This window comes from Perna viridis, chromosome 1 (assembly GCF_037379345.1).
Source record: "Perna viridis isolate PV_CMFRI_1.1 ecotype Kerala chromosome 1, ASM3737934v1, whole genome shotgun sequence".
NCBI lineage: Eukaryota > Metazoa > Mollusca > Bivalvia > Mytilida > Mytilidae > Perna > Perna viridis.
The window spans coordinates 33,720,316-33,864,494 of NC_142445.1; the positions used below are offsets into that span (position 1 = coordinate 33,720,316).

At 33.2% G+C, this 144,179-nt stretch overlaps 4 protein-coding genes, 3 long non-coding RNA genes and 1 pseudogene across 21 annotated transcripts in view; 3 read left to right on the forward strand and 5 right to left on the reverse strand.

Moving 5' to 3' along the window:
• Window positions 1-9,094, reverse strand: part of LOC148628457 (protein irg-1-like) — a 20,634-nt gene extending 11,540 nt beyond the window's left edge. For 2 of the 7 annotated variants that reach the window (XM_088587839.1, XM_088587786.1), the window contains exons 1-2: window positions 7,031-7,093; window positions 3,219-3,888 (exon numbers count right to left, since the gene is read on the reverse strand). In XM_088587839.1, the coding sequence (XP_088443965.1) occupies window positions 3,219-3,558 (340 nt within the window). In that variant the 5' untranslated portion in view covers window positions 3,559-3,888; window positions 7,031-7,093. Of the gene's footprint in view, window positions 1-3,218; window positions 3,889-4,392; window positions 4,859-6,956; window positions 7,094-7,355; window positions 7,424-8,956 lie in introns of those variants that run through there. The other 5 variants (XM_088587829.1, XM_088587820.1, XM_088587807.1 and 2 more) reach the window with 5 other exon arrangements.
• Window positions 9,095-18,568: 9,474 nt separating this feature from the next.
• On the reverse strand, window positions 18,569-19,281 carry LOC148628458 (uncharacterized). The gene is made up of 2 exons (XM_088587852.1): window positions 19,068-19,281; window positions 18,569-18,738 (listed from the first exon to the last, which is right to left on the reverse strand). The coding sequence occupies exons 1-2, from the start codon at window positions 19,279-19,281 to the stop codon at window positions 18,569-18,571; spliced, it is 384 nt and encodes a 127-aa protein (XP_088443978.1).
• On the forward strand, window positions 18,611-29,525 carry LOC148628459 (uncharacterized). 5 transcript variants are annotated; one of them, XR_015923554.1, is made up of 4 exons: window positions 18,611-18,675; window positions 19,044-19,184; window positions 28,763-28,868; window positions 29,384-29,525. It is a non-coding gene; the product is annotated as an uncharacterized LOC148628459 (long non-coding RNA). The 5 variants fall into 5 exon arrangements; XR_015923552.1 differs by lacking the exons at window positions 18,611-18,675; window positions 19,044-19,184 and adding exons at window positions 27,475-27,533; window positions 27,845-27,942; XR_015923553.1 differs by lacking the exons at window positions 18,611-18,675; window positions 19,044-19,184 and adding exons at window positions 27,475-27,533; window positions 27,845-27,924.
• Window positions 29,283-30,569, reverse strand: LOC148628460 (uncharacterized). The gene is made up of 2 exons (XR_015923557.1): window positions 30,434-30,569; window positions 29,283-30,065 (listed from the first exon to the last, which is right to left on the reverse strand). It is a non-coding gene; the product is annotated as an uncharacterized LOC148628460 (long non-coding RNA).
• A 2,042-nt stretch (window positions 30,570-32,611) lies between these two features.
• LOC148628461 (uncharacterized) lies at window positions 32,612-66,625 on the forward strand. Of its 2 annotated transcripts, none has more exons than XM_088587926.1 (4): window positions 32,612-32,750; window positions 45,374-46,057; window positions 49,335-49,486; window positions 66,488-66,625. In XM_088587926.1, exons 1-4 carry the CDS (start codon window positions 32,732-32,734, stop codon window positions 66,494-66,496), a joined length of 864 nt encoding a protein of 287 aa, XP_088444052.1. In that variant the 5' UTR covers window positions 32,612-32,731; the 3' UTR covers window positions 66,497-66,625. The 2 variants fall into 2 exon arrangements, with proteins under 2 accessions (XP_088444052.1, XP_088444044.1); XM_088587918.1 differs by lacking the exon at window positions 66,488-66,625 and adding an exon at window positions 54,584-58,584.
• On the reverse strand, window positions 66,352-102,281 carry LOC148628462 (uncharacterized). Of its 2 annotated transcripts, XM_088587905.1 has the most exons (7): window positions 101,441-102,281; window positions 95,716-95,867; window positions 84,250-84,946; window positions 83,643-83,794; window positions 69,318-82,362; window positions 68,442-68,575; window positions 66,352-67,443 (listed from the first exon to the last, which is right to left on the reverse strand). In XM_088587905.1, exons 1-5 carry the CDS (start codon window positions 102,057-102,059, stop codon window positions 81,493-81,495), a joined length of 2,490 nt encoding a protein of 829 aa, XP_088444031.1. In that variant the 5' UTR covers window positions 102,060-102,281; the 3' UTR covers window positions 66,352-67,443; window positions 68,442-68,575; window positions 69,318-81,492. The 2 variants fall into 2 exon arrangements, with proteins under 2 accessions (XP_088444031.1, XP_088444022.1); XM_088587896.1 differs by lacking the exon at window positions 68,442-68,575.
• A 288-nt stretch (window positions 102,282-102,569) lies between these two features.
• LOC148628463 (uncharacterized) lies at window positions 102,570-110,036 on the forward strand. Of its 2 annotated transcripts, XR_015923573.1 has the most exons (7): window positions 102,570-102,788; window positions 105,680-105,724; window positions 106,131-106,193; window positions 107,080-107,147; window positions 107,501-107,599; window positions 107,908-108,011; window positions 108,694-110,036. It is a non-coding gene; the product is annotated as an uncharacterized LOC148628463 (long non-coding RNA). The 2 variants fall into 2 exon arrangements; XR_015923572.1 differs by lacking the exons at window positions 102,570-102,788; window positions 105,680-105,724; window positions 106,131-106,193; window positions 107,080-107,147 and having other exon boundaries at window positions 107,502-107,599.
• A 2,918-nt stretch (window positions 110,037-112,954) lies between these two features.
• Window positions 112,955-126,712, reverse strand: LOC148628464 (uncharacterized; annotated as a pseudogene). The gene is made up of 11 exons (XR_015919673.1): window positions 126,579-126,712; window positions 122,776-122,946; window positions 122,117-122,255; window positions 119,270-119,384; window positions 118,182-118,471; window positions 117,352-117,487; window positions 116,078-116,374; window positions 115,114-115,776; window positions 114,459-114,542; window positions 113,820-113,942; window positions 112,955-113,346 (listed from the first exon to the last, which is right to left on the reverse strand). The product of XR_015919673.1 is annotated as an uncharacterized LOC148628464 (transcript).
• Window positions 126,713-144,179: the final 17,467 nt, after the last annotated feature.

Sequence of the window (144,179 nt, forward strand, 5' to 3'; positions counted from 1 at the left end):
AATATTACAGATGCATTGGCGAACATAATGTATGATAAACGTTAAGTGTATTTCACTGTTCTGTTTGATGCATAGTACTTTGGGTTTGCTTGGTTGCTTATTTGTTAACAAAACCAATGATTTAACTATAGTTTGACTACATTTACATGATTTAACTGAACAAATGATAAAAATTGTACTTATCTTGAATAACTCTAAATGATTGTCTTGAGTTTGAACTGTTTCCTTCACATTCTGGATCTACTTGAAATGAAATCCTTTAGAATTTTGAAACTTTTAAGTAGATTACAATGTCACAAAGAGTCTGTTTACCCGGATTCTTCACCAAAAAAGTACATGTACCTTCCAGTATGCATAGTGAATAAATTTGTAAAATTTCAGTGAAATACAGTAAGCACTTTTTTAAATATAGGTTTACCAAGCCATACTTCAAGGTATGTATTGTCTTCAAAATGAATACGTGACATTTTTACTAAATTGGATATGTCACCAAGAGCCAGTTGAGCATGAGGTTAGGGGAATTAACTCTGTATGCTTGGCTCGGAATATGTGTGCAGGTTAAGACTCTTTTATTGATATGTGGCAAAGTAACTACAAATAAAGTTTCAACAATTTAATAATAACAATAGCCAAAAGTAACCAAAATATAAAATGCACTAATAAGATTGTCACAGTTTCTTGTTCTGTAATATTAACTTTCAAATTTAAGAATGTCCAAATTAACTAAATCCAAATTTGAAAGAATTTTGATAAAGTCCAGAAGGTTAAGTTCTGATGAGAACTGGAATCTGTTCCTTTACAGTCAGGTGAATCAGAACCATTTGTGGATAGCTGGTTATGGATGATTCGGAGTGACTGCAACTAGACGACTCTGTAGGTTCTACTGTATTCCTTCTCTACTGATGTTAACTTCACTGTTACTGTTTCTAACTCTATTCTATATTTTACCCTATCATTCCATTTGTTTACTTTCTTCAGTCTATTTATGATCCAAAACTGACAATTGCTCAAGACTGGTATATATTTGAGCAATATTAATATTTTTTGAAATATTCAAAAAGCTAATTATGAGATATTAATTAGATGAAAGATGAAAAACATTTGTCACTCTAATTAAGCAATTGAACAATAATAATTAAAAGAGAGTAACTTTAAGCCATCTGTGACATTTGACATATTAATCTCAGGTCTAATTCCTTAATTGCTTACAAAAATAATATAGACAAGAGGAATGAAATCTGATTCATAAAATTTCTATAAAAATGTTAAAAATTTGTGCAATGAGTTTTGCACCTATGACAGGTCGCATTTTTTACTTAATAATAATAGGACATCAAAGCAGCCAAAAAAAAAAATATTTCAGACGTATTTAAAAACTTACAAAAATTTATTCTTCATAAGATTTGTAGTGTATTCCTTTCATAGCATAGTTTGCAAGATCTTGAAGTGGTGTAGAACATTTTCAATAAATTGCTTTGCAACATGCAGCTTGATATGACCACAGCTGTCGAACTCTGAACAGTTTGGGCTAAGTAATGACACAAAATTCAAGCTTAGTTCAGCTTAGATTATGGAGTGTGATTAAAGATTCTGACACAGAATGAAGGTGTTCAGAGAACTCTAAAAGTTTGAAATTATGCATTTCCCTAATTTAACCTAATATCAATATTTTAATACAATTGAAAATTAAACATGTCAAAGAACTCCCAGTTTAAATTTTGTTAGGTCACATGGGACAAACATTGATATCATGAACTAATAAAAAAATACACCTCGAATTATTAATTGTTGTAGTTGTAACTAGCCCTGTCTGTGAGCTAATTGCTTGAAGCATTTAAAACATTTACCTGAGCATTTTTTTCTGTCATTTTACAAAATCATATAGACATATATACATTTTCAATGAACTAATAATGTTTAAAATGGTGTAAAAATATTATGTTTAAATTATTTTTGACTTAAAAAATTGTGTGGTAAAATTACAAACATTACTTGTATAATGCTTCTTTTAAGGGGAGATAATCAGTGGAAAAATGTTCTATAGAAATATAATCAGGCGCGGATCCAAGGACTGGCGTACTGGGCATATGCTCCCCCCTTTAAATCAGTAAGAAAAAAAATCACCCTATAATATGTTTTGCCTTGCTTTGCATGGCATTTAATTCAATTTACACCCCATTAAACTCAAATCCTGGATTCGCCTCTGATAATGGGAATTTTAATTTTTTAATATTACAATAAAATGAGTTCAGTGACCCAAAATTTTCATTTTGAAATATACAAAAATGTCAGTTTAATGTTCTTTATGTAAATTAAGAAGAAATTTTATCTACCACTTATTTGATAGTTAGCAAAATAGTGAAATTCCCAACAGAATCCATATAAAAATTGCTTTATTAATGCTCAATTATCTTGAAATCAAGTTTGGTGACCTATGTTTTTTACATTCAAATCCTAAGTTTACTCATTCAAGGTCATCTTTCAGAAAAACTAGGAAATTTATCTACTAGAAATATTAGGTACGATCTACCTTAAGTAGAATTGTGTTCATTTAAAAACATGCAGCAATAATAATCTTGTTTCATATACATAAATGAAGTACTTAATATTATTAGTACTCCCTTATTAAGAAATAATACTCTTGCTTTTGAACAAATATAACATCATATTATTTGCCACAAAGGAAAAAAATGTGACTATATTGAGTAAGATCTAAAATTAGATTACTGTGGTAATCTCACTGGCCCCTTTTTGGTCCTAATTACTTAACAGTTTGAGTCGCAAACCTGAAAATCAATCTTAGTCTTAATTTGTGGTATGACACCTTCTGGTACAATTTCAAAGAGATCCATTCACATATACTCAAGTTATTGTCCAGATAGGATGAAGATGCCTGTTTCTGTCCCCTAGGTGTTTCAAAGCAAAATCAATCCCAGCCTTCTTTTTTGACATAGCTCCTTGTGGTCAATGGTACAGTTTCATAAATATAAAAGCTATTGTCTGTCAGGAAATGAAGTGTCTATAAACAATGATAACGACAAAGACAGCATGATGCCATTAAATACAATTGCAATTTTTTACAGTTGAAAAACTTTTCATTTTGCCATGGCTTCAATGACAGGCTAGAAACCACTAAATCCACTTCCCATATAGATTTCAATGCTAAATTCACAACTTTCAAGGGGTTCCTTGGGCTAAAACCTTTAAAGTATACTCACGAGCTTTATTATACATCATGTACTGTTCTGCGCAGTTAAATTTTAACCCATCAATTGTGAACTCTGAGGGGTGCCATTGGTTAAATGGAGAGCCCTGTTTCCAGAAATACACATAATCATCAGTTTCTTTATGAACAAAATTGTCTCTGTATTGTCTGTAACCTCCCTTTGTTTCCTTTGAATTTCCAACAGTCTTTTTCTCACCTCCATTGTTGTCAGACAATGGATTGACAACTGCAGTTGGTTTATCTCGACTTTCATTAGCCTTATTATGCCCACCTGGAAATCGTTGTGCATTTTGATACTTGTTGCCAATAGTGCCACTTTGAAGTCGGCTCATTCGCCTTCAATCATTGTTTGACATGTCTTTGTTCTTAGGTGGATCTGTTTCTATATCATCAGTAACTTCAGTATGATTTTGTGTTATTGAATGAGCATTTTGGGTGTCATCTTCCGTCGGAATAGGTGTAGCATCTTTCAAAAAAGCATTTAATTCATATTTATCACCTGAAACACCAGTTGGCATGTCATTAATGTCCACATTAGTAGGTGGACTTGGATAAAGTTGAGATTTTGTACTCAAGTCATCTGAGGTAGTACCTGAACTTGAAGAGTCTAATGTATCCATTTCTGAAGTCAGAAGAACTGTATTTTAAGAACTGTCATTTTGCTGAAAGTTAAAGTTTATACCAATTAAAAAAAAGTAACAACATTCAGTTGGCGGATTGGTTTTTAGAGCATTTTGGTCCATGCTTTATTAATTAAGCGAGGGCACAAGATTGTCATGCCCCAGCTTAATATGAACCTATACGGTCTAACAAAATGTAGCCCATAATCAATTGCTCAGTTTAATATTTGTTATTTGTCTTGACTTTGAATGTACTTTTTTTGCTGGAAAATATGGAAAATTATAAAGTTAAAAAAGCATGTATAATTTTTCTTTCAAATAAATAAAACAACAACTTATTAAATTAAGAGGAATACAAATTTAAGTAAAACATTTGCTATAAAAGAGGATTTTCATAAGAGAGCATATGTTTACAAAATGTGGAAATGGGCATAAATGTCTTGGGCAAATATTGCAGTTGAAATGGAATGAAAAACTTTTATGGGATACATTCGCAACAGAGAATGGAATGACAACACTCAACAACTAGTTCAACAAGATACCCACCTTCCAGTCATGTAAGGGTGCACTATACAGTTACATTAAGGCATGCTGTTTCGCACTCCAAGTTACCCCGGTCAAATTTTGTAACACTTAAAAAAGTTGAAATTTGGTGGATATATTGTTTAAATGTAGTTAAGCATTTATACATAGAGAGATGTAATATATGTAATGGTAAACAGGTGTAATTTAAATGAAGCATGGTATCCGGAAAGCTTCAGTCCCTGCCGTAATAGGTTCTCTCCTCAGCATCAGATGGCTGATTTTCAAAATACCTTATTTTGCACAAACTTTTGGAACTAAAATTGTGAGAGAATGAATAGAAAAGGGTCTTATTATTTTTACCCTTTTTCCATCTACTCCATGCATGCTTTCATCCTGTGGTAGTGTCTAAGTGCCTGATATTTTATAAAACAAAGTAATTGGCTGTTGAAAGGCACCCCTGGATGTACTAAAACAATATAATTTATATAATAGATTTTATAACAATAATCACTAAATCATTTATAAATGACTTGAACCTCCACACACCAAGGATTTGAAAAATATGCACTTTTTATGACAAAACACTAGAAGAAATTTCTGTGCGGACTGCCTCAAAACAGCTTTATTTCAACAAAATGAGGCCAAATTTCCAGAAATGACCTAACTGTATTGTACTACCTAAAGACCAGTTCTACAATCAGCGACACAAGACACTACCCGCACTACCTACTTCACTAGCAGACCTACAACTACAAGGAGAATGGACAGAGACTACTATGGGACAGCAATTTCTACTCGCCGACGACAACACCAACCGACGCATACTACTTTTCAGCACTCAACAAAAATTTAGCCATCTTGCCGCAGCAGACACAGTTTATGGTGATGGTACATTTTATGCTTGCCTTACTCTTTTTTACCTGCTCTACACTTTCCATGCCATGGTTGATTGGTGCAATGTTTCCACTCGTGAAAAATCTACTACCAGGAAAAGATCAACCTGTTTACACAAGACTACTGACCTTACTACTAGACGCTAGCCAGAATTTCAACATCAGACCCGAAACCAGCCACACTCTTTCTTGACTACGAAGCAGCCATCAGAAATGCAGCAACCCAAGTTTTCCCAGGTATGATAATATTTCTTGTTTGTTATATCTTTATAGACTGTTTCAGAATTCATAAAAACTAATGTATCAGAGAGCACTGAAGCATAAACAAATTAATCATTAATATAGATAATTTGAATTTTCCAATATGATTATTAATAAACATGTTTTAATAAATGTAAATTATTATGACTTTAAACTTTAATGTATGTTTTTTTTGTCTACTTAAGGAATCAACATCAAAGGCTGCTTCTTTCACTATACCCAATGCATCTGGAGGAACGCACAGAGACATGGTTTGCAGGTACCCTACAAGGACAACGACGACATCTGTACCATAGTAAGACATGCTGCTGTACTGCCGTTATTGCCACCTGACACAGTTGAAGACATTTGGTTCCATGCACTAGAAGACACCGACATCAACATACCAACACTTCCCTTTACTGACTACGTTACCAGTTACTGGATAGAGGGAAACTGTCACCTGTGGAACCACCATGCAACAGAGGGACCAAGGACTACCAACCAATTTGAGTGCTGGCACGGGAAACTAAAGAAACTGGTGAAAGCTCCACATCCTAACATCTTCAACATGGTGAAACTACTAAAGTACGAAGAAGCTGTCCATGCCTGCACCTTGCTCCAGTACCAAGCCAGAGGTAAACGTGTCCCAAAGAAATGCAAATACCGAGATATCGACACCAGACTGACAACACTAAAGACTTGTTGTACAGAACCAGGAACTCACACCAGTCCAGTTTGCTGACGCTGCTTCTCATCTTTTGCATCTAGAGTATACTTTTGATTAGTGCTTTGAACTGTTGTGCTTTGTATGTTTTATTTATGTATTTATTGTATGATTCTTTTACACAAATCATGAGTACTTTAATTTTATCTACTGCTTTTCCATTTATTTACAATGTTATCAATGCTTGAATATTATGTACTTATGAAGTGTGTATTACAAATTACTTATTGTTATCTTTAAATGACACCTAAACACTTGCAAGTCTAAAATTCATAAGAATTTTCACACCTTTACAGATCCAAAATAAAATTTCATACATACATCAAAAATGGGAAGGTAATTCCAACACATTTAGAATTCCAATTGAAGTTTTGTTTTTACGGTATACACAAACTTAATCTGTTCTGGCTATTCCTACATGGATTTTACAATTTTATCTATAAATTTTAGAATGTTGGAGTAGCCAGAATAAACCACCAATATTAATTAGTTCAAGGCCCAACAGTCAAAATCAATCCAAGCATTCTTTTTTGTGATAGTGATTGTGACCATGTACGTAGTGGTATATTTTAAATAATCTGCTTAATTAATTAAATGTCGGTGAAACAGTTAGTTTCTTTACTTCTTAAATTAAGACTTAATCATATTCAACCATGAAACCGAAAGTACAAAATGTACATGTATTTATATTATCATAAATATATATTTTTTTATATTAAAATTACCAATTAATCGTTTCTATGCATTGGATTGCAAGCTAATTGAATTTGACATTATCGATCAAATGCTTAAGCTTTACCTACGAAAAACGAAACAAGAAATTCTTCTCTTTCGACTACTGATCTCTTGACTGTTTGGGGGCATTATATATAAAGACCAAAGAAGACCAGAACGGTACTGAATGATTAACATAGGTTTTATATGTATCAATTGTGTTAATTGTGGTTTAAAAATATGTTTTTACTTATTTACCACCACATTTACTTCAGATTTAAGGTTGAAGTAACTGGAAGTTCGATTTCATGGTGAAAATGATAATTATGGAAGAAATGAAAATAAATCACAATGTGATATTAGTCATATTCTCTACATCAGAGTTCAAAACTGTTGTATTCAGTGTGTACCTGACATGATAAGCTTTCAGATGATACCAAGTTTGCATATACTGGCTAAATCTTAAAAAATATACAATGCATCTAAAGAACTACTTTGTTATAGTGATCACAGTGGTGTATAAACACCTTATATTTTGATGCACAGTTTCATGTAACATCCAGATTTAAAGTGCCCAATCTCAATATAAACTCTATGGAGAAAAGACAACAAATCAGAATTTCATATTTCTTCTCAAATAAGCTTATAAACCAAGTTTTTATCTACTTATTGGGTCTAAATATGGAAAACCAGTGCAAAATTATCATTTCAGAGCAAAATAATTGAAAAGAGGGTCAAAATACTGACAACGTCCTCCACATTTTCTGAAATTGACAAACCCTCCCCTTTTTTCATAAAAATACAAAAAATCCCTCCCAACACATGTAAGAGGATAAAACTGTTGTTGTTTTGCTTCAAATACATGAAATATGTATAAGAAAAAAGTTGAAATTTGATGACTTAGAGTTGAATTTGGATGGAAATCTGCTTAAAGAAGCAAATTTTTCTGTTTTCACTTAATATGGACTTGTACCGCATTCATGCCTTGGCATTAAATTGCCAAACTTTAAGTAGTTTCTTATTCTAGGGAACCTATTAAGTACAAACTGATAGTAATAATTCTATTTACACAGCATTTAGCAAAAAGAAAACACAAATAAACCCAAATTCATAAGAATAACACCTACCAAAACACATAAAGTAAAAAATTATCAGAAAATATTTCTCTTAAACCTGACAAGAAGTGAAAAATTTTGTCTTTAAGTACAAAAAGATACACCTTAACCCATTTTCCTAGTAACATTCATTTATGGGGAAGGCTAGGAATGCACATTTAGCCAGAATACCAAATTATTACAGAAAAAAAATGGATTTTTATACTACGCTTGATGTAATGGCAAATCGCACAGTTCAGCAGACTGCAAAAATAAGTTTTTCTGCTTATTTAGGTAAACCAAAGTAAAAAATCACACAAACTTTTCAATTTAAATATATATCAGAAGTCCAAAAACTATTCCTGTCACTAAAAATCATATTCAAACCTAAACTGAAGGAAAGACTGGCAAAAAATTGAGATTTCATCAAAAAATTTGAAAATTTGATAAAAATGTACTTTTTAGGGCATCAATCTGCATAAAAAGTAAAATTTTAGAGCAAAATGACATGAAATGTGCTTGTTAGCTGTAAATTAATAAATCTTTGACAAAGAAACTGACTTTTCAGGAGTTTTCACTTTTTTGCACATTTCTTGTAATAGGTGTAAAACCACTATTAAAAGTCCCATTACTTTCTATGTTGAATAAAGCAATTTTCAAGATCCCAATCTTTTTTTAAAGTTTGTTAAAATGAACTTTAACAGGTTTTATCATAGAGGGGACCCTTTCAAGACTCTCTCATAAAATTTGCAGCATACCTTTAATGGCTTCTAAGAAAGAACGGTGAAGTGAAAGTAGACAGGTACTAAAAATACTACTTTCCTTTTGGAAATTTGACAAATCAATGGGCTTAAGATCTAGACTCTGACAAATTATTCTCTACATCAGAGTTCAAAACTGTTGTATTCAGTGCGTACCTGACATGATAAGCTTTCAGATGATACCAAGTTTGCATATACTGGCTAAATCACAAAAAATATACAATGCATCCTAAGAACTACTTTGTTTTTTACGGACTATTTTCTGGTATGTGCAGGCGACTGGTTCCTCTTTATAGTGGTATTATACCTATTACGGAAATAAAATCTTCAGATTTGAGTTTTACTTGTTTTTTCTTACAGAGTATGTTATAGTGATCACAGTGGTGTATAAACACCTTATATTTTGATGCACAGTTTCATGTAACATCCAGATTTAAAGTGCCCAATCTCAATATAAACTCTATGGAGAAAAGACAACAAATCAGAATTTCATATTTCTTCTCAAATAAGCTTATAAACCAAGTTTTTATCTACTTATTGGGTCTAAATATGGAAAACCAGTGCAAAATTATCATTTCAGAGCAAAATAATTGAAAAGAGGGTCAAAATACTGACAACGTCCTCCACATTTCCTGAAATTGACAAACCCTCCCGCTTTTTTCATAAAAATACAAAAAATCCCTCCCAACACATGTAAGAGGATAAAACTGTTGTTGTTTTGCTTCAAATACATGAAATATGTATAAAAAAGGTTAAAATTTGATGACTTAGAGTTTAATTTGGATGGAAATCTGCTTAAAGAAGCAAATTTTTCTGTTTTCACTTAATATGGACTTGTACCGCATTCATGCCTTGGCATTAAATTGCCAAACTTTAGGTAGTTTCTTATTCTAGGGAACCTATTAAGTACAAACTGATAGTAATAATTCTATTTACACAGCATTTAGCAAAAAGAAAACACAAATAAACCCAAATTCATAAGAATAACACCTACCAAAACACATAAAGTAAAAAATTATCAGAAAATATTTCTCTTACACCTCACAAGAAGCGAAAAATTTTGTCTTTAAGTACAAAAAGGTACACCTTAACCCATTTCCTTAGTAACATTCATTTATGGGGAAGGCTAGGAATGCACGTTTAGCCAGAATACCAAATTATTACAGAAAAAATGGATTTTTATACTAGGCTTGATGTAATGGCAAATCGCACAGTTCCGCAGACTGCAAAAATAAGTTTTTCTGCTTATTTAGGTCAACCAAAGTAAGAATCACACTAACTTTTCAATTTAAATATATATCAGAAGTCCAAAAACTATTCCTGTCACTAAAAATCATATTCAAACCTAAACTGAAGGAAAAACTGGCAAAAAATACAAAAAATGTATTCAGTGTGTACCTGACATGATAAGCTTTCAGATGATACCAAGTTTGCATATACTGGCTAAATCACAAAAAAATATACAATGCATCCTAAGAACTACTTTGTTTTTTCCGGATTACTTTCTGGTATGTGCAGGCGACTGGTTCCCCTTAATAGTGGTATTATAGGTAGTAATATCCAACCGAATTTGCTAGCGCCATCTGGTGGATAGAACTACTTTGAGTCGTGTAAGACTACAATTCCGGCATTTTTTTTTCAAGAAGAAATTCTCCTTTTAATCTGGTTCTGGACTTACTACTACGTTATATTACATAGATTCGTAGAATACAAGCGAGAACCAGTCTATTCTCTTTTCTACAACCTAGGTTATTTTATTACAATAAATACGTTACCATCATAAATTCTGAGTAAGTCCATCTGCGCAAGTCAAGCAGGCGGAATCCCCTATCTAAAAATATCATCCAATGGGATGACCTAATAGTAGCCATCTACCCTTTATTCATCCATTTAATTTCCGCCTGCGCAAGAAGACACATGTGGTAAATTATATTGTGAATAATATTGAAATTTTGTAATATTAGAAATCCCTTTTTTTTTAGGAATTTTCTTTCATTTATTTATTATTTTTGTATATTTATACTTTATTATGGAATTTAATGTTAATAGCCCATTTCAAGCCATTACTGGCAATGATGTTTTTTTTTGGATGGGTCGTTACCTTACGATAGTCAGGTGGTTACTCCAAATGTGTCTAGTCAATCAACCGACGCTTTAACTTCGGTGACTAACGCTACTATTCCACAGACCCCGGTTGTAGGTTCTGTGGATAGTAATAGAGTAATCCCTACTATAAGTACGGTAACTCTTACAGTATTTAGGCCAGTAGACACCACGGGTTCAGTTTCCTGTACCCATGGTGTTTCTATGGGTCTAAATTTACCTGGTTCAAGGCCTGCAGTGTCTTACTGTGGTGTTACTCTGGCCTCCTCGGCTAATAACTCCATGTCTTGGTCAAGACATCCCTGGCCTCAGACATACCCTCATCCAGGTTTTCCTGGTCAGGTTTTTCCAAGTTTCTGGCCTTATGGTAACAACTTTGGTCCTATTGGTCCTCAAAGTTTCACACCTAGTTTGTCAACCCCTGCTCCTTCTGTAGCAGTGCTTTCTAGTGATGTTAATATACCTGCAACTGCACTTACCTCTTCTGTTAGGTGTCAGTCTTATCAGGTTACTAACTCCTCCCCCTCATTAGATGGCTTTAAGAGTGTTTTAGATTACTTTCGTCAATCCATATCTTTGGAGTTTGTTGCTTTCTCTAATCGCCTCACAGCTTTGGAGAAAAATACCAACCAACCCACACCCACCTCCACTATGACTCCACTTCCTACAGTTCACAACTCTGAAAGTGAACACGAGGATAGTGATGATGAGGAACGCTTTTCAGTGGCCCCAGGTAGTCAGGAAGGTAATTTTTCATCTGGTGAAGAAGGTGAAATTAGGGATCAGGTTCATCAGAAAGTTTCGGTTTGTAATACTGCTCATTCTATTATTGATTGGTCTCCTACCAATTCCAACAAGGCTGCTGAAAGTGAGGATACTCCTTCTACTTTGAAGGATCTTAGAGATTCAGTTTACTCTATTATGAGAGATGTCAATAAGGTGCCATTTCAGTCACCTCCCAAACCTAAGTGACTCACTTCAACTTTTGAAGTTTCTTGTGGTATGTCTAATGACCTACCTAAGTCTCATACTAGTTCCCCAGAATCCAATCACATGTCCACTTCCCTTCAAATTATTAATGAAGGTATCATAGCCAATGAGTCTCATTTTTCCAAGGTAAGTGGTTTTGGTATAACTTCCTTTAATGATCATTTCCGATCTAGGGATTATGATATTTTCAATTCCACTTTTGTTAAGTTGGTTCCGTCTTGTAATAAAGCTTTTTCTTCTTCAATTTATTCAAAGCCTGTGGATGGACTGCGTCTTTCTCAGTCTGTCTGGTCTAAAACTGAGAATCATCATAGAAATGCTTCTCATGTACTAGGTACTGCAGAACATTATTTGTCTGCTGTAGCCCCCTTACTGAAAGATATTGCTCTTCCTCCTGAAGTAAAACCATTTTAACTTCAGGTTTATAAAGCTCTAGGCTCTTCTCAGCTTTCACTTACGGGAAGTCTGGAAAATTTTACTTTATCCAAAAGATCTGAGATTCTAGATAAAGTTAGAGTTTCAGACAGCCTGAAGGATTCGTTTTTAAAATCTCCATTGGATGACAAACTTTTTGGTCTTCCTCTTGTCGAGATTCAGAAACAGCTTACTCATACTCCAGCACCAGTAAAGGTGAATGTTCTTCTACTGGTGGTTCTTCCTTTTCTTCCACAGAAAAGAGAAGGAAGGTTTTCATTGAGGACGGTATGAAAGGTGGTTCTAAGAAAACGGTTACTAAACGCCTAACAGGTAATTTTAAAGGCGGTAAGAGGTCTGATCCTTCCACCTAGGAAATTGCCCTCCCGTACGTTTCTGACAAAAATCAATCATCCAGAGGTTTTTTACAAAACTCCTCTTTTTCAAGTCCCAATAGGGGGAGGTTAACTCATTATCTGTCAAAATGGAAAGATATTACCTCAGATTGTTGGGTATTGTCAGTAATTCGGGGGGGATTAACTCTAAAATTCAAGGAACTACCACCTCTTTCACCAGTTCCTATTCCAATGTCCAACACGACTCATTTGCAAAAAATATCTCTTCTATCAGCAGAGATATATTGTCTTTTGACAAAGAAAGCAATAGAGGAAGTACCTGTATCATCAATAGATCCAGGTTTCTATTCTCGGATTTTCCTTGTTCCAAAGAAAACAGGAGGAATGAGACCAGTCATCGACCTGTCCATTCTCAACCTTTATCTGGTTGTTCCCCATTTCAAGATGGAGACCAATCGTTCTATCAGAGCTTCAATACTTCCAGGTATGTGGACCACTTCCCTGGATTTGACAGACGCTTATTTCCATATTGCAATATGTCCTTCTTACCGAAAATTTCTTCGTTTTGTCTGGAACAACAAGGTTTACCAATTCAGAGCTTTACCGTTCGCCCTATCTACTGCACCTCTAGTCTTCACTCTCAGGCCATTCAGATTCATTATTATCTAGACGATTCTCTGTTGAAAGACCTTTCCCAGGACAAGCTTCTCGTAAACACAGATCTTATCATCAAACTGTTTCTTTCCCTGGGGTTCATAATTTCTTGGAAATTCTTTCTCAGGACTTTACTTTTCTGGGAGAACATTACCTGACTCGTCTAGGACTAGTTCTAGAACTCTGGCCCCAGTGAATACAGAATGGGAACTTCTCCAGTCAGTATTTCAAGCAATAACTCTTCATTGGGAGTCTCCTCGTGTAGACCTATTTGCAACAAGTCTCAACTTCAAACTTCAGGTGTTCGTGTCTCCTGTCCCGGACCCAGAAGCTTATGCAGTAGACGCCATGAGTTTTCCTTGGGAAGGAATGTTCGGATATGCATTTCCTCCATTCAGATTTATTTCAGCAGTTCTTCGGAAGATTGCTTCGGAGCAATGTCTGATCATTCTTATTGCTCTAGCTTGGCCCAAGCAAGCTTTGTATCCAGATCTTCTTCAACTGTCTTGTGCTCGTCCACTCCTACTACCGGTAAGACACAATCTTCTTCCCAGTTTAAGGGCAAGATTCTTCATCCCAATCCAGAGAATCTACATCTTTTTGCGTGGCTTCTCTCGGGGATAGTACAAGGAGAGAGGCTTTTCTGAACGAGCAGCCAGGCATCTCTCCCGAGCAGTCAGAGACTCTACCAATATCGTATACGATGCTAAGTGGACAATCGTCAGTAGTTGGTGTAGTGAGAAGGAAATTGATCTCTCAAAATTACTGTTCAGCAGTTAGCTGAATTTTTTATCTACCTTTTTGAAGATAAAAAATTGTCTCCCACAATTAAAGGTTATCGTTCTGCTATTTCCAGAACTATCCACTTGTCTGGTGGTCCGGTTTTGGTAGTAATGAGTACATTTCTCTTTTAGTTAAGAATTTTACTCTTGAACGTCCTAGACAGAAGGTCTTAATTCCTTCCTGGAATTTAAGTTCGGTTTTATAATCTTTAAAACCTTTACTTTTGAGCCAGCTGAAGAAGTAGATATCAAATTTTTGTCATATAAATGTTGTTTTCTACTGGCATTAGCTTCAGGTAGGAGAAGAAGTGAAATACATGCTCTGTCTATTTCTGATTCATGTCTACGGTTCAATAGAGATAATCTTCTGTCACTCTTTTAACTGATCCAGCTTTTTTAGCCAAAAATCAGATTCCTAGTAGAGGTTCAGAGCCAATAGTTATACCTTCATTGCCTATTGATACTACTTGTAAACTACTTTGTTCTATCAGAATTTTACTCATTTATTTACAAAGAACCCGTAGTATTAGAGCTAAGACTAATACTAGGCTATTTATTCCTATTAAAAAAATTGTTAAAGATTTATCAGCAAAAACATCTACCTGGATTTGTAAGACCATTCAGTTAGCTTACAATTCTTCTAGTGAAGAATCTCTGTCTAGTCTGAACATTGAAGCCCACGATGTTAGAGTTATTTCTACATCTTGGGCACTGTTTAATAATACTTCTTTAGAGAAAGTTTTATCAGCAGGTTTCTGGAGAACTGAAAATTCATTCATTTCTCATTACCTATGATCATTATCTTCCCAAACCAGGGCTTCTTTTCACTGGGACCTTTGATAACGGCACAACAAGTTGTTTTACCTCCTTTATCTTCTGGTTCAAGGGATTGAGCTTTACGTTAGATTCTGTGTTTTTTATAAATTTTAAAATTTATGATGGTAACGTATTTATTGTAATAAAATTTAACATTTTTAAAGTAAAATGGGATTTTATAAAATAAATACTTACCATCATAAATTATAGGTCCCTCCCAGCCTCCCCTTCATCCCCTTTTATTTTTTGTGTAGCTTCTTGCTTACTTTTGAAAATTAAATGGATGAATAATGGGTAGATGGCTACTATTAGGTCATCCCATTGGATGATATTTTTAGATAGGGGATTCCGCCTGCTTGACTTGCGCAGATGGACTTACTCAGAATTTATGATGGTAAGTATTTATTTTATAAAATCCCATTTTACTTTAAAAATGTTAAATGTTATAGTGTAACGGAAATGACCGAGTAGTTCCGATTGATAAAGCTTCCAAAAGTAGCACTAAGACCCATAAGATAATACCTTTCCGAAGTAAAAGTACTACCATTGGAAAGGTTATATAAAAATGCATCTACTGTACTGAATTTAATAAAATTAAATGCATAGGATCATTCACTATTTCATCTTTTGTGCAATTTCCCCGGCACGTGCCCACAATCACGCGAGTGACAGATCGTGGCAACGGCTCATTAATGTCCATTGGTTGTTAATTATAGGTTACAGACCACCAATTCAACCAATGAGCATTTGGAACGTACGCAAAAATAGTCCTACGCAGAAATTACCCCTGTTCCTCATAGTGCTGTGAAAAAAGTTCTCATCTCATTTAAAAAATTTAAACAGTTTCTGAAATGAAAAACATTTCTGTACATTTTATAGGTGCATTTTGCTTCTTGTGATGTGAAGTCTAATCTCCATGATTTCTAAATATACCCCTATCTTGTGAAAACACTGGGATTTCCCATGCTATTTATAGACACTTCACTTCCGGTGACCAGTACTGCACTGCAAGTCTGCTAACCCCACATGCCATTTTGAGGATTGTGAGCTGACATATGTAGAATCATGCTGATATATAGTCCTCTGCAGGTTAAAGTTAAGGTAAAGTCCAGAGAAGCCATTGAATATTGTGAAATTAGCATAGAAGCCTATGGGAAGTGGAATTAGTGGTTTTTAGTCTTATAGTCAGTGATGCGTACAGTATTGTCCGATCAAGCTTGCGTCTGGTCTGATGATTTTGTTTATTAGTGATAATTTTATATAAAACATTAATGGTGTTTTATGTTTGTACATTGTTTCGTTACTCTTTGAAGTTAAAAAAAATAATGCATGGAAAATGTTTTAAAAACATACGTAAAGCCTTTGAAAATTACTCAGTATGAGCAATGAAAGTAAATGCATACAAAATGCCAAAATTGGAAACGACTAATTTATGTTTTTTACAAAATTTGATATACATCACCATAGTTTTGTTAGTTATACTTTGAAAACTGTGGAGATCTTTGTTTTCGTTTAGTTACGAAAGCTATTGGTCGAGACTAGACTTTTTGTCATTTTCATTTAAGGTTTCACCTCATTTGAAATTAAAAAATAGTATGGAATTTTTTTATTTTCATTTTTACAGTAAGAAATTATTATCAATTTAATTTGATATTGAATATAGTTAAGAATATAATGTAAGATAAGATTATTTAATTTGGTATTTAGCATACTAGAAGAAGAAGAAAACAATCCTTGCCATAAATGGGTGTTTTCCTTTTGTGCCAAAACGGAGGCCTTTTGCGCGAGAAAAAGATAACCTTTTGCGCAAAATACAAATATGGAAATTAAATATCAAAAAGGTCAAAATCTAAAGGAATGCGATCATAAAATAAAGAAAATGAGTTAGAAATGAATAATTTAAAGTTAAAAAACATAACACATACATTTACATATATTCAAAAATGTATCTGGAATAAAAACCAAATATGAATTATTTATTATAATTATTTAGTTTTTTTTAATTTTAATTTTAAGTTAATTATTATTGAATAAAGATCTAAAATTTATTATTCAAACCTGACCAGACAGATCTGGATTAGTCCGGTAAGTATTAGTTCGACTTCATAGCATCGACCAATGTTCATGTATGATTGAAAAGTGTTCATCAAAGGTAAATAAAATAAATTTTAAAAAAATGTAAAAAAAAAATGGATACAATAACCACACCACGCATCTAATGTAACACTAAAACGATATCAATTATACATTTACCTGTATTCTGGTGCAATAGGATCATTAATTTATTGGCGGAATTTAACTACGGAAATCGAAAAGTAAACTGGCGGAAAAGGACTAAACGGTTTTGGTTTTTTTTTTGCGCCTTTAAACTACGATTTTGGTCAAGGAAGTCTATCTATAGACTGAACTTGACTTAGAGATCATCGGCAACCAAATTACGTAACCATGGTAGACATTTCAACATATAACCACCAAAATAACACTCCGCGGGTTATTCTCCTTGCAAAGTTTGCTTTAAGATATCTTTCCGTCGCCGATCATACTCCATGTCAAATAAGTCATGTTTACTTTACGTACGACATGGGCGTATAACGATATTGAGGCTATTTAATATATGTAGAACTGCAAGATTTCAATGAATATATAATATTAACCATTTAAATTTTGACGCAGAGCTGGACTATTGTCAAATTGACCCGAACATTCGCAGGGTGGAAAGCTCAACCGAGAATTGCCAAGTTATTTCTCTCGATCTGACCCTTTTAATGAAGATGTCGGGAGCTTCTAATGACGGATTTTCGGATATGCAATGTACACTTTTTGTGTAGTAAGTACAGTGGCGGATCCTGGGGAGGGTGAATAGGGTCGGCACCCCTCCTTTTTATTGGAAAAGTTCACACAATATACCAATTCATATGCCTATGATGAATGCAAATTTTATGTAAAGAATTGCGTGACAGTTTAGTAAAGAGTCACATTTTTTGTTTTATTTTCTTCCATCTGACACGAGACATTCACTTACAATTTCAAAGTATGTCAGTCTTTGTCATTTTCTATCGGACAAATCGACACTTCAAGATCACTGCAGCCACATATTTTTTTATTTGCTTTTTTTTTTCAGTTGCTATTTTTCTGTCTTTTTTTTATTATTATTATTACAGTTTGTTTATATTTTTGTTTAAGTAATGAGTATAATGTTTTTTTGTGAAGTAAGTTAAGAAATATATCCTGGATTTATCCACCACTTTATATAAATAAGTAAGAAAAACATAAGTTATATCATTATTTATTATTCTATTGTCAACAATAAAAAAAACAACAATCAAATCTATCACAATATGTCATAGCAAGTTTATAATGTTCATATTCATTATAGCACTACATTTCATTGACTTTATTTTCTAATTTCAGCAAGCAAAACTGGTACATTATTCATTAAGTGTAACACAATATAACGATTTATTATCAGTACATAATATAGTCACTGCAATGTCTAACACAATATTAATAACTGTTTATTATCAGTACACAATAGACCGTAATGTTCATGATCACTACATAATTAGTTACTGGTCGTTAAAACCGTACACGTGACTCACAGTCTTCAGGAAGTGTGCTGTTGTCATGTTACGCTGTTCGAACGCCAACCACGCTTATTCCAGACGCTGCTGGAAGCTGATGTACCTGGGGTTGATGTCACGGCCCAGGTCTTCGGATGAAACACTTGTCGCTACTAGTTCGACTTCACGGCGAAGTCCTGGTATTAGCTTGTAAACTCCAACATCAACAGATGTTGATTTCTTGTTGAGTCTGTTATGCCACCCTGCAAATGTAAAAAAAAATAATAATTGCAAACATATCAATTTGTTTATATAAAATCAAGCTCATTTGGATGTAATATCACATAATATATATTTCTATCTTACATACTCAACAGCATTACATGATTTGTTCTAGTGATACTAGTACTTTTTATTTTAATTGATTTTTTCCTTAATATTTTCTCATTGTTGAAGTTCATATGGTTACCTATAATAATTTTTAACAAAACTAATAATTCCAGCTTGTGAATCAATAACATAACTTATTATATACCTAACAGTAATTTATAATATTATTTTTTTTAAGAAAGTAAATTAAATAGAAACATACCTTCAACATCGTTGTTTGTCCGGACTAGATGTTTGTAGACACACCAGGATGGCACTGGATGGAGTGGGTTGGTGATCCACTCTCTGTTGATGTAGTCAACAAGCTGAATTATGGCTGGTGAGTTGGCACGGTTCCTCAGTGTTGTGAATGCGTCGTTGATATGTTGTGCGGGTAGGAAAGGAAGAGCCATTAACTGTCTAATGTACTTGTACATGGTCTGATGTTGGCGACATGTTGTTGTTAACCCATACTATTGCACGTGGCGCCACACTGCTTGTGTCCAGTGAAATACACAGCCTTTAATTGGAAGACCTTGGAACTTTGTCTGATGGACTGCCAGAGACCTGAAGTAGAAAATTCAAAATTTAAACTATATCTAATACCTTTTGAATGTTTGAAAATATAAAATAATACACTGAACATATTGAAAATAATTTTAAGCATCTTTTGTACATTTCTTAGCTTGTCTTATGGTGTGGATTTTCTCATTCTCAGCTTCCAAGCTAAGGACTTGTCTTCAAATGATAGTATATATTTATCATGTCTTAATTACTATAACTGTTGTGATAACAAATTCAATACGACCTTTAATTTAATTACCAATCATTTACACCTTGTAAATAAAACGTTCTAATCAATCACCCATTCAATTAATTAACGACTAATTAAATTATATTTACAATTGTGGCATAAAACCAGTTATATTGTTGTTATAACATGTTGATTGAAGCCAGCTAGTTTATTGTTAAACCACATCCAATTGTTATTTCAAATTGCCAAACCAATTAAAATAATAACAATTTATAATAAAACTAATCAATCAATTTGCTATTACGATGTCAAAATAACAAAAGAAAGTGGATGATAATTAAAAGCATTAAAATTGAAGTATAGATGTGTTTGAGAAATGGAGGCGAAGTGAGTGGACGGACGAGTTAGATCTCCGTCAATATGTTTTATATATCAGACTTTTTTGGTTAGATATCTATTATCTTATAACATCATGTGCTTTTGTTATCAATATGAATATCAAATGAGACATTTTTGTGGATTTATTCTATGGCACGTAAGAGAAAAAGGAAATCAAAAAGTACCCAGACCCCACCCGATAGCAATATGGCGGCGCCCATACCGAATGTAAACATTAGTTCACCCGAGCTATCTCAAGTCATTGCGAATGCAAATGAGTCTATTTACGGTGTTAGAAGTACCAATCCAACCATGTTTCATCCCTCCATTCAACAACAGCAACATAGCACACCTATAAGCAATTTTTCTACTACACCCATGTTCAACATGACTCAACATCTGCCAGGCCCAAGTGTACCAAATTTGCCTATACATAACTGTCTTCAAGTTCCACAACCTACTCATCAGCAACCCATATCTACATGTGATAGTTCCACACTACAAACAATTCTAGAAACCATAAACTTCATGAATACAAGGTTGAATAAACTTGATAAGGTAGATGAACTTATTGCCAGAGTGTCAGCTATGGAATCACATTTTACCAAAATGAACTGTGAAATAAAAGATATAAGGCATGATTTAAAACAGGAATCAGATAGATTAACTAGTGAGGAATTCCATTATAATTTAGTTGAAAACAGGGTGTCTGGCTTAGAAACTGAAAGAGATAAACTTGTGTTTGAAAATGGTATGCTACAGGAAAAACTTCTTGAAATGCAGGCTCACTCAATGAAATATAACCTCATTTTTAATGGCATTGAGGAGTCTCGAGATCCTGAAAATGAAAATGCAGAAGAGGTTGTTAAAAACTTTATACATACTGAACTTGGTATTGACAATGCTCAAAATATTGAATTCTGTAATGTGCATAGGCTTAGACAAAGGGTTGACAGAAAGCCCAGGAACATTATTGCCAAGTTTTCTAAGTATAGTGACCATGAACGGGTAAGGTCAGCTGCCATCGATAAACTCAAAGGGAGAAGGGGCCTTGCAGTTTTCCAACAATACCCCACTGAAATAAGCAACAGGAGAAAAGAACTTATCCCGAAAATGATTGAGCTTAAGCAGCAGGGTAATCGTAATGTACGACTAGTATTGGATAAACTGTACGTTGGGAACCAGTTAGTCAACAACCCCCTTAATGAACAGGCATTTCCTATGGACAATCAACGTCCATCTACTGATAGACAACCTACTATACCTCCTCCAACTCAAGTGTCCAGGGAACCACCTCCGCAATTCTTTGGTCAGCCCGGAAACCAACGTGTTGACTTTTGCATCCCCCCTCCCGCTGGGGGCAGCTAGGAACTCGCTAACAGGAGTCGAACTGTGAACGTTGGTAGTGATGTGTTAAAAAACATACACGTATCGTGTTTAAATGTCTGTGGGCTCAAGTCCAAATTGTTGTGTCCAGAATTTTGTAATTTAATAAAGACAAATGACATTTTAATTTTTGTAGAAACAAAAACTGATAGTTATGATGATATTGAAGGCAATTTGCCAAATGGTTATTTATGTTTTTCAAAATATAGGTCGAAATTTGTAAAGAAATCAGGTGGAATTGTAATTGTTTATCGAGAAGGGCTAAAAGATTTTTTAAAATTTCATATTACAAATTGTGATTTTGTTCAGTGGGTGGAAATCCAATCAGAAATTTTGAGTACTGACAAAAATTTATTATTGGGTGGAATTTATATACCTCCTGAAAATACTAAGTATGCTTCTAATGAAGCATTTACAGATATAGAAAATGAAATGTTGGTGTTAAACAGTAAAACAGATTGTAATGTCTGTCTTGTTGGTGATTTTAATGCTAAAACTAAGCTTCTGAATGATGTGGTTATACCAGAAGACTCTCTCTTTGAAATATTAGATGAAATTGTAGATGATGATGACCAATTGTCTTATGTATATGATTATCAGGTGTTAGTACAAAATAATATTCCTTTACAAAGGTATTCTACAGATCAGTCAGCTCCAAATAATTTTGGGTATAAATTGATTGAGTTTTGTAAAAGAAATAATTTGTATATAGGTAATGGTAGATTACCAGGAAATGACTACCAAGTCGGTATTAAAACTTGTAAAAATGTTTCATTAATTGACTATGTATTATTGTCTTCGCATTGTTTTGAATTGTTTAGTTTTTTTTTAATGTGAATGACTTTGATCCGTTATTTTCTGACGTACATAATTGTATTACGTTTTGTCTCAATGCTTCAGTGAGCACAGTTACTATAAATCCCACGCCTCCACCTTATAACTCACCTACGCATGTCCCTAGATGGGTGAGTTATAAGGAGAACCGGTTTATTGAATCGATTAATAATGACGTCACATGTCTAACTGAGTTACAAACAAAATTGGAAGAAATTCGGTCACAGGGTCAAGGTGAAGTGTCCGTTGATAGTTTAAACGAAGTTGTCCGTCAAATTGCTGCTTTGTTTAAAAAATCGGCATTGTCTTCATTTGGCAAACCAAAGCGCCGTAGTACCGAAAAAGAAAATCATAAAGTTTGGTTCGATAAAAAGTGTGCCGAATCACGTGCAAAATTTCATAAGGCACGGAATCGGTATAGTTTTATTAAGAATAGAGAAAACCGGGAGGCTCTTAAAAATGCGAGTAAACAGTACAAATCGCAAATGAATACGAGTTACAAAAATTATCAGCACAGATTCGAACAAGATTTACGTCTAACCTCCAAGAAAGATTCAAAAAAACTTTGGAAAATTTTGAATCGAGTAAGAAAAGGAGGAACAAATGCTCATAATAAAATCACTATTGAGCAATTGTACGAATACTTTAAATCGTTAAATAAAAATGACGATGATACGGAGTTTGATCCTGATGCTGATAGTTTTAATGTTGATGAAGATGTGATTGCCATTTTGGATTGTCCTATTACTGAAGATGAAATCAAGTTGGCAATTAAATCTTTAAAAAATGGTAAAGCGTCAGGTGACGATGAAATTGTCAATGAATTTATAAAAAGTTCTATTGCCAATATGTTGCCAATATATGTAAAATTGTTCAATATTGTTTTAGATACGGGCTTGATACCTGATACTTGGTTGTCTGGAATTATTAAACCCATATACAAAAACAAAGGTGATCGGGATGATTTAGATAATTATAGAGCAATTTGTCTTACATCCAACTTGGGTAAAGTGTTTACCTCTGTGATAAACACTAGACTCAATAAGATGTCTGATGAATTTCGACTTATATCTGACTCTCAAGGTGGTTTCAGGAAAGGTTATAGTGCACAGGACAATATATTTATTCTTCACTCCCTCATTTCTCTATATCTTTCATCAGGTAAAAAATTGTACTGTGCTTTCATTGATTTCAGGAAAGCTTTTGACACAGTTTGGAGAGTTGGATTATTTCAAAAATTATTAAAAAATAATATTAGTGGGAAAGTGTTTAATGTTATTTTGAACATGTACACTAATATTAAATCATGTGTTAAAATGGGAGAACTTAAAACAGAATATTTCCCATGTGAAATAGGGGTCCGTCAAGGGGAAAAACTCTCTCCTTTTCTGTTTGCCTTGTATCTAAACGATCTGGAAGAGTTTTTTACCGAAAACTCTATTTCAAGTTTACAATATCTAGATACAAAAAGTTTAGAAAATATAGGATTTTATATTAAATTGTTTATACTTCTATATGAAGATGACACTGTAATTTTTGCGGATACACCTGAGGAATTACAAACTGCTTTAGATGTATTTGAACAATATTGTGCAACTTGGAAGCTGACTGTGAACGTTTCAAAAACAAAAATTATAATTTTTTCTAAGCGGAAATCTACTAGAAGGGTACATTTTAATATTTTTGAGCAGAATATAGAACTATGTGATTCGTATACATATCTGGGTCTTATATTCAATTATAATGGTAATTTTTATAAGTCCAGAAACAAACTCGTAGAGCAGGCACAAAAAGCTCTTTATGCTCTTTATTACAAGGTAAATAACATAAGTATTCCCATAGATTTGCAATTGAAATTATTTGACTCATTAGTAGCCCCTATTTTAACCTATTCTTCAGAAATATGGGGCTTTGAAAATAAGTCAAATATAGAAAAAATTCAACTTCAATTTTGCAAGAAAATCCTAAATCTGCGTTCATCTACTCCAAATTTTATGGTGTATGGAGAGTTAGGACGATACCCTATTGAAATCAGCATCAAGCTTAAAATGATATGTTTCTGGTTTAAACTTGTAAATAACACAGATAAATTATCTGGTAAATTGTATAATCTTATGTTCAATATGTATGAAAACGGTGATCGATCTTTCAAATGGATATGTTACATAAAATCAGTTTTTGATGATATTGGATGTAGTGAAATTTGGAATATACAAGGGAATGTTAATATCAATTTTCTTAAACTTCTTGTGAAACAGATCTTACAAGACCAGTTCATACAGAAATGGTATTCTGATATTGATGCTTCGTCCAGAGGAAATTTTTATTCGAAGTTTAAAATTGAGTTTCGTCTCGAGCCATACTTACTGAGACTCAAAAAATATCATAGAACAGTTATATGTAAACTTCGAACATGCAATATAAAATTTCCTATGGAAACAGGAAGATGGTACGGAACACCACATGAACGGGTCTGCACTTTATGTCGAACAGGTCTGGGGGATGAGTTTCATTATGTTGCTTTGTGCAATCATGATCTTGTAACCGAACTTAGAAATAAGTATATTCCAGGTTACTATACAGCCAATCCGAATGTTAATAAATTGTATGGAATGATAATGTATTGTAACACAAATGTATTGACTAACCTTTCTATCTTCATCGCAAAAGTTGCAAAACTTTTGTAGGCACACAGTAATCCCATATATACATATATTTTTTTTAAATTGTATACTAGTACACATATTGTCACATTAATCCGTTAAACCTATATGAGAGTCTGACTTTCTTTTATGAACGTGTTGTAAAATACAAACCACGTGATATAATTTCCGGTGATGATAAGGCTAAATGTACTTTTGAATTTCAATACATTTGTGTGACAATGAATTAGTGTATTTTGTTTTTGTGTATTTAAAAATATTGTCTGTTGTCTACTCATTTCGTTTCCATTGTAAACTGTATATATATATTCGCTCCTGTTCCGTAGCATGAACTACGGCTGAGTGTTTTTCTGAATAAAGTTGTTCAAGATATTTTTAAATGATATGATATTTTATAAATAATTCTATAAATAATGTGATATTTTATTAATGAAAACAGTAAAAATATAATCGGGGCGAACAGGTAAACGAGGCGAAACGACTCGCTGCCAAATTTCATGTGTGATTAATTTGATCCCAGTAATTTAACTTCTGTACATAAAATGCAAGCACTGTGTGCATATATGTTAATTACTACATGTTCATGTACATAAATGAAATGGTAAACACACATGTACATACATGTAGCAAGTAATAACGTGTTTAGAATAATAAATAAACAGAATTGTTGAATTATAACGATTTCAAAGCAGAAACATAAACAATGTGTCCATTTCAACGGTAAGGATGACAGGAGGTCATGTGGCATATTCATCACATTCAGTGAACTATCAAAAAGAGGGGTATCCAGTGAAATACATTTAAAGTAATGCTCTTGGGACGCAAGTGGACACAGGAGCCATGACATTACACATACACTCGTACATGTACATAAAATCCAAATTTCCACACCGACCATAGACCTTTATCCCATACCCTATTATAATTATCATATCCTATATCACACCCCTAGACCTGTATCACATTCCGTATATCACACCCCTAAACATATCTCATACTGTAATGCGGACTACCCCCCCCCTTTTGTGTTGATTTTACATAGTTTGTAGACATATTTGACAGAAAGGTATTTTGTATTTTTTAACATTTAAATGTTGTTTGTTGTTTACAACTACGGCTAACGCTAATCTTTGTTGTTTAAGTTTAGTGACTTGTTACTCGGTAGTTTTAGGTTACAGACCACCAATTCAACCAATGAGCATTTGGAACGTACGCAAAAATAGTCCTACGCAGAAATTACCCCTGTTCCTCATAGTGCGGTGAAAAAAGTTCTCATCTTATTTTAAAAAATTAAACAGTTTCTGAAAGGAAACAAATTTCTGTACATTTCATAGGTGCATTTTGCTTCTTGTGATGTGAAGCCTAATCTCCATAATGATTTCTAAATATACCCCTATCTTGTGAAAACACTGGGATTTCCCATGCTATTTATAGACACTTCACTTCCGGTGACCTGTACTGCACTGCAAGTCTGCTAACCCCACATGCCATTCTGAGGATTGTGAGCTGACATATGTAAAATCATGCTGATATATAGTTCTCTAAAGGTTAAAGTTAAGGTAAAGTCCAGAGAAGCCATTGAATATTGTGAAATTAGCATAGAAGCCTATGGGAAGTGGAATTAGAGGTTTCTAGCCTTGATAATTGTGCCGTGGGCTGGAGGCCTGATTTGTACAATAAACGTATCTTTAGTTTTATCTTTATCAGTCATGGTCTGATACACATATGATTTTAGCACAAAAGACTACAAATCTAACGATTCGATGCCTGTTTTTATACTAAATTTAAAGTATTTTTTGTATATTTAATTAACCATTCCAATGGTAGTACTTTTACTTCAGCAAAATGTCATCTTATGGGTCTTAGTGCTACTTTTATGGTCTTAGTGCACTAAGACCGGTCTCTACGGTGTTTAGACATACCGCCCAGTGAGGGAAGTGTACATGTAAATGCGTACAAAAACACACAACATGGATCGGCAAACTGACTTAAAAATTGATTCAAAAATTATCGGGTCAGTTTGCAATAAGCATGCGCCAATAACCCGCGTAGAGATCCCATTTTTGGGGAGATAGTGACTTCATCATGGTAAATATCTGGGCTCGCCATAGCGGACTCACCTGATATGAACCGTGATAAAGTCACAATAACAAAATGCCATTTATTCCAATATTATAAGCACCAAAACACGAAAGGTCTGGAAATGATCAACAGTTTATCAGACTCTCTTTTGGGCCCCCCCATTGACCTAGTACCTATATATTCTTGCTGATCCTTCTTTCCTCCAGAATTGTTAATATAGGGTTAATGAAAACTTTTATAAGCCAAGCCTGGAACTTATAAAACAACAACTCTGTTTAATCTCAGGCTAAGCACTTCAGTTGTTGGTTGGATACCTTGCCTTTATCACTATTTTGATATCAGGGCTTTTCTAGTCTTCTCTGGTCTTTATTTCCACCCATTGCATGATTATTTACTTCCGCAATCTTCTTCTATCCAGCCCGTGGAAACAGGAGTTTGGAATTCTCGGACGTTTACGTGACTTTTGAACTAAAATCAGACTTCCGAACGGTATTTTGTGGAAACCATGCTGTCACATTGTGGGGGGGGGGGGTGGGGGTCGTCTGAATTTGAGTTTCGTGTACTCACATATGGACATATATTCCACCAAAAAGTAAATGACACATTAAGGTGAATACAAATGAACCTGAAAATCGTAGTTTGAGATAATTCCAAACCTTCTACAAAAAACACAAAACAAATTAAAATTTTCTCCATTGTTTTTTTACCAGCAGCTTGCTTATGAACTTCGGCATATTTGTCGCTAGTAACTTGTTATATTTGATTTTTTTTTCATTTTAAGCGTTACAATATGTTTTTATTACAATTTTTGGCGATAATGTTTTGTTTTTACATTTTTAAAGTCGACATTTGGATTGTCAAAACAAACGAACATTAATGATATGCATTCACTATTGTTTACAGTGCCGCCATGATGAAAATACAAATATTTTATTTAGCTCGAACACAGTTACAATAATGAAGAATTATGATAAATAACTTAAGTGTTTTTCATTTACCATGTATTTGTTAATTATAATTTGTCTAAATCATGTGCTGTAGTCTAAGTAAATGAGTGCAGTTCAAATTACAGGAGATATGGTACACAAAAAACTTTCTTAAGCCTTATACGTGTACTGTATACATGTTCCACAGTCCATACAAACATTTTTATAAAGACATGAAGAGTTGTTGAGTCAATGACTGTTGATTTTCATTTAAATGAATCAGTCTATGATACAAACTTGTTGAACATGATGAGTTATACAGTTACTTGATTATAGGGTAACACAAACAAACCCTTTCAAGAATCTGTTATTTGTGTATACAGTACCCCATATTTCATTTTTGAGAACAAAAATAAATTCATGTACAAGGTCAAGGAAACTCCAGTGAAACAAGTATTGCAGAATAGTTGACCAAGAGCAATCAAAAACGATATTTAATGTTGAATGGTATTGTACATGTAAGTCATATGAGAACATTTTATACATAATTTGGGATAAACTACATGAATTATATGATTTGGAAATTAATCTAAACATTAACATATACATTTGTATGACCTTATATAAGACACAATTTCCAATTTTGTAAGAAGTTATCGTGCTATTTTTTTACTTTTTTAATAGATCCATAAATACAAGCTGTTGACTTGCATTGTATATCTGTAACTAAGGATAAGGAACTAGTTTTATCAGTCATCAGAATTCTTTTGCACAGTATGTTGTCATGAACATGTACAATTATACCATAGTCATGACAGTATGATAAAAGTCTATCCATGTTGATTTTCAGTATCTCTTTCCATATTAAAAGGAAATATGTTTTGATATTTTCCAGAAAATTTTGGATGCAGCCGTCATGTTCACCTACCAATGATACAAGTTACCAAACAAGTCATACATAACAGGAAGCTCTGTTCAAATGAAGTATGATAATAGATTGTGTAGGTATTTGATGTTCTGTATACAATATTTTTATGCCTTGTTTTTTGGAGAAAAAAAAATTAATATTGATTTGGGGTGTTCCAAAGGTAGGAACTACCTCTTTTGTCGGGAAATGTTGGAAGTAATGTGAAAAATTTTTGCAAAAATGAGGAAATTAATAGCTTGGACCCCCACTTTCAAAGTCTTTTGATTATTCACTATAAACTCTCATTAGTCAATTTATTTTAGAAATGTATTTGTATTATTTCTACATGTGTAATGTAGATAGATCCCATATGTGTTTATTGCTTAAAATGTAGCACTACAGTTCCCATGACACTTTAATGAAGGTTGTAACATAGACATAATATTTTAACATAATGGGATGTTTTGTTTGAAGAAAAAAAAACATCCAATGAGCCATATAATGTAGGGTTTACTTAAATAGAGGTCTACTTCAATACAGGAATCATGAATCACAGTAACTTTGAATATGAGTATTATGTATATTTATTACTGATTTTTATACTTCCAGGTCATCCATGGCATATATATGACTGAAAAGAATTCATACATGTAGAATTTAGATGATCTTCAATGCTGTTCAATCTCTGCTTGCACTGTAATGAAAGCTAATATGAAGCTGAAGTTTGAAAATAAAGATTTTCAAAATCATATTTCTTATACAATTGTACAAGGTTTAAATATGTTGTGCTTCAAAAGTAAAAGTCACTTTCATACATGTATACAATAACAGCCATCAACCTAGAATCCCTTGCACTGCAAGCTGTCACTCTATCAACTGACCTAAAACATTACTTCATTGTTTTCTGTACATTAGGTTGATTATGGTCTTTTGTAAATAGTTTTACTTTATTTGTTTTTGGGCCTTTTTATAGATTGCTTAATGGTATGTGGTTTGCCCATTATTGATAACCATGTGGTGATTTCACTTGTAGAAGCTTAATCGTTACTTACTTGTTTTTTTGAATGACTGTCTCATTGGCAAACATAAATGGTACATGTATTTAAGTTTTCTACTTATGACTAGTGAGTGCTAAATCTTTCATTGCTTCTCAAACAAGTAATTTTGTGTAAAAACTATTTGGCTAAGCAACTGTTGATTCTGTGAGGTAGCACTATGAAACCGCCTCAAAATGTCATAATAGTAGAGTAGTATAAAGCAGGATCATTTCATACAGTAAAACATTCTTGTCCTGAAATGCAAGAAATAATTGCAATATGCATTGAAACCACAACCAATCAATGAAAAAAGTTCCATGGGTAAATAGAATAAAATATAAACATTCACTGACATTAAAAATTTTGAAAAAGAAGGATCTATTGTTGAATTTTGAGCTTATCATAATCATGCCATGTACTTGTACCTATAATTTACATTGAATTGATCTGAATTCATGGTTTCCTTGTATAAACTCTACAAGACTGGTAAATTGTGATTTTTTTTGTTCACTAGTTAAGAGAGATGTTGAGGAGAGGATGATCATACCATAAGCTCATGATGCACCTGTTTAATAGGACATCTTATCGAATGATAATTATTAGTCAACTGTGCTGGTAATACCTGTTCATTGATCAGAGGGGGTTGGCACCCCTCCTTTTTACCAGAAAATTAGTCATTTTCATCTGTAAAATTGACAAAACATGGAAAATAATGTCTTAGCATCACCATCACATTGGCTTGCACCCCTCCTTTTCAAAGTCTCAAAGTCTCTGGAGCCGTCCCTGTTCACTAACCTGTAAATAGCTTTCATCATATTTTGCTTTAACCGTTTAGCATGAAACAAGTTGCCTGTTTTGAAACTATTTTAATATTCTCCATAAAAGCAATAAAGAAATATATATAAAAAAAGCAATACAATGCTTATGTAGCAAACCATGTTGTACTCCAGCAATGCTAGAGGTTGTCTGGCCTGGCAAGCTATTTTCTGACTTGATGCCATCCTTGGGTATAGAGAAACGGAATTCCAACCGCTTACGTTGTAGGAGTAACAGAAACGGATCTAGGATTTTAGATAGGGGCGCACAGTAAAAATTTTGCCGAGCCGAGCGAGGTGACTCAAATTTTGAGGTAAAATTTTTTAAATATTATAGAGTGGGTGCAATGTAGATTTCTTGTGGTAAAATTAGTGAGAAATTTAAAGTTTCAACTTGAAACCGCCTAAATCTACCCCTGACAACCCATGCTTTGCAAATTGCCATGCACGCCTGCCACTCCCCACCTGAATACGCCTCCGTAACCATGTTGATTTTTATGAGTGGGGGTCGGGGCTAGGATTATATTTGAAATAGAAAGGCAGGACAATGATATATGATTTTATATAAATACAAAGATGCAATAGGCGAAAAAAAGGTTATGGTTTGAATATTACATAAAAAGATCCAGGACACAAAATTTGACTATAATAGCCCCCTTTTTCCCCTTACGATTCAAATGGATATAGAAATTTATCATTATTTACCTTGGAGGGGGGACTGGTAATTTTGAAATAATATAAAATTTTCTTGACCTTATTTTCTTATCCCCCTTAAAAACATTTTTTTTAAATGTGATACCCCCTCTATTAAACATGCGTATGGAGTTCATATAACAACTCCTACATTATGCCAGAGCTTACCGAAACTACGCAGTTTTTGTATCGCGATAGAATTCTAACAAATAAACTTCTGGAACAGGGTTGTGTTGCTACAAGATTGAAGTCATCCCTATAGAAGTTTATGTTGTGGTCGTCGTCATGAGATCGTGGGTCGCTACGGTGTATCCATCTGCGCCATGAAAACTGATTTGTTCAACGTGTCATGGTTTTCCTTTCCTCTTTTGTCTATCCCGGACTTGACTTTTTATGAGCAACTCGGCGGGTTTCTAGAAAAGCAGAGGACGCTTACCCTACTGGCGCACCTGGTCCATGCTCCAAGTTTTTAGTGGAGTCATAGTTGCTCATTTGCTTTTGTTAATTTGTATATTTGATTTTAACAAAATTTCATGTTCTTTGTACGTCTGTTTTCCATGTCTGGTCTTTGTCCCTGGATAACATTCTTCTTATTACCGTTATAATCGTAGTTCCCTTGATTACTCTTTGAAGCAAAAGCAGTTGAGATGTTAAAGAATTCTTACAACAAAAAATTCAAGTCTTCAATTCCAAAACTTGATACTTTGGAAAAATCTGATCAAAATCAAGCAGAATCAGACACAGCTCTTGAGATTCAAGATATTGGTAAGGAAATTGAATCGTCAGCAAATAAGTCGGACCAATTTGATTTAATAACTGTAAATGTTTTAGGTCCTGATGGTTATGTTGATGTGTGAACTTGATTTTACCAGAAATCATGCATGTGACAATGAAATAAAATGTTTAATGGTGGTAATATATGTTTTAATTTGACTGGTGTAAAGCTCTGCTTAACTAAAAATTTGGATCCCCCTTGAAATCCATGTGCACAAAAATGACCCCCCCCCTCTTTGAAGTTATAAAAACTGAACCCCCCCTTTTTCCACTTACAGAAAAAAATGACCCCCTGGATATATGTACTTGCTTTGTTTAAATTTTCAAATAAATGTCTACGGTTTGAATATTATTTGTAAATTATTATATAAAGGATGCCGAATCTAGAGGTTTAACCTAAAAAAAAAAGCTGTTAAGCACGTGGCTAATTAAAATATTCGTTAAGTTTCGGCTAAGTTTACAGCCAATGAAATGAACATCTCGTTAGCGAGAACACAGCGTTACTTCAAATATTTATCGGGCATTTTTAAAGAACCCAAAGCTTTTCCGAGAGGAAATAATCGCCATTTGCTTTCAGGATATTTCTCTGTTTTCATCCCCTTTCCCTATGATATCCCCTGTTCTATCGCACAGTCATTATGGACAGAGAAACACAAGGTGAGCCAGACTTGATGTTTCAAAGTGATATATTGAAAAAAAAGATTAGGAATTACTAAGTTAAAAAAGTTTTGTGGGTAAAATTTTACTCCAGCAGTGCTAGAGGTTGTCTGGCAAGTTATTTTTTGACTTGGTGCCATCCTAACGTTGGGGTATGGAGGAACGGAATTCCGACCTCTTACGTTGTAGGAGTAGGTAAAATTTGTGAAAAATCAAGATTTTATGCCCAAAAAAATTTTGATTTAATTCTAAGGCCAGTAAGGGTACTCCTACAACGTATACGTAAGAGCTTATACTCGGCGTCACATAAATAACATACTGTTAAAATTTGAATAAAAATATTTTCTACGACTTTATTGAGACCTACCGTCGTTTAAATTGTCTTAAATGACTTGCTCATTCGTTTAGCCAAACGGCTTCTCCCTGAACAAGTCGCTTTTAGCTTAAATCATGCGTAACAAATCCTTACGGGAAAATCCCATACTAATATCCGCCATGTTGGTTTCTACGGGACGATTTGTTTACAAACGAAGTTTGTAAGTTCCCGTCGAACTCCGGTGACAATCGTCTGCTTGATTAACTTCTAGGTATTGTACGTTGTTCGCCTAAAATAAATCTGAGATATCCGAAATGACGCCGAAATGCATTCTGGGTTCTTCGGTTTTTGGACAAACCATTTAAACGTAAACAACATCTCCTAGCAACCCGATCACTGTAAACATGGCCGACTTTTTACAATGTAAATATTGGCACCGAGAATTAAAATCTGACCGGAATTTAACGATTCAATGTTTAGGGAGAAGCTGTTTGGCTAAACAAATGAGCTAGTCATTTAAGACAATTTAAACGACGGTAGGTGTCAATAAAGTCGTAGAAAATATTTTTATTCAAATTTTTTTAACAGTATGTTATTTATGTGACGCCGAGTATAGTAAAGGCCACCCCAAATCAGGGGCCCCGTGCAGGTCTGGGTGTTAAAAGAATAGGCCTGCAGCAGCACTAAGCTTGTCGTAAAAGGCGACTAAATAGTGCTCAGAAATTTAGCCGGGGGCTAGGGCGCTCTGCCCACAGAGCAACTGGGATGTGTGCCCCAGGTGGTGGATTGGGGTACCCCTGGCGTGTTACATGCTGGGGTTGTCAGGCTATAATACGGAAAACCTGACGGCAAACCATAGTGGTGCACCATGTTGGGAAAGATGCTACGTTCCTCGCACGTGAAAGAACCCTACTGTGGTATTCTCCCGGAGTAGGAACCAAAGGGCTCCGCCACAGGAGGCTAAATTGCCCAACCCTACCCACCTCTCCCTATTTCCACTGGCAATCAAAATTTGTCGACCCCATTATCCTTGTGTCCCATCCTTTTTTTCCTTTCATTATCATTTCATGTTCATTTTGCCATCCTATTCATGTTCATCGTCTGAATATAGCTGAAATATTGCTGCTCGGACGTTAAACCCCAACAAACAAACAAACCAAATCAGGGGTTAGATAGAAACATGTAGATTATAGATCGATTTATTTCGATTAAATATCAACATACAATACATGTACATATACAATACAATAAAAAAACAATACATCACTAGTGAATGCATGACACTTAAAAGTACATACAGATTGTGTTAAAAATCAAATTTTGACCCATAGTTGGTATTTAACCAAGGATATCCCTTAGGCTTATTTCCAATGGGGTCCTCAGATGAAAAAAATAACTTACATGTTAAAAAACAATAATGAACAACAACCGGCTCAAGACCTAGGCAGTTCCAATAAATAGGTTTATTTTACAGACTTTTAAAAAACAACACTCCTAGATATATATTTAAAATTTTATTTTCAATGTACTCTTAACACATCATATAAAATAAAATTTGTAAATGGACTCAGCTCAACATTTCCTTCTGAACGCAGTGTTAAACAAGGTGACGTGTTGAGTCCTCTTCTGTTTAATTTCTTTATTGACGACTTAGCAAAACATCTTAACCAACCCAGTTTGGACCCAGTTGTCATTGAAGACTCTTCTATAAATGTACTGTTATATGCTGATGATATTGTATTATTGTCTGAGAGCCAATCAGGGCTACAAAACTGTCTAAACAAATTATATACATATTGTGATTCATGGAATCTTCAAGTTAACGCTGATAAATCTAAAGTTATAGTGTTTAATTCAAATGGGAAAAGTCATAAAAATATATTCCTATATAATAATTTGAATATTGAAACTGTGTCACACTAGAACTACTTGGGCATCACTATGAAACATAACGGTAATTTTAATTTAGCTATAAATTCACCAACTGAAAAAGCAAGAAAAGCATTATTTAAAATTAGAAAAATTGTTGGTATGAATAACCCTTGTAGACTCTTGGAAAAATTATTTGATTCAGTTGTTTCTCCCATTCTATTATATTGTAGTGAAATTTGGATTTTGGTGTATCTTTGAAAGATTCTGACCCATTTGAAAAAATACATATCAAATTTATTAAAGAGATATTAGGGGTTCACTGTAAAGCCCCCAATGATGCTTGTAGAGCTGAATTGGGTAGTATAGACTTCCCCTGAAAAGTAAAATAAACATTGCAGCTATTGGGTATTTGAATCACATTTTATCTGATCAAAACACTCTAATATATGAAATATATAATACAACCAGATTGTCAAATTTATGGACAAAACAAATTGAAGGATTATTAAACTCCCTGGGATATAGTTACTTAATAAATAAACAAAGCTTGCTTAAGCTACACTTGGAGCAAATCAAACAAAGAATTATTGACCAGTGTATCCAAGAACAAAATTCCAGAATATATAGCTCTTCCAAATTGTAATTTTTCCAAAGAGTCTATGAAATGGGTATAAGACCAGCTTACGTAGACAAATTATCTTGTTATCTGATAGATCTAATCTGTGCAAACTTAGAATTAGTGCACATCATTTAATGATTGAAAAAGGAAGACATTTGAACATTCCTAGAAATAATAGATTATATCCAGTTTGTAATAAGTGAAAACATTGAAGATGAAATACACTTTTTATTAAGTTGTATTGCATATAATACACAAAGAAATATATTTCAACCATTTCCCCAACCTGAGATCATGTATCCGCCCCGATGGCTATGGTTGGACCTGGTTAAATATCATATCAATTACAGTGTTCTAGCTAGGATTTGAAAATAGAGGGGCACAGGGACGAGGGCATATGTAGCATGTTTTTTTTTCCAACCAAATAGGGACATTGATCTTAGTTTTTTAAGGTGTATGTTTTACAGTGTTCATACCAGAAAATTACTGTCAAGGGGGCCATTGGCCCCCTTGACAGTAAAACAGGAGGTCATTTTCAGGAAAAAGGGGGCCAATATGACAGTATGGTAGGGGGTCATTTTAAGATAAAAAGGAGAAATTCAACCTACAAATCAGTTAACCTCAGGTCCATATAGTTTCATTTTATTTTAGGTGAGAGGTACACACCTCAAATGAATAACTAAAATATTAGTAGATGTTGTTTATATATTATGGCATTCTGCTGATTCAAGTTGTCATTGATCTTGATGTTGCAGCTCCACTTAGAATTTTCCTGTTATTATCAGGATCATATCCTACCTTGAAGGCCCACACACATTCAGTTTTTCATTTAACTCAGAAATTATCCAGGTTCATCAAGCTGCGTTTGTTTGTTTTCAGTCATTTGGCTCATATGTAATTTATTGGGTGCCGTCAGTAGAGTCGGGGGAAATTATTGTGTCCCAGAAATTCAGAGATCGACTTACGGAATACTGTGTGCCCGCAGGGTCTACATGACACACTTATGGACCACGCTTCATAAATTGGAATTATAACTTTAAAGTTCTTATGGATGCCGTCGAGGACTATGCAAGAAAATGGATATAAAGAGAACAAGAAGACATTGATTCTCTGTCAGAGTTGTTGAAGGCCGTGAGGTCTTTAATTTTGAAACGAATGAAAGTTTTAAGTAGGTCAATGAGTGCCAAGGCTACATCAATTTTCAAAGACCCCAATGTAGCAAAAACATTGTCTACTATACATGACAAATATGTTGTCGTACTAGCAGACAAAGCCCAAAACAACATTGTTTTTGTCTGCAAAACGGACAACTGGCGAGGTATCACCTTATTGTCAAACCCCCCGTAAAGCCTTCTCTAAAATACTACTATCTAGAATAGAACCATACATCGACCAAAAACTCCAGGAAGAACAAGCCAGATTTCGAAGAGGCAGAGGATGTGTAGACCAGATCTTCATTCTAAGAAATATTATTGAACAATGCATTGAGTGGAATAGTCCTCTTTACATCAACTTCATTGACTTCACAATGGCCTTCGATAGTATAAATAGAGATACGCTATGGAAGATATTGCAACATTATGGATTACCACCAAAGATAATTACCATCATCAGAAAGTTCTACAATCACTATGAATGCAGTGTCATCCTAAATAACAGCACATCTGATTGGTTCCAGGTCAAGTCAGGAGTAAGACAGGGTTGCATCATCTCACCTATTCTCTTTCTCTTGACCATTGACTGGGTAATGAGAAAAACAACAGACAGACCAAGAGGGATACAATGAGACCTGATATCACACCTTGAAGACCTTGATTTCACTGATGACCTACAAACTTTAAGAATATGCAAGAAAAATCAGACAACCTAAACAGATTTTCCCGCCATACAGGCCTTAACATCAGTACCACGAAAACAAAAGCAATGAAAATCAATGCTAACTATTCATCAAAGATCAACATAGGAAATATCTCAATAGAGTTTGTAGAAGAATGTACCTGCTTGATCAGCACTGGCAACGCTGCCCAAAAGGATACCAAAGCTAGACTAGAGAAAGCATGGACAGCATTTTCCATCCTGCGTCCTATCTGGAGATCCAACTTATACTCGTTGAAAACTAAGATCAAACTCTTCAACAGTAATGTGAAATCAGTTTTACTATTTAGATCTGAGTGCTGGAGAATCATCCAAAGGGACCTAAAGAAAATTTATGCCTACGGGAGATATGCAAAATCTTTTGGCTGAACAAAATCTCAAATATCAAACTGCTCCAAAAAACAAATTGCAAGAACATCAACATTGAGATCAAAGAAAGGAGGTTGAGATGGCTATGGCATGTTTTTTTGTATGGAACAGCAACAGTTACCTAAAGTTGCATTCAGATGGACACCACCTGGAAGACGGAAGCTTGGTAGGTCAAAAACAACTTGACGAGGAACAGTGGAGGCTGAGCTGAAACAAGGTGGATATATATGGGGAGAAGCCAAGAAGATAGCCAAAGACAGACATAGGTGGCAGTAAACAATTGCAGCCTTATGTCTCACTGGAGACGAAGAGGATTAATACATAAATAATACTAATTGAACCATTTAGGGAATTGGGATTAAGCTAGCATTTTTATGATGTCCAGAGTCACTCCAGACAATAATTTGCATAAAGAGAAATGGATCTCTTTAAAAATTGTAGCATGAGGTTTCATACCACAAAATAAAGACTGGGATTAATTTTAGGGGTTGTGACTTGGACTGATCATGATATAGGGCCAAACAAGGACCAGAAACAAGCATTTTCTTCATTACCAGACAATAACTTGACTACAAGTAAATGAATCACTTTAATTCTATACCATTAAGTGCCATACCAGCAAAGGAAGGCTGGTATTGATTTGGGGGTTTGTGACATAAACTGTTCAAGAAAATGGGGCCAGAAACAATCATTTTCATGATGTATGGACAATAACTATAAGGGAATGAATCTAGTTGAAGTTGTACCACTAGCTACCATAACACCAAATGAGGGCTTTGTTGGATTCTTTTGGTTGTGATTTGAGCCGTTTAAGGATAATGGGCTAGAAAATGAGTCAGAATCAAGCATTTGATGATGTCTGGATAATAGCTTAACTATAAGTATATTGCACCACAAGGTACTATGCCCTCACAGGAAGTTTGACGTTGATTTTTGTTGTTATGACTTGAACCATTTTGGAATTAGGGGCCAAAAAATGACCACTTGGATTCTGGTCATATTCTTATGGTATGTTCATACTTGCCCTTACTGTTCAGGGTATGACCTCTGCAGTAGTATCAAGCAGTGCTCTACAAGCATTTTGTTATAACATGTCACACTGTAACTCAAGAACCCCTTAATCAATTAATTTCTGTCTCGAACAATTGTCTGTATACTATATGGAGAAATTTTAATTTCAGAGTTATGGGACTTTTTATATGTTATTGTATCACACAGTAGGCGGTGGCGTGGTCTGTCCAGGGACATTTAATGTCCGGACGATAGTTTGAGTTTAAGGATATAGATCTTTATGAAATTATGCTGTAAGGTGCCATATCAGAAAAGGGAGCCTGGGATTGATTTTGGAGGTTGTGACTTGAACCTTTAGGAATAAGGGGCAAAAGGGACCAGAAAGAAGCATTTTCATGACATCTGGACAATAATGGATCTCTTAAATATTGAACCAAAACATATCATACTACAAAGGGAAAACTGGGATGGATTTTGGGGGTTGTGACATGAACTGTTTAGGAATTAGGCACCAAAATAGGGACCAGAAACAAGCATTTTCTTGATGTTCTGACAATAGTTTGAGTTTAAGTGAATGAATCTGTTTTAAATTCTGCCACAAGGTGCAAAACCACAAAAGGAAAGCTGGGATGACTTTAAATTAAGTGATGGGATAGAGATGTGGAGAAATTTTCAGGAAGATACGTTGACAGTGTTTGAGGTTCTGATACAGATTTTTCCCTAAATTCCAACCTTGAAAATCTTCTTTTCTGAAACTACTGGATTGATTGAAGCAAATCATAGCATGAATGTTCCATAGAACATCTTTAACAATCTATGCTTGGGGATTTTTGATCATGCAGAAAACTTGGCGACCATTACTAAAAATAGACATTAGAGGTCAAATTACAGAATTTTGAAAATATCACAAAAACAGTTGGGTTTAGCTAACATCTGACAGGAAGTAAAATTGTTCAGCATTATGTGATGGACCTATATCAAATTTTAGTAAGAACCATTGATGGATGTTTGAGTTATGGGTCCAGAAATTGAAAGTCTTCTCTAAAACTACTAGATGAATTGTAACCAAACTTTGCATGAAAGTTCTTTTGGGTATCCTTAAATATCTGTGAGTGATGATTTTTGTTCTGACAAAAAAAACGTGGCCACTCTTACTTAAAATAGACCATAGGGGTCAGATTGCAGAATTTTTTCAAATAACTCAAAAAACGTTGGGTTTAGCTAAAATCTTGTGTGAAATTTTCAGAAAGAGCCATTGAAAGGTGTTTGAGTTATGGGTCCTGAAATTGATTTTTTTTCCAAATTTTACATTTTCAGCTTTGAAAATCTTCTCTGAGACTTAAGGATGGATTGTTAGAAACATGGTATGAATGATATGAATGATTGTTAGGACATCCTTAACAATCTACTTGATGTGATTTTTGTCTCATAAAACATGGCCACCATTACTTAAAATGGAGGAAAAAGGTCAAGAGTCCAGCCTTATTTGTCAGAGCCATGCCTCTAAAAATCAATTTAAAAAAAAATATCTGATTTTTACTACCAGTAGACACCTCATGAAAATCCCTGCCATCGTTTTTTTCCAATAAGATTTCAGATATCTCCCACAGATGAGTCCCTATGCTTAATTGTGCAAAAAAAAACCTATAATATTGTCCACACTTGCACCAAGGTAACTAAGTTCAACCTGTAACAGTCATATCATGCTGCACATGGCTAAGAACTTTATTAAGATATGCTATTGAATTAATTTTTAAATGACCACAAATAATTTGCAGTCTTTTATTGTATGGTGGTGTCAAGAGTTTTAATTATCCCTAGACACCTGTTGTTTGTTTTTTTTTTTTTGCAGTAACTTGGATATTAGATTTGTATTAGTCAATGGATTTTGATAATATTCTACGAAAAGGTTCCACACCATAAAAGATGTTTGGGTATTGATTTTTTGGGTTTTGGACCCAACCAATTAGAAATAAGAGGCTTAAAACAAGCATATTATTGAATTTAAGTTCATGTGTATGGGTCTCTTGTGGATACCACAAAGTTCAGATTGGGATTGATTTTGGGGGTTATGATCTTAACAGTTTAGGAATTAGGTTTGAAAACATCCAATTTAAACTAAAACTTTCTTAGTTTCCAGATGAAAGCTTGAGTGAAAGTGCATGGAATCTTTATTTAATTCATACTACAATAGGAAGGTATAGATTGTTTTTGTGCTATGGCCCTAACTGTGTAGGAATAAGGGGTCAAACTGGGGCCAAAAGCAAGCAATTTTTTAAATTTCAGTTTCTGTAAGAATCAGGCAGTGGGTGAAACGTGGTATGAAAAAAACAATCATTTTGAAAGTTTAATTTGAATATTTGCACCATCAGAATCAAGGGAAAAAGACAAGATTTCCCATATCACTTTGATAAATTGAAGTGTAATTTCATTGAAATGCACTGAAAATGAACATTTCAAGGGCAAGAATCTGAGCAAATCCAGTGATGCAGAGATCAAATAATGGTCTTTTCAAATAGAGAAAGCATCCTTGAATGAAATTATATTGTCAGATTGCTAGGGTTTTGACATGCATGCTTCTAATTTTTCCCATGATACCACTATCATTCTGTTAAGATATTTTTCTGTGACAAATATTTAATTGCAATCCAAATTTAGAGCTTTATCAAGCTAGAAGGTTGTTTTTGAGGTCTCACTAACCACTTCTGGGTCAAATGGCCACCCCCCTATGTAGTACCAAAAACACACTGAACCTAGACATATGCATTGTAAGTGCATTATTTGTGTGTATTATGATTAAAAGTAGTCAAAATAAAGCTGAGAATGTGTACTTTAAAATCATATATGTAATTAACTACAAAAGTGTATGAATATTGTTTACATGTGTGAGTAATTTGCCTCCATGCTGTCAGTTAGCAGAACAGGTAAAAATGTGGATTTTCAGTATTATTTATTCAAGTAAATTTTGTGAAGAATTTCTACTATGATCGTACCATTAGCATAATGATTTTGGAAGCCTTATTTTCCAAGCTTCGCAACGGTATGCAGCTTTAAGATGTCATTTGTCCTGGGAATTCACAGTGAGACTTTGAAAATTACTTTTTTAACATGTAAAGTAATGGAAACGTTAGAAGTGGTTAGTGAGACCATAAATTAAATTATGGCATATTTCAGAGAAATGCATAATTTGAGGAAAATTGCCTTTCCTGGTCATTATTTCCATTTTCCCATAAAATCAGTATAGTGATATTGGTAATCTGGCTATATTTTAAGATGTGCATTGTGCAAGGTAATTTAAAAAACACCATAGCAACAAGATTTTTATCAGTAACAGTGACTCATAACTTGACGTCATCCATGAAATACACAACGTCACTGCTTGGGATATTCAAAGTACTCAAATAGTCACACAGCACAGACTAAGAATCACACAGTTATGAAATAGGTATGATATAAATTGTTGAAATCTGTTCTTTTTTCATAATGATAAATGATATTTACTATTACAACTTCTTGAATTATCATAGGTATCAATTTGGTGTGACAAGTTAGTTAAAATTGTAATTTTTTAGTAATTTAGGGAAAATATCACTGAGGGGCATGATATAAAAATGACAATTTCTTTGTAGTCCTATGTCTGATTTTGATAGTTTTGGTCTTATTAGACTCACAATACCACAAGCTTTCATAAAATGTAAAAACAGAAAAACATAAAAACTCATAAAATGTTTTTAAGGTCTCACTAACCACTTCTGGGTCAAATGGCCACCCCCCTATATAGTACCAAAAACACACTGAACCTAGACATATGCATTGTAAGTGCATTATTTGTGTGTATTATGATTAAAAGTAGTCAAAATAAAGCTGAGAATGTGTACTTTAAAATCATATATGTAATTAACTACAAAAGTGTATGAATATTGTTTACATGTGTGAGTAATTTGCCTCCATGCTGTCAGTTAGCAGAACAGGTAAAAATGCGGATTTTCAGTATTATTTATTCAAGTAAATTTTGTGAAGAATTTCTACTATGATCGTACCATTAGCATAATGATTTTGGAAGCCTTATTTTCCAAGCTTCGCAACGGTATGCAGCTTTAAGATGTCATTTGTCCTGGGAATTCACAGTGAGACTTTGAAAATTACTTTTTTAACATGTAAAGTAATGGAAACGTTAGAAGTGGTTAGTGAGACCTGATATGATTTTAGGCTTGGCCTTTCGAGAGATGGACCTATTTTCAAATAATGACTTTGTTGTTATGTCAGTTCCAATTGGAATATGAAAGACATCTTACAACATCTGGTTTGTGCATTGGTTAGAAATTCTAACAATCACTCCCAAATTACATGTAGCAACAATAAGGCAGTCAATATAGTTGCTGCTGCAAGAAGGATCAAGGGAACCAAGGTTATAGGGGTAAGCAAAAGAATGTAATGCAGGGACAAAAAACCAGACATGGAAGACAGACACACACAACAATGAACATGAAGTAATTAAAATCATACATACAAAGCATACATGTTATGTGTCTCAACTTTCTAATCAAAACTCAATGATTCACTGAACACTTGGTAAACAGGACAAATTTACCAGGGATGCTTGAACCTCCTTTCAATTGTGCTCTCTACAAGCAATATATTTTTGTGTGGCTCAAGTCACATTGGCTTGGATCACTCAGATTTGCCATTGATGACCAATTAAGAAACACATTTTGGTCTGTATCTCTTCTAATGTTAAACCAAGGTTCACCAAAAAGGCATGAATGATGTGTGGAAGAAACTCTTTAGACAACCCACTCTTAGTTCTGCTTGATCTATCAAAATGGCAGTCAGAGACGAAGGTTCTGTGGTCCTTTTCACAAAAAATCGCAAGTGTAAAATTATTCCTAACTTATGACATCATAATAGATAAAAGTAGTTTGATATCATAACTTACAACTAATTTTACTCTTACAATTTTTTTTAAAAAGCTGCTGATCAGTATCTCTGAATGTTTTGAAACTTGATAGAGTTGTTGATCTTAATGCCTTCTGTAAACATTCCACTTTTTATGTTGCTCAGTTGGTGCAATCAACAGATGAATGCAGCTGCTGAAAGTTGCCACTGAAACCTTGGGGAAGAGCACATTTTGTCCTTTATTTCTGTTCTATTCAAGGTTTAGAAATCTTGGCAGGAATAATGTAAGGATGGACCTTTTTAAATCATTTGATTTTGTTTCACTTGATCAAAATTTATGGCCATCAGATTTTGAATTTTCCAAATATGCTTAATAATGAGTAAGGAAATTGTACTTAGGATCCTCAATAACTTTCCAAGTTTTTTTTTAATGTACCTCCTTCAAAAGAAAGAAAACTCTTGAATAACCTAAATTATTTAAAGTGCATAAATGAAATTGGAAAATCCTATGAGCAAATCAATTTTTGTGGTTGTGAATTTTTGCTGATTCTGTCAAGTGAGCATAGTAGTGGGTATGAAATTGCAATTTAAAGAAATATCAGTATTTCAGAGTGTTTAAATCAATTTTGTGGGTATTATTTTTTGCACTCATGGGTCTCAACACCTTGAAAACTACTCTCTAATGGTGTGGGGTTGTCATTGTCTTCTGTAGACATGTAGGTGGTTGGTCTTTATAAAATTGACTTCAATGCTGCAGACCATGAAGGGGAGGTTGGTATTGATTTTGGAGGTAATTGACCCCACTGTTTGGGAATTAAGGGCCAATAACAAGCATTTCATACATAGAACTTCACTATACAAAATCAGTGAAAGCATACAGATGTTAATGATATTGCTCCACAATATCCTATACCACGAAGGACAGATCAGGATTAGTTTTTGGGTTAAAATTTGAAAATAGGAAATAGTAGGTCAAAAAGGCCCTGAAACAAGTCTTTTCCTGGTGTTCAGTTTATAACTTGACTGTGAATAAATATACAGGTATCTTTTAAATTGTACTTTAGGGTGCCAAACCACAAAAGGTTTTGATTTTGGGGCTTGTGACTTGAGCCAATTAGCTTAAGGCTCAAAAACAAGGATTTTCTGATTTCTGGGTGATAACTTGAGTACAAGGGAAATAGCAGCACAAAGTGGCTAACCCCTAAAAGGAAGGTTGGGATTGATTTTAGAGGTTTTTAGTGGAACCATTTAGGAATTAGGGGATGAAAACGGGCCACTTTGATTCTGGTCAAATTCTTATCTTTGTCAATTGTCTAATCCCAATAACAGAATTCACAGCTGTATCAAGTTTGAATGGTGTATCCATACTTGTCCCAACTGTTCAGGGTTCAGTGTCTGCAGTAGTATCAAGCTGCACTCTGGAAGGCATTTTATTCAATTTTATTTTTTATCCTAAATAGATACTGGTTCCATATCCTTTATTGATATGCTGGAGTTTTTTTTTTATTATTTCTCAGGTCGCTCAGCTTTGATTGAGCAACTTTTTTTTTAAGTTCCCGTCTACCACCAGAGACTGACATTCTTTGTTAAGCTGACCGATCAAATTGCAGGATCAGCTATCATATTTCAATACAGTAATATGCATTTTGTATTTTTCTCATTCAGAAAAACAGGAGCAAGATAGTAACAGGAAATGGGATAAGCACAATAAGGATAAATATGACAAGCAGTACAAATCTCGTTCACCTCATGACCAGAGGTATAAATCTAGCAAGCATAGCAACCCTGAACTACATCCAAGCTCTAAGGTGAGAAAGCGCAAACACAAAGAAGCATCTCATTCTGAAAGTTTTTCATCCGAGGACGAACAAGAGCACCACCATAGATCAAAAAAGCAACACAAACCAAATGAGTTAGAAAATGATGAAATTAAAACACGTTCAGTCAGGGAAAGATCTACCAAAGGAGATAAACCTGACCACAAATCGAAACATAATGATTCTGCAGTTAGTGAAAGCACAAAGGATTCTGAGACCTTTGAAGCTTTTGAGCATCAAACTAAAGAACTAAAACTTGATAGAGGAAAGGGAGGACAGGAATTAAAACGTGCTCAAGTACCAATTAAACATTATTTAAATCCAAAGATAGATAATTATATAAGATCTAATCCTCTGGCCGAAAAAGCACTGATGGGTTTTTCTGAAGACAACCTGAATAAGACTACTAAAAATGACTTCGTGTTTTTCTTTGGCAAGGATTCTCCTTTCAGCCAATTCCACCCAGTTTACTTCAGTGTTGATAACAAGCAGTACAATTGTGCAGAACAATTTATGATGCACCAAAAAGCAGGTATATTGTATCTTTCATTCCTTTATTAGCTCACCTGGCCCATGGGGCCATGTGAGCTATTGCAATCAATTTTGCGTCCGTCGTCCGTTGCCAATAACAATTTTTAACAAAACTCTTCTCCCCTGAAACTACAGTACCAATTAGAGGTAAACTTAGTATGAACATTCCTTGGGGTATTCTGCAGAGAATTGATTTGGGGATTTATGATCCATTTAAAAGCGTGGCATTTGTTACTAAAAATATAACTTAAGGAACAGATAGTAGTTTTTGGCATATATCTCCAAAACCGTTAGGTTTAGCCAAATTTTGGCAAAGGTTTAAGTTTTCAGCATGATGAGATCTATCTGTGGTTAAATTTTCTTTTAATCTGTTAAGGTCTCACTAACCACTTCTAACGTTTCCATTACTTTACATGCTAAAAAAGTAATTTTCAAAGTCTCACTGCGAATTCCCAGGACAAATGACATCTTAAAGTTGCATACCATTGCGAAGCTTGGAAAATAAGGCTTCCAAAATCATTATGCTAATGGTACGATGATAGTAGAAATTCTTCACAAAATTTACTTGAATAAATAATACTGAAAATCCGCATTTTTACCTGTTCTGCTAACTGACAGCATGGAGGCAAATTACTCACACATGTAAACAATATTCATACACTTTCGTAGTTAATTACATATATGTTTTAAAGTACACATTCTCAGCTTTATTTTGACTACTTTTAATCATAATACACACAAATAATGTACTTACAATGCATATGTCTAGGTTCAGTGTGTTTTTGGTACTACATAGGGGGGGGGGTGGCCATTTGACCCGGAAGTGGTTAGTGAGACCTTAAAAACATTTTATGACTTTTATGTTTTTCTTTTTTTACATTTTATGAAAGCTTGTGGTATTGTGAGTCTAATAAGACCAAAACTATCAAAATCAGACATAGGACTACAAAGAAATGGTCATTTTTATATCATGCCCCTCAGTGATATTTTCCCTAAATTACTAAAAAATTACAATTTTAGCTAACTTGTCACACCAAATTGATACCTATGATAATTCAAGAAGTTGTAATAGTAAATATCATTTATCATTATGAAAAAAGAACAGATGTCAACAATTTATATCATACCTATTTCATTACTGTGTGATTCTAAGTCTGTGCTGTGTGACTATTCGAGTACTTTGAATATCCCAAGCAGTGACGTTGTATATTTCATGGATGACGTCAAGTTATGAGTCACTGTTACTGATAAAAATCTTGTTGCTATGGTGTTTTTTAAATTACCTTGCACAATGCACATCTTAAAATATAGCCAGATTACCAATATCACTATACTGATTTTATGGGAAAATGGAAATAATGACCAGGAAAGGCAATTTTCCTCAAATTATGCATTTCTCTGAAATATGCCATAATTTAATTTATGGTCTCACTAACCACTTCTAACGTTTCCATTACTTTACATGTTAAAAAAGTAATTTTCAAAGTCTCACTGTGAATTCCCAGGACAAATGACATCTTAAAGCTGACACTACTTGACCAATTGGAATCAAACTTGGAATGAATGTTCCTTAAGGTATTCCGCATAGAACTTGGATGGGGATTTTTGAAATCATGGTTGCTGTTACTAAAAATAGAAAATAGGGGTCAGACAGTAGTTTTTCACATATTATATCTCCAAAACCTTTAGGTTTAGCCAAATTCTTTCAGTTGCTGAAATGATCCTTTACAAGGCCTACAAAAGTCTCCTGGAATAAAGTTGTTAGATGACTCTTTGTAAGAGTTATTGCCCTTGAAAGGTAAAAAATTACCATTATCTTGAAAACTATGATAGGTATAAAGAAATTTTCAATTGCTGAAATGATCGTTATGAAAATTCCTACCAAAGTCTTCTTGACTCAAAATTGTTGAACATTTCTTTGTTAAATTTATTGCCCTTGAAAGTCAAAATTTTTTCGCTATATTTAATGTTGATAATTTCAAAAGTCATCTCTTCTGACACTACTAGTCAAATTAGAACCAAACTTGCTATGAATGTTCCTTAGGGTTTATGCATAGAAATAATGAGGGAATTTTTTATCCTTCGAAAAAACATGGCCGTCGTTACTAAAAATAGAACATTAGAGTCTGTCATAAGTTTTTCGCATATATCTCCAAAATTGTTAGGTTTAGCCAAACTCTGACATGGGGATAAAAGTGTTCAGCATAATGAAATCTATCTTTGGTCAAATTTTTCGTAATAATGTATTAAGCCATGTTGGAGTTAGTGCCCTTTTCGACATTTTTTCACCATTTTTAATGTTATTTCTTTAAGAAATCTTCTCCTCTGACACTATCAGACCAATTAGAAACCAAATTTGCCTTGAATGTTCCTAAGATTACTATGCATAGTACTGATATGGAGATTTTTGTTCTGTCGAAAAATATGGCCGCTTTTGCTAAAAATAGAATCTAGGGGGCAGTCAGAAGTTTTCTACTTATATCTCAAAAACAGTTAGATTAAGAAAAATTCTGGCAGAGTAAAAGTATTTACGAGCATTACGAGATCTATATGTAATGGTCATAATTTTGTGTAAATGTTTAGTCATGTTGGAGTTGTGCCCTTGAAAGGCAAAAATGACATAATTTGTAGTTTTAGCCAATATCTTAAAAACTATAAAAGATAGAAAGAGACTTTCATTTGTTGAAATGATCCCTATGGTAAGGCCTACAAAAGTCTGCATTGGATCAAAGTTGTTGGATGACTTCTTATTTAACTTATTGCCTTTGTAAGGCAAAAAATGATGTTTTTGCAGTTTTCAGCCAGTATAATGCATCTTGAAATCTATAACAGATTGAAATTAAAGAAACATTTTATGGATGACATGTTCCTTATGATAAGTCCTATAAAAGTCTTTCTTGAGTCTCCTTGTTAGAGTCATTGTGCTGAAAAGGCAAACATTGAACTAGGTAAACTATTCAGGCTCCTGGGAGCCTCTTATTTAAATACATGTTCATGATAATTATTATTTTATTGCTTACACAAAATACAAACTCAGGAGTTGCTGTGTAATGAAAATAAAACTATCCTTAAGATGAAATAGTTCTCTTAATCGCTATAGTATATCACTCATAAACTATAAATTTGTACAAATTGACATCAGTTTTATTTCTTAACCATGTGTTTCTAACCATATGTATGAATTTTGACAATTGACAACTTGTAGGACTTAAGTCTTTAAAAAAAATTGAAGTCTTGATCATTATTCTATACTTGTTTTTTTTTCTTTATATCTACAGTCACCTTCAATGATAAGAATCATGCAGAAAGAATAATGGCTGAAACAAAGCCTCTACTAATGAAACGTCTAGGCAGAAAAGTCCATGCCTTTGATCCAAATGTATGGAGTACAAAGTCCATTGAAGTTGTTAAAAGAGGAAACATAGAAAAGGTTTGTTTATTTTTAGTCCATTTTTGATCTCCAAATATTAACATGGAACAATTCACAGAGTTGATGGAAGGAGGCAAATCAAGTTTTAGCTTGGCTGTGAAACATTTGTTTATTTAGGAGATGCAGCCCTTGATCAACTAAAAAGTAAGAAAAGGACCCATTTCTAAGCATTATATTAAGAATCAGTAAAACATTCTCTCCTAACCTTTCACAATAGTTTATGACCATGATATAATTCATATAAACAGTCCATCTTTTTATGAAGGCAGAAGATCTGAACTTGATTTAGAGATTATAGTTTGAGTCAAGGATTTAGAACAAGGTCAAATGAAGATCGATCCTGATGCCCTCAGGTGACTTTTTACAGGATACTACACTACACTTTTAATCTCCCATGTGTAATATAGACTAAGTCACTGATAACCTTTAAACCTCTGGGTTGATTCCATTACTTGTGGACCAAAGGTCCTCTAGGGTGTTAGGAGTTAGAATTGTCTGACTTGAGTAATATATAGATTATATACCAAAATATGTAATATCACAAAATTCAAAACCCTTGAAACAATGAGGCTTCATTCCCTTGTAAGCTCACCTTGCCATAGACCATGTGAGCTATTTCCATCACTAGGCATCCGTTGTCATCATAATTAATTTTTCAAAACGCTTCTCCCCTGACTTCTGTCTGACCTGTATGTTTTATTTTTAGTGGCCATATTTTTTTATGGATCTAAAACCCCTACGTGCAGAATACCCTAAGGAGCATTTCTACCAGTTTTTGCCCAGGTTGGTCTAGATATTTCGGAGAGCAAGAGTTTTGAAAAATTGTTAACAACGGACACTAAGTGATGGCAGTAGCTAAAAATGAATTAGTTTTTAAGTAGGCATGCAATTTGGGATTGAATTTCTCACTAAAGAGACAAGAAAATTCCTATTTTTAGGTGTGCAAGATTTTCTTATCTCACCCACGGGTTGAGACAGAACACATGCATTTTTCTTGTAAAAAAGTTGACACAATTGAATGAAGAATAAATGATCGAAGAAAATTGTTAGAAATAATCAAAATAAGTTTCAAAATACTAATTTTTGGCTGCAAAGGCATTTGATAAGGAGGGTTTGACAAAAATAGGACTTTGCTACTTTTTGGTTTTTAGTTGTTTCATTTTAATCTCTAACTGTGCTTTATAAGAAGAAATATTGTACTACCTTTGTCTGAAACATTTTTTTAAGACATTCAAACATGATATGATGAAAAAATATATAATTCAATACTTTTAGATGCATTTGATGATTAGATAAACTTTCTTTCAGTAACATTTCACTTCAAGTTTGTTTGTTTACATTACGCAATCACTTTTCTCATACAAAAATCCTTCATTTCATGGCCATTTGCATATATTGATGAATGATATGCACCTGATGCTCTGGAAATGATTTCTATGTAAAAATGTGCGCATTATACACACCAAAATACAATTGTGTTCACACTTGCCCCAACTGTTCAGGGTTCAACCACTGTGTATCATGGTGTGCTCCAGGAAGCTCTTAATCATTTCGTGAAAGTACTCTAATTCGTTGATACCCATTTTCGTGGATAGGGGAAAAAACACAAATGTTTGTGGATTATTGAATTTGTGGTTTTTGAGGTTTTTAGTATACAAATCAATGGACATCTCCTTTTCGTTGGGAACCAAATTTCGTGGTTTGGCCTACCCACGAAAACCACAAAAATTGGTGCCCAACAAACAATAGTACTTTCACAGTATGACTGTAAAATATTTGTTGTTGCATAATGGTGTGTTGCATTCATCATCATTGTCATCGGCCATGAACACTTGTTTTTTTTTTAACTAACTTAAAAAATTGCAGTCACATAATACGTAGTATGCTGTCATTGTCATTGTCATCATTTTGGTGTCTGGGCAAGAACTTGAATATAAATGTATGGATCTCTTTGAGGTTGGACCACAGGTACCTAACAACATAGAGAAAACTGGGATTAATTGTTTGGGAGGTGACTTGATAGTTTTAAATTAGGTGCATGATTCTGGTCATTTTTTTTATTCTGTGTCAAACATTCAATAGCAACTCTTTCAGATCTTTATCAAACTTCAATGGTGTGTCAATACTGTTCATATCAGAGATCAACATTTGCATTCATATCAAGCTGTGCATGCGGAGCATTCTATTGTGAATTTCTTGAATTTCAATAATTTTTGTTATAAAAGTTTCCATACCACCCATTTAAGGTTGGATTGTTTTTTGGCATTATAAACCAGCTGAAAAGGAATTGGGACATAAAAGAGACCGAAAAGCAAACACATCATAAATTTATCTACACTCCTGTATACGTGTATGAATCTCTAGAAAATTTACCACAACGTTTCAAGCCACAAAACTCTGCCTGGAATTTTCTTGGATGTGACCATAACCATGAAGGAATAAAAGGCCAAAATGGATATTAAAAAAAAACATGGTTTCCAGGCAATGTGTATGGATGTCTATGAAATTGTACTACAAGATTCTATACCATTTGATTATGAAAGGTTACGGCCATTAGCTTTAGCACTTTTGGACTGAAAAGAGCAAGAATAAACATTTTCTTAAGCTCTATCTATTGCTTTTTTCTTATGTCTAATTGCAATTATTAAAGTTCTTTGACCACTGTAATTCTGGTAAGAATCTTCTGCTGTGTCAAAAAATTAATCTCAATTCATATTCAGAGCAAGTCAAAGTGCTGTGTTAATATTTTTATAAAATATCAACCAACCAATATTCAAGTTATCTCATGAGAACCAAATGTCAACAGACTACGATGACAACCAATAAATGACCACAGATAGTTGGTTGATCTTAAAAAAAAAATTATTTTGAAGTTCCAATGAGGTCAAAATCTCAAAAGGAAGGTTGGTATTTATTTAAAGGGTTTTGGCCCCAACCATTTAAGAATTAGGGGTCAAAAGAGAAAAAAACAAGCATTCCTGAAAACACTTGGTTTTCATGCAATAACTCGAATATTAGTTGGTTGATCTCAATTAAGTATTACAGCAAAAAGAAGGTTATGGTCCAAACTTGTAGAATGATAGGCCAAAATAAGGGTTTCACAGAATTTACTTCCAATAAAAAGATAGGAATGTCTGTGATTCTATTCCACAATCGTCAGACTGGAATTGATTTTGGGGGTTAAAATTTGACCTTTATAGAAATTTTGGCCAAAAAGGGGGCCAGAAACAAGTATTTTCCTGATTTGCCGATAACAACTAAACTATTAGTAAATGGATCTCTTTGAAATCGTATTACAAGGTGCCATACCACCAAAGGAAGAGAGGATATGATTTTTTTGGATTAAGGCATGACCTTTTTTTAGCTCACCTGGCCAAAGGCCGTGTGAGCTATTGCTATCACTTGGTGTTCGTCACCGTCGTTATTAACAATTTTTCAAAACTCTTCTTCTTTCACGCTACTTGACCAATCGGAACCAAGCTTGGTATGAATGTTCCTTTTGGTATCCTGCTTAGAACTGATTTGGGGATTTTTGATCTATCGAAAAACATGGCTGCTGTTACTAAAAATAGAACATAGGGGTCAGACAGTAGTTTTTCACATATATCTCCAAAACCGATAGGTTTAGCCAAATTCTGACAAGGTAAAAGTATCCAGCATAATGAGATCTATCCGTGGTCCAATTTTCGTTTTAATTTGTGTAGCCATGTTTGAGATATTGCCCTTTTTGACCTTTTTGCTACATTTAATATTAATTCTTTTAAAAAGGTTCTCCTCTGACACTACTTGACTAATTAAAACCAAACTTGGTATGAATGTTCCTTTGGTTATCCTGCATAGAACTGATGTAGGGATTTTTGATTTGTTGAAAAACATGGCCGCTGTTACTAAAATTAGAAAATAGGGGTCAGACAGAATTTTTTCGCATATATCTCGAAAATTTTTAGGTTTAGCCAAATTGTATTTATTGCCAAAGTGATCTTCATAATAAGCTTACAAAAATCTGCATTAGGTCAGATGGCTCCTTGTTAGAGTTATTGCCCTTGAAAGGTGAAAACTATTGTTGTTTTTTTTACAGTTTTCAGCCAATATCTTGAAAACTATAATAGATAGAAAGAAACTTTCAATTGTTGAAATGATCATTATGATAAGGCTTACAAAAATGTGTGGAGCTGCAAGTTGTCTAACAGCTCCTTGTTTGAGTAATTGCCCTTGAAAGGCAAAGGATATTTTTAGCAGTTTTCAGACAATATCTTGAAAACTATAATAGATAGAAAGAAACTTTCAATTGATGATATGATCCTTATGATAAGTCCTACCAATGTTTTCTATGAGTCAAAATTGTCAGACAACTCCTTGTTAGAGTTATTGCCCTTGAAAGGCAAAAATTTAACCAGATGAGCAATTCAGGTTCCTAGGAACCTCTTCTTTAAACTTCACACAGATGTTTAGTACTATAATATACAGGTTAATGAGTTCTGTTTTCAGCAAAACCAAAATGTAGTATTTGAGGTTTTTTTTGACATTTTGCTATCTCCTTTTTTTACCGTTATGGTGTGGAGTATCACTTAATGCTCCATTGATGCCCTATTTTTTCCTTTGATCTCATTGAAAGGTATTTCTCTATCCCTCATGCATGACAAGATATTCACAAATATTCGTCAAAACATGGGGAGTGATTGTGACCTATTCCGGTCATCATCTTTTAAAGAGTTTTAAATGAAAATGACATCTCATGCCAACAGTGAGTAGTTGCACTACTTAATTTTTGGCATGACAAAGGTATTCCCAGAAATAGATGTGGATTAAAATATATAAACATGTCAAAATTGATGTACTGATAGACATAGTAATAATTAAAGTTACTCTTGATTTTGATACTGACAATCATGTGGATTATCTCGACTTGTGCCGACTTGATTGTTGAGATTTTTCACATGATATTGTTCGTATCAAGATCAAAAGTAATTATTATTATTTATTAAACATAAATCTAGTTATACAAAATGTAATATTCATGAAGACACTCAAAACTCAGTTATGCATGTTTGTCTTTCTAAATGAAGGGATATTTTCTTTAAGTAGTTTATTTTTTAGTTCAAGCAAAATCCTCATATAGAAAAGCAGCTAATTGACACGCATCCAAAGATTCTGGCTGAGGCAAGTCCTCGTGATTGTCTGTGGGGCATTGGTCGAGGAGCTAGAAGTCCAGAAGCTTTGAGCATTGCTTCATGGAGAGGCAAAAACTTGCTTGGATTTACACTGATGGAAGTTCGACAAATACTTATGAAATCGAAAGGAATGTTGAAAAAATGAACTATTTAATGACTTTATATTTTGACCTGTGAAGGACTGTAGGTAATACTTATCAATTGTTAAGAAAGGGAAGGAAAATAATGGAACTACTGTAATGAGTCTATCAATATTAATGTAAATATTGTTAATATGTTAATAAAAGAACTATGAACAGATGTCATAAATACTGTTTTGGGGACTTAGGTACATTAATTGATTACTATTATTTTATTTTTTAAAGATTTTTATAAAGTATAAATAATTTATTGTATTCTGTTTATTAAGTTTATTTTTGGTCCAATTTTGAGAACATTTTTTATTTAATTACTGTGTGTAGATGATCAGTTAAATAACTTACTCTGTGTAGAGGAAGTGGTTGTTTTGTTTGTTTGTTTGTTTTTTTTGTTTCTATTTTTATTTCAGCAGCCAGTGTTTAATGTATTTAAGAAAAGTTCAATTTTGACCTTTGCATAGGTGTTAACTATTAAGTTTTAAAGTGGGAGTTCTCCATCTCAAAAAAGAGTTTATGTTTCCATGCCATGTTTTGTGGTCAAATTTTCATATTTAATCTGTCAAGCCATGTTGGAGTTGTTGGCCTTTTTCCACATTTTTTTTTGCTATTTTTAATGTTATTTCTTTCAAAAATCTTATCCTCTGACACTACTTGACCAATTGGCACTAAACATGGTATGAATGTTCCTTGGGGTGTCCTACATAGAACTGGTTTGGGGATTTTTGATCCGATGAAAAACATGGCCACCATTACTGAAAATAGAACAAAGGGGTCAGACAGTAGTTTTTCGCATATATCTCCACAACTGTTAGGTTTAGCAAAATTATTTAAATTGTTGAAATTACCCTAATGATAAGGCCGCCAAAAGTCTTCAGGGATCAAAGTTGTCAGGCGACTCCTTGTAAGAGTTGTTGCCCTTGAAAGATGGAAAATGAAAAAGGGACCACACCCCAAAATGTTGACATTTTTAGGTCACCTGGCCCTAGACCATGTAAGCTATTGCCATCACTTGGTGTCCGTCGTTGTTGTCATCGTTAACAATTTCTTCAAACATCTTCTCCTTTGAAACTACTGAATAGACTTGCATGAAACTTATAATGATTGTTCCTTGGAGTCTTCTACACAAAATGGCTGTTTGGATTTTTGATCAGTTAAAAAATATGGCCACCATTACTAAAAATAGAACATAGGTGTTAGACAGCAGATTTTTGCTTATATCTTCAAAACAATTAGGTGTAGCCAAAATTTGACTGGGTAAAAGTATTCAGCATGATGAGATCTATCTGTGGTCAAATTTTGGTGAAAATCTGTTGACCCAATTTGGAGTTATTGCCCTTTTTAGACATTTTTTGCTGTTTTTGATGTTATTTCTTTCAACATCTTCTTCTCAGAAACTGCTATACAGAATTCAATGAAAGTTTGTATTTTTGTTTTTTAGGGTATCCTTAACAATATGCCGGTTTGGATTTTTGATAGGTTAAAAAACATTGCCGCCTTTACTGAAAATAGAACATAGGGGTCGTACAGTAGTTTTTTTGCATATATATCTCCAAAACCGTTACGTTTGGCCAATATCTTCCAATTGCTGATATATCCTTATTATAAGGCCTACAAAAGCCTCCAAGTGATCAAAGTTGTCAGACAACTCCATGTAAGGGTTATTTTGTCTTGAAAGGCAAAAGATGTTTTTTACAGTTTTCAGTCAATATCTTGAAAACTATAATAGATAGAATGAAACTTTCGATTAATGAAATGATCCTGATGATAGGTCCTACCAAAGTCTTCATGGAGTCAAAATTGTCGGACAACTTTTTGTTAGAGTTATTGCCCTTGAAAGGCAAAAATTTAACGTGGGTGATTCAGGCTCCTGGGAGCCTCTTGTTTATTTTTGGTCTGATTTTGGAAATTTTTATTTTATTTTCAAATTCTGTGCATTGCAAGTCTCCAAATCAGTTGTGTCCATAATGAATTGTAAGTCCCTATGCCTAAGTGGGTCAATAACTAATGTTGTGTCCTCACTGCCCCAACTCTTCAGGTTTCGGCCATTGTGGTCGTATCATGCTGCACTCTGCAAAGCTTTTTATTGGCTTTTGATTTTATTTTAAGTTGGTTTTAAGGGTACAAATTTAAACTTCATCATTATATCTTCCACGTATGTAATAGAAGTAAATGAAGGAATATGTTTAATTTTGGATGCTTGTAAATGTAAGTGATCCAACTTTAGTATTTGAATAACTAGTATTGCAAGCAAGAACTATTACTCGGTAAGCTCCCACATAGATTAAATTTTGAAAAAAAATCATTCTGTGGAATGGAGTTCTTGTGAGCTTATGCCATTGTCTGTCGTCCGTAAACTTTTCATCATTTGCTCATTCAAATAAAAGCCCCTTGACCAATTTTAACAAAACTTGTCAGAAATGATGTATGCAAGATGCCTCTACAAAAGATCCACTCTTGGTTGTACTTGATTAAACGGGATGGCCACGAGAGGCCATTTAAGCTTCTGAATGGCCAATTTTCATAGATCAACTTTTCTCTGGAATCATAGGTGCCAATATTTTGAAACTTGATAGGGTTAATGCCCTCAATGCCCTCAAAAAACAATCCACTTTTTGTGTGGCACAGGTGGCTAAGCGGGTTGCTGCAGCCACTCAAAGTTACAATTGAAACCCAATGGGGAAACACATTTTGGTCTATATCTTTGCTTATGATTGATCAAAGATAACTTCTCTAAAATCACAGGTACCAATGTTTTGAAACTTAATAACGTTAATGACCTTAATGCCCTCTACAAACTTTCCACTTTTTGTGTGGCTCAGCTGGTGGCTGCAGCCTTTCAAAGGTGGCCAATATCTTTCCTTTTAATTGATCACTGGCAACAAAACTTGGAAGATTTTAGAAAAGGGACAAATTAATTGTGTGATAAAATTTTGATTTCACATGATTAAACATGATGACCTCAAGAGGCTATATAAGCATCTGTTTGGTCAATTTTCAAAGATCAACTCCCGTGACATCACTGGTGCCAATGTTTTGAAGCTTGATGACCTCAAAATCGTTTACAAACAGTCTACTTTATGTATGGCTCAGGTAATTGATGAACTATCGGTCCGTGCGAGTCTCGTAAGGACGTTAAAAAAAACCCTGATAGTAATTGATGAACTTTTTGTTCCAAATGGAACGACTACTAGTAAATGATTTCGCTAGGTGAAGGATCCAGGCTCTTTAGAGCTTCTAGTTTATTTTTGGTCCAATTTTGAGAACATTTTTTTATTCAATCCCTTATGAAGATCCCTGTCAGTGTTCTTATTAAGATTTCAGATATATTGGAGTTTTGAAGTTGTTAGGGGCTACACCCAAAGAATCAACTTTTTTTTTTATCCAATTTGAATTATTTTTTTAATTCTTCATGAAAATGCATGCCTGTGTTTTTCTATAAGATTTACATTTCTTGTTTGTTTTTATTTATTTGCATGTGTATTGCTGTGGTCGTATCATATTGCGTTCTGTGAAGCCTTTTATTCACTGTATTCTGAATATATCTGGTGTTCAACATTTAACACAATCAAATGTGAGAGATGTTCCTAGGCTTTGATTGTTAAACTCAACTGTTCCAGGTTTGACTTATGTGGCCACACCAAGCTACGCCTTATGAAACATTTTATTTTATACATGCTGTTAAATTTTAAATGTTTACATGTTGATATTGTGTAGATCACTTCACTGTGCATTAACGATGCTATTTTTTTCTCAAGTAGACAATAGATTAAATAAACTATTTGATCTTGTGGTTCTTCAACTTATAAATTGCGCCTACATGTACTATAAAGAAACAAGGCGAAACCAGAACTTAATAGAATAACAACGTTCCAATGTCTCCCGCGTAAAAAGAAACATTTCAACCAACAAATGGCCTCCTTTATCAGTGTCAATGTAATGTAATAATACATACAAAAGATAATTTCAATTGGTAAAAGCATTACCAAAAAAAGTGCGGAAAAGTCCAAGGGCCGTTACTTCTGTAAAAATCATTCAACCATAACCAAAATCGAACTTAATCTGCAATTCTTCATTTAAGAAGAATAATGCTATATACCAAAAAAAACTAATTTGGTAGGAGCATTACAAAAAAAGTGCGGAAAACCCGGACGGACAGATGGACGAATGACATTTCCATGTCCCCTCGTGACGCGTCGCGGGGGACAAAAAGGACCGAGTTTGCATTTAATTTAATGAAATGTGTAAGAACACTTTGTTGACACCTACCTTTTCCAATTAGAAATTATGGGGTTTGTTTGTCTTTTTATTTTATTTTAACATGTCACTACACATAACCACAAGCAAGATTTACATTTAGGGCAAAACTTTTTGGATTGAAATGGAAATTCAAAAAGAGAAAGACATTTTATAGTGTATTATTTATCTCCCACTTACAACGACTATAAGAATATGAGACGTCTTCTTTGACAACATAAATGAAAACATAGGTATACTAGTTCAGTCAATATTTATTATATATTATTAGAAAAATAAAACTTTTTAAGGTTTAGTCATGTTCTCCCACTTTTGATTACCCTAATTATCAAATATGAAATAAAAAAAAGACAATGCATTTACGGGCGATCTCCTTTTGCGCCAGTTTATTTATTTATTTATGTATTTTTCAAATTTTGTAGTTGAATTGCGCCAAACAAAAGAAGAATCCCTTTGTTCCAAAAAACGGGATAAATTTGTATTTATCATAATATTTTCATAATGATAACATATATTGTAAATATCGAAGTTATTAAATAACACTATAACAATAAAACTGAAAATGATAGCACTTTCCGTATATCCGTTACAGCCTTCATTTCGTGCATTATAAAGCTAGAACATCGTTGCTTCTATGAGATAATTCTACTGTCTTTGTGGATATAAACCACTAATATCCCCCGAAAAAATCTTTCGTAACAGTGTTAGCCAATCATTTGCACGATATGAGCGACGCTGACAATCAGCTGACTGTTCATATACTTGATTTAATTTTCGTTTTTTGTGCTAACATATATACTCAATACTGATACTCATATGTGTAATACATGAGGACTTGGGTGTTTCTTAACGTCCTTGACTATCGTTTGGGGTCTCCCATTGACGGTGTAAAGCATCAAAGCGTTTACACAGTCCCCGGGCATAGTTAAACCCGTGAATGTAGTGCTGCGGACAGATAAATCAATGTAGTTTTTTAATATCATTCTTTTCTAACTGAGCCCCGTGCAGGTCCGGGTGTTAAAAGAATAGGCCTGCAGCAGCGCTAAGCTTCTTGTAAAAGGCGACTAAATAGTGCTCAGAACCCTACCCGGGGGCTAGGGCGCTCTGCCTACGGAGCAACTGGGATGTGTGCCCCAGGTGGTGGAATGGGGTACCCCTGGCGTGTTACATGCTGGGGTTGTCAGGCTATAATACGGAAAACCTGACCGCAAACCATAGTGGTGCACCGTGTTGGGAAAGATGCCACGTTCCTCGCATGTTAAAGAACCCTACTGTGGTATTCTCCCGGAGTAGGAACCACAGGGCTCCGCCACAGGAGGCTAAATTGCCCGACCCTACCCATCTCTCCCTATTTCCAGTTGCAATCAAAATTTGTCGACCCCATTGTCCTTGTGTCCCATCCCTTTTTTCATGTCATCATCATTTCATGTTCATTTTATCATCAATTTCATGTTCATCGTCTGAATATAGCTGAAATATTGCTGCTCGGACGTTAACATTAACTTTCATTTCACCGAAATTGAAGAACTCAGGGTTTTTCCCCGTTGTCCTTTAATGATTCTTTGAAAATGCTTCTGTTTCTTTCAAGCATTATACAACATAGAGAACACAAAACAACATATTTACACAATATATGGAAAACATATATACACAATGGTCCATATCAGCATATTGTCCAAAATTAAAGATACTCCGAACATCGCTTTCAAATTCCTTCGGTTTTCACTTCTTTACGCGACACATACAACGTTTCATAGCTGGATCTGCAAAATGTACCACCAAACCTCTTTCAAAACTTTGAACTTCTATACTCACAACTGTCAAAGAGGGTCTACAGTCTTACCATAACACTTGTTACTCCCGTAGTGGTATTAATTCAATGTGGATCCTGAAAAATTCGAAAGATCTTTTGGAGACAATCAGTTCAAGACTATTATCTGAATATAATAGCATTAAAACCTATGATTTTTCAACACTGTATACTTCTATTCCCCATACTCAGTTAAAATCCCGACTTAAAAACATTATACATCGTTGTTTTTCCAAAAAAGATGGTACACCTAGATACAAATATATAGTTCTTGGTAGAGATTCCTCATACTTTGTAAGAAATAATTCCAAATCATCTTCCAAATATACAGAGGAAGATGTTTACAAAATGCTGGAATTTTTAATCGACAACATATTTGTCCAGAGTGGTGGACGTGTTTTTCAACAAACGGTCGGCATTCCAATGGGAACAAATTGTGCTCCTTTACTTGCTGACCTATTCCTTCCCTCTTATGAGGCTGACTTTATAGCTGATCTGATCAGAAAGAAGGAATATCGTTTGGCTAGATCCTTCAACCTCAGTTTCTGCTATATAGATGATGTATTATCTTTAAACAATCATAATTTCGGGGATTTGATACATCGCATCTACCTAAAAGAACTTGAGATAAAGGATACTACAGACACTGTGAAGTCAGCCTCATATCTTGACCTACACTTAGAAATCGATGGTAAAGGAAAACTATTGACCAAACTTTACGACAAACGTGATGACTTTTCATTCAGAATTGTTAACTTTCCTTTCATCTGTGGCAACATCACTTCGGCTCCTGCGTATGGAATGTTCATATCAAAATACATACGTTGTGCCAGAGCTTGCCGAAACTACGCAGACTTTTTGTATCGCACTAGAACTCTAACAAATAGGCTTCTGGAACAGGGTTATGTTGCTACAAGATTGAAGTCATCACACAGAAGTTTTATGGTCGTCATCATGAACGCGTGGATCGTTATGGTGTATCCATCAGCACCATGAAAACTGATGTATTCAACCGGTCATAGTTTTCCTTTCCTCGTTTGTCTACCCCGGACTTGACTTTTTATGAGCAACTCGGCAAATTTTTTGTCCAATTTTGAGAACATTTTTTATTTAATTACTGTGTGTAGATGATCAGTTAAATAACTTACTCCGTGTAGAGGAAGTGGTTGTTTTGTTTGTTTGTTTTTATTTTTATTTCAACAGCTAGTGTTTAATATATTTAAGAAAAGTTCAATTTTGACCTTTGCATAGGTGTTAACTATTAAGTTTTAAAGCGGGAGTTCTCCATCTCAAAATTTTCCCAAAGTCTGAGATTTGCAGAGTCTATGTTTCCATGCCATGTTTTGTGGTCAAATTTTCATATTTAATCTGTCAAGCCATGTTGGAGTTGTTGGCCTTTTTCCACATTTTTTTGGTGCTATTTTTAATGTTATTTCTTTCAAAAATCTTATCCTCTGACACTACTTGACCAATTGGAACTAAACATGGTATGAATGTTCCTTGGGGTGTCCTACATAGAACTGATTTGGGGATTTTTGATCCGATGAAAAACATGGCCACCATTACTAAAAATAGAACAAAGGGGTCAGACAGTAGTTTTTTGCATATATCTCCAAAACTGTTTGGTTTAGCAAAATTATTTAAATTGTTGAAATTACCCTAATGATAAGGCCACCAGAAGTCTTCAGGGATCAAAGTTGTCAGGCGACTCCTTGTAAGAGTTATTGCCCTTGAAAGATGAAAAATGAAAAAGGGACCACACCCCAAAATGTTGACATTTTTAGGTCACCTGGCCTAGACCATGTAAGCTATTGCCATCACTTGGTGTCCGTCGTTGTTGTCATCGTTAACAATTTCTTCAAACATCTTCTCCTTTGAAACTACTGAATAGATTTGTATGAAACTTATAATGATTGTTCCTTGGAGTTTCCTGCCCAAAATGGCCGTTTGGATTTTTGATCAGTTAAAAAATATGGCCACCATTACTAAAAATAGAACATAGGTGTTAGCAGATTTTTGCTTATATCTCCAAAACCATTAGGTGTAGCCAAAATTTGACTGGGTAAAAAGTATTCAGCATGATGAGATCTATCTGTGGTCAAATTTTGGTGAAAATCTGTTGACCCAATTTGGAGTTATTGCCCTTTTTAGACATTTTTTGCTGTTTTTGATGTCGTTTCTTTCAAACATCTTCTCAGAAACTGCTATACAGAATTCAATGAAAGTTTGTATTTTTGTTTTTTAGGGTATCCTTAACAATATGCCGGTTTGGATTTTTGATAGGTTAAAAAACATTGCCGCCTTTACTGAAAATAGAACATATGGGTCGTACAGTAGTTTTTTTGCATATATATCTCCAAAACCGTTACGTTTGGCCAATATCTTCCAATTGCTGATATATCCTTATTATAAGGCCTACAAAAGCCTCCAAGTGATCAAAGTTGTCAGACGACTCCATGTAAGGGTTATTTTGTCTTGAAAGGCAACAGATGTTTTTAGTTTTTTTAGTCAATATCTTGAAAACTATAATAGGTAGAATGAAACTTTCGATTAATGAAATGATCCTGATGATAGGTCCTACCAAAGTCTTCATGGAGTCAAAATTGTCGGACAACTTTTTGTTAGAGTTATTGCCCTTGAAAGGCAAAAATTTAACAAGGTGAGTGATTCAGGCTCCTGGGAGCCTCTTGTTTATTTTTGGTCTGATTTTGGAAATTTTTATTTTATTTTCAAATTCTGTGCATTGCAAGTCTCCAAATCAGTTGTGTCCATAATGAATTGTAAGTCCCTATGCCTAAGTGGGTCAATAACTAATGTTGTGTCCTCACTGCCCCAACTCTTCAGGTTTCGGTCATTGCGGTCGTATCATGCTGCACTCTGCAAAGCTTTTTATTGGCTTTTGATTTTATTTTAAGTTGGTTTTAAGGGTACAAATTTAAACTTCATCATTATATCTTCCACAAAGAAGTTTTTGCTTGGTATGTAATAGATGTAAATGAAGGAATATGTTTAATTTCAGATTCTTGTATATTTAAATGATCCAACTTTAGTATTTGAATAACTAGTCTTGCAAGCAAGAACTATTACTCGGTAAGCTCCCACATAGATTAAATTTTGAAAAAAATCATTCTGTGGAATGGAGTTCTTGTGAGCTTATGCCATTGTCTGTCGTCCGTAAACTTTTCATCATTTGCTCATTCAAATAAAAGCCCCTTGACCAATTTTAACAAAACTTGTCAGAAATGATGTATGCAAGATGCCTCTACAAAAGATCCACTCTTGGTTGTACTTGATTAAACGGGATGGCCACGAGAGACCATTTAAGCTTCTGAATGGCCAATTTTCATAACTCAGCTCTTCTCTGGAATCATAGGTGCCAACATTTTGAAACTTGATAGGGTTAATGCCCTCAATGCCCTCAAAAAACAATCCACTTTTTGTGTGGCACAGGTGGCTAAGCGGGTTGCTGCAGCCACTGAAAAGTTACAATTGAAACACATTTTGGCCTATATCTTTGCTTATGATTGATCAAAGATAACTTCTCTAAAATCACAGGTACCAATGTTTTGAAACTCAATAGCGTCAATGACCTCAATGACCTCAATGCCCTCTACAAACTTTCCACTTTTTGTGTGGCTTATGTGGCTCGGCTGGTGGCTGATTTACAGAAAGAGTAATCAAGGGAACCAAGGTTATAGCGGTAATCAAAAGAATGTAATCCAGGGACAAAGACCAGACATGGAAACAGACATTCACAACAAAGAACATAAAGTAACTAAAATCATACATACAAAGTAACAAAAGTAAATGAGCAACTCGGACTCCACTAAAAACTGGGAGCATGGGCCAGGTGCACCGGTAGGGTAAGCGTCCTCTGCTTTTCTAGAAACACCCGCCGAGTTGCTCATAAAAAGTCAAGTCCGGGGTAGACAAACTTATGGTCGTACTTCGTAAAAACAATCCCGGTGATGCAGTTGTGTCAATTATTATGTTTACTTATTCTTGAAACTTATAGTAACAGGCACATTTTGATATAAAAATTATTTCATTTTGAGTTAGTTAAAGTGGGAAAATCTTGACAGGACGGACTTGTTCTATTGCGTGATTTGTGTCGTTTTTTACGTGGGTACGATAAAAAACATAAAATATCGGAAATTTGTTTAATGTCTGTCGAAAATATTTATCATATTCTTAAAGCGTATACTTTTTGCTACATTGTGATGTATAGATATTTGAAATTAAATTAGAAATAAATTCAAAATCTTGACAGGACGAACTTTTCTTCATTTATCGTCATAAATAAATTTCATATTTATCGTCATAAAGACGTTGATCGTATCATGTATTTCACACGAGCGGTAGAATAAGAATGAATTGCACAAAAACAGTTGGATGTGGAGCGATGTTTCATACATCAAAATAAAGCTTATATATAAGGCTTTAAAATTAATCTGGATTGACTAGTAAAAAAACTACCACGTTTTGTAATATGGTCGATTGATGTCACCAAGTAGAATTTTGTACGGATTTTTCAGAAGAAAAGAGACCAAAAAACAAAGAAAAGGTCAATGATGAATAAAATTAAACGATGCATGACTAAAACAACATAAAATCATCATTCTAACTCAAAACCCAATTCATAACTTTCATATTAAAAGTAAATAATAAAGATACCAACGACAATGCACATGTCACAGGTAAACAAACAATGTTGAACGAATCATGCTGCTGTTGATCGAAATGATACAAAGTGGTTGTACGGTGTGTTAATGTCGTTTCTTTTTCTGTTACGGCTTTCTCAGTCGGAGCGCAGCGTTCGGTGGAGGTAGAAAAGTAGTCATTTTTTTGTCCACTGGAAAGAACAGCCCGTCACCGATTCTTTCGTGGTGGCGCTAGTATCGTCTTGGCAGTTGATCTTTGTTTACATCTTGCGGCTCTGATAATTGTGTTGTTTTGTCATAAATTATGAGAACTTAGATCCAGATAAACCGAATTGTATAAGAAAACATATTGTTCGAGGTGACTGACATACTGTCAACGTTTTTCTATCCCCACTTTCTTTAAAATTTACCTGGATAGTCAGGTACTTCGTGGGTGAGAGTTAAGGAAAAAATATGGCGTGTCAATACCACTGTTCGAAATAACTAACACAATTGCATCCCCGGGATTGTTTTTACAAAGTACGACCATAAGTAGGACGGGAAGATGTGTATGTAGTCTCTCAATTCCAGAAACACCCATCATAATTCTATTTAACTCAAAACATGACTGAAATATAACTAAGATTTTGACGGCCATTTTGACGGCTTGGCACGATGGACGAGCTCATTTTTTTTGTTTGTTTTTCTTTGATGTAAATCGGACAACTGATTGTTGACAGTAGTATTTTTGGTATTTAACTGGTTTCCATCTTTCTTTGTACACAAAAGGTGGATATTTGTGATTCTGTTGGCTGACGGCTTCTTTAATACCATAGAAATCCAGGACAAAACATTCAGCTTGTATTTATTTTATTTTGCTAATATATTTCTGTTTTACTAAAATGTTTTATGAACATGAACATGCATTAGCACACTATTTAAAATAAAATCTGACAGATGGGATTATTGTAATTGCATTTTTTTTTCAGAAAAAATAGCTATGTGTTGGCTGTTTTTACTCAATGGTGAGAACTCAAAATCATTCACTCAAACCAGCGATAGACATACTATAAAAAAAAAGGTCAAGTTACACTGTTCCTGAACTGGCATGAAAAAAAAACCTGGTTATAGAACTGTTCACCCATTAACAATTATATATATCACAATAATAATCAATAGTAGTAATCAAGGGGTAACCAAGGTTACAGCGGTAATAGAAAAGGATAAGGAAATATAAGTATATCTTTACATTTGTATACCATGACAATCTTAATATATTATCAGTTATTTTCATTAAACAACCAGTTTAAATAGAACATAAAATTAACAGAAGTAAGCTATAAGAAAAAAAATACCTGTCAAAAAGTTGTAGATTTTTTTCATTTCAAGATATTTTGGACAACACTTCACCACTTATAAATATGTATGTGTAATCATTTGTTAAAACAATGAAATTACAAATGTATTGAAGTCTCGTGTATAAAAATTCAATACTTGCCATGAAGTATTTCCTCGTTTGTAACATGAATATTTAAGAACAAGATAAAACAAAAGTTAATTTAAGGAAATTATTAGGATCTCCAATTTTAAATTGGAAAGAAGCAGTTGTAGTTCGCTCAGGTTCCACATGCTAAGATTTAATACAGATTCATGGCTGTATTTTCGGCTTTAGAACAGAAATCTGTGTCAGTTTGTTTTTGTTAATCACACAAGTCCATATTTCAAGTTTCTGACATTGAAGCACTTCTTATCATGTATGAATGCTGAATGCTGTTTTTCAAATACAAATGTACATGTATGCACAAGTCAACCTTAATTATTTGTGTTTTTTTTACATCTATGTGGTCTTTGTCAATTTGAGGTTTCTGGTATTGATGCTACATGCCAACAGATCAAAATAATTGTTGAAGAGTAGCTATCCCTCTCACAAAGAGAATTCACTTTCCTGCAAGAATAAACATACTCTGTCTAAATATTTCACCAATTTGACAGTTATACATTACATTTTATATAGAACTAATATATTTTGATATCTTGTATTTATTACAAATATTGACCTACATTGGAAGGAACAAATATCCAAGAAAGTCCTTTACAGAAAATTATTTCCCTTTCTTATGTACTGAAAATTTATGTCTAACTGTGTAATACATGTATCTTTAAATTCCATATATTAGTAGAATTAAATTCCATATATTAGTAGAAAAAGTATCTATTGACTGATAAAAGGTAATTATGCAGTAGTTTTATATGCATAATAACAAAAAATATATAAGAATGACAAATTTCTACAGTACAGTTGGATGTCAACAAGTGCTCATATTCTTTGTGTGTGTGTGTGTGTGTGTGTGTGTGTGTGTGTGTGTGTGTGTTGGTTTTTCGAAAATATTTAGTTCATGTTTTGAAAGTTCTGATTTGGTCATGCAGATGGACAGGAATTAAAAAGCATCATCCATTTAAATTGAGGATGGGCATATTCTGATATCTCAATGTATAATGAAGAAATACAATGAAGGAAGAAAAAAGGTCCTCTTTAATTTTGTAAATCTCTGGATCTACAGCTCCAGTACAACCTACTTCCCACATTTTCTTTTTAAAAGTGCATTTTTTACGATTTTCATATATTACAGGTGTATTTGTAATGCAGACCTAGCTTTCAAAAATATCAGACGGTTGTTTAATAATTTAACTGGACAAAACAACCAGCGTTTTTTAGCGATTCACAGAGATCGCCGCAAAAGACCCCCCCCCCCCACCCCAAATTTATAAAAAGAAATAAATGTTCACGTTCATGTCCTTCAAGATTGAAGAAGAAAAAAATACGATTCAATCGAGAATGAATTACATAAAGGAAGCTGATTATGATAGCGAAAAAAAAAGATCATGAAACATATGATGAGCTATTGGGCTTTGGGCTTGGTATCATTTGTACGTCACACTCACAACATGTATCTTTCTTCATAGCTTCAAATCGTTTGTAACATCGTCTAGGGGACACAAAAATCAGCCTGCTTAATGTTCGTCAATCATATTGAAGGCGTGGAATATACCATTACTTCATCTTTGCTTTGCAATCGCTGCAAAACAGCCGCAAAATGTCGATTTTCCCCCTCAACTTCCATATTTTCAACAACTTTATTTACTACGCTTCACATAGAATAGGGTATGTAAGTTTCGTCACGAGACTCCGTGATTTCATGAGAATGGGTCCTCATCTCCCATTCAAATGCATAGAGATTCGTTATTAACATTGCATTGATTTCAATGTTAAAAGCAAAATATATTTTTGTGAAAAAATACTGATAAAAAATGACAAATATCTAGTTCTACTGAATAAAAATGTTAAGAAAAGCATAGAAATAGAAGATTTTGCATAGTAATACAGCGTTTTCATTTCCCGGAAGTGAACAATAAAATGCAGACTGGCTTTCAATACGTTCTACATCTAATATTCCGGAAGGAAAACTGAAACTAGAACGAGACTTATAAATTCTATGATGGGTAGTATTTGGTATTTTCAGAAAGCTCTGCGTCATTCCTATCATAAAATCACATTTTTGACCAATCAGAAGGCAGGGGATGCCATTGTGTCAGTAAAATATAGCCCAGGGGTATTCCTAACTTGAAAGAAAATAATCACGTCCCCCTTTTTGGAAAGATCGTCCAGACAAATCGTTGCAACTTTAGGTTCAGTTTTTGCTCTAAAACATATCTTAAGTATGAAAAACATTTATTTTTTAAAAGTGTTTATTTTATGCTTTTTTAAGCAAGCATGTTCACTTCCGGTTTCTTTACAACAAAACTCAAAACGAAAATTACCATATTTCCCGTTTCCCGCGTGACCAATAAGTGGAACTCTCCTGTCAGCGTGGCATTCCCACTGTTCTTTTACATTTCAACAATTATTAATTTTTAATATACTTCTTCTAACCCTGAAAGTCGTAGTTTTTCACTATCTTTCTTTGTTGAAAGTTTTAAATCAGTGATTTATATAGGTTATATATAAATGAAAACACGTTTCATTTAAAATCGACACGATCGACACAGTTACAAAGAATGCACTTACATTTGACGAATGAAGAATAAACATGTTACTCATGATTGATTTTTCGCCGGAAGATCGAGGGGTTGGTATAAAAACAGGACGGGCATTTCCGGTACATTTTTGGCTATAACTTTTGTTTTATTTAATGGCATTCAAAAATTTGAAATGATTTCTAAAGAAGAATAAAAGTGCTTTTTGGTATTTAAAATTGATTTAGAATTAAATCCAAGATCTCGACAGGACTAAAACTTCATTTATCGACATAATTAAGCTTAGAACTTTATGAAAATTAATGTAGATAATGTTACAGAGTTGGCTTCAACTCGGGGAACTTATAGAGCGAGTTAGCATTCAACGAAATACTATTTTCAACTTCTCGATTTTATTTTTTATTGCGTCATCTTTTACGCACTCCAATCATCAAGAACATAAATTATGTACAACACGTTCCGACACCATAAAAATACGGATTTACTAAAATGTATTTATCACGGAGCTGGACAATCATATTCTTACTTAAATATTAAATATTATTATTCAAAAGAAAATATAGATGAAAATGGATGAACTTACAAAAAGCATGTGCAAAAATATCATATATTTTACAATAAAATAGAATTTGGAGGTATTTTTTTATATAGAATCTTAATCAGTCTTACAACAGTAGTTTTATGAGCAGATATCTTCTCAGGTCGAACTAATTGTAAATATTCTTTGTAATCTGCCTTAATTGGATTAACTATCTCTAATCACCATTAACTGGCTCCTAAAAATATCACACCTTGTTAATCTAATTCATAATTAATCATGCAGGTAAATGGATTTTGGACCAATTTGATGGACTCTATGATCCATACTATGGTGTAACAAAAAATATCAGAGAGCTATAATGTTGTTTTGAAACAAGAGAATGAATGGCAGGAACTTGTCTGTTAACATGCTTGCTCTCGGTTACCAGTTATTACGAAACTTTGAAAACTATGAGATTCTTAGAGGCTTGTCTAGCACAGGTAACTACATGTATCACCTAAAACGAGTTTTCTAGAGCAGCTATTTCGAGTGACGAATTAGTTGTTCCTAAAGGAATTATTGCACCTTCGACATAATAGAATACATAACAAAGAGCCTCAAATCTATGAATGGTCTTCCTTAAATCAAGCAAAGCATGAGTTGGGGAATGAAAAATGACATGTAAGGCTGAGGAAAATTTATCAGACACATCTCGCGTACAGGAAAAAGTTGTCTCTCCTCCCAGAATCATCAATTCCCTCCTGCATTAAGTAGTCAACATGCACATTGTACCCACTCGGGGTGCCTTTATTGTTCAAGGTAGAAGTGGTAAGTATTGTGTCACAACAATTCACAATGAATCATGTCATCTACAACAACATGCCTCCATATCCTAACAGCAAAACGCCGCAGAGGATATGAACCCGTTGAAAAAATAACCGTTGTCAGTCTTCACTTACTATCAAATACAGTAGAAAGAGAACAAGTAAATCTACTCCGGTATCAAGAAAAAAGTTACAATTTAATTTAGAGACAAACCAGGAAGGTATGGTAAAATCAAAAACTGCAACTGTAAAAATGAATTGTAATTGTGGTAAGGCCCATAGCATTTAGTACATGGTAGGTTGTGACTATAAAAATGGAGTTAAGAGCTGTAGTGTTTGGAGAAACAAATCTTGTGCAGATCTATGCTATGTATATTGTATTACTCAAATACCATAATGCTATGGTACAGAGAACAAATTCAATACAATTTGCATAGATACATAATATGCATAAGAAGTTAGTTAGTATACATGCATTGGAAGAAATAGAATTGAAGAGTAATCAAGGGAACCAAGGTTATAGCGGTAATCAAAAGAATGTAATCCAGGGGACAAAGACCCGACATGGAAAACAGACATACACAACAAAGAACATACAGTAACTAAAATCATACATACAAAGTAACAAAAGCAAATGAGCAACTCGGACTCCACTAAAAACTGGGACCATGGACCAGGTGCACCGGTAGGGTAAGCGTCCTCTGCTTTTCTATAAACACCCGCCGAGTTGCTCATAAAAAGTCAAGTCCGGGGTAGACAAACTTATGGTCGTACTTCGTAAAAACAATCCCGGTGATGCAGTTGTGTCAGTTATTATGTTTACTTATTCTTGAAACTTATAGTAATAGGCACATTTTGATATAAAAATTATTTCATTTTGAGTTAGTTAAAGTGGGAAAATCTTGACAGGACGGACTTGTTCTATTGCGTGATTTGTGTCGTTTTTTACGTGGGTACGATAAAAAACATAAATATCGGAAATTTGTTTAATGTCTGTCGAAAATATTTATCATATTCTTAAAGCGTATACTTTTTGCTACATTTTGATGTATAGATATTTGAAATTAAATTAGAAATAAATTCAAAATCTTGACAGGACGAACTTTTCTTCATTTATCGTCATAAATAAATTTCATATTTATCGTCATAAACGACGAAAGGAAAACTATGACCGGTTGAATAAATCAGTTTTCATGGTGCAGATGGATACACCATAACGATCCACGAGTTCATGATGACGACCACAAAACTTCTGTAGTGATGACTTCAATCTTGTAGCAACATAACCCTGTTCCAGAAGCCTATGTGTTAGAGTTCTAGTGCGATACAAAAAGTCTGCGTAGTTTCGGCAAGCTCTGGCATAACGAATGAGTTGTGATATGAACACTCCATACACAGGTGCTGAAGGGATGTTGCCACAGATGAAAGGAAAGTTGACAATTCTGAATGAAGTCATCACGTTTGTCGTAAAGTTTGATCAATAGTTTTCCTTTACCATCGATTTCTAAGTGTAGGTCAAGATATGAGGCTGACTTCACAGTGTCTGTAGTATCTCAAGTTCTTTTGGGTAGATGCGATGTATCAAATCCCCGAAATTAGGATTGTTTAAAGATAATACATCATCTATATAGCGGAAACTGAGATTGAAGGATCTAGCCAAACGATATTCTTTCTTTCTGATCAGATCAACTATAAAGTCAGCCTCATAAGAGTGAAGGAATAGGTCAGCAAGTAAAGGAGCACAATTTGTTCCCATTGGAATGCCGACCGTTTGTTGAAAAACACGTCCACCACACTGTACAAATATGTTGTCGATTAAAACAGCATTTTGTAAACATCTTCCTCTGTATATTTGGAAGATGATTTTGAATTATTTCTTACAAAGTATGAGGAATCCCTAGCAAGAACTATTTATTTGTATTTCGATGTACCATCTTTTTTGGAAAAACAACGATGTATAATGTTTTTAAGTCGGGATTTTAACTGAGTATGGGGAATAGAAGTATACAGTGTTGAAAAGTCCTAGATTTTAATGCTATTATATTCAGATAATAATCTTGAACTAATAGTTTCCACAAGATCTTTCGAATTTTTCAGAATCCACATTGAATTAATACCATTACGGGAGTAACAAGTGTTGTGGTAGGACTGCAGACCCTCTTTGACAGTTGTGAGTATAGAAGTTAAAAGTTTTTAAAGAGGTTTGATGGTACATTTTTCAGATCCAGCTATGAAACGTTGTTTGTATGGATTCTTATGGAGTTTAGGAATCCAGTACATAGATGGTAAATCACAATCATCGTCCTTGGTAGAGAGACCAAAAGAGGATAGCACAGATTTATGGTTTTCCACAATCTCTTCTTTGGAGAGTGTGGTAGCAGTATAGGTCTTATCACTGCTATTTTTTTTTCTACTTCTACCTCTGATAATAAACATTAGATGTAAAACGTTTGTTGTAAAACAGTGTTGTTTTGGGCGTTGTCTGCTGGTACGACAACATATTTGTCATGTATAGTAGATAATGTTTTTGCTACATCGGGGTCTTTGAAAACTGATGTAGCATTGGCACTCATTGACCTACTTAAAACTTTCATTCGTTTCAAAATTAAAGACCTCACGGCATTTAACCACTCTGACACAGAATCAATGTCTTCTTGTTCTCGTTTTATCCATTTTCTTGCATAGTCCTCCACGGCATCCATAAGGACTTTAGAGTTATAATTCCAATTTATGGAGCGTGGTTCACGGTACTTGGGATCTTTAGAAAGGATATTACGCAGAGATTCGTTTTCGATAATGGTTAAATCTCCCGTAACGACATGACCAGAAGGACCATATTTGAATGGAGAGGTTTTGCAAGAACAGTCAGGTGGTTTAGCCTTGAAGTCCTTAATCTCGAGGTTCTGCAATAGCCTTTTATAATTGAAAATTTTGGATGCGATGGGTGAAGTATAGGAATATGAAATAATTGGTATGGATTTGTCTTTGAAATATGGGGGAATTTTGTTGGTAACATTTTTGTGATGGAGTATGTTAGCCAAATTAATTGCATCTATACCTTTGTTGACAAACGGTAGTGGAAGAAATGATCGTTTTTCTTCATCTTGACTTTTCACACAAACTGGTTTAAAGAGTCTGTGGAAACCAATATCCAAAATGATGGCAACAAGTCTGTATAATGATGAGGTGGGGTCAGAAACAGGAGTGTCAAGACTTGTTTTGTAAAGGGAGTGTAGTAGAGTGAGAGGTATAGAATAAAGTTTGGTTCTAATGTGATGAAGTCCAAGAGGTTTTTGTATGAAAGGAAGGAGACCATCTATGGAGATATCGTGTAACTTAGGTGACGTATAGTGGCGATGGCCATGACTTCTTTTCCGTCTTGGATTTTTGTCAAATAAATTCATCACATTTATTTTATTGTTATATTGGCTTGAAAGGTTTCCTATACTTTTGATATTGTCATTGCATCCGTAAGGTATTGCAGTACCTAGTTTGCGTATCCAGAGAGAGAGAGATTTTTTTTTCCTGTACGTGCGATGTGTCTGATAAATTTTCCTCAGCCTTACATGCCATTTTTCACCCCTAACTCATGCTCCGCTTGATTTAAGGAAGACCATTCATAGATTTGAGGCTCTTTTTTTATGTATTCTATTATGTCAGAAGGTGCATTTTAGCATTTTAGGAATAACTAATTCGTCACTCGAAATAACTGCTCGTTAAAATTCGTTTTTAGGTGATAGTTACCTGTGCCAGACAAGCCTATAAGAATGTATTAGCTTTCATGGTTTTGTAAAATGTGTTTCAATATGACAATAATGATTTTTTTCATCAAAAAGGGAATATTCCGAAATTCATATTTCCTTCCATTTTACCGGTATTTGGCAATTTTTTCAAGTACCCTAGTTCAAACAAGCTTTTGTATATTCAATCACATTTATGTAGCATCTAAGTGATTTAACGTTTTCCAAGCCATTAAGGCAAAGGAATGGTACCCCATACCCACTAAAATTCCCGTGAAAAGCCACGATTCCTACGTGGTAGATTAGCATGTTTTAAATGGTGTTGAACACATGTATGCCAATTATTCATTGTAGATGCTTCTTTGAAACTTATATTTATAATAATATAATGATAACAAACAAAATCAAGTCATGTTAAAACATTGATATTTTAAACAAAAAATATACAATTTACGTGCTAAAATGCGTGATAATATGTTTTATTCAATTTCCCTGTTTAATATTTTGTTGTTTTCGGGACAATTTAAGCATATTTGCTTGACAATATGATTGATACAAGAAGATATCCATAATAAATGCCAGATAGACATTATGTACATTCGTGTATGCTATAAACGGTCATTTTCTTTCACATATAGGCAGATTTAAGTGGGAAGAAATGTTTGATACATTGATAACTGAAACAATAGCACATATATACATTATATGCCAAAAATGAACATTTTAGCTCATTTGGATGGTGAGACACTATGCTAACATAAAGTATCACATAAAAGCTTGTTTAAAGTATGATATTTTGAGAAAAAATGGAAAACACGGGTGATATTCTGAAAATCTGAAAATTCCTCTTTTTACGATTTTACAGTAATTGTAACCCCAAAATGAAAATCTAAGTGCATGAATCAGATATGTTTGGTACTTCATTTTCTTAATTATTAATGCCTTAAATATGAGTTATACAGAGTCGGTATACATGATGTGAAAGAGAATTCTGTTTGATATTGAGTTTTCTAGGGATAGGGGTACTATTTTTAACATTTTTTTAAAGCTATTTTTGAAAATTAGATTTTCGTGGTTTATTTATGTAGAAAATTAAATTATCTATCGAATTATTATATTATTATATACCAAATTAGAGACGTTTCAGTTGAACAAATGAATAGCTTGTAGAGTCGAAAATATGTGACTTTTAACGGAAAAATCGAAAATCCCATTTTCGATTTTTTGGATAAATTCTTACCACCAAAATCGAAAAAATTCATCAAAAGAACCCCAAAAGTGTTAATTGTGATAATACTGAACCGTAAATGCCAAATAAGCCATTTTTTTTACTGCAGCATAAATACTCTAAGGGTTTTGATATGGAAAAATATGTCAATTTCAGCGATGTTTCGGTGGGGTAGGGGTACATTTTGTTTTCATTTTATCCGAAAACCCCAAATGTTTCCGCAACTTTCTCAATATCATTGTCAAGCTGAGACATTGGGCTACATGATATCGCATATATATGTTAGTTTAAATCATTTTGTAGAAAGAAAAAGTTCGAAGAATAAAAAAAAAACAAAAATGAATTTTTGCCTCAACGAGATATACAAAGAAAGCTGAAAAATACAAAATGCTTCAGTTTATTTTTTTGCTACAAAAAGATTCGTAAATTGGAGGTATAAGGGTACCTGAAAATCATATTTTGGTTGATGATTTGGGGGGGGGGTATCTCAGTCCACGTACTATAACAGACACTATTTATATTCAGTTAACCATTTATAACAACATGTAACTTTAATTTATTTAACTGGTAACACAAATTAACTCAATAACAGAAAGGAATACATATGTATAGGTCTAGGTCTAATTACATTGTCGATAAATGAAGATTTTTCACCCCAAAAAAAGTCGTCCTGTCAAGATTTTGGATTTATCTCTAAAATATTTCAAATATCTATATATCAAAATGAAGCACGAATTAAAAACTTAAAAGTCTGTCCGGTCATTATATTACTCCTTTAACTTTCTCAAAATATTTTTTATATCAAAATATACCGTTTAATAAGGCTTCACGAATATGAAAACATTTTGGACATTTATAACTTAGAAAAAAAATAACTTCGTTTGTTACCACATCCGATACCAAATTGATAATTTCCTGTTAGAAAAAGTTTGTTCTGTAAGATTTTTTGAAAAACATATACATAAAAATATAGCAAAAAGTTTAAGCTTTAAGATTATGTTAAAGATTTGTGACCGACATGAATTAAAATCCAGATGTTTGATGTTTTATTATCGTACCCCCGTAAAACGCGACACAAGTCACGTAACAGAACTTGGCCGTCCTGTCAAGATTTTATTAAAAGATTTAAGAATAAGTAAGCACTAAATGACAAACATGACACATTTTATGAATAATGAACTTTTAATCAACATGTCCCCCTTTTCATCGCAATTTCTTCTCAGCAAAAGTATGTCCCGTTAAGATTTTGGCTTTATTATTTGACATTTTCCAAAAAAAAAAACCTTTAAATCAGTTAAAAGCACTTGATTCTTCTTTAGAAATTCTCCTATAATTTTTTTATATACCATTAAATAATGCAAAAGTTATAGCCAAAAATGTATCGGAAAATGCCAACCCCTCGATCTTCCGGTGAAAAATCACTCATGGATAACATGTTTATTCTTAATTTGTCAAATGTTAGTGCGTACTTTGTAACTGTGTCGCTCGTGTCGATTTTAAAAGAAACATGTTTTAATTTATATATAACCTGTATAATTCATTGATTTAAGACTTTAAACGAAGAAAAATGTTGGAAAACTACTACTTTCGGGGTTGGAAGAAGTATTTTACAAATTAATAATTGTAGATATGTACAAGAAAGATGTTACAGAAAAGAAACGAAATTAATCAAAGAAAGATAGGTATAAACTGCAAGTTACAGTGCTAAAAATGTATTTCACCAATAAACATTTAAACAATCTTCGACTAATAAAGAAGGAACACGCATAGAACAAATGAGCAAGTAACAAAATTAGAAGAAGTATTTTACAATTAGAAGTAAGTGGTAAGTATTGTGTCACAACAGATCCCAAAGAATCATGTCAATGTCCAGCTGCAACAACATGTTTCCATATCCTAACAGAAAAAAAAACGCATAGGGCTTGAACCTGTGAAAAAACACCGTTGTCAATCTTCACCTATTAGCAGTAGAAAGAGAACAACAAATCTAATCCAGTAGCAAGAAAAAAGTTACAATTTAATTTACAGACAATCCAGGAAGATTCCACTCTGAATGAAACACGTACATGTATAGATGTCAGTCAAGAATTACCACATGCTTAACTTATACTACATATGAAAAAGAGGAAACTCGATTACAACGGAAACCATATCCAGGCAGACATTTCAACACAAAACATACCTTGGGTAGGAACGTTAAGACATGCATTCAATTTTAACAAAACAGTTTCCCCAGAAATCGGGTTTCTAAGACACATGCCTGGCACTAGTGTTTGACAATGAAAAACAAAAGTGATCATCGCACAGAAACAGAAACAGTTTTAACAGATAAAAAGAAAAACATGTTTATGTTTTAGATAGTTTATTTGATAAATTGACAGTTTTTTTTCAGGAAATCCAGTTATTACAGATTTACTCATACATGTAACAAAATACGAGGTTTGTCAAAATACCAGAAATTCATAAACAATCTAATTTCAGTTGATTGTGGTTTATATGCGAATACAAACACGGTTGAATTCTGTATAAGTGGTTTCACTGGGGTCTTTATATTCAGTACGAAGAAGGATATATGAGAGACCATTTGATTTCATGTTTGGAAAAGGAAGAGTTCAGGATGTTTCCTAAATTACTAATGGGTCAAGTAGGTAAGGTGAAATAAAAAACTGCAACTGTAGAAATGAATTGAGATTGTGGTGAGGCCGATGGTATTGAGAACATGGTAGGTTGTGACTATAAAAATGGGGTTAAAAGCTGTAGTGTTTGCAAACAAAACATCTTGTGTAGATGCTATGTATAGTTTATTACTCAAACACCATAATACTATAGTACAGAGAACAAATTCAATACAATTTACATACATACAAAATATACCTAAGAAGTTGATTAGTGTACATGTATTGGAAGTAATAATATTGAGTCACATTCATAATGAATTCCTATATACATAAATTTAGAGAACTACCTTGGAGACAACATCTTTGTAATTTGTCGCATAAGTTTACATAATTGTTGAGCACAGAAGGTGATGAGCTATTCATCAAAGCTTTAGATTTAATAATATTTGGTCTTTAACTAATTTTTTCTACGAGAAGGATCGTTTCGGTCACTATCAAACGATGTGCACTTAAACAAATAATGGAACTCATCCCCAATATCTCCCGAATTATATAAAAGACATTTTCTATTTTCTCTACTTATATTTTGCCAACGCCCATTTTCAATGGGAAAGTTATAATTCAAGGTTCTAAATTTACAAAGAGTAATATATTTTTTGTCATCTCAAATTCTGAAATAATTTTCAATTCCAAAACCTTCATTGTACAATCTATAAATCAGAGATTCAGGTGAGTTTTTCACTTTTGAGTTCCACGACTGTTGAAACTGGTCTAAAAGGCTTTGCTTAATTGTCAAAAATATTCAAGATTCATTAGGTTCGTGTTGTTCGTTCCAAACAAAGAGCAAACCACACTCATCCAGTATTGATTTAACCTTTTTTTTTACCCAGAATATTCTATCGCCCTATTTTAAAGAGCAAAGTTACACAAAATTTCAGGTAGCTTTTCAGATTTTCCAGTAACTAATTTAAGCCAAAAGATAATGACCCTCAGTGTAATTTATATTTCCAGTGGATATCTGCCTAGTTCACCGTAAACCATAAAATCTGGAATTGACTTTGGACATCGTACGTGGCTCGATTTGCCTTTTCTACGCTTGCCTTCTTCGCTTTTGAAAAGCTACCTGTTCTTGACAACAATGTTCCTAAATAATTTAAACTATCAACTGTATCAAGAGATGCATCATTGAACATTGTACTTAAAGTTTAGTTTTTTTAGACATCTTGCCTTTTGAAAAAAAACAATTCTACTTTTGCTAACATTAATTTTAAGTTTCCACAATGTGCAATAATCATTAAGTGCATAAAGTTGTTTTTGTAGATCGGATCCTGATTCTGATGGTAATACCGTGTCGTCAGCATATAATATAGTGAAAAGATTTTAAAAATGAAAGAGTTCAGTTTCAATTTCTTCTGTTAAAAAATTCAGTCCATGAATGTTTCGATTCCTGAAAAAGTCTTCTAAATCATTGACATGTATTGAAAAGACTATAGGTGACAAGTTTTCTCCTTGTCTGACACCTATGTTACAAGGAAAGAAATCGAAATATTCTTTCCCATAAATTAAATACTCTAGGCTTTATATAATTGATGATGCCGAACCTGACAAAAACACGGTATAGCACCGAAGACAGTCCTACTTAAATATACATCAAACAATTACACCAGACACAATTAACTGACACAGTTAATATTCAGTTAATCTTTTAAAACATGATATCACTTGGTAACACAAATTAACCCAATAACAGGAAGGAATGCATATATGTATATTAATGTTATAGGTCGTTATAGGTTATATGTCAAAACGAAGTACAAATTAACAGCTTCAAGAATCCGATAAATATTTTTGACTGACTTAAGTAAATTTCATATATTTTATGTTTTGTTACCATACCCCCGTAAAAAACTGCACAAATCACGTAAGAGAAAGAGTCCATCCTGTCAAGATATTTCCCCTTTAACTTTCTAAAATTTAATATTTTTTTTTATAAAAAATGTAAAACTTTTTTGACAGACATTTATCACTTAGAGAAAAAATAACATTGTTTGTTCCCACATCCGATACCAATTTGAAAATCCAGATATTTGATGTTTTCTTACCGTACCCCCGTAAAAAACGACACAAATCACGTATCACAGAACAAGTCCGTCCTGTCAAGATTTTTCTACTTTAACTGACTCAAAATGAAATAATTTTAATATCGAAATGTACTTATTAGTATAAGCTTTAAGAATAAGTAAACATTATTTGTCAAACATGACACATTTTATGAATAATGAATTTTATTCATCTACATGTCCCCCTTTTCATCGCAATTTTCTTGTCAGCAAAAGTTCGTCCTGTCATGATTTTCGCTTTATTATATGACATTTTCCAAAAAAAAACCTTCTTTAAAAATCCTCTTATTTTTTGAATGCCATTAAGTGAAACAAAAGTTGTAGCCAAAAATGTACCGGAAAATGACTGTCCTGTTTCTAGACCAACCCTTCGATCTTCCGGTGAAAAATCGCTCATGAGTAACATGTTTATTCTTCATTTGTCAAATGTTAGTGCGTTCTTTGTAACCGTGTTGATTTTTAAAGAAACGTGTTTTAATTAATATATAACCTGTATAAATCACTGATTTAAGACTTTCAACAAAGAAAGATATTGGAAAACTAGAAAACTTAGAAGAAGTATTTTACAAATTAATAATTGTAGAAACGTAAAAGAAAGATGCTACATGAAAAGAAACGACATTAAGCAAACTTTAAGAAAGATACGTACAAACTGCAAGTTACAGTGCTAAAAATGCATTACACGAATTAACATTTAAACAATCTTCGATTAACAAAGAAAGAAAATACAGAGAACAAATGAGAAAGTGACAAAGTTCAAAGAAACGCGTGAACATATTCATGGCGGATATCCCCTTCCATAAGTAACAGGGGTGGAGGGAGTTTCCTCATTTATAGTTCACCGATGTTTATAATAGTAAAGGAATTATTTAAACAAAACAATACATTTTGTGCTACCATAAGATTTTGCTAAACAAATATCTCTTGATTTTCTTTACTTTTTTTCTTATTATTATTTTCAACATTTTCATTTCCTTCCCTTTCCTCCAACTCCGTTTTATTTTCATTTTCGTTGACCGGACCAGTTTCGTACTTTGCAGTGCCAGAGCGAGCGATGTTTATTTTCATTTCATTTGTATCTATCTCCTTTTTTTCATTGGCCTTTGTATTTCCGTACAAGTTTTCTTTACCCATAATTTCTTTATTTTCGTCGGTCCTGCATGATGATGCACTATGACTTCTCATTTCTGTATGATCGCTTGCAACATTATCGATTTTTGTTATAATTTTTGATGTTATATTGTTCGCATTCTCAGTGTTAGTCCCTTTAAGTGCACCTGCATAACTGATATTTTCAATGGCACTTGCTTGCTTTGGGTTGGCTTCGAAATATCTTGCTCCATTCTCATAATTTTTTGTTGTACTGTTTTCATGGCTACTTTCAGACAGAGTATCTTTCATCGTTTCCTTCGCATCCGCATGTTCTGAATTAGGTGGTTGTTCTTGAGTAGCATCGATTGATTTTTCTTCAGTACCGCAAACTTTGTTCGTAATAGATTTTGCATAGGTAGAACAGTTTTCGTTCTTCTCTTTTTGTTTGAATTCAACGTTTTCATCTGATTTACCACCATCTAATTTCTCTATTTTCCTTATATCATCACGTACTTCCGTTAAAGCAAAACCTAAAAGATTATCTCCTTCCCACGTTTCTTTACTCCATGCTCGTTCATCCTCGGCTGTCAAGCCGATACCCCATATCTTATCGTAAGGATTGGCTTCGACTAATATTTTCTTTCCAGTACTCAGAATTTCCATTTTTAATTCTTCGTTTTGGGTGAACTAAAATTGATGATATGCAGATGTTATTTTTTGAGAAAGATGTAAATTAAAAAATACATTACTTTAACTTCAAGATTTCAATTAGCAATTATAATTTAAGACTTAACTGAAACTACTCATTGTCCCCAAACATGACTAATACTCTTCGCAGCCAGTTGAACCCTGTACATTTGGAGACCGATGTGTCGATTCATATTTGGCATAATTTAATGGTGGATAGACTGTGCACTTTTGACACACAATTTGCTACCATGATTTCTAAAACACCAACTCCAAACAGAAATCAGTACTATTGTTTGTTGACAACACAATAACAGAGTATGACTAATTCTTGATAATATGCACATCTCCATATGATAGTGTGAAATGTCCATTGAGTTTTATTTCAATCCTGTAAGTTGTCAAGGAGAAGTAGTGAACAACGCATCGGACAAAGTTTTGCTGAAAAATGCGTTAGTTCGAAAAACCCTCATTTCTACAATTTTTGTCCAAACATAAATTCCTGAAAATATGCACATCTCCATATGATAATCTACAACCCCATTAAGTTTCATAACAATCATGCCAGTCGTTGAGGGGGACTTGTCGACAACACATGAGACCATATTCTGTTAAAAACAGGCTTCATTTTTGCAATTTTTGTTCGAGGTATAATTCCTGGCAGTACGCACATCTCCGTTTGGTTATATTACACCCAAAAAGTTGTTTCATAACAATGCTACAATCTGTTAAGAAAATAGTTTTGACAAACGGACGGACGGACAAACAGGGTGTAACCTATATATCCCAAAGTTCGTTTACAGGGGGTATAATTAAAGTATTAGTATACATTCATAATGTTTCGGTATGATACGTTCTCTCTATCTAGATGAGAACATAGAAATCTAAAAGATATCACTACAGCATGCACTTTTTAAGACGATCTTCTTAAATATTAATGTATTCATATTTGATGAACAATAATGAGTGGGTGTTATTTCGTTTGATGTACAATATACGGCTAAGGATGTGAAACTATCAATGGGTCGAACTCAAACAATGGCGGATCCAGGAGGCGGTGCCCCGCCCTTCTCCCCCCTTAGAAAAAAAATGTTGACAAATTGTGTGTGTTAAATCATGAACAACACTAACTTCGTGAACCTCACCGGTGATCCTGTCAAGAAATCTTTTTTGGGTCCCCTTACCTTAAACTCAGGATCCGTCAATGTCAATTTGTTTCGATTGAATATATTATAACAAATTAAACAAAATAAGCTACAAGTAAATAAAAAGATATTTACTTTTTCGAAGTTTCCTCTTTTTACTATGTCAAAACAACTTTCATTCCAGCGTTTCTTATTGAAATTCTTTACTTGACGTCCAAGTTTCTTCTGCTCTCGGGGGTCACTCGTCCCCATCACTTTTTTGGCCACTTCTTCATCATTAAACATGACTGTTTCAAAATATCAAGTCACTGGGTTTACTAACCGAATATCTTACTTTTTCTCGTACATTCATTAATAACTATCTATGAATCGGTACCAGCTGCCGCGGTGGTGTTTATTTTATTTTAATTTTATTATATATTTATATATTATTTTAATTGTCAGATTTATTTGGACTTGACTTGATTATGGATCGGATTTTTGTTCGGTAATTTTGTTGTTACCATTATCATGTTGAAATTCTGCACGGAAGTGTGTAATCGATAAGTATATTATGGTAAATGTGTAATACAAAGTTTTATGACGTAAATATGAACTTTGTCTTCAGAGAGAGTGCAATAAATAGGTTAAAGTTATGTGCATGCATAACACAAACGAAAGTTTATATTTTAAAAGCATTTCGGTAAATAAAGTCTATCAGTAGACTATCGTGAGACTTGGTACTATAATTAAGTAAACTTACTAGCTTTTTGATACATCATAAACTGTTCTGTACAAGTGAATGTCTTTCCGTCAGCCACGAACTCTGATTTGTGCCATTGACTGTAGACATATTCTTTTCCCCAAAAGAAAACAAATTCTGGATGTTCCCTACTTATTTTGAGCCTTTTGTTTGCCCTGTTGATTCTCCCTTCCTTGTTTCCATTTTTATTTCTGTTAAACTCAATGTTTTTTTCTGTTCTTTCTTCAGAAGAATTGCATGCCTCTCGTTTTCCGTCTACTTTTCTCTCTTCACTACATCTCTCCATCTGACGTTGGGTTGTGTCCAACTCTTTCATCTTTTTCTGATTTCGTTTGTAACCCCAGCGATCCTGCTTTTTATCAGAAGTTTTGCCTTGTTTATTGGGATTCAAATCTTTCTTTGATATCTTTTTCATGGATGTATTATCCGGCTTTACTGAAATAGGTTGTTCACCAGTTCCTAATTGACCAACATATGTGTCGAAATATTTGGATTCCTCGCATTGCCTTATTTCATCCCGTACTCTGGTCAGTGCATATCCTAAGAGGTTTTTCCCTCGCCATGTCCGTTTGCTCCATGCTCTTTCGTCATGTGCTTCTAATCCTATGCCCCATATTCTGTCCAGGGGGCTGGCCTCTACGAGAGTCTTCTTTCCGGTGTTTAAAATTTCATTTTTTAATCTTTCGTTTTGGGTGAACTAAAAATAATGGCAAATGATTATTTTGGGATTACTGACTTTCCATAGGATTTTGAAATATATACTCCGGCTCTGAAAAAACTAAAATTTCAATAGATCCAAAACTAGAATAGATATCTCAAATATGTATAATAATCTACAGAACATATGCAATATAATTACAAAACAATATGGGCAATTGCAGAGCTCATTTTGAGCACACTGATTAATAAAATATGATGCAATAACAAACTCCAGAACCAGAAACATGAAACTACCACCATACATCTTAGGATTACTTGACCTTTAAAAAAAGGTCAAGGTCATAAATTTATGTCAATGTCACAAACTGGATTCTGTAAAACATTTAAATTGTCATAACTTTTGAACAGACGGTCTGATAGATGTAAATTTTGTCTCAAAATGTAGGGCTTTTCAAGAGGGTCATTTCATACCTGTATGTGAGCACTTATCTCTTATCGTTTTCTTAATATCAAGGCATGTAGTTTGCAGTGAGAAAGCTTTCTAGCACTCTATGACCTTTGACCTTGGATGCAAATGAAAGGTCACATGGACCAAAGATCATTATTGAAGGTCCCATGTTTCTACAACTTCGGTTCTCGAAATATTAATTTTAAAAAATTAAGTATGATATTTCACGGGAAATAACTCCTATATGGTTTGACAATGAAATACATGTTTATATTTATTCCTTAAAGTCTTCTTGTTGTGTACATGAAACAGTTTTTGATTGATGCTATCTATTATGGTTTTCAAGATATGAGCAATTAAAAGAAATTGTTCTAAGAGGACATAACTCTTAAAGATGATAATAATATCCTTAGCAGGGTCATTTTCTGATAGAACACGATGACATCTACATGTTCACCAAGTATGATAATGATATCCTGAAAAATGAGTTCAGGAGACCATGTTGACAAGACCCTAATAAGCGGGAGATAACTTCTACAATGGATGATGAAATTCTTCATGGGGTTATCCTGTGAAAGTCCTATATGAGATCTATCGATGGTCCAAATTTTGTATCTTAAAAGATGACGAAACAAAGCCGTGTCAAAGTAACTGTTGGAAGGGAAAAAAACTAGCACTCTGTGACCTTTGACCTTGGATGCAAATGAAAGGTCACATGGATTTAAAGATCATTGATGAAGGTCCCATGTCTCTACAACTTGCGGTTCTCGAAATATAAATTTTTAAACTTTATTATAATAAATTTAAGGGATATAACTCCCGTATGGTTTGATAACAAAATACAAAATCATCTTTATTAATTTGGTCGTCTGCTTATGTTCATGAAACCGTTTCCAAATTTATTCTATCTATTATGGTCTTCAAGATATTAGGGATTGAAAGAAATTGTTTTAAAGGGACATAACTTTTAAAGATGATAATGAAATCCTTAGCAAAATCATTTCCTAATTGAACATGATGACATCTACATGTTCACCAAATATGGTTATGATATCCTGAAAAATGAGTTCGGGGGACCATGTTGAAAAAACGCCGACAAAAGGGCGACAACTTCTACAATGGATAATGGAATTATGTCAAAGAAAATTTTGCAAATGACGAAAGAATGAAAAAAAAACATTAGAAAAACAATAAGGTCTTTTCCATGTAGGGCCTCAATTAGAAATGAATTTGTAATATTAGAAAATAAATTTGTAATATTAAAAAAAGAAAACACTTATTTTGTAATATTAGAAAACATACATTTTTGATATTAGAAAATCAGTTTCTTATATTAAAAAATCATTTTTCTAATATTAGAAATTCATTTAGTAATATTAAAAATTAATTTTCTAGTATTACAAGAGTAATCAAGGGAACGAAGGTTATAGCGGTAATCAAAAGAATGCAATCCAGGGACAAAGACCAGACATGGAAAACAGTCATTCACAACAAAGAACATAAAGTAACTAAAATCATACATACAAAGTAACGAAAGTAAATGAGCAACTCGGACTCCACTAAAAACTGGGAGCATGGACCAGGTGCACCGGTAGGGTAAGCGTCCTCTGCTTTTCTAGAAACACCCGCCGAGTTGCTCATAAAAAGTCAAGTCCGGGGTAGACAAACGAGGAAAGGAAAACTATGACCCGTTGAATACATCAGTTTTCATGGTGCTGATGAATACACCATAACGATCCACGAGTTCATGAAGACGGCCATAAAACCATAAAATTACTAAATTTGTATTATTAGAAAATGAATTTGTAATACATTTGTATTAAAAATCGCTTTGCAATATTGCAAAATCAGTCACATTTTTAATATTACAATATGATTTTCTAATATTAAAAAAATCGTAATTGAATACAACGAATACATCTCAAATATCAATTTTTTTATACAGAAAAAGAACCCAAATGGGGTTAATAAGTGCAAAATGTACGGTTCTTGTATATCTACAGAAAGGTCATCAAAAATCATGATGGAAACATCGATAATTGCATTTGACTAGGTTACCAAGTGCAAAAAAAGAACAAACCTTTGTACAGGGCAGCATGTTATGTATCAAACAACATGTCTTTACGTTTTATCATAAAAAGATAGTTTTCCAGGGAAAGACCTTTCTATTGTTTAACAAACAATTGAAATACTAGTTTTTTTTTATTCTTTCGTCATTTGCAAAATTTTATTTGACATGGTCCACCTATTCATCTTTCAAGATATCATTACCGAATTTGGACCATAGATAGAGCTCATTTAGGACTTTAAGAAGATGACCCTATCAAGAATTCCATTATCCGTTGTAGAAGTTATCTCCCTATTTTGCGTTTTTTCAACATGGTCCCCAAACACAGTTTTCATGATATCGTGATCATATTTGGTGAACATGTAAGATGTCGACATGTTCTGTTAGAAAATGACCCTGCTAAGGTTTTCTTTATCATCTTTAAGAGTTATGTCCCTTGAAAACAATATCTTTCAATCGCTCATATCTTGAAAACCATAATAGATAAGATCAATCTGAAAACAGGTACACAAGCAGAAGAGATAATGAATAAACGTAAAAATGTATTTTGTTGTGGGAGACATGGGACCTTCATCAATGATCTTTGGCCCCGTGCGGGTCCGGGTGTCAAAAGAATAGGACCGCAACAGCGCTCAGCTTTTCGTAAACAGCGACTATATAGTGCCCAGAATCATAGCCGAGACTAGGGGCTCTGCCCACAGATCAACTGGGTTGTGTGCCCCATGTGGTGGAATGGAGTAACCCAAACATGTTACATACTAGGGTCGTCAGGCTATAATACGGAAAACCTGACTGCAAACCATAGTGGTGTACCGTGTTAGGAAAGATGCCACGTTTCTCGCACGTTAAAGGACTCTGCTGTGGTATTTGATAGGAGTAGGAACTTTTCAGCTCCGCCACAGGAGGCTAAATTGCCCGACCCTACCCATCCCTTCCTATTTCTAGTGGCAATCAAAATTTGTCGACCTTATTATATCTGTGTCCCATCCCATTTTTCATATCATCATCATCAATTCATGTTCATTTTGTCATCCATTTCATGTTCATCGCCTGAATATGGCTGAAATATTGCTGCTCAGGCGTTAAACCCCAACAATCAATCAACCGATGAATGATCTTTGATTTATGTGACATTTCATACTAAAGTCTTTTTTAAATATATACTTTGAGAACCGGAAGTTGTAGAGATCATCAATGATCTTTGTTCCATGTGAACTTACATTTGCATCGAAGGTCAAAGGTCAAAGAGTGCTTTCTTATTAACTTGTCTATGAAATGTCCCTGTTTCGTCATCTTTCAAGTTATCATCGCCCAATTTGGACCATCGATAGAGCTCATTTAGAACTTCTACAGAATGACCATGTGAAGAATTTCATCATCCACTGTAGAAGTTACCTCCCGTTTATTAGCGTTTTTTTTTCAAAATGGTCAACATGGTCCCCCGAACACATTTTACAGGTTATCATGATCCTACGTAGTGAATATGTAGATGTCATCATGTTCTATTAGAAAATGACCCGGCTAAGGATTCCATGATAATCTTTAAGAGTAATGTCCCTTTAAAACAATTTCTTTCAATCGTTTATATATATTAAAAACCATAATAGAAAGGATCAACTTGAAAACAGTTTCATGTACACAAGCAGAAGACCTTATAAATATTCATAAACATGTATTTCGTTATCAAAGTTATATCCCTTGAAATCTCATACTTAAGTTTTTCAAATTTATCTTTCAAGAATCGGAAGTTGTAGAGACATGGGATTTTCATCATTGATCTTTGGTCTATGTGACCTTACATTTGAATCCACAGTATAAGGTCACAGAGTGCTAGGAAGCCTTCTCACTGCAAACTCCAGGCCTTGATATTAAGAAAACGATAAGAGATAAATGCATACATACAGCGTATGAAATGACCTTCTCGATAAGCCCTTCATTTTGAGACCGTGTTTACATCTGTCAGACCGTCTGTTTAGAAGTTTGACAATTAGAATGTTTTGCAGAATCTGGTTTGTGACCTTGACATAATTGTATGACCAAGGCCACGCAATCCTAAGATGTATGGTGGTAGTTGCATGTCTCTACCACTTCCGGTTCTGGAGTTTATTATTGCATCATATTTTAATAATCATTGTGCTCAAAATGAGCCCTATAATTGCCCAAATTGTTTTGAAATTTTTTTGCAATGTTCTGTAGATTATTATACAGTTCTCAGATTTGAGATATCTAGTCTAGTCTTAGACCAATTGAAATTTTAGTTTTTCAGAGCGGGATTATATATTTCAAAATCTACAATAGACACACAAATGATCAGTACGGGGCGCCGAATGGGACTTGATCTTTTTGTAATCAAAATCAATTTTGTGAGACTAAAGTCCATTTTGTGTCACAAAATTCAATTCTGTGACACAAATTCAATTCTGTGTCACAAAAGTCAATTCAGTGTCACAAATTCAATTCTGGGTCATAAAATTCAATTATGTGTCAAAAAAGTCAATTCTGTGTCACAAATTCAATTCTGTGTCACAAAATTCAATTCTGTGTCACAAAAATTAATTTTGTATGCAAATTAGTTACAGAATCCTTTGGATATGCAAATGAATTCAAAATGTGCAGCATCGTGTACATGTATTACAAACTTAAAGCATTCACTGCAATTAAGTTGATAAGGTACGAATGTGCATGGATATAATAAAGCACATAAGTGAAAGAAATATCGGATATCGTAATCCTATAACCCACTGTGTCACTTAAGGTACCAGTATCGTATTGCATATCCCTGAGCGGGTGTACGTCAAAACATGGATGCTATAAAAATATAGTGCATTTTCTTTTTGCCTCTCTACAAACTAATGTTTTGTCAAAAGATATGAACAATGACTTATAAAATAGAGCAAACATCACACTGGAAGATGAAGAACTTTTTTAAGAGAAAATCTAACACAATATCATAAAAATGTTCCACTGAAAAGGTTGGTTTGGTGAGTGCAAAACGAAAGTGAAAGTAAGGAAAATGGCTATTTATAGTTCAAGACTACTTTTCTGTCCGATCTTCGTGGACTCACCCTATTTTCTTTGCGGGAAATTATTTTTTCACATGTCCTTAGAAATGCTACATAAGTGAAAGTTTTATTGAATCAATTTACATATTTTTTAAAAAATCCTAAAAATATGCACTTCACTATAGAAGTCTATGGGAAAATTAATACGATACTGAGACCTTAAGGTATGATACCACTATTAAGGGGAACAAGTCACCTGCAAATACCAGAAAGTAGTCCGTAAAAACAAAGTAGTTCTTAGGATGCATTGTATATTTTTTTGTGATTTAGCCAGTATATGCAAACTGAATATCATCTTAAAACTTAGCATGTCAGGTACACACTGAATACAACAGTTTTGAACTCTGATGTACAGAATAATTTGTCAGAGTCTAGATCTTAAGCCCATTGATTTGTCAAATTTCCAAAAGGAAAGTAGTATTTTAGTACTTGTCTTCTTTCTTAGAAGCCATTAAAGGTATGCTTCAAATTTTATGAGAGAGTCTTTAAAGGGTCTCCTCTATGATAAAACCTGTTAAAGTTCATTTTAACAAACTTTAAAAAAGATTTGGACCTTGAAAATAGCTTAATTCAACATAGAAAGTAATGAGACTTTTAATAGTGGTTTTACACCTTAATCTTGAATCTAAAGTTGGATCATTTGCGCGTCTGTAAATAAAAGGGAAAGTTAGACACGTACAATGTCGGTTTTTTATGTCGCCTGACAAACAAATCTCATAGAAAACGTATAATAGCAATTTTAGTCATTTCAAAACTATTTTACTATAGAATGCAACTTAAAAGATTGTTTTAAATTTCACTAAAAACGGCCTTAACCATTCTGCGTTAAATTGCTCGAAGTAATCGGAAACCTGCGTCTGCGTATGGCAAGCCAAAGTGGACAAAAATGCCTATTTATAAATATTTATAAATAATTATAAATAATATGGGGTAGGCACTGCCTAAGTCAGCGAGCACTGTGAGCTTTACCATACATATACCGTCTGTGCAAGACTCGTAAAAAATAATAAATGACATTACAAAGACCCGGTTGAAAACGTTTGCTTCACAAGTGCAATATTTTCGTTTATATTTCAGCATCAAGCAAAATATGTCTTTTTAATTAATGGGGGGGGGTTTCAATAAATGAATAACTTGAAAAATCCCCCCCCCCCAAAAAAAATATTCCAACCCCATACTCCCCTTTCCCCTCGCTCTCAAAATGGTTAAAAACTTTATAGCACCTCGCAATACTTTACATTTTTATCCCTTCAGGGCATCTCTAGCAACATTTCAGTTTTGGCATGTCAGATCAATCTGTACATGTACAAATACCGGAAATATTACAGTTCTCCACGGATGGTGGGAATATTTTACACATATCATGTGACGTAAACAAAATTCAGACGAGAGCTGCAAATTCCAAACAAGAAAATTATTGCCTTTCCTATCTTAGAAAAGCTATGAATCGATTTTGATAATATAATCGGAGTTATATTTTTTTCCAAGACGGGTTAGGTTCTTTACAACAGCAACAGTGTAACAGCGGAGATACACGTACGTACATCCACGTGTTTCCCGAAGTTTTTAAAAACATAACATTCACTTCTGTAAATAAGTAAAACAAATTAGAAAAAGACTTGAAAAACTATCAGATAAGATGAATTTATTTTTTACTGAAACGTAATCTTAACCTATATATTTTTATTTGTTTGATCGAAGGAAATAATGACTTTTCTCCGTAAGGACAGTCACTTTTTGTTACTTCCGGAACATGACTTTGTTTCGTTAGTATATTGGGGAACCTTAAGGGAAATTTAGAAATTACACGTAATATGATGAAGGTGAAACCTTTTAACGCTCCCAAAGAAACATTAATTAAAAACAACTTTGATAATTTTTGTCAGCTCTGTCCTCAGATTTGATATATTATATTTACAACCTTCAAATATGGTAATTTTTGCAATTATATATGTCCTAACGCAGTATACTTATTGGCGTGGTCTGATATGTCTATTGGCCAAAATGTCCGGCATTCATAAGGAATTATTGGTTTTCATGGTCCGAAATGTCTTTGGGTCGCATTGTCCGGCATGAATAAACATTATGGTTCTTGTAATTTAAAATATTTTTTTCATTCAATTTTGTTTCGCTTCATTCTGTTTCGATTTATATCGTTTGATTATGTTTTTATTATGATTTGATTTATTTTATCGAATTGATTCGTTTCGATTCCTTCCTTTTATCGATTACTTTCGTTTCGTTTTGGTTCGTTTGCGTTTCGCAATTTTTATGACCCGAGAATTATGGACAATATAGATTACGTAATTTTCGTAAACATCTAGGCGCCATACTGCAGACTATAAGGCCAACCTATCTTGGAAAAGCTATGATTCGATTTATATTTAATTATCGAAACCAGCAAATATTTTTCGAGACTGGTTTGGCTCTCAATCGCACATGTACTAGTATACGCAAATGAAACTGCCATTATGCTGTTTTTCAGCTCCTGAAAATGCAGGTACAAACCGGATATTGATGCTTTTTCTTGCCATAAGTATATAGAACCAAGTTGATAATACAACCATAAACGCGTAATAACCGTAGAGTTCACACCACATCGCGGCGCTCGCTATTAATAAATGAATTATAAATATTAATAAATTAAATATAAATATTAATAAATCAATTATAAATATTAATAAATTAATTATAAATATTAATAAATTAATTATAAATATTTATAGTTATTTATAAATATTTATAAATAGGCATTTTTGTCCACTTTGCCTTGCCATGTCTGCGAGACCCGCAGTTGCTATATCCAATGAGAAACCTTCTTACAAAATCGTGACGAGAAAATTCATTTGCATATCCAAATTATTCTGTAAACTAATTTGCATACAAAATTGACTTTTGTGAAAAATTCAATTTTGTGACACAAAATTTACAAAATTGAATTTTTTTCACAAAATTATTTTTTATGACACATAATTGACTTTTGTGAAAAAAATAGACTTTTGTCTCACCAAATTCAATTTTGTGACACAGAATTGACTTTTGTGACACAAAATTGAAAATTTGTAGTATGTTATAAATTTTGTTAATCTGAATTTATTTTTGTTGAACCAAATTCATTTTTGTCTATACAAAACTGAATTTTGAGTACAAAAATCACAAGAGTCCGATTCGGCGCCCCGTAATCAGTTCACATTATCAAAGATCTGATAAAGTACGACTGTTTGACAAACTTCCAAGGACCAATATAAAAAACCAACGATACTACAACAACTTAAAATTTTCATATTTTCCAATGGTTTTATACATTTCATTAATACCTATTTATAGATTTGATATTGCATCATTTTTTTCAACTTCGTCGAAGGGGGTCATGTGATATATCATTTTGAAGGTCCAAATGGGCACATTTAAAAAAAAATCAGTTTCAACCTCGATAAGTCATACATGTTCGAAGAGTAGGGTCATTGAGTGCAAAAATTTAAAGTTCTTGGAGAGTAAGGTTGTTGCATATCAAATGACAGGTCGATGTTTTGACTCGAAATAAATGAGTTGGAGGTCAATGAGTGCAAAACTTAAGTTTTGATATAGTTAGGTTGTCGCATATCAAATTAAAGGTCATAACGTGTACATCTCAAATATCAACTTTTTTTATACAGAAAAAGAACCCAGTTGGGGTTAATAAGTGCAAAATGCTAAAGTTCACAGAAAGTAGGGTTCTTGTATATCTAATGAATGGTCGTCAAGGTTACATTACAAAACTAATGTTGGAAACATCGACAATTGCATCTGACTAGGTTACCAAGTGCAAAAAAACCCAAACTTTTGTAGAAGGTAGCATTTTATGTATCAAACAAAATGTCTTTACGTGTATTTTACAAAGAGATAGTTCTTTCAATTGTTAACAAACAATTGCCATACTAGTTCTGCTTATATTTCCTGTATGTTTGGTATCGTATGGGCTCAAAACCTTCATAAATTCTTAGTATTATCTAAATATATGTGACACCAAAAATAAAAAAAGCTTCACCAAGCGCAGCATGATAAGATCACAGCAACTTGGACTTTGTTCAACTGAGTACAGTGTGGAGACAATAGTAGTTTTTGACACACTAAACATGGGGACTTACAGTTCATTGTGGACATAACAACTCATTTGGACACAACATTGCACAATATTTTGAAATTCAATTTTAGTATGAAGTTCTGCTTCAGGGTGCGTTCACTGATCATTTTGTACCTCATTATCTCAAGAACAGTAAACGATAGGGTTAATTAGGTAAGCAATTATTTCTTAAAGCTCATGTATTTTTGCTGAGATTTTCATACGGAACCCAATAAAAAAATTAAAAATCGCGCCAAACATTTTTGGTGTTGTGGTCCCCTTTGGCCCCTTATAACTCAAAAACCGTAAGAGGTATCTGAAATCTGATTGAAAAATACAGGCAGGAATTTTCATGAGAAATATAATTAAAAACAAAAATTCAAAATCAGACCAGAAATAAACAAGCTATTTGTTTCCGGTCCCTTTGTCGCCCGTCATTCCTATTTGGCTCAAGTCACAACCCAAAAAATCAATCTAAATCTTCCTTTTGTGATATGACACCTTGTACATGTAATACAATTTCACAAAAATTCATTCACTAATGGTCAAGTTATTGTCTGGACATCACGAAATTGCATGTTTCTGGTCCCCCTTTTTCGCCCCTAATTTCTGAAAAGTTAAAAGTCTTTACTCACAAAATCAATCCCAGTCTTACTAATTGTGAAGGAATATCATAGACATTCCTATGCTTTTATTGGAGTTATATACTTAAATTTCACGAAATGCTTGTTTTAAGCCCCTTTTTGGTCCCTAATTCTAAAACAGATGAGGCCACAACCCTTAAATCAATACCAACCTTCCTTTTAATTGTGGTTTGAAACCTTCTTACAAAATTTATAAAGATCAACCAAATAATACTGAAGTTTAAAAACCAAGTGTCTACGGACGACGACGACACGGACGAAACACGATGACGACAGCGTCATACTAATATACGAGCAATGTCAAATGTTACCTACGGCAACTGCCGTTTTCACAGTGTTCACAGCCTTTTTAATCAGTTGTAAGAGGTAATTATAAAAAAAAAAAAAGAATATAAACACTAAAGGGTTACCAGACGAGTTGTCTACTCGATACATGTTCAAGCTACTGCTTTCTGATCAATTGAAAAATAGGCAATACTTACTTTTGCAAAGTTTCCTCTTTCAACTATATTCATACAATTTTCGTCCCAAAGTTTCTGATTAAAATTTCTGACCAAACGCCCAAGCTTCTTGTGTTCACGCGGATCGTTTGTCAGCATCACATCATCAGCAACTTCTTCGTCTCCGAAAAGTTCTTGTAAAAATATTAAATTTAATTATAACAACTGAAAGATATCATATTCGGTGTATGGCAATGCTGCACTGAATTATGATAAATGGTAGAAACTTTTAAGGGTAGAGATTCATTAAGTTGAAGAGTTTTTTTTTTTTTTTAAACATATATGCACGGTGTTACCACAAATCAATGTACAGAAGACGGTTAGGACCACTTGTCATGCGCTTAAAACCGTCAACCCCAAGTGATATGGTCTATGGAGAACTAGGACAATATCCCATTGAAATCGATATAAAGTCCAGGGTGGTGTCATTTTGGTCCAAAATCTTATTAGGCAAAGATATGAAACTGAGTGCTGCTATCTTCCGTTACATGTACATTTTAAGTCAAGAAACAACGTTCTTAATCAAAATAGCTCGACAAAATTAAAAATATACTTGATACTTGCAGTTATTCTTATCTCTGGAGTTGCCAGAATACAATATCGAACTTACAGAAAATAATTAAAGAAAGACTGGAAGATCAGTTTAGACAATCCTGGTTTGGAAATATACAAAATTCACCTAAATCCATAAACTACCGAATATACAAAGAATCTTTGGAATCTGAAAATTATTTGGAATACTTAGTGATAAAGACATAGTAACATTAGCAAAATTGAGGACAACAAACCACAAGCTGCCAGTAGAGACTGGAAGATGGATAAATATCCGCACAGTATACAAACCTGTGCGCCTGAAATGTCGTTTTGACGTTTATTCTGTACACTTTTTGACGTTTTTGCGTTTGACGGCGTGATTTGAAGGGACTGTGAGGTAAGTTTTATCACATTGTAGCTTTATATTTACAATCATTCTCTTTGAAAATTTTCATGAACACCTGTTAGTGATTGATTGAAGTGCTGTTCTTTTTATTTGGCTCTAAATCAAAAAGAAACGTAGTTATTGACATTTAAAGTTGCAATTTGTTTACTGTCAAACCGAAAACTGTATTTTTTGATGTGTTAAAATGTAATGATATAGTTTATATTTACACTACGACGAATAAAAATCATAACAAACATGTTCTCTAAGTGACAAGATCCCGCAACACTGATTTCTATGTGAAAATTCCGAAAATAAAAATTTGTTACTGTACACTTTCTACAGTAACACTGTATGCCTTTTTCACGTCTACGTCTAAGTAGAAAAGGTGAAGTTATATCATTATTTTACCCTATATTATGTTTGGACTTAAGTTATTTATCCAAGATATGTTCTGTTATATAATAATATTTCTTTTTTTTTTGCAGGAACAGATGTCATAAATGTCATAAAAGTTTCGGTTTATGAATTATCAAACATTACATGCCAAAACTCGCTGAATTCTAATTTTAAAAAAAGTTCAACCATAAAATATAGGTCACAGCAAGAATCCGAATTGTACACATCGCTAGATACATCATGGATACCAATATAGCTGATGTGACACTTGTGAGTAAGCGGGAATGGACTTTATCCATTCTTCCTAACCGAGTCGTTCAACCGTAAAATATAGGTCACAGCCATCATCCGAAGAATGCCTTGTGGTAGACATCTCTAGATGTATCATGCGTACCAATATAGTTGATGTGACACTTGTCAGTAAGCGGTATTTGACCTTAACCATTCTTCCTAACCGGACGCCGACGCTGGGGTTATCACATCATCTTCGCTGGCCAAGGGTTCAGATTCACTTACTCATCTTCACCCTTGGCGGATTTAGCCCTAATTTTATGGATAGAAATCCTGACATTTGATTGGATGAGGCCAGACTTGGCTGGATCTTATCGTTTTGTTCAAGCTAAGCTAAGCTAATGGGTATTTTACGTCGTGACTGTATCCATGTGGACCTGCATCGACGGTGGGTTAGTAACTGCCACACTGTGATGGCTTTACGTAGCCAATCTTTCGGAGAACCCATCAGAAGGACTCTGCTGTGTTGGACCTACTTAGCGACTGGACTACTCTGCTGACACTTTCGCCTACCATGGCCTATTGGCGTTTCCCCACTGTGCAGAATTTTTGTTTGGACGCCACAAAACTTGAAATTCAATCAAAATTTTTAAAATCAGACCAAAAATTGAAAAGCAGATGTGTTTGGCGTGTCCTCTTTGACCCCATATAACACAAAAACAGTAAGTAATATCGGAAATCTGATTGAAAAATACATAAGGTACCAAATTAAAACAAATTTGATATCGGACCAAAAAGAAAGTCAATTAAAACTCGAAAAAAATGTGAAAGATATCTGAAATCATTTTGAAAAATGCAGGCAGGGATTTTCATAAGGAATCTAATTTTTAGAAAAAAAATATTAAACAAGAGGCTCCCAGGAGCCCGAATCGACGGATAAAAAATCTCTACATCTATGCAGAACATCCTAAGGAAGTCATACCAAGTTTGGTTCAAATTGGTACAGTAGTTTCAGAGGAGAAGAGTTTTGAAAAATTGTTAAAGACGACCAGATGAGCTAAAGAGATGATTTTTTTGGGGGTCGGAGTGTGGCCCATTGACCCCCCTGTAACTAAAAAAACACAAAAGATATCTGAAACACTGGGACAGATTTTCATAAGGTATCCAATAAAAGAAAATAAAAATAATGAGGTCCCTAATTCCTAATAATCAATTATCGTCTTCCACTTACTGTACGGCAACTTGCGGTATAATTTAAATATTGTTGGGACATACAAATGCACTTTTCTAGACCCTTTTGGCCCCTGATTCTAAGATAGTTCATGTCATAACCATGTACCTTCCTCTGGTAGTATGGCACCCTTGTCGTATAATATCAAAAAATTCCTAAATAGTTAAGACCTAAAATAACACCCCCTAAAAATCAATCCCGGCATTTCTTTTGTTGTATGACACCTTGTGGTAAAAATTCAAAGAGTTCTATATATTCACATCATCCAGTTATTGTCTGTGTGTCATGAAAAGGCCAGTTTTGACCCCATTCAGTCCCCTAATTCCTAAACGGTTCAAGTCACAACCACAAACATCAATGTCAGACTTCCTGTTGTAGTAAGACACCTTCTGATATAATTTCATAAATATCAAAACACTTATACCCAAGTTATTGAGTGGACGTGGAAGTGTCTACGGACGACAACGCCGACGCCGACGATGACGACGACAACAGAATGATAACATTATACGACCGCAATGCCATGTTTTAATCTATCAATGATTATATCGCTTGCTTTTCCCTATAAGAAGAAAACGCCTCGATGGTCTTAGGGTATCGTGCTCACTTTGACTCAACCGTTCTCTTTCTCAACTGCATGAGATATTTGCTATACAAATGTACAAAATGTAAAATCAATAAACATGCCACAGGTACGAAAAAAGAGATAAACACATGACCAACATTTCGTGTGATTCAGAGGCTGCGTCTAATCAAAAATATGAAGAAACTAGTCCTATTAGAATCGAAATAATAGAAACCACGTCTTTTTGGTGTAGTCTAATTAAAAGAACTACTTGTACGTGTAAAACTGTGAGCAAATTATGCTTTCTTGTTGATATCCCTTCCGCTTCCTAGAAATCAAATAAGAGGTGCAATACGGCATTATGTGCTAATGTAAAGCTTCGCCGAGCGCAGCATGATACGACCAGTGATCCAAACCCTGAACAGTCGGGGCAAGTGTGGACACAACATTAATTTTTTACACGCTCAAATATAAGGACTTAAAATTTATTATGGACCAAACAAATGGTTTGCACAAAATTTGAAATTCAATCAAAAATTTTCAAAATCAGACCAAAATTAAAAAGGAGATTGGAAAATGCAGACAAAGATATCGATTTTCATGGGAAATCCAAAATAAAAAAATCAAATCGGACAAAAAAAGAAATTTTTGGGGGGTGTGGTCCCTTTGACCCAGTGTAACTCAAAAAACATAAGATATATATGTATTCTGATTGAAAATTGCAGGCAGAGATTTTCATAAGGAATCCAACAACAAAAAAATTGATATCGGACCAAAAATGAAAAAAGTAGATATTTTTACCCTTAAAACTCGAAAATTGTGCGTAATCATCAAATCTGCTGATATATTTGTCTACCAGAATTAAATAAGGAACACAATAAAAAAAAAAGAATTTTCAAAAAAGGAAGGAAAACTAACATTCTACATTTTTATCTTTTCGGGCCATTATTCTAAAATAGTAGGGGCCAAAATCACTGTCCTGAACAAGCCCGGTTTAGATTTTTTGGAACCTGGTTTCGATAACGCAAGATGGCGGTCGGGCACTTTGACGAAAGGTAGGTGTCTTGTATATCACCCTGGTACGACCTAACGCATACTTGTAACTGCTTAAAATTTTAACGCACAAACAGCAATGATAAATTCTATTTTATTAACAATACTCGTATACGGACGAAAATGCCTTTAACTTCACAGAACATCGATTGAAATCTAGACTCTGCGACGACAATATATTTTTTGTTGATTTCTGTTCAGTGTCTTAAGGTTTTAAGTGTGACGAGGTACTTTCCGAATCGACACGACGACAAAAAATAAAATGTTTATCAGCTTCTTCGCAATCAATCGCACTTGCAGTACATTGTAAAGACAGCTAAATGAAAGTTTTCAATGATTTGAATCGGATCCTCAGAACCTGGAAGGTCTAAACCGGGTCTCTTTTTTTTTATCTAAACCGGAAACTTTTCGAATGAAAAGTGCTCAAGGTCACTGAATGATTGATTAATCTAAACCAGGTCATTGGCTATTTTGTAAACACCATAAATCTGCAGTTATATTTAATTACCTGTTAATTTTTTATACGGGAATGATTTTTGCCTGAATAAAATTATTATAGACAACGGTTTTATTCACAAATAAGAGCGCATATAATATGAAATGATGGAAAGAATGCTCGACCCTCTGGTTGATTTCGTTTTTTTTTTCACATTAAACAAGATTTCAATCGATGTTCTGCTGAGATTAAATATATTATCGCCCGTATACGAATATTGTTAATAAAATAGAAGATAGTTGCTATTTGTGCGTTAAAATTTTAAGCAGTTACAAGTCTGCATAAGGTCGAGTCAGAAAGATATATAAGATATCTACCTTTCGTCAAAGTGCCCGTCCGCCATCTTGCGTCATCGATACCAGGTCCAAAAAAATCTTAAATCGGGCTCGTTCAGGACAGTGACAATGTTCAAATTAAAAAGGAACCTTCCTTTATTGGTTAGCAAAATCCTATCAAAATTTCATAAAATTGGCCCACCACAACTAAAGATGTCGCACAAAAACCAAGTGTCTACGGACGACAACGACGACGACGATAGCGCCATACCAATATTCGACCGCATTTTATTTTGGTGTCGTATAAAGAGAGAAAAAAATACGGGAAATGTAATGTGTCATTTTTCTGATTAAATTATGTCAACGTTCCTCAAAATCGAACTTCAACTCGAACTTAAAGTCAAACTCGAATTGTAAATAGATAAATGACTGAAAAACAACTTTTCGAGTTGACCAGAAACTCAACTCGAACTTGATAACTAATGGAAACTAAGTTACGTTCAATTTAAGGCAATATCGTAAATGTACATGTACTAACTTGCTTTGTTATACATCATGAACTGTTCAGCACACGTGAATATTTTCCCATCTACAATAAACTCGGATTCGTGCCACTGACTAAACGGGGAGTCTTTCCTCCAAAAGAAAACAAAATCAGAATTATCCTTTTTTATCTTTTGAGATGATACATGTTCTTCCTCTAGCGCTCCGACAGAAGCGTGGTTAAATTTTCTGTTTCCCAGCATTCTACCTGTATCCCTCGTGTCATCAATAAATTTATCTAGATTTCTCTTAGTCATGGTCTTCGTTTTTTCCTTTCTCGACTTTTCGTGCTCAGTTTCTTTTCCTTGGCATTCCCTGGCTTGCGAAACTTGATCGGCACACTCATCTAAGGTTGCACTTGGAGCGTTCAATTCTGATGAATAGGTCGAAATAGAAGTATTGTCCTTCACTACATCCGTTACGTTTTTGTCTTCTGTTTCGGGAAATGTAAGGTTAGTTGCTTTATTTTCATTTCCGATAGTTTCACTTTCACTTTCTTTTGATCTTGCAATGTCTCTACAGCCAAATGACTGATCTTTTTTGACAACAGAATCTCCTTCATTCGCTTGGTTTCTATCCATGTTTTCTTCAATTTTCCGCATATGTTCCTCCATTACTGACTATAACGTACTCCGATTTTAAATCAAGATCATTTGTCAAGTTCAATTCCTGTACAGTTAATTTGATTCTTTATTGTGTCTGATGAGTTCGTTAACGCAATGTTCAAATTAAACAAAGCTTGATCGTAATGGCGATTTTATCCAAAATACGAATGTTTCACAACAAACCGAAAGTACTTTATCGATATAGCAACGCCCACGCCAAATATAAAGAGGTATATAAACGGACATATAACTTGCCAAAACGGAATACTCAAAACAGTGACGTATACCACAAGACATGCGCACCGAGACATTTTTTTCAAAATGACGTTTGTTTGTTTGTTTGTTGGGGTTTAACGTCCGAGCAGCGATATTTCAGCTATATTCAGACGATGAACATGAAACTGATGATAAAATTAACATGAAATGATGATGAAATGAAAAAGGGATGGGACACAAGGACAATGGGGTCGACAATTTTGAATGCCACTGCCGGCACTGGAAATAGGGAGAGGTGGGTAGGGTCGGGCAATTTAGCCTCCTGTGGCGGAGCCCTATGGTTCCTACTCCGGGAGAATACCACAGTAGGGTTCTTTAACGTGCGAGGAACGTGGCATCTTTCCCAACACGGTGCACCACTATGGTTTGCGGTCAGGTTTTCCGTATTATAGCCTGACAACCCCAGCATGTAACACGGAAAATTTGAATGTAGATATGAATTCCCCTTTTGATCATCCTCAGGTATATTTTATGTAATCTATTTTTACAATAACGAACTTGTACTTACAATATTTAGACTTTTTTTCCATGCAGTTTAATAAGAAAGCGGGCATGTCCTTATAAAGGGACTAATAAATATCGAAATAATAAGCTAAGTACGGTAAGGTACTAAAATGAAATTTTCATTAACGTGTTAAAATACTTTTGCTTGCAACACTGAGGCAGACCTGTACACAAAATATGTATAGGTGTAGGTTGAATGCACTGTTTTGAATGACTTATCATTGGTATTATTACTATTAAATCGTTGCTTTGCTTTTCTCATTCTTAAACAAGAGAACAAAATACATTTTACAGAACCCCGACTAGCTGTCAATTTTGGAAATGATAGTAAAGCAATCATACACACGTCTTCTAATCAGATTAGTTTGTATATAAAAAATGAAAATAGAACGATAAAAATTTCAACAGTACAGCCGTTACATGTTAATATATATGATGAAGGTGAAACCTTTTAACACTCCCAAAGCAGCTTTTATAATTTTTGTCAGCTCTAATTTGATATATTATACTTATAACCTTCAAATATGGTAAATTTTTTTAATGATATATGTCCTAAAGCAGTATACTAATTGTTATATTTGAGAGAAACTTGTAGAACGAAAATATTGCCAGGGCTTCCAGGTTACACCATACTGCAGACTATTACACCCAACCCTATCCTGGCAAAGCTATCATTCGTTTCGTATTTAATTATCAAAACTAACATATTTTCTGATACTGGTTTGGCTCTCAATTGCATTTATACAGGTATACTCAAATGAAGGGGCCATTATGCTCTTTTTTACCTCCAGAAAATGGAGGTACAAACCTGATATTCATGCTTTTTCTTGCCATAGATATACAGAACCAAAGGCAGTGTATTACAGCCTGTTTTACGGGCAGTTTATATCACATAAAACAGATACATGTTATACTCTATTACCCCCTGTTTTTATGGACAATTTATATCACATAGAACAGATACATTTTATACTAAATTACCCCCTGTGGTATGGATAATTTATATCACATAGAACAAATACATGTGATACATGTACCTTATTACCACCTGTTTTATTAACAATTTATATCACATAGAACAGATACATGTGATACTGTATTACCACCTGTTTCATGGATAATTCATATCACATAGAACATATACATGTGATATTGTATTACCACCTGTTTCATGGATAATTCAGATCACAAAGAGCAGATACATGTGATACTGTATTACCACCTGTTTTATGGACAATTTATATCACATAGAACAGATACATGTGATACTGTATTACCACCTGTTTTATGGACAATTTATATCACATAGAACAGATACATGTGATACTGTATTACCACCTGTTTTATGGACATTTTATATCACATAAAACAGATACACGTGATAATGTATTACAACCTGTTTTATGAACAATATATATCACATAGAACAGATACATGTGATACTATATAACCACCTATTTTATGAACATTTCTTATCACATAGAACAGGTACATGTGATACTGTATTACCACCTGTTTTATGAACAATTTATATCACATAGAACAGATACACCTGATACTGTATTACCACCTATTTTATGAACAATTTATATCACATAGAACAGATACATGTGATACTGTATTACCACCTGTTTCATGGAAAATTCATACCACAAAGAACAGATACATGTTATACTGTATTACCACCTTTTTTATGAACATTTTTTATCACATAGAACAGGTACATGTGATACTGTATTACCACCTGTTTTATGGACATTTTATATCACATAAAACAGATACACAAGATACTGTATTACAACTTGTTTTATGAACAATTTATATCACATAGAACAGATACATGTGATACTATATAACCACCTGTTTTATGAACATTTTTTATCACATAGAACAGATGCATGTGATACTGTATTACCACCTGTTTTATGAACAATTTATATCACATAGAACAGATACACCTTATACTGTATTACTACTCTATTTTATGAACAATTTATATCACATAGAACAGATACATGTGATCTTGTATTACCACCTATTGTATGGATAGTTCATATCACATAAAACAGATGCATGTGATACTGTATTACCACCTTTTTTGTGGACAATTTATATCACATAGAACAGATTCATGTGATATTGTATTACCACCTGTTTTATGGACATTTTATATCACATAGAACAGATACATGTGATACTATATAACCACCTGCTTTATGAACATTTTATATCACATAGAACAGATACATGGTATTCTGTATTACCATCTGTTTTATGAACAATTTATATCACATAGAACAGATACACCTGATACTGCATTACCACCGATTTTATGAACAATTTATATCACATAGAACAGATATATGTGATATTGTATTACCACCTACTGTATGGATAATTCATATCACATAAAACAGATGCATGTGATACTGTATTACCACCTCTTTTATGGACAATTTATATCACATAGAACAGATACATGTAATATTGTATTACCACCTGTTTTGTGGACATTTTATATCACATAGAACAGATACATGTGATAATATATAACCACCTGTTTTATGAACATTTTATATCTCATAGAACAGATACGTATGATACTGTAGTACCACCGGTTTTACAGATATTTTATATCACATAAAACAGATACATATGATACTATTATACATCTAATGTTAGGTCATAATGTTGTTGCTGCTCCAAAATGTTGTATGTCAACTTTTGCAACTTTTCTGAAAAGTAATTCTTTGACGTACAATGTTTTGTAGTTTATGAGCGACTAACAATGTCTTATAAAAACATTTTTTTTCAATTATTGATACTGAATTTTATTCATTTATTTATAGGATATTGAAACTGGAGAAAATGGCATTTCTCAAGTCAAAGGAAAGGTAATTTTGGCCCATTTAATTTGTTGAAGCCATGCCATCATTCATAAAATTTTTGATTTACTGAATTATAAGTGTAATTCACATACATTGTGTATGTGGCCATCATTGCAATAATAATAACCTTTTTTTTTAGATTTAAAATTTCTGTAATGAATTTATGTTATCATTTCTCTCTCTTATTTTTTTTCAATAGTGTTTATTAGTTTTAGTGCAAATCATAGACCTGAAAGTATAGCATCACATTTATGGGGGAACTATGTATCTTATAACATTATGCTTTTACAATTACAACTAATATTATATATCCATGGTGCTTTAGGAGAAGACTGCTTCAGCTGTATTCATTTTAAATAATATCAGTATCAGATTACATCAAGAATGATAGCAATAATTTTACTGATTGTAGGATGTTCAAGCAAGGAGCACAAAAAGAAGACTGGAAAGACAATATGAGCTGATTGTAAAGAGAGTATGTTGATTTTTACAGTTGCTTCCTGTATATAAACAAGAGTTGACATGTTAGAAATGATATTCTGTTAAAAAACAAAATAAATGGCAAATACCATTGGACTTAGGCTTTGTGGTGTAGATCTGGGGTCCGGGACCTTTCATTTCAAAAGGTGTACCTTCATGGTTTAAAACCAAAAAGTCCTGGCCTTCCATACTGATAATGAAATTTTAACACCTGACCCTTTTCTATTACAAATAGGGATATTTGAATTATAAATCCAAAGAGTCCTGGATCATTCATCTCTCTGAATAATTTTGAACTCCTGCTGCTGAAAACGCTATTAAAACAGACCAGTGGTAAAATCCCAAAAGTCATGACACCTATAAATTTTCTACATCAAGTATGTTGTGAACGCCAAAATGCCCATGATTTGTTGTCAATTAGATCAATGCTCATATTTATGTGAATTTTTATACAAAGTCCATGAAAAACTAACTTAAACCTATAGGTTAACCTGATTCCACACAAATAGATGGACAACGGAACCCAAGTATTATACCGTGTGCCTCTTGTCTTTCAAAGGTGCAGGTGCAGCACCAAAAATGAGATTATCAAAATATATATTAAAATATTTATTATTGGTACATTGAAATTCAAAGCACTACACACTTGCATTATGTACATACAAGTGTAGCTTGAGTCATTGTGGATACGATAAGATAAAAGTGTAAAATTAAATAAAATATATTAAAAATTTTCTTATTTAAGCATTTGGCTCTTTGTTTCTTGGAGGGGGTCTGGCTGTTGTCTCGTTGACATGATTATTCCCCTTTTTTCTGTCTTATTCTGTTATGAAATTCATTTTTTTTATCATATACGTCCAATGAAATTTATTTTTTTGAAGGCAAGAAATTGGTATGATGATGAGGCATCACCTCCAAATTTCTAGGAAGGGGGAAATTGTAACAGAAGGTATGTTTTCAGTTGTTTGTTGTTTATGTAAAACTCTTATCCCAAGCAGTTCATATCATTGCAGTGTTTTCCCAAACAATTAACATGCAGAATTATGCAGGCTGTATATACAATTGACCTTGACTTTTGAGGGATTTTTTCTTTATTTTAGTACATGAACAATTTGTTTTTTAGCATTCCTTTGTTGGTTGTTCAATAATATATACCTGAAAGATGGAACTAAAAATATTTTATGTATGTTTTGATGTATCATTTTCTATTTAATGTAAAATACTTTTATAGTAATAACTTTTAACATAAACCACAAATGATTGTATGAATTTTTTTTTTTAAAGAATTGCAAATATTTTTAGGGCCAGACCATATGAAACCATTCTTTAAGGATCCTGCTGTAATCTCTAAATTTGAAAAGACAGCACTCCAAAGAGCTTTTAGCCTTCAACATCAAAAAGGTATATTAAAACTATTTAGCTGGGTCACAACATGTTTACTTTTGTTAATATCCATGCTTATTTTATTTATAATGTCATGAAACTGTCAGGAAGTGGGTTTCAACAAGAATTGTAAAAGTTATAAGCCATTAACAGACTGCTTTAGTTTTCACAAATTTTTAAGATTGCTTCTATTCAATTTTTTCTCTCCTTGGAAATAAAACTGATTTGTGACTTTTTTTTATTCTTGTCAGAAAGTTCCTTCATTAAATGTCTAAATTTGTATTTCTGGTGTTCAGTGCAATTATAATTTTTATTATTTATTGTAGAACCTGATATATCCATTGATCAAAAAGAGGTGCTAGAGCTACTTTATGATGATTCCTCCAAATATACCTGGGACAGTATGGTTTTTCTTTTATCACTTTGAAAGGTATGTGATTAGAGGTATTTGTGTAGAAATCCATGCATTCATAACATCATTTTTTGTTGTTGTCTTGCTAAATGTTGCAGTAATTGCTTTTCTGTCTTCCTAGGAAGGAGCATCATGTATATTTCAAGTTGTATGATTAGCAGATTTTTTAAAGAAACACATATCTAAGGTCAATTATATTTGGTTGGTAGTTGCTTCAGCATCTTGATAAAACAAAGAGATTCATAATATGACTCCTGTCCCACAGTCATGGTCCATTGACTTTCAAATATTGTTCGTTGCAGATGTTAAGTTTTATGATTAGCTCACTATTTAAAGAATTGTTTGCAATACAATGATGCTAATTTATATGCAGATACATTTGTGAATGTGCATCTCAATGCCATATTGAAATATGCATCCTCTTTCCTTTCCTTGTCATGCTCCAGTGACTTCAAGAAAATTGTTTGAATTAAATTCTAAGTTTTCTTATTTGCGCACATTATGAATAACTGCATATCATTGGTGTGTAAGCAGTTAAGTCTTTGACTCTGCATCTTAAGTTTTTTTTTAAATTGTAGCCCTTTCCTGGGGAGGGGAGGGGGTGGTATGATATGTCAGTGTAATAAATTGGTGTGAATGTGCATGGAAAAAGACAAAGTTGAAATCTAGTATTACATCTAATGTTGTTTTCTACTTTCAGGTTGGATGTGACAGTTGTGGCATATACTGGGTTCATTTTATATGTATGGGTATAAATGAAAACTTTTCTAACTATGTTTCACAACCATGGCTATGTACGTTCTGTACTTAAAATATTTTTACATATCTTTCACAACTGAATTAATGTACATTTTGTAGTTAAAATTTTTTTTACATATCTTTACATATCAACTGAATTAATTAGTCTCAGACATCTTGAATACAGTCAAACCTGTATTAAGCAGTCACCTCTGGGGACTACTCAAACTTTCATAATTAAACTGAAGACTGAGGTTTTTATGACCAGTGAGTAAATTTCACACATTTACTTTCGAATCTTTAATTTTGTTTTCATTGCAATACCGATTTAATTCCTTAGGGAACCTAATTATCTATATTTACATGTTCTAAATATAATTAAATCATGTGACATGGTACTGTTAACGGGTCAAGTGATAAACCTGATGTTTACAAAATGGCCGGTATAAGAAGTCAGAAAGACGATTATGGCCGAAAAAAAAAATAGGTGACCGTTGGTCGTGTTAGGGAGGGGACCACTAATTTGAGTTAAAATAAATAGAGAAAACAGTTGGGCGGGTTTTGAAATGACCGTTAAGTGAAGCTGACAGTTGATTTGAGGTGATTGGTAGAGAAGGTTTGACTGTATTATTGACATCAGTGTTGAAATTTGTTTTTTCAACTTTTTGTTTTTGGAAACTATCATCATTGAAACTAAAGGAAATAGTTAATCATTGTAATTATAAATTGTGCTAGTTTTCATGATGATCTGTCGACTGATGTTGGAGTCATTGCTATTGAAAGTGTCATGCACAGTTATTATTATTTTTTTTGGACTGTTAATAACTTGAAAACTAAAGGAACTTAAGGAAATATACATTCAGTATCTTAACAAGGTCTTTTCAGCATGATGACATGTACACATGGTAATTTTTTATAAAAATATACTAATGTTAGAGTTTGGAAACCCAGGTGAAAGATTCATAATACTGTAATGGAATTTGCAGGTGACAAAATGAACAAAGAAACCAATGATATTGTACCCTGTGTTATTCAGCTGATATTGCTGATTAATTTCGTTATATACACATGTTTTGGTGTTGGTTTTTGGTTTATCTTTTAGAAACTGCCATAAGAACTGTACTACCTATGTATTGTCACAATGCTAATGTCATTACTTTCAACATCAATTCAGTACCAAAGGTTATTTTGTATTTGAAAAAAAATGTTTAAGTTAGTGTAACAATTGTTCACAAATGCTTTATTATTTATGTTAATTTCTGTGTATCAATATTGTATGAGAATAAAAATATGATTGTATTTGTATTCATTGCCATTAGCTAATTGGAGCATTAAAATTTTCCCATTTGTGTATCTTTGACCATCCACACATTTTGGACTTTAGTATATTCTCTGGACAGTGTCTTCCTTTTCTGTGTTTATTGTGAAAAAGAAAACCTTAGTTATGCATGTAGTTGCTGTATTGAGCTCATGTGAGCTCTGATACTAAACTATAGTTAAACTACAGTGCTGGCTCTTGGACACAATATACCCACATGCAACCTCAAACTTTTTCCCAACCCCACTCTCATACCAGAGACATTTTGGTGACCAAAATTCACGTTTTACACGAGTAAAAGTATCAAACCACCTTAATTTTCATGTGGAGATAATGTTTTATATGATTAATCGGTCAACACAACCGAAATTCACATGTTTTAAACGAGTAACAGTATCAAACCACCTTAATTTGTATCTGAAGATCATGTTTTACAAGAGTAACAGTATCAAACCACCTTAATTTTTATCTGAGGATCATGTTTTATATGATTAATCGTTCAACGCAACCGAAATTCACATGCTTTAAACGAGTAACAGTATCAAACCACCTTAATTTTCATGTGGAGATAATGTTTTATATGATTAATCGGTCAACACAACCGAAATTCACATGTTTTAAAAGAGTAACAGTATCAAACCACCTCAATTTTCATGTGGAGATAATGTTTTATATGATTAATCGGTCAACACAACCGAAATTCAAATGTTTTAAACGAGTAACAGTATCAAACCACCTTAATATTTATTTGAGGATCATGTTTTACACGAGTAACAGTATCAAACCACGTTAAGTCTCATCTGGAAATCATGTTTTACACGAGTAACAGTATCAGACCACCTTAATTTTTATCTGAGGATCATGTTTTATGTGACTAATAGGTCAACGTAACCGAAATTCACATGTTTTAAACGAGTAATAGTATCAAACCACCTTAATTTTCATCTGGAGATAATGTTTTATATGATCAATCGGTCAACGCAATCGAAATTCATGTGTTTTACACGAGTAACAGTATCAAACCACCTTAATTTTTATCTGAGGATCATGTTTTATATGATTAATCGGTCAACGCAACCGAAATTCACATGCTTCAAACGAGTAACAGTATCAAACCACCTTAATTTTCATGTGGAGATAATGTTTTATATGATTAATCGGTCAACACAACCGAGATTCACATGTTTTAAACGAGTAACAGTATCAAACCACGTTAATTTTCATCTGGAGGAGTAATCAAGGGAACCAGGGTTATAGCGGTAATCAAAAGAATGTAATCCAGGGACAAAGCTCGGACAAGGAAAACAGACACACACAACAAAGAACACAGAGTAACTAAAATTATACATACAAGGTAACAAAAGCAAATGATCAACTCGGACTCCACTAAAAACTGGGAGCACGGACCAGGTGTACCGGTAGGGTAAGCGTCCTCTGCTTTCCTAGAAACACCCGCTGAGTTGCTCATAAAAAGTCAAGTCCGGGGTAGACGAAAGAGGAAAGGAAAACTACGACACGTTGAATAAATAAGTTTTCATGGCGCAGATGGATACACCGTAACGATCCACGAGTTCATGATGACGGCCATAAAACTTTTATAGTGATGACTTCAATCTTGTAGCAACATAAACCTGCTGCAGAAGCCTATTTGTTAGAATTCTAGCGCGATACAAAAAGTCTGCGTAGTCTCGGCAAGCTCTGGTATAACGTATGAGATCATGCTTTACACGAGTGACAGTATCAAACCACCTTAATTTTCATCTGGGGATTATGTTTTACACGAGTAACATTATCAGATCACCTTCATTTTTATCTGAGGATCATGTTTTATATGATTATTCGGTCAACGCAACCGAAATTTATGTGTTTTACACGAGTAACAGTATCAAACCCCATTAATTTTTATCTGGAATCATGTTTTACACGAGTAACAGTAGAACAAACTTATATTTGGACCATTTTCTATCATCCATGGACCTCGTGTATAAGTGGTATTCATCTCTTGTTTGATTTGATCAAATTTGTCACATAGAACATAATTATATTTGGACCATTTTCTATCACTCATGGGCTTCGTGTATAATTGGTATTCATCTCTGTTTGATTTGATAAAATTTGTCACATAGAACAGAATTATATTTGGACCATTTTCTATCATCCATGGACCTCGTGTATAAGTGGTATTCATCTCTTGTTTGATTTGATAAAATTTGTCACATAGAACAGAATTGTATGTGGACCATTTTCTATCATCCATGGACCTCGTGTATATTTGGTATTCATCTCTGTTTGATTTGATAAAATTTGTTACATAGAACAGACTTATATTTGGACCATTTTCTATCATCCATGGACCTCGTGTGTAAGTGGTATTCATCTCTGTTTGATTTGATAAAATTTGTCACATAGAACTGACTTATAATTTGACCACTTTTATCTTTTATAGGACCTCGTGCATAAGTGGTTTAAAAATTATTCTTTGAAAACTGGGAAATAACACCCCATGTATTGCAATTGTAAACTGGAGTAATATGAAATTTTACATAAGGCTAGATGGGTCAATATCTGTAAAATACTACTATTTTTTTCATTAACACTTGTATAAAGATGATTAAAGGATTCTTTAGGCCAAGAAAGAAAGAAATAAATCCAGAAATCACAGATTATATTTAGGAAATTATTCTGGTGCTATTTCAATGAGTATGTAGATGTTAACACAGAATTAACATGTTTTGGCAAAAGGTGATGCATTACTTGAAAAGTTTTAGCATCAATGTTTTAATAATAGTGGATGAATACTTTGAAAGATCCAAATTACACAAAATATTTGACTTTGGCAGTATAATTTATGAAAAAAATTTGCTAAGTTGAACCAACAAAATAAAGGCAATAAATGATAACATAGTTGTGTATGCTGACATCTATTTTGAAATGTTTTTTTTTTCAGTATGTATACAACTATGGTACAAAGTTTGAAAAAAAAATAGACTTTTTGTGAGTTGCAAAATAACATAATATCTAACCAACTTAAGTTTTGAAGGTTTCATATTTTTCCAAATCATTTCAATAATGAAGCAATTAGACCACAGTACACATATGTCTGTATCTAAACAGACATCTTAGAAAGAATGACATCAATTTGACCCCATAAATAAAATTTACAATGTTTAACAAAATTTGCTTGAGTCATATATGATAGTGAGCCTTTAATCCTTTGTAATCTAGAATTTGATTGTTCAACCACTTGGGAATTCAATGTCACATACTGTGGATAGCTCTTCAACTCGTAACTCGGTCAACAAGCTGAAAGATAATTTTAAATAAACAAGTTTAATCCATAAGTGTTGAATGATATTCTCATCAATTGCAATCAATATTCATTTCTCTTGAGTCGTACTAATACATAGAGTTTCTTGTGTGTGTTTTGCTCTGTTCAAAATTGTGTACTGTTTATGCTCTTTTATGCCATGTATCTATTTGGTTAATATATGTACTGTTGGATAGTTTTAAATGCCATAATAACCTTATAAGAAGAAATTCAAACTTGGCAAGTGAAAATTGTGTTAGTAGCAATTTCCCTTACATTTAATTACTTTAAATATTTAATTTAACTAGATGAAAATTCATACACTCTTTAATTACTCCATGCATGTACCAATGACTTTATTGACTGGTAAACTAATGACTGGAAGTATTTTTAAAATAAAAAGACTAGAATTTCATACAAATAAAAATATATAATTATTAAGTAATAAAACAAACATTATTACCTCTATGGTTTTTAAAATGCAACCCATCAACTCTAAACTGTGTATCGATGAAAAATGTTGGATCTCTGTTCAGACAGTAAGCTTGCAATGAGCAGGCATTGTCATATATCACCAATTTCGGGGCTGAAAACTATTAACACATTTAATTTTTAATATTTAATTGAAATAAAATTTGATTATATGATATACCCACTTAATTATTACAATATAAAAACATGGAGTAGCATGTCAACATTGTGCACAATCATTTAATGCACAATAATTATCATTTGCTGTTCTTCAGTTTACTATATAATATGTTATGCATGTACTCCATGGCATTATGTCTATGCTTGTGTGTATATATTGTGTGTATGTTTTATGTCCTATGTATGCCTAATATGCTATCTGCTTGCTTCAAATATGTGTTGCTATTTGTTATTATATAGTGGGTTTAAAAGCTCTACAGAGTATATGTTTGTAATTGATGTACTCTGACTTGGAATAAAGTTTTCTTATTTTGATTCTGATGGTATGAAATTAAAATTCAAGAGCATCATTTATGATATAATGAATATAATGATATAATGACCCTTCATGAAATTGAGAACTACATTTCAAGGTATTGACATTACATTATAGTTAATTTTGATATAATACCTTTAGTGAATCTAGTTCTCAACAGAGTAAATGGCACATCAGGAGATTCATGGTACTTTATCACCTGGAATCCATAGCAAATTCCTGTAAAGGAATAAAAAGAAATATTGTTTATAGTATGGGCGATGCTAAATTTTGTATGATTTAAAGTGAGTTCTTTGATCCTGTTTTCTGGATTAATTTTTAATCAGCTCTTATATTTGATGACGAAGTTTGTATGCATTGAAGTTTATTTATTTATTCAATTATTTATATCAGATATGTAATGCAAGTATGCAGCTACATTAAAATTTTGCTTTCCATTCATTTAATATAGATTAACTTGATTACGCTTCTGAGGGAAGACACATGTTGCCTTCATTTTAACAGTATCATTCTTTGTATGTAGTCTTTGAGAAAAAAATAATAAATATGCATTGACACCCTTTATTTTCAATAAAAGAAGTATCTGAAATTAGATCCCATGATAAGGAACCCCTACATAATGATGCATATCAAATACCAAGAGGCTATGATTATCAGCTCCCGAGAAAAGTGCCCAATATTCAACATTATATAACCTGATTTCCACTAGTGAAATTTGGCCAAAAATTATATGACATAATACCATCAACTTACAAAAGAATAGAAGCTTGAGCATCATTTAAAACCTTACCATGTGGACAAAATAAGGTGAAGACTCCTGGCAGAAGAGATGGATGGCCTTTAGATAGTTTGTTACACAAGTCATCCTTGACAGGTCTTTTCTTGTCTGTTATAAAGTGTCCATGTCTTCTTACTTTTAGTAGATGAGGGAAGAAGGATAAGCCATCATCATCAACTGGATCTTCCGAGGGACATGGATCATTGAGAAAAGGGTCAAACTCCTTCTGTTCAAAGTAAGCCAAGCAGTTTTTGAATTCTTTAAATGGAAATTTTTCCTTCAACTTTGACAACACCTTGAAAATCACTGGCACAGTTGTTTGTAACTTCTGCACAAACGAATCATTTCGCAGAATAGCACTTTCCTTTGAAAAAGCATCATTAAGAAATTTAAAGTATTCTTCAGAAGGTGGTAAAAAACTGCAAAATGGATATGCTGATGCAAAACATTTGATTAATTCCCCCCAAACATCATTACAAAAAAAACTTGTTGCCTCTCAATTCACTATCATGAAATACAACACCAAGAAATGTGAGTAGTTCTTCACAATTATTTTCAATTTTCACCAAATGAAATAACTTTTCCTTCAGGTCTTTTGAAAGTCCATTTAATGGTTTCACAAAATCCATAAGGTAATTCCTAACTTCTTTTGAGAAATGAGTCCTTTCTTTCACTCTGAAAGAAAACACAAAAATCAAATTTACTATATACACCATAACATGGCTTCACTTACAGCTTTTTTTTCAAATTTAAGAGGTAGAAAATGAAAATAATCAAGATATGAGTAGTGTGACTAAACAGTTTGACAACAGAGACTTAATCGAGGGAGTCAGTACAATAATAGATAAATTGTCTTTGAAAGAAAAATGCAATACAACTTTCGATATCAGTTCAATCCTTACACTACAATGGATGTTTTGGACTAGTGTAAAGAATGACAGACTGAAGATATTGATGAAAGAATAATTAGATTTACCTTGCAGTATCAAGCTTGTCATAAGGTTCAGTTCTATCTGACGAATCTTTAAACATACTTTCCCAGGACAGGAGTTCTTTACGGAAGGCAACTGATGTGGCATCCATAACAAAAGTGTCTGGGTGTGGCCCACAGTCAGGACAATGGAATGTAGTATTGTAGTCTAAATCTAATAAATCCAGGAAAGCATACCAGGCTTCCTTGAAATCACTGTAGCTCATCTTGTTACTGAAGTCATGGTAGCCACAATCCTCAAATGTTTTCTTCAAAACAGTATATTCTGTAAAGATTGTTGTTCTGAAAAAAATTCCAAAAGGTTCACAAGCAGGCAAGTAAATGAACAGAAAATAACAAGTTAGTCAAAAAATTATCACCTAAGACTAATTTTCATTGACAGCATTTAGTTACTCTGATTACCATACATTGAAATCCTATGTTACATAATGTATAAACTCATATCAATGAGATCTGAGCAATTGAAAGTAGGTCAAACATTACATATATCAGTCAGGGAAACTGTATTTGGTCTGATGTACTTACATCAAAATAAATTTGCATTTTAATTTGTTTTTACCTAAAAATATAAACATGACCCTATAGCTACCAATATACCAACGATTTAAGTGATTGCTGCTCATTACTTTGTTTGCATCATGATAGAAATGTGTGTTTTACTTTAAAACCATAACAATATTTTCGATCATCTGCTGTAATCACAAATTGTATTAAAAGAAGATTTTTTCTCAATATATATGATGTTAATAATTATATTGTTGAGTTTGTATTACCAGTTTTTTTAAATATTGATTAGTAATTATTGTTTTCTAAAATTTCTTTATATAATGCATTAAAGTTGTTGAACGGGTTACATTGTGTTCTATTAAGAGTCTTGTTTTGATAAAATAGTATAACTTGACAGAGTAATTACCATGCACAATCACATAGTTTCCCTAATCTGGCAATAAACCAATGCTTTGTATAATTATATACATATAAATAAAAAAAAGTGAATTGAGTGAAATGCTCACAAATCAATATAGAGCAGTATATCTTAATATTCATCATTTATGTTTTAAAAACAGTTGGACATATATACCCATGTCCTAGAAGCATGTGGTCATTGTTTAAATAGTAGCTTAAAATAAACATGTATTAATTGTGACACTATACATTTCACTAATTGTATTGGTTGATAGATTTTGTTGGGCGTTTACAAGCAGTTTCTAAATATGGTATACTTCTCATCTGTATATATGTCATGGCAGAAAACTTACTTTCCAGATAGAAAATAGTACATAAATCTTCTTAGAATTTCATGGCATATCACATTCTTTCCCACATTTAAAACACATTGTTCCATGCCATCAAAGTAAAAGTTTTTTGAACATTGATTGCAATGCTTCACATGGACTGAAAAAGAGAAGATGCATATCCTTATAAGTTTTTAATGGTAAGCTTCATATGTAGCTACCAATTTTTTTTGTTTTTTGAAAGAAAAACAAGAGCATTTACTCCAACATTGGTGAAAGTTGGAACACAGAAAGATCTCTTAGTACTAAAAGACTATTAGTTTTAGATTTTAAAAGGTTTAATACAATGGCATAGATACCAAAGCCCTTTTTGATCCAATTAGTGAAAAACCATTGATTTTTCAGTAATTTATAAGAAGTTTACGTAATCATTGTATTGAACAATTAAAACATGTCTCCAAAGGGTATTGATGTTTTGATTCATAGAACATAGCATTTTTTCAAAACATGTATTATTCATTTCAAAAATCACAACAAAACTGTGTACACATACTTTTTTTTATATTTGTAGGTCAATGACCCATGAGAAAGCTGAATCAGACTCATTTCTGCTCTTACATTAGAGCATCTTAACGCCTTGTAATAAAGCACCTACATGACCTGAAGATTTTTAAAACAAATTAAAACAATACAGCTGTGGACATCATTTCAAACACCTATAACGATTTCTCAATATGTAAACATTTTTCTATGTTCCTTATATAGGTGGAGAACACAATGGCCAACAAAGATCATATAATTTACTAGGGAATGGAATGGTTGGCATCTATATTATGGAAAAATAAATGACCTACCATTTGCTTTTAAAATTTTGTTCATCACAAATAAACAAGTACACCTTTTTTCATCAGTTTTAACAAGATCTTGATGACAAACATCACAAACATCTGCTTCTGGTGTTAAAGAAATAACATCCTCCTTAAAAACAAATTGATTTGTTAGATCTCTCTTGTAAGTGTCTGGCATTATAGGACTAGAATGAAATGGAATCCTTTTTGAGGAGTAGCAGTGCTGGTGGTATGATTTGCTACTGTTATCATGACTGTCATTTTCATTATGATGTCGGTTATAAACATCAAGATGATGTTAGATATTTGCCCCCACTTTTCTGAATAACTCCCACACCTTTCCTGCTTTTAACCAAACACAAGTCAGTCTTCAATTCTGTCATTTCCTACAAACAATACATGTATTTTTTTACAAATGTTATATTTAACAGGTAATTTTTTCTGTCCAAAAATATATTAAGTATTTGCAATCATATTTAAATTTGATTCATTATTATCTTTCCACAACGAAAATATTACTGTAGCATAAGTGACAAGAATATATAAAAATACTTTTTTGGGGGGTATCATTTGTACATATATGAAAACAACTCAATTCTTCAACCCTATCTTCGATGTTCCCTTCACTAATGATGGATTCATCTTCCATATCTTCTATAAACAATGAAAGTAAAATAAATTTTAATGTATTGGTTAGTACTAAGTTATTCATAAAAATGGATTTATCCAGTGTGATTATTTACAATATAATGTTATAGACATAAATTGCTACTACATTACTACATGTACTGACAGAACCTACGGTGATGTGTACACAGTAAGTTGTCTGCTGAAATATACCATGTTGGATATACATGCATCTACATTACAATAGACTATTTATTATTTGCTTGGCACTTTCCATGTCACACTTTTATTTCAAAAACAGTATTTTAAGTCAATATAAAGTAATTAAGCAAATACTGTAGCAGTATTATTGCTCAATAGTAGATACCAATTTTCTGAGTACAATTTCTGTAAATGGAAAAAAAAATAATTTGGTGGATTCAAATGTCCTTTCCAATTAGTGAAGACATATTTTTTTTTACACAAACTTATGGGAATTTTGAAACGAAGTAATGTTACCTGTGTTAGAAGGACCAATCATATTTTGAGCATCAAATTGCGCTAATAATGTGGACACTACATCTGGTATTCTTGATTTAAAATCTAAAACAAAAATCATTAATCATATCAAAATATAAGTACAAAGACCGATTTAATATCTAAAAAAAAATCATATATTATATATATTATATAAATTATATCGAAATATAGGTAATAAGACTAAAAACTATGGGTATACTGTTTGGCCGTCTAGCTTTATTGACACCAGTATACTTTCTGATAAGATCTGACATGTGTGTAATAAATGTTTCTCAAGCAAATAAACTTGGACAAATTTAAAGGGTCTTTGCTTGTTTGTTGTTTGTTGGGGTTTAAGGTCCGAGCAGCAATATTTCAGATATATTAAGATGATGAACATGAAATGGATGATAAAATAAAAAAAAAAAAAGGATGAGATACAAGGACAATAGGGTCGACAAATTTTGATTGCCACTAGAAAAAGGGGGGATGGGTAAGGTCGGGCAATTTAGGTTCCTGTGGCGGAGCACAAAGGTTCCTACTCCTATCGAATACCACAGCAGAGTTCTTAAACGTGTGAGGAACGTGACATCTTTCCCAACACGGTGCGCCACTATGGTTAGCTGTCAGGCTTTCCGTATTATAGCTTGACAACCCCAGCATGTAACATGCCAGGGGTACCCCATTCCACCACCTGAAGCACACATCCCAGTTGCTCTGTGGGCAGAGCGCTAGCCCGTGGCTAGATTCCTAAGCACTATTTAGTTGCCTTTTACGACAAGCTTAGCGCTGTTGCAGGCCTATTCTTTTGACACCCTGACCTGCACGGGGCAAATTTAAAGGGTCAGTGATTTTTCTAGCGCTCGTCATTGACGGAATACTTTTCAGAATGAAGAAAATAATCTGGTCTCATTACATCATCTGAAATCTTTGAAAGTACAAAATACATAAAAAACTGTATCAAGTGGCGAAAGTGACAATTTTATTACCCAAACTAATTACAATATGCAACAGGTGTAAGAATTTTGTGTTAACAATCACCTAATTCGCCAGTTACACTAATAATGCATGATGAGAAAATGTTGATCTCTTGACCACTAAAGCATGACTTAAATGCACACAGTAAAAGTCAGTAAAGTTCAAAATAAAGTACAAAATTTCCTTTACTTATTAACTTTGTGTCAAAATGACATAAAAAGTTATTTATCAATGTGGGTAATTTGGTCAATACACAGGTGTCACTCTATTTTATAGTCGCATGTCGAAAATATTAACGATCTTGAAAAATGATAAATTTAGAAAATATCATTTATGCTGTCAATGAATTCCCCAGAGACCAATGCTATATAAATTTGTCCTGCAATGAGGTTATTTGTTAAACGAATAAAGGTGTACGGTTATTTTTTTTATGTATCCGTACATTAGCAGGTTATTGACTTTCTGGCTCCTCCCACTCACGTGATCGGCAGAACTACTTTTCTCTGGTATGCATAAATTAATCGTGGCCGCCACCATTGATACAATATAAACAAATTGCGATTGCGTATCCGGTTAATCTTTTTTTTTTTTTGCTGTTTTGTTTCGTTTTCACCTAAATGAAATAAAAGATTTAATGTAAACCAAATAATGATTTTGTTTGTATTTTTTTTTCACCGTCAAATATATGGCCAATCCCAAATCTTATTCAGATTTGATTCATTATCAGTTTGCAGACGACTTCCCCTGTCATTTCAGTAATGTTGGACTCAGAGCCAGAGTGTCCGTCACAATTTAACATAAACTGGTCCCCACTTAAAGAAATTGAAGCATTCATTACAATATGATAAAACTCTTGAAGAGACAAATGACCAGGAACCTGTTATGGTCTTGGATTTATTACTGCCTAAACCCCAAGATAATGAGAGGAACACTACATTATAGATCTGCCCATACAACTGCCTCCTCTTCTTCAAAAATCTCAAACAAATATTTCAAATCCCAAAGAAACTAGTGCACAAATTTCACCCCTGAACTCTACTGCCATATACCAAACAGAAACAAGTCAGCTTCCACCTTACTCACGAAATTCAAAACTTTAATGTTCTTAAAATTGACTTTACAACATTCAAAATATTTGTATATTTGTATTTATTGTTCATTTTACTTATTTGTCTCTTGGAATTAAATTAATTTTGATACATTGCTTATTTTCTACAAACAGCTTTGACGGATTATATGGTGCGGATTGAATTTCAATGTTTACTTAGTCATGCGCCATGCGTATTAATTTTTTTCTTCGGGTTTAACGATCGGGGCTCCTCAGGGGATATGCATTTTAAAATTTTATTTTAAAAATGTACAAACGCACAAAACTATTAATATAACAGGATAAAAACAATATAGGTACATTGTCGAAAATTATTGAAGATATGTGTATTCGGGCTTGGAACGGGGGAAATAGCTCGGCGGATCCTCGCATTTCCTACCCGTTCCATCGCCTCATCACACATATTCAACAATGTACCTATATTGTATATATAACTGTGAAATGATGAGTTAAATTTGTGAATAACTTGGTTTGGATCATAAAAATCAGTTGATATTGTGCTAAAATAGAATTTTATGAAGCAACACAGGGAAATACAAAAAAACTGTACCTATTTGAGAAAATTTACGTCCGTCCAATGTATGTATAGCTAGTGCATATTAAGGCAGTTCATATCTATAACTACACTGTGCTAGTAATAATGTCTTTACACAGTGCTGTAAATTACTGATGATACTGAAATATCTTATGTCAGATGCAAATACAACTTTATATTATTATATAAACAAACCTGCATATGAAACTTCCATTTGTTGTCTGCAACATTCTATCAGTTCCATACCAGCAACATCGCATGAGCATACGTAAACCCACTGCCAGTCACCATGGAACGACATTGATCTCCTTGAGACAACTAAAAACTGTTTTGTCTGAAAAGCAAATTTCCAATAAGTAAAAACTTGAAATTTCAAAATTGAAACTCTATTTTTATCATATTGAGCAATATTGAGATGAAAGTAAATCTTGTTTTTTTTTTTTTAATTATCATTATACTTATGTTCTTACCATTTCTGAAATGTTTCAATTCAAATTTAAACCAATACATAGTTTCACACCTCTGATATTTGATCATTAAATGATATAAAAATATTAGTATTAAGCTAAGCTGAATTGAGTTTTAAGTGTATTGCATGGTTTTCAATGACATGGACATTCACATCATATCCTCAAATTAGGAAAATAAATTCTTAAGGATCTATTGAATAAAAAAAATAGGGGAAAGCGGTTATACTGTTTTTTTAAAGACTGGCTTAAGTGGCTTGATTGAATTTTTTGTTTGGTTTCAGCCAAAATAAGGAAGTAGCACATTGTATTTTGAAAAAATAAATAAGTAGTAATAAAATAGAATATGTAGGGTAACATAAAACAGAAGTATCATTTTGACCTTACTTTTAGCTGTGACCTTTTACTGTCAAAGTCTTGTAATAGAAAGGTCTTATAACAATTGTCTGTACAGAAAATACCATGGTTTTCTTTTAACAAATTAAGGTATGTTTCCCCATTTTCAAGATCTGTTTGAGATTCCAAAGTAAATTCAAGATCCTCTCCATCTTCTTCACCCTGAAAAGAAAAAAAGCATAAAAGCACCCTGACCACAAGTAGATTGTCAAATTTACTGAAGTTTCTATATACATGTATAGGATAATCTCATTGAATAACAACAAACATAAAGTGACCAAAGCATGCCTTGCCTGTGACAACGGTAATCACCTTAAGTATATTTATCCAAAAAAATATTTCAAGATATCCTTAAGTATATTTATCCAAAAACATATTTCAAGATAAATCAAAATGCAATGCATATGGGACATACAAAAAGTTTGAATTTCAATTAACAAAGTGTGAATGGCATAAAGATTGTTTCCTAGAATTTAATACATAAAGGCAAATCTGAACTAACTGCATCTTGGTCAACATCATTAGGGAAGGTTTTTTTTTAAATGTTGTTGTGGATCACTGTGAACACAGGAAATGCCCTCTGGTCTACCCTTTTTTGATACATCCCGACCATTTTCTCCTTTTAGTTTTAATATCTTAGAAAAATTATACTCTGATTCCCCAACAGATCTTGATGACTTGAGAATATCTGCAGCCCTTATTCTCTTCTGAAAATAGAAAAATATGTCCAGTTTAAAGTTTGCATTCTAGATATACATGTATCTGGACCATATGACATAATGTGTCCAATTAAATGTTTGTGTTCTAGGTATACACATATCTGTTCCATGTGACATAATGTGTCCAGTTTAATGATTGTGTTCAAGATATACATATACAAATCTGTTCTATTTGAATTACTATGTCCAGTTTAATACTTGTGACCTAGATATACATGTATCTGTTCTATGTGACATAATATGTCAAGTTTAATGCGTGTGTTGTGATATAATTTAAACAGTTAAATGTTTGTGTTCTAGATATACATGTATGAATCTGTTCTATGTGACATAATATGTCCAGTTCAATACTTGTGTTCTAGATATACATGTATCTGTTCTATATGATTTACCCTGTCCATTTAAAAAATTGTTTTCTAGATATACGTGTATTTGCTCTATGTGACGTAATGCATCCAGTTTAATGTCTGTGTTGTAACGTATGATACGATATAATATAATTTAATATATGTTCTATGTGACTTATCCTGTCCATTTAAAAAAATGTGTTTTAGACATCCATGTATCTGTTCCATGTGACAAAACATGTCGTGTTTAATGTTTGCGTACTTTATATGCATGTATACATATGTTCTATGTGACTATTTATGTCTTGTTAAATACAAGTGTTCTAGATAAACATGTATCTGTTCTATGTGACATAATAAATCCAGTTCAATGTTTGTGTTCTAAATATACATATAAATGTTCCATGTGACATCATTTGTCCAGTTTCATGTCTGTGTTCTAGATATACAGGTATTAAATTGTTCTATGTGACATAATATGACCATTTCAATGTGTGTATTCTAGATATACATGTATAAATCTGTTCTATGTGACATAATATGTCCAGTTCAATACTTGTGTTATAGATGTCCATGTATCTGTTCTGTGTAACATAATATGGGCAGTTTAATGTTTGTGTACTAGATACACATGCATACATCTGTTCTATGTGACTACATATGTCCAGTTAAATACATGTGTTCTAGATAAACATGTATCTGTTCCATGGGACATAATATGTCCAGTTCAATACTTGTGTTCTAGATATATATGTATCTGTAATATGTGACATAATAAATCAAGTTTCATGTTTGTGTTCTTGATATACATGTATAGATCTGTTCTATGTGACTTACTATGTCCATTTAAATACTTGTGTTAAAGATTATGATAAAAATGTATCTGTTCTATGTAACATAATTTGTCCAATTTGATGTTTGTGTTCTAGACATACATATATGTGTTCAACGTGACATAATATGTCCAGTTCGATGTTTGTATTCTAGATATACCTGAATAAATCAGTTCTATGCGACATATGTATAAATTGGTTCTATGTGATTAACTATGTTCAGTTAAATACTTGTGTTCTAGATATACATGTATCTGTTCTATATGACATAATATGTCCAGTTTTATGTTTGTGTTCTAGATATTCATATTTCATATTTGCACCAGTGCAATACATGTATATACTCAATGAGAGATATTCATTTAAGAATTGGCTATGATAAAAATTTTGTCTATTGAAAAATAACATTAATTTTCCATGTGAATATTGTTTATTGCTAAGTGCAATAAAGAAAATATACTGATGGAAAATGCATGTTATTTCAATAGACAAAATTTTCATCATAGCCAATTTTAAAACATATTTTTATCTTTAAAAATGAGAAAAGTAGCTCTGAAATTACCTAATAGGAGCGTGTCAATAATTTTTTATACATTGAGATAACACAAAATTATTTTAACCAATCAGATAACATTATTTATCTCAAATTAATTTATTTCCCAATATTCATATAACAATTTTTTAACCATGTAAACACAACCTCCATAAAAGATAGAAAATTGTCCAAATATAATTCTGTTCTATTGTGACAAATTTTATCCAATCAAAAACAAATAAGTACCACTTATATATAAGGTCCATTGTACAAATATAATTCTGTTCTATGGGACAAATTTGATTCAGTCAAATACCACTAATACATGAAGTCCTAGATATACATATATATGTTCTATGTGACAATAGATCAAATTCAATATTTGTGTTCTAGATTTATATCATTTGTCCTGTTTCATGTCTGTGTTCTAGATATACATTTATAAATCTGCTCTATGTGACATAATATGTCCAGTTCAATGTCTGTGTCCTAGATTTAACATGTATAAATCTTTTCCATGACTATGTGCCTATGTCAACATAATATGTCCAATTTTAATATAAACTGTAAATGCAAACGAATTGGCAATTGTGTCCCTGAACAAAAAATATATTTTTGAATCATTTTTAGTGATTTCTACTACACTCGGCGTCACATAAATAACATACTGTTAAAATTTGAATAAAAATATTTTCTACGACTTTATTGACACATACCATCGTTTAAATTGTCTTAAATGACGCTCATTCGTTTAGCCAAACGGGTTCTCCCTAAACATTGAATCATTAAATTCCGGTCAGATTTTAATTCTCGGTGCCAATATTTACATTGTAAAAAGTCGGCCATGTTTACAGTGATCGGGTTGCTAGGAGATGTTGTTTACATTTATATGGTTTGTCCAAAAACCGAAGAACCCAGAATGCATTTCGGCGTTATTTCGGATATCTCAGATTTATTTTAGGCGAACAACGTACAATACCGAGAAGTTGATCAAGCAGACGATTGTCACCGGAGTTCGACGGGAACTTACGAACTTCGTTTGTAAACAAATCGTCCCGTAGAAACCAACATGGCGAATATTAGTATTTTCCCGTCAGGATTTGTTACGCATAATTTAAGCTAATAAGCAACTCGTTGGTACTAACACTTCATGCATATATGCGAACTATCTTCATATTAAATAAAAGAGAGACAACTCTAGCGGTAAGTCCCGACGGTTTAAAAAGTAGAGCTTCAATTCGAAAATGTGTAGTATGTGACGTCGAGTATACAAAATCTAACCGAAGCATTGTATAAATACGATCGAACCGGAATTTGGGCCAAGTAATTGGAGCATGCACGTAATCTGTTACCAATTTACCTTTTTCACGGGTTCTGACATTATAATTATTTAACTTTAGCCATTGTATTGCAAGTATTTTTCACTTTAAGCTGTAGCTGTAGCTAGACGTTGGGCGCCGCCATATTGTTTTGATCAGGCCCACAAATTGTGTCGACGTCACTGTTTGATGCATTCCGTTTTAGGACATATAATGTCCGTTTATATACCTCTTTATATACCTCATATAAACACGAATTATAAATAGCGGGTCAAAAACGGACCAATCTCAGTAAAAAAATCCGTCACAAATTGGTCTCGCTTTACATCCTAACACAATACTATCATTAAATTCCCAAATTTAACACTGAAAAAAATATAATTGGTATTACTTATCAGCCAATGGTCCAATGGACATATTGGGCGACTGAATGAATGATAAAAGGCCAACCGCTGTTTAATAGGCGGTTTCAACTCATTCAAGTTTCATGTTGCTGGCAGTGTTTCCTAATCTCTGATCTAATAACACCTAGATGAACTGTTTCGTGCTATCATACATCATGTACTAAGTTACAGCCCTAGATTAATTCTAAATCTATGGTTGTAACTTTGTACACGATGTATGGTAGTATATGACAGCTCATCTAGGTAAAGAGGATCAAATTGACGTCACGATATATGTCACAACAAATCATTATTATACATACGACTATGAATGTGACGACTCTATTTGCTACACTACTCCATCGGATCGAATTGATACCAGGAAGATAACGTAAACATAGAAGAAGCAAATTTTTGGTCGTTCCCTCCGCGGGACTCGAACTCGTACCACTGTGATATCTATGGCAACATAGGTCGCACGAATCTTTCTCGAAACATTTTATTTTTATTGGTAGCTTGCTCAAACATTTTCGGCAGAACTTTTCAAAATCGTTTTTAAAACATTTTGATTTTTTTTTCAAAATGTTTTGATAACGTTTTTGAAACATTTTTCCATTTAAGTTTGAAAAAGGTTTTCATAGCTGTTTATTGAAATGTTTTTGAAAATGTTTAAATAACATATCACTGTAATGTTTTGGATCTATTTTTAAAACATTATTTGGATATGTTATGAAAATGTTTCTTATATGTTATGAAAAAATATTTTCTGATGATGTGTTCATTACATTCCTTTGAAACAGGTTAAAAACATTTCCAGTTTTTAATGGCTTTAATACGGTTTTCTGAAATGTTCAATAAATAGTTGTAGAAATGTAAAAAAAAATATTAACATATTATTTTTTAAAAACGTTTTAAAACTAATTTAGAAAATGTTTCTTAACTATTTTAAATAACATATTAAAAAAAACAATTTTCTCATAAATATCAAATATAGAATAAAAAATAAATTGAAATTCTGATAATCTAGCACTATAAGACAATAGGAGCTATATATAATTACATCATTATCTAAAAATTAAAAAAAAACAAAAACGACCAAACAAGAATATTATACATATGAATTATACATGTACCTGTAATACTAGTCTTCCTAATTTGTCATGTATATTTGATTTACAATTAATTCATTCCAGTTTACTGTGCCTTGTCTTTCAATCAACCAATTAACATTGATGATGTATAGGCATATGGCATCTCCATAGAAATAATAAGATAATACTGTAGATGGTGTGCCGCATGCTGCTATTGAAATATGTTAGAGCAAATCTTTATCAGTGTGCAAGGAGCACATACTATTTTGAGGACGATTTAAAGTGTGTATTTTCCAACAGTTTTGCATTATAGATGTATGTTAAAACCATTTTTCATTATCATGATAGTTCTATGAATATTGTGATTATGTTTATGAGTACTTAAGCAGATATTTTGCATTGAATCTGACCAAGATATTTATTTTGAAACATTGCAAGTTATTTTTAAAATTTATAACATTACTTCATGTCCTGCATGTATGGGGAAAGTCAAATTGACAGAAACATTTACACTACACATATTGTCAAAATTGGGTTCATAATATTGAATATGTTCTGTTAGTTTTGAATATTATGATTTTTAGCATATTCATGTTTGTAAAATTGTTTGTTTTTTTTTTTTGCTTTTGTTTGTTTTGTTTGTTTGTTTTTTGTTTTTTTGTTTTTTTGTATTTTACCTGTAAAATCTGATAAAGAATATTATGTTCAACTACTTAATTAATCGGAATATGCATCTCCCTAGATAGAGGCTACAAGCACATGTACAAATAGTACACGAAATGCATTGTGTGTAAATAATACAAATATGAATGAATAAATAAATAATAGGAAAATATGATAATAAAAATATGCATTATATATGCACTATGTTACTATACAGTACTAAGGATCAAGAGAAAAAATAAAATGTATGGTACCATGTTTAGCTGACAACATTTAAAGCAAGCAGCCGATGTAACCTAAACGTTTCTCAGCATTAAATTGGTTTAATCCTGGTTTGCCCACTTTTAATTTTCCCAATAATAAGTCAGTTGTACAAACAAAAAAGACAAAGGGTTCACTGACCATGAATTTGTATAGTCCGTTTCAAAATAGGTGTCGTACATGTACATGTATGTTTCTATGAATATATGAAGCAATAGTTGCTTTTTTATGTGCAAAAATGTAGAAAAAAGAAAAAGAAGTTCATATCTTAATATGATATTTATTTTTTTAAATTTTACAAAATACTTCCTGACAGTCTATACTAAAGAATATGTTTTTATTTCAACTTTTTACATATCGTCCAAATGTTCTGGTAGATGTGGCCACTTTATATGTACTAATAATAAGTAAGAAACTAAATGGCTTATATGACAATTGAAAAAAAAATTATATTAAGAAAACATTTTTTTAGTTGAAAATTAAACTTTTAACTTATCAGACATTAATATGCAAACGTAATATAAAAATATTTAATTTCAATATTAAATGATATAAAAGGTATGATGAAGTACAAATTTTTAAAAGTTTCAATTGATATTTTCATTGAAAACTAAGTTTAATGTAAACCGTGAATTTATTTCCCGAGACTTTTTATCTGTAACTTTTTATAAATTATACGTCACTTTTTTGTGTTACTTTTTGTATGACTTGTTCCTTAACATGTGTACAACTGTTGCTGATATATGAAAATGGATTACCTGCTCTGAACTTCGATCTTAGTTTTTGAATGCTAAAATAATGATGCATGCGTCCTGTGATTACCGTTTCACAAATGTTCAAGGAGACATTTTATTTTACCTTATTGTATAAATCTGTATGTTTAACAAAATTATTTTGACTCAAAGTTGCTATATTTGATTCTTCCTGCGAGGAGAATTTTTATGAACGTTGATGATCTTGACCTACACCTACACAAAGAACATAAAGTAACTAAAATCACACATACAAAGTAACAAAAGCAAATGAGCAACTCGGACTGCACTAAAAACTGGGAGCATGGACCAGGTGCAGCGGTAGAGTAAGCGTTCTCAGCTTTTCTAGAAACACCCGCCGAGTTGCTCATGAAAAGTCAAGTCCGGGGTAGACGAAAGAGGAAAGGAAAACTATGACCCGTTGAACAAATCAGTTTTCATGGGGCTGATGGATACACCGTAACGATCCATGAGTTCATGATGACCACCATAAAACATTTGTAGCGATGACTTTAATCTTGTAGCAACATAACCCTGCTCCAGAAGCCTATTTGTTAGAATTCTAGCGCGATACAAAAGTATGCGCAGTCTCGGCAAGCTCTGGCATAACGTACGAGTTGTGATATGAACACTCCATACGCAGGTTGCCACAAATGAAAAGACAGTTGACAATTTTGAATGAAAAGTCATCACGTTTGTCGTAAAGTTTGGTCAATAGTTCTCCTTTACCATCGATTTCTAAGTGTAGGTCAAGATATGAGGCTGACTTCACAGTGTCTGTAGTATCCTTTATCTCAAGTTCTTTTGGGTAGATGCGATGTATTAAATCCCCCAAATTAGGATTGTTTAAAGATAATACGTCATCTATATATCGGGAACTGAGATCAAAGGATCTAGCCAAACGATATTCTTTCTTTCGGATCAGATCAGCTATAAAGTCAGCCTCATAAGAGTGAAGGAATAGGTCAGCAAGTAGAGGAGCACAATTTGTTCCCATTGGAATGCCGACCGTTTGTTGAAAAACGCGTCCACCATACTAAATAAATATGTCGATTAAAAATTCCAACATTTTGTAAACATCTTCTGTATATTTGGAAGATGATTTGGAATTATTTCTTACAAAGTATGAGGAATCCCTACCAAGAACTATGTATTTGTATCTAGGTGTACCATCTTTTTTGGAAAAACAACGATGTATAATGTTTTTAAGTCGGGATTTTAACTGAGTATGTGGAATAGAAGTGTACAGTGTTGAAAAATTATAGGTTTTAATGCTATTACATTCTGATAATAGTCTTGAACTGATTGTCTCCAAAAGATCTTTCGAATTTTTCAGGATCCACATTGAATTAATACCACTACGGGAGTAACAACTTTTGTGATAGGACTGCAAACTCTCTTTGACAGCTGTGAGTATAGAAGTTAAACGTTTTGAAAGAGGTTTGGTGGTACATTTTGCAGATCCAGCTATGTAACATTGTTTGTATGGATTCTTGTGGAGTTTAGGAATCCAGTACATAGACGGTAAATCACAGTCATCGTCTTTGGTAGAGAGACCAAAAGAGGATAGCACAGATTTATGGTTTTCCACAATGTCTTCTTTGGAGAGTATGGTAGCAGTATAGGTCTTAGCACTACTGTTATTTTCTACGCCTACCTCTGATAATAAATGTTGGATGTAAGACGTTTTGCAGACAAAAACAATGTTGTTTTGGGCGTTGTCTGCTGGTACGACAACATACTTGTCATGTACAGTAGACAATGTTTTTGCTACATCGGGGTCTTTGAAAACTGATGTAGCATTGGCACTAATTGACCTACTTAAAACTTTTATTTGTTTCCAAATTAAAGACCTCACAGCATTTAACCACTCTGACAGAGAATCAATGTCTTCTTGTTCTCGTTTGATCCATTTTCTTGCATAGTCCTCCACGGCATTCATAAGAACTTTAAAGTTATAATTCCAATTTATGGAGCGTGGTTCACGGTACTTGGGACCTTTAGAAAGAATATTACGCAGAGATTCGTTTTCGATGATGGACAAATCTCCCGTAACGACGTGACCGAAAGGACCATTTTTGAATGGAGAGTTTTTGCAAGAACAGTCAGGTGGTTTAGCATTGAAGTCCTCAATCTCGAGGTTCTGCAATAGCCTTTTATAATTAAAAATTTTGGATGCAATGGGTGAAGTATAGGAATATGAAATAAAGTTTGTCTTATTAAGAAATTGATAGGTCAAATTCAGTTGAAATGCACTATGGAAAGATGGCGGGAAAATTGTCCGGCCCTTTCCCCTGTATAGCCAGTAAAAATATCTATGTAACAGATGCTTCATAATAAATCTAAATAACTAGATGTATTGAATATTTTTGAGGAAAATAAGACCAAACTGAGAAGAAAATTATGTGCCATCCATTCTTACACAGAATGGTACTTCAACTATATACATAATAACGTAATTTATTAACAGGGTTAACCAGGAGGCTCAACATATTTCTTTATAATTCTGACAAATTTACATACAAATGTAGTCTCAAAAGTTCAAGTTTATCATTTAGGTTCGTGGCATATTTGAAATTAATAATATTGGGACGTTGATAAACATTCCTACTAATAAACATCTTCCTAGATTGATTTAAAAAAAGGACATTTCATTATATAGTGAAACTCGTCACCAATCTCATTCAAATTGTAGAGAGTACAGTATCTATATTCTCCTTGAACGTTAGTCCATCTATCATGCCCAACAGGTAAACGATGGTTTGTTGTTCAAAATCTATAACAACAAAACCAAAAAATCTTTATCATTAAATGTCGAAGTTGAAATGCTTTCCAATTTTCATTAATCACATTGTTCCACTTTCGTTGGAACTGATCACGTAGATTGATGGTCAGTTTCAACCGTATATCACTTACAAATGTTTGGGAAATCAATATATATGACAACCTAGTATCTTCTTTTATTAGAAGAATTAACTAAGGAATTGTGACGATTTTGTGAATGCATAACGTGCATTAACGTATACACAACAGAACATAACTTTGATTGTTTTCCTGCTAGAAGTATAGTCCAATGAGAAATCATTCTTTGCTTCACATCTAAAATAAGCGGATATCGTCCAAGTTCACAGTATACCATACAATTTTATGTTGTCATTCTCAAATTCAGTAATAATTTACAGAATTTAAGATGCACTCTTTCAGTACAATCAATATTACTAAAGCTCCATACCTCTGAGTCATATAGAAGGATGGGTTTTATGGTCTTATCAAATATATCTACATTTTGTTATTGACAGAAGATTCAATTTGATAAATTGTGATATTTACCCCTTTTTAGAATTTCATACATGACCCTTCGCCCTCTATCTGCTTGCAATTGTATTGCTTTTGCAAACTTGCCGGTTTTTTGATAGAAGTATCCCTAAACTCATTCACAATGTCAATATTTCTGTTATTAAACAATAATCTTGGATTATTTGTTATTCTGACATTACAAAACACAACACTTTTGTTTTCTTTACATCAACTTTAAGTCTCCACGTTACACAATACTGATGAAAACAATCTGTGTTAATCTTTTGGTGTTTCCGTCATAAGTACAGTATCATCTGTGTGATTATGGCAATTTAAATATTTTTATAAACTTAATTCATTTTCTATTTCATCTGATAACGAAGTTCTAATCTAAGATGTCATACTTGTTCATAAAGTCTTCTAAATCATTTAATAACAATGCAAACAGGAAAGGTGAAAGGTTTTCACTTGGTCTAACTTTCAAAGTCTTAGGTACAATGTAGCAAATTATAGTCTACATGGTCATGCCATGGTGGGCTTCAAAGCATAATATTAAAGCACAGACACCATTGCCACCCAAGAGTGGTAGTACGTAGAGAGCAAGGCTCTGTCTGAAATGGGGGCCTGTGTTTTCAAGGCATATTGAAATTGATAGCTAGCTTTTTATATTCACCTGTCACTTGAATAATGTCCATTTCTATCTAGTTTTTGTCGATTGTGATTTATTATCCTCCATTTTTTCATGCATTTCAGGAAGAGAATGTTTGACCATTCAAGTATACAGCAAACTAGGCATTATGCTACACCCTTCTCATGCATGCATATAACAAATGATCTCAGTGTTAACAATAGCTAGCAGTTATCCACATTAAAATCCCTTGAATTATTTATAATCTGTCAATAAACTAAGAAGACATTTAAATAAAAATTAGCCTCCTTATTTAAGTTTTCATGCAATGTAGTAGAAGTTGTATTTTACTGAATCTTAACTTAGTACACTTAACTGCATCACATTGATACATATGTTTACTATTGATACTGTAGACATATTAATAGTAAACATGTCTATCAATGTTATGCAATTAAGTGTACAAAATACAGAACAAATGGTCCATATTGTACTGAAAACACTGGGCATTTGTGTCCAAGACCGCTTATCAATACCAGATGTAGTTTCTTTGTAATAATATTATAAACTAAATAGCAGTATTCATTAAAAGAGCGATATGTTGTTTTTTTTCTCAGTATGATTGCTTAGAAGTGAAATTATTTGCATTAATTATTATTTGGTCTCTACGTTTGAGGTTTTAAAAGAACCCTGTGAAATGCAGCTACATGTATGAAATGCACATCTCAAGAGAAGTGTATTACTGAAAATGGAGGTTTAGTTGCTCAGAACCTAGCTGTGAAAAGTCATTAAGAAAGTAGTTTCCTCTTGAAAAAAAACAGTGATGGTCGAAACTTTTTTTCACCCTGGAGCAACTAGCACTTCTAATGTTGCAATATACATATATAGTTGTTGGCAAATACTGTGTGCCGACTCAGTAACCTGTAACTCAGTAAATGTATTGCACAATCAATCTAATGAGAGTTTTACAATTCACAGAAAACAAAAACATAACTGGATGGGCCCTTATCAGACAAAGATGTCAAACTGTATGTGATATACATGAACATGTATTTGAGGAAAGAAAAACCTCTGGTAGTAAGCAAATTCTGTGAAATTATTTATTACAAATTATCAATGGCTGTGATTAGTGTGGAAGACTATATTTTTCCCAAATGATTGGATTTTGTGCAGAAAGTGAAGAGTCTCAGCTCATTGCCCTTGTAAAGATGATGGAGACTTCCAGTAAAGTCCAAAACAAACGGAGTGGAACTGTCTATGAAAACCAAGAAAAATGTAGAACCGAGTGAGTTTTGCGAACTAGCATACTACACTGTATATTAATACTTATTATGTAACTAAAAATATGCTAACTGAATTTGTATGAGTGACTTAAAAGAAAATTAAAATCAAAATGTAAACAGTTTTGAAAATTGATATTTGTGTATTTATCCATACTTGCAAAATCAGCTTTAAAAATGGAAGTTTAGAATGTAAATAATACATCAACAACAGGCAGTGTTACGGACAGTGTAGGTCTGTTTTATTACCCCCTTTTGAAAAGCAAAGTACATATATATTGATCATTCTGTGTGTCGGATCATTTGCTACTCCCCAGAAAACTAATAAATGGAATTAATGAAGTTTCCACAAATTCTTCGTCATATCTGAATCTTTCATTTTGCATTTCCACCAATAAGTGATCTTTTCTCAAGGTATTACTAGTCTGTAGTATGGCCTGTAATACATGTAATAGGAGTATGATTTTTATCAACTCAAAAAGCTAAATAATTTTCTTAATGAGGGTTTCTCTACTATAAATGAAAAAAAAAACAATATTTCAACTGTAAAAACTTTTTTATTGATGCAGACCATACATAATGCATATACAACATGAACATGTATGAGATTATTGAAGAAAAAAACCAAAATACATACAAAAAATTCAGTCTCATTCATGTAAGTTATTATATTTTACTGTTTGCTGTGTTTTAGGCAGAAAGATTTCCTAATTTCTTGAAAAGTAGTTTTAAATTAAGATATATGTGAAAACTTATGGTTACAATACATTTTTATTCAAATTGTCTACCCTTTGAAAGAGAGAAGACCTAATTTCACTGAAGTTTAGAGGAGTTATCAACAAGACAGAAATAAAATCTTGAGCTATTTTCAATCCAAATGTTCTTGTTATGCATTAAGTAGAAATTGAAATTCATCCATGTGTATGGGTGTACATGTAACAACCCATTCCCCCTTTTTCATTTACTTTAAACGTTTTAAGTAAGCTAACTTATTTGTATTGTGGTCAGGGGCGTAGCTAGGCCTGTTTTATTTGTACGCAAAATTACGGCGAGGGGTCTTGGGGGGGGGTCTCTCAAGGTCCCCAGTGAGTCATTGCATAAAACCTTTATTTCATCTTTAAAATGTGTGTTTTTATTTGTATTGAATAAAAAATGAAAAAAACTGTAAATGAGCACTAATATAAATAAAACTGCATTTTATATAACATATGCTTTTCAAGGGAGCTAACTCTTTGTTCAGTGATTTTTATCCTTTTTTTAAATATGCAATTTTAAAATTTACGAAAACGTACTTAATCCTCAGAACTCAAATAAAACATTGATATAATGTAAAAAGTAAGTCTAAATCTTTTAATTAGAAACTATTGAAAATGAAAACGAGGCCCCAATTCTATTTTTTATTTTTGTTTGAAGATTTGCACTATTTGGTAGTTTTTCAAATTTTTTTATTCCAATTAGGAAAATTCATCCTACGTCAAGATTTATTTCCCTTAAAGTGTAACTTAAAATTAGTTATATTTTTGTTCAGACATAAAGATATTTGATACTATAGGGTTATTAAATGGTTATTTTCATATTAATCCTGTACTTGGACATAATACAGGATTAATATGAAAATAACCATTTTATGATCCCTTTATTAACTGATGACTTAAAATAACAGGAGTTATCTGTACAAACCTTACTAACGTCTGCTAGAAATTGTAAAACTATAGTCTATTTCGGATAAAAGCGATAGTTATGGTCTATTCCACATAACACTGCAAATTTATAGTCAGTTTTGGCAAACAAAATTCTATAGTCTGTTTCAAACAAAATGGCGGACAAGTTTAGGTTACAGACCACCAATTCAACCAATGAGCATTTGGAACGTACGCAAAAATAGTCCTACGCAGAAATTACCCCTGTTCCTCATAGTGCTGTGAAAAAAGTTCTCATCTTATTTAAAAAATTTAAACAGTTTCTGAAAGGAAAAACATTTCTGTACATTTTATGGGTGCATTTTGCTTCTTGTGATGTGAAGCCTAATCTCCATAATGATTTTTAAATATACCCCTATCTTGTGAAAACACTGGGATTTCCCATGCTATTTATAGACCCTTCACTTCCGGTGACCAGTACTGCGCTGCAAGTCTGCTAACCCCACATGCCATTCTGAGGATTGTGAGCTGACATATGTAGAATCATGCTGATATATAGTCCTCTGCAGGTTAAAGTTAAGGTAAATCCAGAGAAGCCATTGAATATTGTGAAATTAGCATAGAAGCCTATGGGAAGTGGAATTAGTGGTTTTTAGCCTTTAACTTTTATACAGGGCCAGAATTAATACAGGGCATGTGCCCTGTATTAAATTAATACAGGGCAATTGCCCTGTATAAATTATGGTTGCTAAAACCTCCTGTTGTATTAAAGGGGCAATTTACATTGTATTTTAAGTCATCAGTTAATAAATTTATATACTTATAACCTTTGATTACCTTGTTTTTCATCAGGAGCATTTCAATATGAATGGTGTCGAAATTATGTGATTTTTAGGAATTTTGATGAATTTCAGGGGCCAAAAAGGGGGACTTAGAGATGGTCCTCATTTTAGCCTCTTATTATTGAGAAGAATAAAAAATGAAATGTTAGCCAAGCTTTGCTTCATTTAGGTACTATTTGGTACAAATTTGGTGAAATTCAGTATACCTTGATGTATCGACTTCTGCCTGGGTCTATTATAGAATGACAGTTAAAAATTAATGCATTATCACGTGATTTAATGTCGATCGGCGACCAGGTTCTTCAATCTGCAATATGCACGCTATATACAGCGTTGTATAGACTACAGTAGCATTTGCTGAATCTTTGACCCAGCAAAAATACTTTTTTTGGGATAAAATCAGCACTTTCCGGTGCATGTAAGCCTGATATTGGTGCATGCCAGTCAATTGACGAGAAATTTCCAAGGCAGAAAAAATAATGTTATGTTTTCGAGAACTATTCTAAAATTTTGTAGGGTCGGTAGGTAGGAATTTTTATTTTCATTTGATATTTTTGAAATGACATAAGTCATACAGATACAATGAAAACTAAATATGCAAAGACTAAACATATAATAGACTTAGTCCACAGCCTAATCGCTATAGGGATTTGGCCCATGAGTAATTTTTTTTCTGTTTTGACGGAGGTGGTAAAAAACCCAAAAAAAACTATAGTGCCCAATTACAAAAAGGGATTACCCACGACCAAGAGTACACTTATGGCATATGTGTTTTCAATTTTCTTCTTTTTTTTCTGAAAGACAATCGGCAGAATTTTTACGTAATTTTTTTCTTCAAAATTTCAAATCAAAATTTATGAGTAGGGGGCCTGAAAGAGGGTCAGTAGGCCTAGGGTGATCGGAAACATTTTTAGGTCTAAACGGATGGTCTGTTTATTACTCCAGTAGTGCTAGAGATTGCCTGGCAAGCTTTTTTCTGACTTGATAAATGATACTGGTAGTGCCTCTTGAAATATTTTATACAGCTGCAAAACAAGTATACAGTTTTCGTCCAAGGAAACATTTTTCAGATACTAATGTATGTGACTATTTAGAATTAGATAAAATTGTTTAATACAAGATTTTGTTGAAAGTTTGATTTTGAAGTGTTAAATTTGAGTCAGTACCGATGGATTTAGCCTTGAAGTCCTTATATACCGGTATTGTATTTTTGTTTCATAAGAATTTCTAATATATATATATGTGTGTGTGTGTGTGTGTGTGTGTGTTTAATATAATAGAGTTACCGAAATAGTGCTGACAGCGTCGTCATCGTCGGCGGCGTCCGTGTCGTCGTCGTCCATATTCACTTGATTTTCGTGCAATGACCTTATGGTTATGGTTGTCTAATTGTTATGAAATTTTGATATGATTTTACTAAATTTGAATGACTGCGTCTATGTAATTTTTTAGTTTATGGCCCCTACCATTTTTAAAATAGGGCCATCCATGTAACTGACAGACACCACACTGTCGGTTTCTGTTAATAAAAAAAAAACAAAAACAAAAAAAAACTGAGAGCCCAGAATTTTACCAAGCTAACCTATAGCTACATAAAGTGAATGTCCAATCATTATTAACATGACATGGCAAGTTAATTCTACACATCCAAGCAAGTACACCTTCAAGGAAGAATATGTATATGACATGTCTTATGGTTGTGGCATGTCAAATTGTGGAATTTGTTTCCCATTTATTGATATCAGTAGATATTTAGTAACACATGTTAAATATACATTTATAAATATGTGCCGGTGCACCTTGGCCATGCTCCCAGTGGAGTCCGAGTTTCTCATTTACTTTTCTTACTTTATATGTATTATTTTACTTACTTCATGTTCATTGTTGTGTTTGTCTGATTTCCATATCTGGTCTTTGTCCCTGGATTACATTCCTTTGATTTACGATAGAATCTTGGTTTCATTGGTTACTCTTTGAAGACAAAACGTATGTATGTTCAAATTTGCTCTTTTGGCAATACTAGTCTGCGTCCATACTTGCCCCTCGGGCAATACCAGTCTGTGTCCACACTTGTTTTACTATAAAATTATAATATCAAGCAGTTGAATTAGCTACACCTTTTAAATGAGTAGTTGTTAAAAATGCATCGTTAAGGCCAGAAAGTTGCAATTTTATAACAAATTGAAAACAATTATGCAATAAACAGTAATGTCTGTTTAGACCTATGCAATTAAGAGGAATTTTAAACATGGAAGAGATGGGGGATGATTGGGTTCTTGAAAATGCTATGCAATTAACAGAAATATGCAATAATACCACATGTCGGATATAGTAGAGATTATGCCTTGTATAGAGAATTAACTTCATTTAATAATGTCTTTAATAATAAATGTAAAAAGTAACACATGCTTTGATATAGTACCCAAACCACATATTTTGGTAACCCGGATATGCACATTTAAATTTTCATAGAAAGAATAGACTCTTTTATGAGTATGGAAAATAAATAATCCAGCCAAGGTTATGATGAAAATAAATAATCTGACTTGCACCAGGCTGGAAATAAAATTTCTGAGTCGAAAAAAATTTCCCAGTCCCCCCCCCCCTAAGAATGGACTTCCCCTTATTGGACAAGCAGTCTAATATTTACTTAATTCCTTGTTTTTTTAATGACGGAAATTGTTCTTTCTCATTTGGCACATTTCCACAAGCAGGTATTAAGTGAAACTACTGCTATTTTTCAATATTGAACATGTGTAGGTTTCATACCATAAATGATTCAATAGAAACAAAACACACTAATTGAAAATCTAATTAATGAAATAATTCTATGGAACATTAAAGGCTATGATTCCTTCGTTGCATTAAGCCTGTTCAAATTTGGTTCATTTCTTTTATTCAGTACATGGGCAATTCTGTATGGACATTTTTAGTGTTGAGTAAGCTTAGGCAGCAACCATTTGATTTTTAATTCTGCGTCTTTATTTTTAGAAAAAAAATTCTTGTTTGGATTTATATTTCATGGTCTTTGCAGGTGTTTTATTGTTTGATGCAGCCAGCTGTTTTTTGTTTTTTTTTCTTGCTGTTTGGGTAACACCAGGTTTGATGATGGGTTTTCACTGGATGTAGTTTATTTTTGTATATACATGGTTTAAGTTCATGCACAGGTTTTGGTATACATATTGGAAGTATGATACTCTGTTATTTAATCAAATGGTATAATCAGTTATGTGCGTATTTTTGGGTGTGTTTGGTATACACAGGTTATTTTGTTGTACTGTTATTCTGATAACCAATGTTGATACATTGGTTATACAGATGTACAGATTAACACAATGTTTGTTCACAACGAGAAACAAGAAAAATGGGCTACAACTCATCATTACTGCACCACTCTCAAATATGAATGTAATGCTATTTTTCTTTTAAAATTTAAATTAGACCGGTAAAATCGATCCAGCAATGAAATTTTAAAAAAGAAACATGCAAAAGTGTTTGAATAGAAGCAATGTGAAGTCTAAACTAGTGGATACCCGACTTAAATTCAACATAGTAGATTTGTTCCTTTTCAGTTCATCTTGATTGGCTATAAACAGACTAAAAAGGTAACAGTTTCAGTCAATGATATTTTATTTGTTGTCATTAAACAAACTAACATTCCATACACATTTTTAATTGATTTTTAATTGCTATTTGATAAATTCATCACAAAATGCAAGAAAAAAAGAAACAATGCTTTTTTTTAGATTACTACAATATGTATGAACCAAGTTCAAGTGTAATTACAACTAAGGCGGCAGTAATTTGCCTTCGCCCAATCTCCGTCGGTCAAAGCAGTTCCCCCATGAGAAGGTGGAGTTGGACTTGGTTGTCAGCGGCTATGAAACGCATGCCTTAAGGAGTATTTTATAGGATTTGGGAACCTATTTCCCCAACTCCACTTGGCAATATAACAGCCATTCTGGAACCAAAAATCAAAAGAGAAATAAATAAATAAATAAGCCTAAGTTGTCAGCACTGTTGTAAAGTTTTTTTTTAATAAAATAAAAATGTAATGCCAAAGGACAAGTATGAAAAATCTGTTCTAGAGAATATCCCTGCTCTCCCTTAAATAGACAAGTTAATCTTTTATCTTACAGAAAGTTGACTCAACATACGTACAAGCTGCACATGCATGGTACGGGGTCCCTAATTATACCAATGAACTGTAGCTGCTGAGTAAAATGTTGCCCCTTAATTTGTATGAAGGCGTGAATAAAAGATTTTAATTGTTGTTTTTTTTTTTTTTCTTTCAAATTTTTGAGTATTTTTAATATCACTTTTTTTCAAAAAAGTTTCGGAAAATGTCTTCACTATTTGGTATTTCCTCAGTTCCACGATAGTAGTTGAAATTACTGTTTTAATCTGGTAAGAAGCATGATATAGGATGCAATCACATGACTGACACTTGAAGTACAGAGAAAATGGCAACAAAACTATGATGTACATTACCAGATGGGGGAGGAATAGGGGTAAAATAGTTTGTTTACTTCGATTAAAGAACCAAAGCAGAAATGCTAATATTACAAAATTCAATACATGAAATGATTAACCAAATGACAGATTTTTAAAATGCTTAAATTTATCATTAAAAAATAACTAATCTGTGATAAATGTTTGAAATTTGATAATTCTACAAGAATGAAAGTTTTAAGTTAAAGGAGCAAAAAAATAAATATTATATCTTCTCTTTGTTATCTTTTCCTTTTTTTTGTTTCTTTCTTTTTTCTTTTTTTTGTTAAAGTTTTCATATGAATAAAATTCATGAATGAAAATACACTCTTTCATTGGCGATGAATGCCACCCAGGAAAAACCAACGCTAAAAAACAATTAGATTTGAAAAAAAAAAGCGATGGAAACCTGTGACTCGAGGTAATGCCGACACCGCCTCCAGAAAAAAAACCAAAAAAAACCAGAAATATATGCATGACATTAATGTGTAAACTAAAAAGTAATAAAAAAATCTCATCTTAAAAATTATGCAATACTAATATCGGTGTTTACTGTTAAATGTCTGCGGCTAGAATGAAACAAAAAACAATTCAATCAAACACCCATTGGTCCAGTTAAACACTTGACCATACTCTCAATTAAAAAACAAAACGAAAATACATTAATTTTCTTCTATACTTCGAAAAGCAGAAAAATATACTCACACATTTGCATTTCCCATATTATAACATTAACTTCAACAACAATAACAATAACAATAATTATAACTTCACACACATTTACAAATCTTGTTCCATTTCACCTTTTTCTCAATTTAAAAAAAAAAACCTGTCCAAAATTTAATTTGCAGTCACATCCATAACTATTTCAACATAGTATTATCCCACACTGTAATTATATACTTATATGGAACCAATTTCAGCCCAAGAAAATAATTCCCACGATCAATATAACATTTTCATAACTAGACACTTTTTATCAATTTGAATGTTCCCACAAATTTTACTTGCTTGAACTCCCTGTTTATTAATCATAAAATATTTATGATATGATGGAGATTTAAACATCTTTCAAGGCTGAAAGGAGTCTTTCAAATCTTCAGCTCATTTGAAGACTATTGAAGCTCATTATTGAGCTTGAGCTAAACAATTGCCAGAAATATATTTAGACGAGATCATATTGAGCTGAATAATTGCCAGAAACATATTTAGACTAGACCTTATTCAGCTGAATAATTGCCAGAAAAATATTTAGACTAGGTCTTGCTGAGTTGAATAATTGCCAGAAACATATTTACAGGTTACAAAGATGTATTCAATGATATAAAAGAATTATATTTTTGTGTAGTGTTCAGAAAACAGTAGGAAAGTTCCTGGCATGAACCAGAAACATAAGGTATTTTGATACTAAAGGATCAATAACCAAAAAATAATGTAAAAAAATATCTTTTTTCCTTCTTTTCTCTTCTGTTTCTATTGCTTTACTTTTCTGAACTTTTCAATTCATTTGTCTTTTATCTTATTTTTTTTGTTGCTTTTTTGTACATTGATCATCATCATTTAACAATGTCAATTCCATTGTCTTAATTCTGATCACAAATTAACTCGTTCTTTGACCGTCAAGTTCATGCTCCAGTCGCCACTTGTTGACCTGCAGTTTATTTCATTTCACCGCTTTTTGACCCACAGTGTGTTTTTCCTGTAATTGACTGAAAAAAATTAAAAAGAAATAAAACAGACAAGGAAGAATATCAATATTTACTGTTATAATCAACAAATAATAAAATAGTAAAAGCATCAAAAAAGGGCAATAACTCCCACCATAGCTTAATAGATTTACATGAAAAATTAACCACAAAATTTTGATAAACCTTATAGTTTTGGAGATATATATTGGCCAATCAAAAACTTATACAGCCTCTGGCAGCCATCTTGTTAAATCAAGTTGAACAAAAATCATCGAAGTTGTCCCTTTTATTATTTCTGCCAAGTATGGTCTCCATTGGCTAAAAGAACGCAAAGATATATCGTTTTTCATTGACTTTCAGTGGCCACAGCCACCCAATGAGCCACCCAAGCCACACAAAAAGTGGACCTTTGTACAAAGCATTCAGGTCATTAACCCTATCAAGTTTGGCACATGTGATTTCTGAGGAGTTGATCTTTGAAAATTGGCCGATCAGAAGCTTAAATAGCCTCTGGGGACCATCTTGTTTAATCAAGAGGAACCAAAAGTGGATCCTGCATATATCCTTTTTGCCAAGTTAGGTTAAAATTGGTCAAGGGGTTTTCATGTAATTTAGCAAAATGTGAA

Coding starts and splice junctions, on each gene's coding strand:
- LOC148628458 (XM_088587852.1), bottom strand. CDS start 19,281: ATGTACAAGTACATTAGACAGTTAATGGCTCTTCCTTTCCTACCCGCA. Junction 18,739..19,067: donor GACAAACAACGATGTTGAAG/GTATGTTTCTAT, acceptor TTACATTTGCAG/GGTGGCATAACAGACTCAAC.
- LOC148628462 (XM_088587896.1), bottom strand. CDS start 102,059: ATGGAGGAACATATGCGGAAAATTGAAGAAAACATGGATAGAAACCAA. Junction 83,795..84,249: donor TATGATGTATCAAAAAGCTA/GTAAGTTTACTT, acceptor ATTTTGAAACAG/TCATGTTTAATGATGAAGAA. Junction 82,363..83,642: donor AAAGAGGAAACTTCGAAAAA/GTAAATATCTTT, acceptor CATCAATTTTAG/TTCACCCAAAACGAAGAATT.
- LOC148628461 (XM_088587918.1), top strand. Junction 46,058..49,334: donor TATGATGCACCAAAAAGCAG/GTATATTGTATC, acceptor TTATATCTACAG/TCACCTTCAATGATAAGAAT. Junction 49,487..54,583: donor AAAGAGGAAACATAGAAAAG/GTTTGTTTATTT, acceptor TTTATTTTTTAG/TTCAAGCAAAATCCTCATAT.